At 56.9% G+C, this 136,327-nt stretch overlaps 5 protein-coding genes and 1 pseudogene across 11 annotated transcripts; 5 read left to right on the forward strand and 1 right to left on the reverse strand.

The window, feature by feature from the left end:
- Positions 1–3,480: 3,480 nt before the first annotated feature.
- On the forward strand, positions 3,481–24,937 carry SORBS3 (sorbin and SH3 domain containing 3). Of its 4 annotated transcripts, none has more exons than XM_055144874.1 (21): positions 3,481–3,743; positions 5,604–5,742; positions 6,003–6,120; positions 7,497–7,690; positions 8,769–8,832; positions 10,819–10,950; positions 11,304–11,394; positions 13,148–13,238; positions 13,458–13,544; positions 13,617–13,670; positions 14,456–14,548; positions 14,761–14,825; positions 15,198–15,337; positions 15,492–15,541; positions 15,651–15,697; positions 15,833–15,947; positions 18,426–18,551; positions 20,692–21,000; positions 21,884–21,996; positions 22,392–22,498; positions 24,171–24,937. In XM_055144874.1, the coding sequence occupies exons 2-21, from the start codon at positions 5,641–5,643 to the stop codon at positions 24,230–24,232; spliced, it is 2,160 nt and encodes a 719-aa protein (XP_055000849.1). In that variant the 5' UTR covers positions 3,481–3,743; positions 5,604–5,640; the 3' UTR covers positions 24,233–24,937. The 4 variants fall into 4 exon arrangements, with proteins under 4 accessions (XP_055000849.1, XP_055000850.1, XP_055000851.1 ...); XM_055144875.1 differs by having other exon boundaries at positions 6,048–6,120; XM_055144877.1 differs by having other exon boundaries at positions 3,482–3,743; positions 10,819–10,857.
- Positions 24,938–27,755: 2,818 nt separating this feature from the next.
- On the forward strand, positions 27,756–40,896 carry PDLIM2 (PDZ and LIM domain 2). Of its 2 annotated transcripts, none has more exons than XM_055144771.1 (10): positions 27,756–27,874; positions 29,249–29,381; positions 29,948–30,099; positions 31,736–31,805; positions 31,905–32,053; positions 32,238–32,316; positions 36,913–37,004; positions 37,159–37,286; positions 39,492–39,609; positions 40,499–40,896. In XM_055144771.1, exons 2-10 carry the CDS (start codon positions 29,289–29,291, stop codon positions 40,674–40,676), a joined length of 1,059 nt encoding a protein of 352 aa, XP_055000746.1. In that variant the 5' UTR covers positions 27,756–27,874; positions 29,249–29,288; the 3' UTR covers positions 40,677–40,896. The 2 variants fall into 2 exon arrangements, with proteins under 2 accessions (XP_055000746.1, XP_004610159.1); XM_004610102.2 differs by lacking the exon at positions 27,756–27,874 and adding an exon at positions 28,039–28,144.
- Positions 38,209–38,293, forward strand: LOC129406694 (small nucleolar RNA ACA64; annotated as a pseudogene).
- Positions 40,897–45,882: 4,986 nt separating the features above from the next.
- On the forward strand, positions 45,883–50,210 carry C7H8orf58 (chromosome 7 C8orf58 homolog). Its single transcript, XM_004610198.2, has 7 exons — positions 45,883–46,079; positions 47,312–47,802; positions 48,074–48,193; positions 48,268–48,373; positions 48,507–48,619; positions 48,860–48,942; positions 49,371–50,210. The coding sequence occupies exons 1-7, from the start codon at positions 46,031–46,033 to the stop codon at positions 49,480–49,482; spliced, it is 1,074 nt and encodes a 357-aa protein (XP_004610255.2). The 5' UTR covers positions 45,883–46,030; the 3' UTR covers positions 49,483–50,210.
- Positions 50,211–50,971: 761 nt separating this feature from the next.
- On the forward strand, positions 50,972–68,134 carry CCAR2 (cell cycle and apoptosis regulator 2). Of its 2 annotated transcripts, none has more exons than XM_055144466.1 (21): positions 50,972–51,098; positions 51,977–52,072; positions 52,338–52,429; positions 52,787–52,878; positions 53,055–53,169; positions 53,329–53,458; positions 53,626–53,722; positions 60,120–60,239; positions 62,734–62,956; positions 63,040–63,153; positions 63,414–63,577; positions 63,968–64,142; positions 64,227–64,454; positions 64,531–64,752; positions 65,325–65,469; positions 65,570–65,652; positions 66,289–66,435; positions 66,522–66,633; positions 66,733–66,921; positions 67,037–67,242; positions 67,331–68,134. In XM_055144466.1, exons 2-21 carry the CDS (start codon positions 52,015–52,017, stop codon positions 67,373–67,375), a joined length of 2,757 nt encoding a protein of 918 aa, XP_055000441.1. In that variant the 5' UTR covers positions 50,972–51,098; positions 51,977–52,014; the 3' UTR covers positions 67,376–68,134. The 2 variants fall into 2 exon arrangements, with proteins under 2 accessions (XP_055000441.1, XP_055000442.1); XM_055144467.1 differs by having other exon boundaries at positions 65,573–65,652.
- Positions 68,135–68,271: 137 nt separating this feature from the next.
- On the reverse strand, positions 68,272–117,259 carry BIN3 (bridging integrator 3). 2 transcript variants are annotated; one of them, XM_055144468.1, is made up of 10 exons: positions 117,179–117,228; positions 88,397–88,535; positions 85,759–85,807; positions 80,076–80,116; positions 79,647–79,708; positions 75,480–75,616; positions 75,086–75,126; positions 70,507–70,648; positions 70,279–70,413; positions 68,272–68,934 (listed from the first exon to the last, which is right to left on the reverse strand). In XM_055144468.1, exons 5-10 carry the CDS (start codon positions 79,672–79,674, stop codon positions 68,788–68,790), a joined length of 630 nt encoding a protein of 209 aa, XP_055000443.1. In that variant the 5' UTR covers positions 79,675–79,708; positions 80,076–80,116; positions 85,759–85,807; positions 88,397–88,535; positions 117,179–117,228; the 3' UTR covers positions 68,272–68,787. The 2 variants fall into 2 exon arrangements, with proteins under 2 accessions (XP_055000443.1, XP_004610161.2); XM_004610104.2 differs by lacking the exon at positions 88,397–88,535 and having other exon boundaries at positions 117,179–117,259.
- Between the last annotated feature and the right edge of the window lie 19,068 nt (positions 117,260–136,327).

The following is a 136,327-nucleotide window of genomic DNA, read 5'->3' on the forward strand; positions in this document are numbered from 1 at the left end:
AAGAAACAAAAACAAAAACAAAAACCACTCAAGGGCCAGGGAAGTCAGCTCAGTGGTAGAGTGCTCACTTATGTGTATGAGGCCCTGGGTTCAATCCCCGACATTCCAGAAACTAAACAACAAAACCCTACTCAAAGTCTGACTAAAGAATCTCCCAGGGGCTGGAGCAATCGAACAGCAGGGAAGCAATTTGCCTCACATGCAGCCAACCCAGGCCGGATCTTTGCACCACATAGGGTCCCTCAAGCCCACCAGGAGTGATCCCTGAGCACAGAGCTGGTGAGCCAGTAACTCGCTCTTTAGTGAAGCCATCTTTCTCAGCCCACCCTAGTCAAGGTCGGGCCATGGTGTAGAGCCAGGAGTAAGCCCTGAGCACTGCCGGGAGTGATCCCTGAGTGCAGAGCCCTGAGCACAGCCAGGTGTGGCCCAACCCCCCTCCTCCCAATAAAAAGTATCCTTAAGGTACCAAGAGTTCCTCCCTTTGGGGTAGAGAAAGACAGCAGCTGCTATTTCTTTTTCTAACTGGGGGGCCAGCAAGAGCCTGGGCAACTCAGGATAAGTCTGAGTGTGGCATCCAAATGCCACATCAGAGCCTCCACACCGGATGCAAACCCTCCCGAGGGATAGGAACTCAGGGAAACGGCTTACGGGATTCCTTATTTCTCTTTGCCCCTTGAGAAATATAACCGAATTGTTCTCTGTTCATCCTCCTCAAAACGAAAAGCTCCTTAAGTGCCTTCCATTCATCCTTCTTGGTCACCGAGGTGGGTTTCAGAGTGATGCGCATCAACAGCATCCTGGTCTCCGCCCCATGCCCACCCCCACCCCCACCTCTACTGGCCCCCTAGGGCGTGGACAGACCTGTTGATGGTGCCCTTGGCGATAATCCACAGAGCCCAGAGAGGCAGCCTCAAGGGGCGGGGCGCCCACGGCTGACAAGCAAGCTGGGGAAATGATGCCCTTATGTAACTGTCTGGGGGCTCAGATGGCCTGGGCAGCAGAGGCGAGGCAAGGCAGAGCTGGGGACGATAGCAGGGCAGGAAGTCCCAGGGAGGCGACCAGGGGAGCAGAGGACAGTGCGTCTGGATGGAGACCACAGTCAGGTCTGCTGGGCAGCCTTTTCCCCTGCCCACCCTCCCCCACCACGGCCACACCTGCATTCCCTGGGCCGGGCCAGGGGCAAGGCAAGCAGAGCCTTGAGTCTGGAGGGAGGAGCCGAGAAATCAGATACCTGCATAGTGGCTGAATCCTTGGCCTTTACCAAACCCTTAATCTTCCACATTTCAAAGGGAAAGAGGATTCTTCTCTCCAAATCTGGACGAAAAAAAGGAGTTGGTCAGGATTCCTTATGCGGTGCTCCCAGCAGTCTCTTCTTATCTGAGTCTCCACAGGCACCGGGGGAATATGCTGGAAGGATCCAGCTAGAGCTCCTCCTTGCCTGAAACCCTGGGAGAGCAAGTCTGGCTGGGCAGGGAGGCTGGACCTGGCCTGAGAGGGGAAGGGAGCAGCCCAGGGGTCCCTCGCCAGAGAAGCCAGGCAGGACCAGTGGCTCAGCAAGGCCCCAGTCTGCACAGGGTCTGCCCCGCCACCTGCCCCAAGCTGCCTGTCGCTCCCTCTGCCCATAGAGACGAACCTGGTGGCCTGCTCCCAGCTCCTGGCCCATGGCTACTACCTCTCTCTGTGAGGAGCAGGAAGTGGGGACCTTTTGCCGCCCAGCTGCACCCTCTACATTAAATATTTATCTTGGAGTTCAGGTCAGAGCCTTTGAGACTAAGAAGTTCCCAGCCGGTGAGGGGTTATGACCAGGATTCCTGGAGTCGGGAGACCTGCAGCTTCACCACCTTTGGAGAACAAGGAAGAATATGAAAGAAATGTGGCCTATCCTAGTCCCGAGGACCCCGCCAGGTGGGGAGAACGGGGGGGGGGGGCAGGGGCAACGGGCATCCTGAGGGCGGCTCTGGGGTGGGTCTCTAAGCATCTGAGCGTTGTGGGTAGAGTCTGGAGGGAGAGGCACCCACCCTCCCTCAGGCAGCCCCCAGCGCCTGCGCTGCCCTCCCAGCTCTTTTCTGAGCTTCGCAGGGCTCAGAAACCATCCTCAGTTGTTTTTTTTTTTTTTTTTTGCTTTTTGGGTCACACCCAGCGATGCTCAGGGGTTACTCCTGGCTTTGCACTCAGGAATCACTCCTGGCAGTGCTTGGGGGACCATATGGGATGCCGGGGATCAAACCCGGGTCGGCCGTGTGCAAGGCAAACGCCCTACCCGCTGTGCTATCGCTCCGGCCCCACCATCCTCAGTTTTGAGAATGAGGTCCTCCGAAGGGTGCAGGGAGGTGAGCTACTCAGCCAGTGCGACAACGGCCCTTGCAAAGATGCTCCCTCACAAACTCTGAGTCTCCACCTCCGAGAACGGCCCCTCCTTGGAGTCCCTGCATCTGCTTCCAGGTCACCCCACAACTTCAGGAGGCTCTGACCTCTCCACCCCTTCCCGGCTGCTTTTGCAAAGGATGCCTGCCCCTTCAGGCTGCCCTGCAGGCAGCGGCTCTTCTCACCCTACTGACTGAGAAAGAGCTCCTAGCCCTTGGTGCAAGGAACAAGCATTTGGCGGGCAGGGCACCAGGTGCCACCCCGAGGCAGGCAACGATGTTTTCATGTTTTAGAAGTGATCACTCCCCAAACGAATCTGAAGTTGCTCAATAGCCAGCCATTGGCTGCTGGGCTGGTTTGGAGCTTAGCAGAGCTCAGAAACGGTCCTGAGCCGTCCAGATTCCTTAAGCACCCCACTCTCTGGAACACCTGTGGGGCTGGGGCTTAGGGGAGGGGGGCCAAGGTCACCGGCTCAGTGGCCGATGGGCGCAGGCCCTCGGGAACTGTGTCAGAGCCTCCGGAAGAGCGGAAAAGCACCAGATCAAAACAAGCACGGTGTATGGGAACACCAAGACCCCGCTAACCCTATCCCGCCAAAGGGACCCCACCCTCATCCTCTGCAGGGGCGCGGCACGCCCAGGGGGGCCGATGTCCTCAGGGGATGTCCCCTGCGGGGCTGGCACGAGTGGGAACAATGAACGCAGCACGCTAGCCAGTGTGTGTGTGTGTATTTGTGTGTGTGTGTGTGTGTGCCTGCGCGTTCGGGGCGGCGGGCTCCTCCTCGGCCTTATCTGGCGCCGCGGGTTTGCGCCCCGTCCGGTCTCTGGCCTCGGCTCCAGCCTCCGGGCCGGGCTAATCAGCGCGGCCCTGGGTCCTGGCTCCGCGGCGCGGCCGCTCCCCGCTGGAAGTGTCGCTGGAAACTCTGAGTGGCGCTCCCCGCCCCGACGCCAGCCCTGCGGGGGAGGGGGCCGGCCAAGCAGCTGGGAAAGTTGCGCGGGCTCCCCGGGGACCCTCGGCCGCCCCTCCCGGCGCCGCGGCCCGGCCGGCCCGCCCCCTCGACGGGGGACAGCCGCACCCTCCGCAACCCCAGCGCGCTCCACGCCCCGCGCCGGCCAGCCCCGCCCCCAGCGCGGCCCGTAGTCAGGCTCCGAGGGGGGACGGACTCCACGGCGTCCGCGCGCCCCTCGGCCCCCGCGGTCTCCCGCTTCCTTCTCGCGCCCCATCCTGCGCGTGTCCGGGCCGGGTCACGAGGATAGACGCCCTGTCACTGCTTCTGGTGCCTCCCCGCGCCCAGACGCCGCCGCGCCAGGCACGAGCGCGCGGAGATGCCCCGGCGCTCCAGCGCGCCCGCAGGCCGTGCCACCTGCTCGCCGGGGAAGGTAGGTAGGTGGGGTGGGAGAGGGACCCGCGCCCAGCGCCTCGCGAGGGGTCCTCCGCGCAAACTCCAGGTAGGAAAGAGATGAGAAGTCTGCCGTCAATTCTAAACAGAGGGAAGGCGACCTTCAGAGCGGCTGGACCGGTGCGCACGCTTGAGAAACGCCCGGGAAGGCGTGTGGGCTCGGAGACCCCCAAGGTCGGGCGGCCAGTAGGGGCCCGCCCACCAGACAGTGCTGCTGCAGCTCCCTAAGGCTGCAAAGGTTTTCAAAGGGGCTCCCTGAGATACCAGACAACTCCAGAGATTTCCTGCACCCGCACAACTGCCAGATGGGAGAGGTCCCGTAATGTCAGGCAGGGCGTGGGGACGCTCACCTCCCATCCCTGCCTGCCCCCAAGACAGACCCTGCAGGTAGCAGTTAGTTTCCAGGGCAGAATGCACCTCAGAACCCTCCTGAGCGATTCCTGTCCCCCATCCTCCTGGAGGGGCAGCTCCTTGTCCAGGACTCCAGGAAGGATCCCGGCCAGTGGAGGGAGAGCTGCTGATTCTGCAGCTGGCCAGCCAGGGAGGGGTGCTGCTAGGAAGCTGCCTGCCCCAGGCCTCCACCCTCTAGTGTCCCCTGACTCGGTTTCCCTGCACGGGCAGGAAGAGCAGCAGGAAGTGGGGTGTGCCTGCATGTTTGGGTAGGCATCCTAATCAGATCCGGCTGGTACACGGCCCCTCCCCCCACTGCCTTCCAGGGGCAGGAAAAAGCCTGACGGGATCCCCTCTGCCACCAGACGGGGGCTACCCCGGCCGCTCAGCCTCCGGCACCCCTACCCCAAGGTCTGAACAGGATCTGAACAATCCCCCTTCCTATGCCCCCTCATCCCTTCCGGTCCCCGTGATCCTTGTGCCTCTCACATGACTGTCCGCTGCACACCGCCCGCTGTGCAGCTGGGACCCCTTCATCCCACGCCGCTCACATGACCCCTCCCCGCTGCGGCCCCATCGTCATCACATCCTCAGCACCACACTTAGGCACTGTCATATGCCCAGCCCCGTGAGGAGCCTACTGGGCACATGAGTGCAGCCCTGGGAGGGGACGGGGCTGGCTCTGTGCAGGGGGGACGGGTTCAGCGGCCACAAACGTGTCATTGAGCAGCCCCAACCCTCCATCTCTGCAGCCCGGGACTAACACCTGCACGGGGCAGGGGGCCCACTGGCCGGGTACACCTGCACTCCAGGGAGGCCCAAGACCACCTGGAGGGGTGGGAGACGTGGGGTGGGGGGGGGCTCAGGCTTGTGTGTGGAGAGAGCAGCTCCCCAGCCTCACCCTTGGCTCTACCCCCTACCGCGGGGAGCTCTGCTCTCCTGCACCCCGAGAGGCGACTGCTGCCAGGGAGTGCCTCAGACTCCCCCTCCCAGGATCCTTGGCCCAGCTGGGCTGTGGGCGGGTGGCCTTGCTGGCCAGGCCTCTCCCGAGCCTGAGTAAGCCCTGGTGCCCGCCAGCAGGCAGACTGGGGGAGGCAGAGGAACTGAAACAAGGTCCCATGTGCCCAGCCCTCCTGCCAGCTGCCCCAGTTCCCTCCGCCTGCCTTCTGGGGGAGCTCGAAGGGCCCCATGGGGGCTGGCCAGCAGGCCCGCATGCCCAAGGCTTTGTCCAGCAGGCCCGCTCCTGGCCAGCCTCCCCACCCCCGCCCCCTGCCTGGGGCCTGACAAGCGGCTCATTGTGCCTGGAGCTGCACGGGCAGCCTGAAGGCGGTGCCCACCGCGGCCGCTTCCTGGGTCCTCAGCGCCCACCCTGCTAGCCAGCCCCCCACCCCCAGCCTGAGGTGGAGCCCAGGGCCCAGCGGGGCTTCCCTTCCATCCCTTTTCCCCACAGGGGAGACGAGGAGGAGCCCCCGAGCCTTGACCCCAGCATGCAGGCTTCCCCGTGCACCCTCCCCGGTGGCCTCAGTCTGGACGATTTCATTCCCCGCCACCTCCGGAACCGCACAGCGTCCTCCTCCGGGGGGACAAGGGTGAGTGAGCGTGTGCGGGGGAGGGTGCCCGGCAGGCCCCCAGATGGAGACCTCCCAGGAAACGGTGGGACAGGAGAGAGGAGGTGGGGTGCAGAGAGCTCTAGGGGCTGCACTGTTGGTGAAGCGAGTGTCAGGCTGCCGACCCTCCCCGTGGGCACAGGCCCTGCCCTGCCCTGCCCTGCCCTGCCCCGCTGGCCGGACTCCCACCCTTCTGCAGAAACTTCTGGGCCTGAGCTGCTGCTCCTGGCCCCTCCCCACAGGTGCCCGTGATCCGGAATGGGGGCTCCAACACCCTTAATTTCCAGTTCCACGACCCTGCGCCCAGGACCGTGTGCAATGGGCATTACCCCCCGAGGAGAGAAGCTCCCCGACACTCAGGTGAGTCTGAGCTGGGTGCCCGCAGGGCACGGAGGGATCTGCATGGCTGAGCCCACCCTCCATCCCCCTCAGCCTCAGGCTGTGTCAGGCCAGAGGGGGCCGGACGCTCCGCCTCTGCCCAGTGTTGCTGGTGTTGGAGGGGGGCGGGGAGCAAAGGAGGGGGGCGAGCACTGGGCAAGGCCCAAGGGCAGCTCTGGGCTGGACCCTCTAACCCAGCAGCATGTTGGACAGGGCCTGAGAGCCTGTCGCTCCCAGGCTCCGAGGAGTCCATGAGGTCCAGAGGTCCTGGGACTTTCTGGGCAGCATCTCTTAATGAACATTCCCTCAAGGCAGGAGTGTGCCAGAGTTTACTTACTTGGCAAAAAGTAATTGAGTAGAGTACATGGGACGCTGTGCGGCATCTCACTGAGGGCCACTGTAGCTTGGCATGGGAAAGTGGGATCATCGGCATCTTCCCGTCAAGGAACCTGAGGCCAAGATTCCCCCTCACACACACACACACACACACACACACACACACACACACACACGTGCACGCACTTTTACACACAGGCACACACACACGGGCGTGAGCACTCATACACACACACAAGCACACACGGGCGTGAACACTCATACACACACAGGCACACACACACGGGCGTGAGCACTCATACACATACACAGGCACACACATGGGCATGAGCACTCACACACATACACACACAGGCACACACATGGGCATGAGCACTCACACACATACACACACAGGCACACACACAGGCGTGAGCACTCATACACACACACAGGCACACACACACGGGCGTGAGCACTCATACACACACACACACAGGCACACGCTCACATCCTTCTGCTCCCTCCGCTGTGTCTTGTGGCCAGAGTTTCTGGAGAAGTGGCCGTGTCCAGGGGTCAAGAGCATTTGACTGCGCCAGGCACTGCCTGAGACTCAGACCCCCGAATCTTGGCTATGGGCAAAGCTGGGTCTGAATTGACTCTGCCCCCCTCCAAAGCAACCATCTTCCACGCCAGCCCTGGCTACCACCCTTCTGGGACACCCCAGTGTTCTCTCACGTAATGATTCCCAGCCCGCATTCTGCAGACTCTCAGGACGGCCCTGAGAAAGCAGCGGGGTGGGGAACGGGCACAGCTTTCTCAAGACAAAATCCATTTTTATTCGCCTGAACTCAAAAACAAACAGAGGCCTGTGGTCCTGCTGGGGAACCGGAGGTTTATAGAATCTGCGTCATCAACTCAAACAAACAAGGAAATGTTGAAACTTTTGGACCCAGAGGGATCGATGTTCTGGATTGCCAGGGCCTGAGCAAGTTCAGGTGGGTCCTGCCCGGGGCTAATGTTTCCCTGCACATTCTCCACAGACTCTGCCTGGTACCAGACCTGGCCAGGCCCTGGGAGCCGGGCCCCGGGGAGTCAGAAGACCCCCAACCCCCAGCATGCCCAGAACTGGTCAGCCACATGGACCAAGGACAGCAAACGTCAGGACAAGCGCTGGGTCAAGTACGAGGGAATCGGGCCGGTGGACGAGAGCGGCATGCCCATTGCCCCCCGATCTGTGAGTCCAGGCCTGGGGGGCCACGCTGGGCACCACTTCTGTGAAAGTGGTGGGGTGGGGGTCAGGGGGAGATAAAGGCTGTCCCCAAACCATTCCAGGAGGTAGCAGGGTTCCAACCCTCATGGGCTCCAGGCCCTTGAAGTTAAAGGCTCTGGATTGCACAAGTGGATGGTGGAGAAAAGGGGGGGTCTAGAAGGCCCCCAAGTCTCAAGGGAGGGAAGCACTCTGCAGGGCTGGACCTGGCAGGGGCCGCCTCTAATTTTCCCAGCCCCACAGCCTGACTGTGTTGGGTGTGGGAGGAGGTGCCAGACCCTGTGGCCCCACCCCTTGACTCCTGCCTCCCGGTCCACCCCTATCCCCCCCTTCTGTAACTTGGTCATGGCCCCTCCTGCCTCACAGGAAGTGGGAGGTGTGAAATACCATCCCCCTATACTTTTTATTGCATTTCATTGCTGCTGCCATTTGTTTTTTGTTACTTTGGGGCCCCAGTGCTGGGGGTCTGGGGAGCTATTCCCACCCAGCTCTGTGATCGAGACTCAGCCCAGGCGCGGGCGGGGGAACAGCAAGGAGCCACATATAGAATTGGGACCTTCTGCGTGCAAACAAAGCATGCCGTTAGCCCATGAACCATCTCCCCAGCCCTGCGTTTAGTCTTTGTTGCATAGAAACACAGGTTCTTTGTAGAGATGTTCGAGATCAAAAAAAAAAAAAAGTACAGAGTGGAGATGGGGCCCATGGTACACTGGGTAGAGCACTTACTCGCCTTGCCCGTGGCTAGCCTGGGTTCAATCCTGAGCACCCTGCATGGTCTCCTGAGCACTGATGGAGGTGGCCCTCCCCCCCCCAAAAAAAAACACAGAGAATGTAGACCGCCCCAGATCTCACGGCTAAGGGCTCACTGCAGATGGAGATCCTTTCATTTATATATTTCCTCTGTATTGTGCTGCACGAAGTTGGTGTTATTCCGATCAGCAGCCCAGCCCAGCCCAGGGGGCTTCAGAGAGGCCAGAGAGAAAGACTCAGTGAGGAGACCTTGATACCGGGGCGTGGCCTGAACCTCTGCCTTTGCTGTTCCCAGAGCGTCGACAGCCCTAGGGACTGGTACCGGAGAATGTTCCAGCAGATTCATCGGAAAATGCCAGGTGAGCCCTCTCCTGGATCCCCTTTCTGCTGGACTGCGCTGGCAGTGGGGGTTGGAAACGGAGCTCAGCCACTCAGGGGGGTCCGTCTACCTAGCCCAGGCTGGCCCGGCCTCTCTAGGGGCCCCCTCAGGAGGAGGGACCCTGAGACAGAGCTCGCCTTCCTCCAGGCAGTCCCTGCACCTCTGCTCAGCCCTGAGTTGTGACGGCGCTGTCCTAGGTGGGGAAGAGAAACGGAACCGAGAGCAGTGGCCGTTGCAGGCGGCCTGGCTTGCTCGGAAGGCCTGAGGCTGCCTCCTGCTGGGGCCGGCAGGCAAGGTCAAGGCCCTCGGCCGGGTGCAGGGAGGCCTCAGCAGGAGGAGAGGAGCTCGCCAGCAGAGGGCGCATGAGACCTGGGGGCAGAAGCTGGAGTGGCCAGGGGAAACTCAGAGTGGGGGAGGGGAGGCGAGTCACAGCCCACAGCCGGTGGGACGCGGTCCCTGAGGGCCTTCAAGCCGCTCCCAGACATGCTCTGACAGGTGCTGACCAAGGCTCAGTGACTCCAGGCCGTTAGGGACCAAGACTGTCAACCTCATAGACCAGGAAGCACGGCCTGTGAAAGCAGTTTAGATACACATCTTTAGTTTGGGGGTGAGCCTCAGGTGGAAACTCACTCAGAGTGACTGGGCAGGGGAACAGGGGTGGGGGGCGGCTCCCAAGTGCTGTTCAGGGGGTCTGAGCCGGAGAGACAGTACAGCGGGTAGGGAGCTTGCTTTGCACAGGTTCGACCCCCCGCATCCCATATGGTCCCCTGAGCACAACCAGGAGTGATTCCTGAGTGCAGAGCCAGGAGTGACTCCTGAGCATTGCCAAGATGTGGTCCCATAACAAAACAAAACGAAACAAAAAATAGGAGGCCTCAGCAGGCCCCAAGGATGTGGTGCTACTTGGGGTGCCAGCAATGATCAGGGCCACCGAGCAGTGTTTGGGGTCACCAGGATGGCATGCAGGGGACCACGTAGGGCCAGGATCAGCTCAGGGTCTGCCACATGCAAGTGCTTGCATCCCTGCTCTCTCCCTCTATCTCTCTCTCTCCCCCCCTCTCTCTTTCTCTATCCCTCTCTCTCTCTCTCTCTCTCTCTCTGCCTCTCTCCCTCCCTCTCTGTCTCTGTCTCTGTTTCTGTCTCTCTCTGGCCCCATTGGAGGTATTTTTGATTTAGGCCGCAGGGATCCAGGTTGTGGGTCCCTGGAGTACCCGGCTCTCTGCAGGCGGCGTGCCTAGCCAGACCAGCTAGGGAGAGGCAGAGGCCCAGGGACTGAGCCTGGAGGTGCTCGTGTGTTCAGAAGTACCGAGACGAGCAGGACCCAGAGAAGGTGGTCAAAGGACCGCCCCCCCCATGGTCTCCTCAGAGCTGGGTGCAGAGGGAATTTCCCACAGGGAGCGGCCCTTCATGACACACGCTCCTGAGACGTCATTAGAAACTGACCCTGGAGGACGTGGTCATCCTGATGCCCTCATCAGCCTCCTGAGAGAGGTGTGGGGAGACGTGGCAAGGCTTGGGGAGAAGGGGAGTTAGGGACAGCGAGGGTCCTCAACTCACCGCAAAGAGCATCCATCCAGGAGCTGCAGGAAGGAGGGGGCGGGGCTGGAGGCCCGGGAGAAGGGAGGCGGGCACGGGGTGGGCGTGGCGCTGTGAGGAGTCTGGGCTAAGGAAGTGCCGGCACTTAGAGGGCAGGGAAGGGAGAGGGGAGTGAGGGCAGGGCCTCACTCTCGGGTCAGGGCCAGGGCGAGTGTGGGAACAGGAGAGGACGCTGTGGGCAAGGCCCCTGCCAGGTCTGCTGGCTGGGCTGGTTCTGGCCCCAGATCTGCCAGAGGCATTTCAAGTCCTCCTGAGACCTGCCCTCCTCATTCCTTCCCTCCCTCGGGACATTCTTGGGGCCCTGACTCAACCCCAGGCAGGGGGAGGCCGGCGAGCGCCCTTCCCTGACCCGGTCCTTTCTGTCTCCTAGACCTGCAGCTGGATTGGACTTTTGAGGAGGGACCCAAAGGTGAGGGGGTGCAGGCGGCCCGCCCCAGCTCTATACCTGCCTCCCCTCCTCCTCCTCCTCCCCACGGCCATGCCAGGCTTTGGGGCTACCCAGGTGTGTCAGTCGACTTGCGTTTTCACAGCCCACTTCCGGTCAACTCAACCCGCACCACGCACCCCCCCACCCAGGCAGCAGTGGACTGCTAGTGGGCTACTGGCCCTAGTGGCCATGGGGTGGGGGTTTCTCTTCCCTCATCTGTCTTATGGGGGTGGGGGGGGCGGGGCACCTCCCCTGAGTGTTGTGAAGATTTGACAAAGCCTGTGCAAAGCCCACCTTGAGTGGTCCGGGCACTCCCCACCCCTGCAGGCCACTCAGGGTGTGGGTGCCGGGGCCTCCAGTGGGCACCCAGACCCTCTTCTCCCCAGCGCTTTCCTCCCCGCACTGTTCTGGTCTTCCTCCACCCTCAGCTGCCTCCTGCAGTGTGGCCTCCGCGGACCTCAGGCATCACGGACTCCAGCAGAAACCCGCCTGCAGGCCAGGCCCGGTCCCCCTGAGCGGGTGAGCCCTGGGGGAAAGGGCCTGGGAGTGGGGGTGGGGGTGGGGAGGCGGCCTGCAGGTTTCCTCCAGGGGACTGGCACCCCCTGGTGGCCGCAGCTCTCACCACCTCGGTGCTGGTGGCCCAGGTCCGCCTATCAGCCCCCACCCACCCCCCCAGCCTCCCAGAGGGTGGGCTTCTGCACCCCTTCTCGCTTGGGAACAGCAGCAGGAACAGCCCCCCAAGACCCAGAGGTCACATGGGGTGAGGGTCAGGGGCACGCCCCCTTGGAAGCCCAAGAGAAAACCCAAGTTGTTTTGTTTGTTTTTTTATTTGGAGGTCACACCCATCAGTGCTCTAGGGTCACTCCCGGCTCTGTGCTCAGGAATTACTCCTGGCGGTGCTCAGGGGACCGTATGGGATGACGGGGTTCGAACCCAGGCTGGCTGCGTGCAAGGCAAACGCCCTCCCCACTCCAGCCCTGAAATTTCCTCACAGCCCTGGTGCTGAGGGCGTGTGAGTCACGGGTGAGAGAGCAGCGGCGCCCGGAGCCCAGGAAGGAGGGAGGCTCTGACTCGCCCCTGGGTGGACCCAGCTCAGCGGCACCGCCTGAGCAGGCCTGTGGCCCTATAGGCCACTATTAGAGAATCTAACTGGGCTCAGGGTTGGGACCCAGAGTTCGGGTTCAAGCGAGTAGGGGACCACTGGCCATGTGACCGGGGGCCCAGCTGCACCCAGTATTCCCCGCTGTGGAGGGGGATCGCGCGGCGTGGCACGACTGAGGCACCGTGTGGCCGGCATGAGGAAGGCCACACTCCCCGCTCGCTGTTACTGCTCACCTCACTGCCAGCGCCAAGAGACAGTCACAAGGCAGTTCCCCATCCTGGTCCTCCCGTCCCCCGTCACTCACACCCTGTCCTTGAAAAGCTCCCACTTTTTTTAACTAGGAATGTTAACTTTTTTTTTTTTTGCTTGTTTGGGTGTCACACCCAGCGATGCACAGGGGTCACTCCTGGCTCTGCACTTAGGAATCACTCCTGGCAGTGCTCGGGAAGGGGGGCCATATAGGATGCTAGGAATCGAACCCGGGTTGGCCATGTGCAAGGCAAACGCCCTACCTGCTGTGCTATCACTCCAGCCCAGGAATGTTAATCCTGACAGAGGCTGGACATCTCAGTGAGTGCGAGCATGGAGGGGGCAAAGGTCACAGGTGCTGAGGCCCCGGAAACAGCCCTGCTCTTTCCTGGCCTTAGCTTCTCCAGGCTGCAGTGGGAACCCCGTGGGTGAGACCACCTGCCTTGGGGCCACACAGCCTCTGGGCCTTGACTGAGCACCTTGGGGAGCACTCACTGCCAGAAAGGGGTGCTGCTCGGGGCAGAGGCCAGGCCTTCTCTGGGGTCGCCCCTCACCATGCCCTTAGGAAGGTGGGGGTCACAGGCATTGAACCTGAGGTCAAGAGGCCAGAGACTGGCCCAGTCACCGTGAGGAGTGGAGCAGGCCCAGGAACTCGGAGCTCAGAGCTCCCCACCTCCGGGGGCCAGAGAACTAGTACAGAGAAGGGCGCTTGCCCTGCTCAAGGCCCACCCAGGACCCCACATGCTCTGGCACCCAAATGGTCCCCTGAGCACTAAGTGCAGAGCCAGGAGAGAACCCTGTCCCCATAAAAGATAGCTTGGAACAGGTGGGGAGGGGTGCATCCCCCCAGATTGTAGTGGGCTCATACACGCCTCAGTTTCCCTAAAAAGAAGCTGAAGAGATGAACTTCTGGTTCTTTAGAAAAAGCTGGGACTCCTCTGAAGATTTTCCACAAAGCACCTTCAACTCTAAGTCTGGAGTGTCCCCGTCTCTGCTCCAGCCCCCGGCCCAGGTAACCCGTCCAGCCCCCACTGACATCTGGTGTCCTTGTCCAGCCTCGGTACCCACGTGACAGCGCTGTGGCCAGGGGCTGCTCTGTGCCACCAAGAGAACCCCGAGTGCTTCGGTGGGCACGGTGGGGCATGTGAGTGGGGCAGACCTCAGGGCTTTCTGAGCTGGCGGGCACCCCTGGGCCCCTGTACCCACGCTGGTGCCCACCACACCCGTGCAGGCGCCCAGAGGCCGAGACAAGGCGGACAGCATCTGGACAGAAGATTCCTGGAACCAGTTTCTGCAAGAGCTAGAAACAGGGCAGAAGGTGAGCGGCTGCACCCCAGCTTCTGCTGTGGGAATGTGAGGTCACCCCCTGACTAGCCCTTCCCACCCTTAGCCCAAGAAACCTCTGGTGGACGATGCTGTTGAGAAGCCCCCCCAGCCCATCGAGGTGAGTGGCACTGAGCAAGGTGGGGGATGGCTGAGGAAGATGGGCGGTAGGCAAGGTGACCACAGCCATGGCCACAGACCAAAATCTCTACGATCCTCTCTGCCCCCTACTGACGGTGGCGCCCCATCCCCTGGGACACTCATGTCTGGCATGTGGTGGCACTCAAACCCGGAGTGTTGGCCCTGGAGCAGAGGAGGCCGTCAGTGGGGGCTGGAATTGTTGGTGATTATTCCCGATTCTGGCTGGGGAGAGTTAGATGGAGTGGTTAAGCCAGAGGGGAGGAGCAGAGGCAAAGATTGGAGGTGGGGTGTGTGTGTGTGTGTGTGTGTGTGTGTGTGTGTGTGTGTGTGTGTGTGTGTGTGTGTGTGTGTGTGTGTGTGTGTGTGTGTGCGCGCGCGCGCGCGCGCGCGCGCGCGCGCGCATATGTCTGTGTAGGGGCCTCTGTGGGTGCATGCATACATGTGTGTTTCTGTATCTGCATGTACACGTGTATATGTGTGTGCATGTTCGTGCATTTGTGTGTGTGACTTTCTGTTTGTGTTTGTATGTGTGAGGGTGTACATATGAGTGTATGATTGTCTATGTGGTGGTGGTGAGGGGTGGGGTGTGTGTGTGTGTGTGTGTGTGTGTAAGTGCCCTCTGGGTAGGAGACAAACGATCGCCCAGGGGCCCCGGGCCGGGAGTCAGGAGGCCGAGGCGGTGTGTCCGCGGGCACTGGCCCGAGCGTCCGTCCTCTGGACCTGTCCCGTGAGCTTTGGCCGACGCCCCCACTGCCCCACCCCCAGGTCCTGCTGGAGCGGGAGCTCGCCAAGCTGAGCGCCGAGCTGGACAAGGACCTGCGGGCCATTGAGACCCGGCTGCCGTCCCCCAGGGTTCAAGTATGTGGGGCTCCCTCCCACGGCGGCCCTCACCCCGCGGAGCTTCTGAGCGCGACGCGGGGTCCGGCGCCCGCACCCCCGGCCGGGCCTCCGCCCTCTTCCGCCCGCGCGGGCGCCGCTAGGACCCCGCGGCCGCGCTCCCTGCCCCGCCGCCAACTTTCCGGAGGCGGCGCCGCCTGACCGCGCCCGTCTCCGGCTCCTTCTCCCCGCAGAGCGCGCGGGCGCCCCGACGGCCCCGGGAGCAGCGGGAGCAGCGGGAGCCGCGGCCCGCGGCCCGGTGAGTGAAGGCCGGCCCGGGACCCCGCGCCCCGGGCCCCTCGCACGTCCCCCGCGCGCGCCCCGCGCCCCTGCGCTCCCCCCCGCGCGCGCCCCGCGCTCCCCGCGCCCCGCACGTCCCGCGCCCCTGCACCCCTGCGCCCCCCGCGCACGTCCCGCGCTGCCCGCTCGTCTCCTGCGCACACCCCGCGCCCCGTGCTCTCCGCTGGTCCCTCGCGCACGTCCCGCGCCCCCAGCGCACTCAGCACCCCTGAGGCCGCCGGGCCCCCAAATGGGCACAAGGGCGCCGGGGAGCAGGCAGAGGCGGGAGTGGGGGCCTCCGGGCGGTCTGAGAGCCTGGGGGTGAGCAGCTCCCTCCCTCTGTCCCGACCAGCCCGGCCTCAGCCTGGAGCTCCAGCGCCCCGAATGCACTTTACCAGGGCTCCTCCCGGCCCCTGAGCCCCCACAGAATGGCGGAAACGGGGAGCCCCTTCCTGGGCCGGAGAGACTTTGTCTACCCCTCCTCAGCCCGAGGTGAGCACCGGCCCCAGCCCTGGCGCTGCCCCGACGCCCACCCGCAAACTGCAGCGGTGCGCCCCGGGGTGGCGGGAAGGTCCCAGAGCGCCCCTTGCACCCCGCCGTTCTGGGAGCGGTGACCCTCCCGGACATGACTGGTGCTTCTCCACAGACCCGGGGGCCACCGACCGAGGGCGCAGCCCTGCCAGGAAGGAGGAGAAGGTAAGGGACTGGGTGCCCGGGTCCGGGTGCAAGCAGGGCTGTGGTGGTGCCACTGGCCTACCCCGCCAGCCCTGCCACCTGTCTCACGCGGCCCCTTCTCCCCTGCCAGAGGCGGGCCGCCAGGCTCAAGTTTGACTTCCAGGCACTGTCCCCCAAGTAAGTGCCCCCCCAACCTTCCGCCCGGTGTGTCCTGGGGGTGAGGGTGGGCCCGAAGCTGTGTCTTCTCGGGGCGCTGGATGGGGAACAGGATTGGGGGGACCCCAGCTGGCTGCCTGTCGCCTCTGCCCCCAGGGAGCTGACTTTAAAGAAGGGTGACATTGTCTACATCCACAAGGAGGTGGATAGGAACTGGCTGGAGGGGGAACATCATGGCCGGCTGGGCATCTTCCCTGCCAACTATGTGGAGGTGAGCGGGCAGAGGGGCGGGGGTGGCAGAGATCTCTGCCCTGGAGCTCCTGTTCTCCATCTCTGCCGGTGAAGCCCTGGACAGAAGGTCACAGTCCCCTTCTGCCCTGGGCTGGCCAGTGCTGCACTTGGACTCAGGAAATATTTGTTGGTGGGGGGGGGGTGTAGGGGGAGCTGGTCAGCAGCTGAGGGCAGGGCCCAGGGGCCGCCAGCCGGGCGGTGTGGCCGCCTTGGGCTCTCACCCCAGCTCTCTGCCGCTGCCTTTGGGAAGAACCTTCTTGGCAGGTGGTAAGTGCAGTGTGTGCCGTTGACATTTACACGCAGGTCACGGGAAGGGTCAGATTCCCCCTCACAGTGCCCCGCAGAGGCCGGTGCGGCGAGCAAGTGGAACAGGCAGACTCTGAAGTTAGGGTTTCTGATTTCCAGAGGCAGTTTGGGGGTTCGATCAATAGACAGCAAGCGCTCTGGCGCTGGTGTCTGTGTCTTAGCTGCAGATGCCCGGACTAACCTTAGCTGTGCTGGGGGCCATGTGCCTGCCAGGGTCCAGCCCAGGGCGTCCCACATCAAAGCTTCTGCCGGACCCCTGGGCCACCTCCCTGACCATGTACATGGAATTCCTTCAGACACGCCCGTGCCCGGGAGGGCTGCAACTCGGGTGGGAGGGCACGTGCCTTGCATGTGAGGCTGCGGGTTCAAGCCCCAGCGGTGCGCACACACAAACCCGGTGGAGCCAAAGCAGCTCTCCGCTCAGCATCAGAGTGACCCGGCCTTCCTCTTGTGTCCTGTCAGTCATTGTCATTTGTGATCTCTTCTCTCACCCGCTGTGCTGTGTTTTATGTGATTCTGGCTAGAGTGTGAGTTTTTTTTTTTTTTTTTTTTTTTTTTTGCTTTTTGGTCACACCTGGTGATGCTCAGGGCTGACTCCTGGCTCTGCACTCAAGAATTACTCCTGACAGTGCTCAGGGGACCATATGGGATGCTGGGAATCGAACCCGGGTTGGCCATGTGCAAAGCAAATGCCCTACCCGCTGTGCTATCGCTCCAGCCCCGAGTGTGAATTTTTATGTCTTTTCAAAGACTCGCACTTAGGATGTCTTTAGCCTCCCTCTATTTTTGCTTTCAATTCTGTTGACCTTTGCTCCTTTTTGATATGTCTTTATTTCTGTTTCCTTTTGTTTGTTTCTCTTTCTGGTTTCTTAGGATAGTAGTTTCAGTGTTTCTCCATCCTTTTTTCCGACCATGGCCTCCTCCTCATGCCATCCTACAAGTCATCCCTTCGTTTTGTGCTGTGGCCACATGTACACAGTTTTCACTGTGGCCCCCTTGGAATATCCAGGGGGGGGGTACATAAAGGCTCCCAACTGAGAAATTATGGTTTAAAAATTTTTTTTTTTAATTTTTAAAATTTTTTTTCAATTTTCTTATTGAATTACAGTAAGATACACAGTTACAAGGTTATTCATAATTGAGTTTTTGAATGTTACAGAATGTTTAATTCTGGTTTAAGTTATTGGTAAAATCTTTTCCCCTAGAGGAAGTATTTAATGCTATAACTTTTCCTCTAAGCACTATTCTAGCAGTATCGTTTAGATACTGATGTCTCAAGCATATTTTTTTCCCATTCAAATCAAGCCTTTGCTTTGCTTTTCCCTCTTGGGAGACCTTCCAAGAAAATTCCAGAAGAAAGCTCTGGAGCTCTAGGGGCCTCTCCCATGATACTGGACAGTCAGGCTGGCGGTTGACTGCACAGACTGGGGTCACCCGAGCAGTGCTCAGGGACCTTGAGAACTGAGCCCGGCAGTGCTTGGGGGGACCATGTGGTACCAGGGATCACACTGAGGTCAGCCTTATGCAAGGTGTGAGCCTTAACTCCCGTGCTATCTCTCTGGCTGCAAATCAAGCTGATTTTCTCATTTCCGTGTGACTTCCCCTTTGGGCCATTGTTGGGCCGCTGTGCTCGGGCTCCAGGCCTGATAGGCATCAGTAGACTTCCCTTCCCCTCGGGACAATCTCTCGGGTCCGAGGTCCCCCCAAGTCTGTGTTCTGCACTGCATGGCAGTTGTTGACATCTTAGTGTGAAATAGACCACGAGCATCTGGGCTCTTGTGAGTGCGTGAAGCGGGGGCGAGGGTGGGGACCCGAGCGGGTGGCCGGGGAGGGTGAGGGGGCACTTGCTTTTCGGCCGTGTGGGTGCAGGTGGCCCACTACCTGCGTCAACTCCTCAGTTCTCGGCTCCACTCAACTCTCCCGGACTGGCTCTGTCTTGACGCTGCCGTTGGCGGCTCTGGCAGTGCCCGAGCCTCATTCCATTGGTAGGAATCCCCCATCCTCCTTGGAGAAACCAGTCCTTGGCGACTCTCGTGTGTGTCCCGTCTGCGGTGGGCAGCTCCCGGCCACCCCACTGCTGCTAGGGCACCTCATCTTCTTGCAGCCCCGCGTCTGGTCTGGGGGATCCCTTGTCAGGACTTTCTTTCCTTAGATGCTGCCGGCTGGCGAGGTCCCCAAGCCCATCAAGCCCCCCACCTACCAGTTGCTGGAGTATGGAGAGGCCGTGGCCCAGTACAACTTCAAGGGGGACCTAGACGTGGAGCTGTCCTTCCGCAAGGTGGGCGAGGCCAGCCAGGGCGCGGGGGCGGGGGGATGCTGGTAATATGTGCAGTAAAAACACATGTGGGGCACCCGAGGGGCGCTTTTCTTTGCCCAGTATGTCAGCTTTGTCCCACCTCACCCATCTCTTTGACTGTGCTTCCCTTAGTGTGGCCAGTTGAAAGTGCTCATCTCGGAGCTGTGGGGATGTAACAGGAGAAACAGGAGGGGCCGGAGCGGCAGTCCAGCGGGGAGGGCGTTTGCCTTGCACATGGCCTTGCACAAGCTGGGTTGGATCCCCGGCATCCCTGTAATCCCCTGAGCACTGCCAGGAGTAACTCCTGAGGGCAGAGTCAGGAGCCACCCCTGTGCGTCACTGTGAGGTTCATCAGTGTGAAGTGGGGGAAAAATAAAGCGGGAGGGAGGGAGGAAGGAAGGAAGGAAGGAAGGAAGGAAGGAAGGAAGGAAGGAAGGAAGGAAGGAAGGAAGGAAGGAAGGAAGGAAGGAAGGAAGGAGCGAGCGAGCGGCTGGCTTGCTTTCTGCTGAGTCGGTGGCTGGAGGGCCGCAGCCGCATGGGGCCGACAGCGGGAATACCCACAGGCTTCGCCCGCAGGAGGGCCGCCCTGTGCAGCACTGAGAAGCTTGGGTATATGTGCATGTGCGTGTACACATAGGAGTGTACACATAGGTTGGTAGAATGCGCTTTTCTCTCAGTAGTGGTTCTGTTGCCCGGCTCTTGTGTTGGCAGAGCAGTGACGGGCCCTGCAGGCAGGGGCTGTCTGAGGGCAGCTGTGCCCACAGCCCTGGCATTGAAAGATTTGTGAGTCCGTCTTCCTCCTCGAAGTCAGGCACCTAAGCCAGAGTGGCTAGCATTAAAGTAGTAGGTGTGCTGAAACAAGTTTCTTCTATAGATTATGGTCAAGAATGTTTGAAATCACCTTAGAGAGTCGGGAATGTGATGGCGGAGAAATAGAACAGCGGGCAGGGTGCTTGCTTTGCATGCGGTTGACCTGGGCCCTGTCGCTGGCACCCCAGATGGTGTCCTGAGCCCCAGCAGGAGTGATGCTTGAGTGCAGCTAGGAGTAAGTCCAGAGACTGCCAGGTGTGGGCCAGAGACGAGGGGGGGGAGGGAGAGAGAGAGAAGGTGGGAGGGAGGGAAAGAGAGAGGGAGAGAGAGAAGGTGGGAAGGAGGGAGAGAGAGAGGGAGAGAGAGAAGGTGGGAGGGAGGGATAGAGAGAGGAAGAGAGAGAAGGAGGGAGGGAGGGAAAGAGAGAGGGAGAGAGAGAAGGAGGGAGGGAGGGAAAGAGAGAGGGAGAGAGAGAGAATGCAAAACTAGGGACATTGGTGGGTAGTTGGACACTGGTGCGGGGATTGGTGTTGGAACATTGTATGCCTGAAACTCAATCATGAACAACTTTGTAAGTTTTGTAACTTTGTAATTCAGTGATTCTGTGAAAAGGAAGGAAGGAGAGGAGAAGAGAGAGCGAGAATGAGAGAGAGAGAGAGAGGGGGAGAGCAAGAATGAGAGAGAGAGGGAGAGCGAAATGAGAGGGAGAGGGAGAGAGACGGAAGGAGAGAAAGGGAGGGAGGGGGGAGAGAGAGGGAGAGGGAGAGTGAGAGAGAGAGGGAGAGCGAGAGCGGGGATTTCGGGTGGAAACCATGAACCGGTCAGAGCAGTGGCCCCAGGACACTGGCCCAGCAGTGCCTCCTCCCTCCGCCGCCTGTGAGCTTGGGGACACAGCCGTGCTCTCGGGGCGCTGTGGGGACAGGGACAGGACTGGCCGTGGCAGAGGTGGCCAGCGTCTCTCCCAAGTCTGCGTCGGGGCTGCTCCACCCAGCAGGAGAGAAGCCAAGGAAGGCTTAGAGCGTGGCCTGGCAGGCCAGCGTGGGCCTGGGGCTGTCCGCGGACAGCGCCCATGGGAGAGAGTCACCCGGGTGCCCGCGGGCCTGCCCCTGGGGCTCGGGAGGGCCGCAGCCGGAGGAGTGTGGGCAGACTGCCCTGCCCGCCTCCTCTCCCGTCCGGGAGGGGCACGTGCCGGCTGTGCCCGGGGGAGGGCGCCCAGAGAGGTCGCTCTGAGTGGGCAGAGCGCCCACAGGTGGCCTGGGCGGGCCCCCCCGAGCTGCCCCCCCCACTCAGGCCGCCGCCCCCCCACCCGCAGGGTGAGCGCATCTGCCTGACGCGGAAGGTGAACGAGAACTGGTACGAGGGCCGCATCTCGGGCACCAGCCGCCAGGGCATCTTCCCCGCCAGCTACGTGCAGGTGAACCGCGAGCCGCGGCTCCGGCTGTGTGACGACGGCCCCCAGCTGCCCGTGTCCCCCGTCCCTGCCTCCGCCCGCGGGGCCCGGCACCCTGGCTCCCCCGTAACGCCGCACACTCCAGTCGACCCCACGGACTGGGGGGGCCGGACCTCCCCCCGCCGCACCGGCTTCTCCTTCCCTCCACACGACCTTCGGTCCCAGACCCAGGTGAGGTGGCTGTGCCCCACGGCCCCACGCCGGGGACCCCGTCCCAGGAGCAGGGGAGGCCCTGTGCCGGACTCCTGCCCCGCTTCACACACCCCTGGGCTGAGTGTGTGGACCCAACCCTCGAGTCGGAGCTGTGTCCCAGGGAGTCTTGGGGGGCAGCCGTCCAGCGCCAGGGAGGGTCCCCCCTCAAACCAGCCGGGGCCTCCTGAGCCCCAGGCCCTGCTCAGGAACAGGGTGGTTCTGCATTCGGCGGCTGACCCTGGCCAGCTGTGTGGCCTGGGGCAGATGGCTTGCCCTCTCTGTGCTTGGGTTTTCTCCCCTCTAAAAAGGGGGCACCAGGAGCTAGAGGGATAGCACAGCAGGTAGGGCGTTTGCCTTGCACGTGGCTAACCCAGGTTCGATTCCCAGCATCCCATATGGTCCCCTGTGCACCGCCAGGGGTGATTCCTGAGTGCAGAGCCAGGAGTGACCCCTGAGCATTGCCAGGTGTGACCCCAAAAATTAAAAATAATAGGGGTGCTGGAGCAATAGCACAGCAGGTAGGGTGTTTGCCTTGCATGCAGCCGACCTGGGTTCGATTCCCAGCATACTGTATGGTCCCCTGAACACCGCCAGGAGTGATTCCTGAGTGCAGAGCCAGGAGTAACCCCTGTGCATTGCTGGGTGTGACCCAAAAAGAAAAAAAAATAATAATAATAGAAAGGGAGCACCAATTCCCACTGAGCACACTGCTGGGGGCAGAACTGCAGTGTCTAGAAGCTCTGGGTCGAAAGACGCTCACGGGCCCACACACGTGGCACCGTCCACCCAGCTCATGTGTGCGCAGGGGGCGGGGCGCAGCTCGGCAGCCAGCTTCACGTCTCCCCGCCTCTTCCTGCTGTAGGTGCCCCAGAGTCTCAGCACCCCGGCCTCCGCCGTGACCCAGCCTGGAGGCTCCACCCGGCCCCTGGACCTGGGAACATCCCCGCCCAGCACCACGCAGATACACTGGACCCCGTGAGTACCGTTGGGGGTGCTGGTCGGGGGCGAGGGGGCTGCCCAGGATGCAGTGCTAACAGCACAGACCCACCATCCCGCCTCCCCCAGCTGGCCTCGGCCAGGTGGTTCCATCCTAATATTCCCTGGGAGAGGGGCGGGGGGCACTGACCGTCATTCTGTCCCTCCATTCAGCCTCGGACCCGGGGCCACGCTCTGCTCTGCCGGTGGCTTTGCAGCCGAGCGCCCTTCCGGGAGGTGCAGACAGAGCGGGCTGGCCAGGAAAGCCCCCGCCAGGCAGCCCCCCACTCCCTACAGCTTGGCTGGGGGCCCCTGAGAGCGCTGACTCCCCATGCCAGGGAGGGCGCGGGAGGGCAGGGCGGGGGCCCCGGGTTGCCATCAGGACGTCTCCGCAGGTACCGGGCCATGTACCAGTACAGGCCCCAGAACGAGGACGAGCTGGAGCTGCGCGAGGGCGACCGGGTTGACGTCATGCAGCAGTGTGACGACGGCTGGTTCGTGGGTGCGTGGGCTCCCCTGGGGGGCAGGGGTGGGGCTCAGCCAAGACCCCGAGTGACTCGGGAAGCATCTGGTGCCAGCCTGGGGTCCCTGATGGAGCCCGTGTCAGTGGAGAGGGGGCTGCTGCCTGCACCCCCCCTCACACACACAGAGGTCTCCGCAGCCTGGGAGGAGAGGGGAAAGGTGGGGCCCCTTCCAGAGGGCTAAGATGGGGTCCCATGCCCCAGTGAGCGCCCTCCCCTGCCACGCACTCAGAGAAGGACCAGAACAGGAAACCTGGGGCTGCCCCGTCCTGCAAGGGGAGGACCCCCCGGCCCGCTGGCTGTCCCCTCAGAGGAGCGAGGTCCTTGCCACCCACCCCTCAGCTTCTGCTGAGACCGGGTGCGTCCAGGGCTGTACGGTCAGTCGTAGACTACCCTCGGCTTCCAGGGACAGGAACAGGACTGTCCCCAGAGACCAGCGCGGCAGGTCCCGCCCCTGAAGTGTGGGGCAGAGGCCGGCCCCTCCCGGCCAAGCCCAAGGCACACCTGCCCCAGGAGGCCTCACCTGTCCAGCCAGTGCCTCCCCGAGCTGGCTTGTCAGGCACCGTCTGGGTTTACTCTGGTGTTCCTGCTTCTGAGTACTTTTACAACCGCGAATAAAGTCTCACCCGTTTACACAGACGAGACGGAAGGAGCATGTCGGGGGCAGGAGCCATGAGTCCTTGAACAGGAAAGGCCCAGACGCTCCGAGGCTCCTGAGTGGACGGGCTGTGCCCCGGGGGTGCTAGAGGTTATTAATCAGGTGGCCCCAAACTTACTTAGCCTACTGCCCCCTGTTTTTTTTGGGGGGGAGGGGCACTCCTGGTTATGCTCAGGAATATGCTCCACACTCAGGAATCACTCCTGGTGGTGCTCAGAGGACTTTGTGAGGTGCCAGGGACCAAACCCGTTTGGCCACATGCAAGGCAGGTGCCCTGACCGCTGCACCATCTCTCTGGCCCAGTTTGCCTTTATTCAAATGAACAAGCGCCCCACACTCGAGCGGAACGGTGCTTTAGACGGGACGGGTCAGGGAGGGCTCTCTGGAGGAAGCGGGGGAGAATTGAGAGACAAGCAAAGAATTTGAGAGAGGAAAAGGGGGGTGTCCAGGTTTGGGCGACCGGGGGTATGTCAGCAAGGCCTGGGGGGCAGGATGCCAGCCTGCCCCAGAGGAAAGACACAGGACTCTTAGTCCGTATTCCTGGGTCTCCTGAGCAGTCAGAGGCCGGGGTTTCCAGCCCCCCCCCACCTCCACTCCCTAAGAGCTGAGTGCTTTGGGCTTCAGCATTCCTGGCCCCATCTCTAAAATGAGGGTGTCTCCGAATTTAAGCTGTGTGAGTCATCCTCCTGTTTCCATGCTTTCCCAAGGAAGGGCGGGGTTATTCCGAGCTGTGTGCAAAGTTGCACGCAGTTGGTAAACGCGGCAAATCCACGCATCACTGACAATGTAGGAAGCGTTGCCCATCTGAGTTTCTGCCACTAGAGGGCGCAGGAATGAGGAAAGCCAATCCTCCCTGGGACTGGCATTCCACCCGCAGTTCTGGCCTTGGCCAGCAGGGGGCAGGCCTCCCCCCAACTCATCCCCCTACTTCCCCCCCACCACCACCACCCGGTCTTGCAAGGATGAGGCACTAATTTCTCTCATTCCTCTTTCAGGGGTCTCCCGGAGGACCCAGAAGTTTGGGACATTCCCTGGAAACTACGTGGCCCCCGTCTGAGCCGTCTCTGTGGCAGCCCAGAGCCCAGCCAGGATGGGGTGGGGGAGGAGCAGCACTTCTGGGAGGGCGAGAGCCCCCCTCCGGCCCCTCCCTCCCCAGGACCGAGCTGCTGGCATCTACAAACAACCCCAGCAACGTTGCCCCGAGCCCCGGGACTGATTCTCACCCACAGCTCACAAGCATTCCTCTGACAGTCCTTTTATTTCCTCCCCTACCCGGCGCCCCAAATACAGAGGTCTGCTTTGAAGTGGAGACAGTTTCCAGGCCTTATTGAGACCAGACCCCTGCGTCCCCAGCCCACCCTGCTCTGGCGTTTCCTCTAACAGGGACCGGCTCCCAGCTTCACCCCCATGGGGTTCCTCTAACAAGAACCAGCTTCCTAACCTCACAGACCAAAGGCCGCCTGTGCTGCGGGGTCCCCCCTTTCTCGCCAGCTCACCTCTGCCTCCTTGCCTGCCCGTTGCGACTGGCCTGGGGGTGCAGTGGGGGCTGGAGGTGCACTTGGTGCCTTCTTAGCCTGGAGGCAGAGCCCTGCTTCCCCGAGGCTGCCCACCTGGGCCAGGGCCCAGGGAGTGCCCAGGGAAGGGGCGCCGGGAGGACTGGCCTCTCCAGAGGTTTGCAGGTGCCACCCGCCCACCGCCCCAGCTCTCCGCAGGCGCCGAAGCAACTCTGGAGGGGATTGTGAAATAAATTTGGACAGCAGGAGCCTTGCCTTGCAGTGCTTTCTGTTGGGGTGGGAGAGGGCTGCTCTCCCAGCGGGCTGTGCTGGATATCAGAGGGAGTGTGTGGGGGACTGGTGTGTGTATGACTGGTGTGTGCGTAGGGCTGGTGTGGCTGGTTTATGCATGGGTCTGGTGTGTGTGTGTGACTGGTGTGTGTGGCGGGCTGGTGTGTGGCTGGTGTGTGCGTGGGGCTGGTGTATGTGTGGCTGGTTTGTGTGTGGCTGGCGTGTGTGTGGGGATGGCTGTATGTGGGTGTGTGTGACAGGACGTGTGTGTGTGGCTGGTGTGTGTGGTGTGCATGTGGCTGATGTGTGTGTGGCAGGCTGTATGTGTGTAGTGTGTACGTGGGGCTGGTGTGTGTGCGATTGTGTGTGTGTGTGTGTGTGGCTGGTGTGTATGTAGCTGGTGTGTGTGGCATTTTATATGTGTGTGGCTGGTGTGCATGTGGCTGGTGTGCGGGGGGGGGGGGGCATTGAGCCACTGCCTTGCCTGCAGCCTCAGCCCTGAGCAGCCCCGCAGGATGACTGACCAGCCATGCGAGAGAAGGGGTCATCCGCGACCCAGGCCAGGCGGGGTGCGAGGACCAGTGAGGACCAGCGGGGCGGGGGCTGGCTGCAGCCCCCTCGCGCTGCAGTGCTGCAGGGACTGCTTGCTGGCTGCTGTGTCCCGACTGTCTTCCTTCCTCCGGTGCCACAGAGTCCTTGTGTTTGTTTACCTTCGGCTTCGAGCTCGCTCCGGTTTTTTCGGCGACGGGGTGGGGGAAGCGGGGAGTGGTAGCACTCCGGAGCCAAGAGCCGCCTCACCCGGGCCACGGGGTGCTGGGCTTGGTGGTTCCCGCGGGGCCAGTGAGCCAGTCTGGGCACGACTGCTCCTTCCTTGGCACTGCGGGCAGCAGGGGCTCCACACGTGCGTCTGCAGAAGCCTCCAGCAGGCAGGCGGGGCGTCCCCGCGCAGGGGGGCCGGAGCGGAGTATGGGACGCGGTCCAGCTGACCCAAGGCTGAGATGGGGAGGGCGCTGGCTCGCCCACTGTACGATCCCCGGAGACAAACGGTGCCTTGAGCCCCACCAGGAGTGCCCCTGAGCACAGCAGGAGTGAGCCCTGACCACTGCCAGGTGTGCCCCCGCTACCCGGTAAAAAGGCTGAAACCGAGCCCAGTGGCTTGTTACCTCTTGGCACAAAGTCCCAACCGTTCCCGTCCAGAGGCCCTGAGGAAGGTCGGGCGCCATGAGGCCTGCCCACCCCGGGGCTCTCCCTGGCCTGCCAGAGGGGGCAGAGGTGAGGCCGCCTCCTGCTGTCAGGACGGAGGTGCAGGACCCTGCGAGTGAGGCTGTCCCTGGCGGGGCCCTCGTGCTTGGGCATGGCCTGAGCCCTGGTGACGGTCCAACAGCAGAAAGAAGAGGACCTTGGTCCTGCTGCTGACCTGTCCAGCTCAGTCCTTGGTGTGGCAGGACCCAGCCCTGTGGGAGTGGCAACTTCCCAGGCCACTTCCCAGGTCCTGCTGCTGACCTGTCCAGCTCCGTCCCCAGCGTGGTCAGAGCTGGCAGGACCCGCCCCTGTGGGAGGGGCCACTTCCAGTAGCCACTGGCCTGCGCCTGCTCCCCGTCCCAGCAAGATGCCAAAGCCCCTGGTCTCCGCATCCGTTCCCCGGCGGCCTCCTCAGCGCTCAGTGCTCAGCAAGCCCACCCACTCCCCTGGGCTCAGGGACCCCTCCTGGGCCTTGACCTAGTGTGATGGGGGTGAAGGGAGAACACGGGGGAGGGACCCTAGGGCCAGAGAACCAGGAGGGCTCAGGACCGCGGGCTTTGGCGTGTCAGAGGGGGGAGGGGAGTGGCGGGCCCGGCCAGGCCTCCTTCGGTCCCCCTTCCTTCGCTCCCCCACCCTGGGAATCAGCAGCGTGCCATGAGATATGTGGGTACACACCCCAGCTGCGCCCGCACACGCACATCTTCCTGGGAAGGGAGCAAAGGCAGGTGCACGGAGCAGCCGCGCCACAGAGGAGGGGCCGTGGAGGGCAGATTCTGTCTGCAAACATCCCCCCACTCGTCCCGAGTGCCGGGCACTGGGCCCGGGGCTGGGGCGCCAACCCAGCGGGCCTGCCCTGGCCGGGTGGGCGAGGTGGACACCCGCCCACTTTGGGCACGGGGAAACTGAGGAAATCCGCAGCGCTCATAGGAGGCAGGCCGGCCGCTTGGGGCTGAGCCGGGTTCCAGGGCCGGGGGAGCCCCAGGGAGAGGCAGGGAGCTGATGCGGCCACAGCAGGCGGGCAGTGGGTGAGGTGGGAAGGCAGCGGCCGCCCCGCCTGAGGAGCACGAGCACTGAGCCCAGCGGACGGGAAGGAATGACTCACACCTGGGGCGGTCAGGGACAGCGCTGCTCACAGGTGTGCAGCCTGGAAGCCTCTGTTCGTCTCAGCAGCGCCGAGGGCCGGGGGCGCCCTGAGCTCCTGGATGCCAGGTGGGGCCTGGGACACACCTGGGTGCTCTCAGCGGTCCTCTCCTAACCCCCAGAGCCCAGGGAACTGCAGAGAGCTGAGGACACGGGAGCGGGGAAGGGGGCAATGGTGGATGTTGGGACTGGGAGAGGCCCAGGTGAGGCAGCAGAGTGGGGGTGTAGGGCAGCCAGGGGAGGGGCAAGGTGTCCAGCCCAGAAGGGTGAAGCGCCTGGGCGTCGCTCCTCAGCCTGAATCTGGCAGAAATCCACACAGGGGACGGCTGAGGCAGCACTGGGTAGGCTGCCACCACCACCTCCAGGCAGCCAGCCGGGCTTGGCCTTCGGGAGGACCTGTGGCTGATAATTTGCGGGCGCACAGCTCACGGCCCGGAGGAGGCAGGAGGACCGCGGTCATCCACGGAGCCGGCCCTCCCTGGGAGCTGAGCGGGCGACAGTACCGGGGCGCCCAGAACCCTTCCCGGCACGCGGTGAGGGCAGGGGGTCGGGGGGGGGAGGTTGGACCCCCGGGAGCGTCCGGGAGCGTCCCCGCAGGAGCGCTAGGGCCAGGTGGCCGCGCCGGGGCAGGGCTGCACGGAGGAGGCGGCGGCGGGGGCGGCCCCGGGATCACATGGGCGGAGGCAGGTCCCGGAGCCCCGGGCGGGCTCTCCCCAGAGTCGGGCAGACGGCGGCGGGAGCGGCGGCGCGTCTCGCCCGCGCGCCTTCGCGGCCCCTCGGTGCGCGGCGCGGGCCCCGGACAGGTGAGCGGCCCACCTGCGCGGCGGCGCGGCGGGGCGCCCGGACCTTGGCTGCGGCCGCGCCCCGCGCCCGTCGCGGGCGCTCGCACACCCCGGGTCCGCGGCACTTTGGCCTCGAGCGGGAAGACGCAGGAACTGGGCGAGCCGGGCCGACGGGCCGACCGGCCGGCGACGTGCCGGGCACCTCCCGCGGCCGCCGCGCGGAGTCCACTCTCGGCTCAAAGGTCTCCACGCGCGGGGGGGAGAACGCGAGCCGCGCCTGGGCAAGGACGGGGCCCCGCGTGGGGGCGCGCCCCCATCCAGGCCGGCCGTGACTCGGGGCGTCTCTGGACCGCTCCAGGGGCTGCCTCAGGGGAGGGTGCTGGACGGGGTGGTGGCCTGGCACCGCGGCTTCCTGCCGGGTTGGCCCCTGCTCCAGATCTACAGGCGCAGGAAGTCCCGCCAGCCCGGGGGCTGCAGGCGCTCCGCCTTGCCCAGTGCAGGGGCTCAGGACCGCAGTGGGCAGGTCCGGCTGGCCAGCGCCCGTGGGTGCCCAGCCAGCCGGGCAGAGGAGGCCTCCTCTGGCCGGCGTCCTGAGAGGGCAGCAGTGCCCAGAGAGTGAGACGCCAGCCCTGCCTCTGTGGACCCCAAGACAGGGCCAGGGGTGGGGGGCAGGCAGCCTGGTTGCTTACTTGCTCCCCCACCTTCAACAAACGGCCTCAACAGTCCCCGGTAGCCCCTTTTTTGGCTGTCATGGGTTCTCAGGGCCCTGCCCTCCCGGGTGGGGAGGAAGTACCGTGCATGCTGTGGGTTTCGGGGACAGGAAGCAGAACGAGAGGGACTTAGCCCTGATGGTGGAGGAGGGGGAGGAGAGACTCACAGTTTCCACCCTGGTGAGCCTTTTCTCCAGCGAGCTGGTCCCCTGCACCCCTGCACCCCTGCACCCCTGCAGCTGACGCCAAGGGGGTGCATAGAATCACAACTGTCCAGGGGGGGTGTGTGGGGAAGTGATACTGGGGGCGAGAGACGGGCTCAGTTACTTCCTCCACGCCCCGTCCACCCCCTGAGCTTCTGCTGTGTCCCTGTCATTCTTCCTTTACCTTCTGCCTCTCCCCTGCCTCCTCTCAGCTGCCCTCAGGACCCAGGGGACAGGCGCTGCCTCTCAGTGATGGCGCAGATAGTGGACGTGGTTGGCCCGGCGCCCTGGGGCTTCCGGATCTCGGGAGGCAGAGATTTCCACACCCCCATCGTGGTGACCAAGGTAAGGGCTGCTGCCAGGGGGGAGGGGACCCCAGGCTGGGAGCCCCTCTGGGGATGGGTGGTGGAGGACCAGGGCCCGGTGACCTTTGGGACCGGGGCCTCTCCTTTCTCCTCTGTCACAGCCCACGCTGGTGGGCAGCCATTTCGCTGGTTTCTAGAACGGGAGCCTTGACCCAGACAGGAGCCAGGCCGGCTCACAGAACTCCCGGGCGCAGGCAGCCGCCTGCACGGCCGAGATCGCTATCCAGAAGTATTTCAGAGCCCAGCTCCTGAATTCTGTCATTACATGTTCTCGGGGAGGCCCCTGTGAGAATGCCAGTGTGTGGGGGGGCTGCGGTCTGGCTTTGGGAGGGGATCGGCTGATTGGCTGCACCGATACTGTGTGGGACAGGGGCGGGGGGTGGGGGGCATGCAGAGAAGGGGTGTTACAAGGGATGCACAGCCAGCCTGGTGCACACCTGCTCTGTCTTTCCTGGGCTAGGGGAGGGACCCCCGTGTTGCCCTCCCGGCATGTCGCCATTGTCTGGGTCACTCTGCTTCAGCCCTCCTGCTCCTTGTCCCCTGCAGGTGACTGAGCGGGGGAAAGCCGAGGCCGCTGACCTTCGGCCTGGGGACATCATCGTGTCCATTAACGGGAAGAGCACAGAGGGCATGCTGCATGCCGAGGCTCAGAGCAGGATCCGCCAGAGCCCCTCGCCCTTGCGGCTGCAGCTGGACCGGTGAGCTGCGCCTACCCCGCTCCTCCCCTGCCAGGCCACCCCGGGGCCACTGTCCTCGAGCGCCAGCCTGGCCTTTGCCAGCTTTTCAGCCCATCTAGGCCCGAAGCAGGTGGGCAGAGGGATGTCCCTGTGCCTGGGCCCAGCTGGGCGTGCAGCTGCAGGCCGGCTGGGCTGGCATCGGCCACCTGGATGCCCGGGTTTGACTGGTTTCCGTGTGTGTGGGGCACAGGCGTGGGCATGAAGTGAGCTGGAGAGGAAAGGTGTGCCCTCAGTTGCGCTCTTGTGTGACCCTTGATTCCAGGGGAGGGGCGGGTCCGGGGGGGCTCACTCACCAGGGAGCCCCCTTTCCTCCCCTTTACCCATACAGGGTTTTCATCCTGGGTGCCAAGGTCAGGGGGGGAGTGAGGACCCAGGGTGGGGTCCCTCGTGAGTCACAGGGCAGGAATCCTGGGACAGTCCTGCAGCCAGGAGAAACCTCTGAGCTGGTCTCACACCCGTCAGGCCCCTGCTGCCGCTGGCAGTGCCCTGACACCAGGCTTTCTCGCGGCCCTGGCTCCATGCCCGCCTCGCCCCTCTGTCCCCTGGTGCTGCCGAGGTTGGCTCCCATGACCCTCTGGCAGCCCTTCGGCCCTTCAGGGGCTCCTTTGTGCCACTTGGGCCCTGAGTGTTTGCAGGAGGGGCCGGAGAGGAGGGCAGGGTTGGGGCCTCATGGCATCTGGGAGTGGACCCGACGTCCACGAGAGGCTGCAGCTGTGACCCTGTTCCTGCTTCCCAGTCCCTCCTGGCAGGACCAGCTGGCGGGGGACGGGACGGGACGGGGAGGGGGGCCGCCTGCCTCTCCTCCATCCAGCGCCCTCCTGTCATTCTCGCCACCCCCAGCCCAGGGGCAGGAAGCAGTGGACTGGGCTGGAGCCAGGGCCAAGCTCTCCTCCCTCTGACCTCGCACCCCTCCCTCGGGCTGGCCTGCTGCTGTGTGGCAGCCAAGGTTCCTGCTGATTTCTAGAAACTACCAGACAACCAGGAGCGGTGTCACGGGACCCAGACATGGCATCTCTGTGCCAGCCTCAGTCGGTTCACAGCCTCCAGGAAAGGGCTTGGCAGGGGGGCCCTGGGGCAGCAGCCTGGGGAAGACCCTGTTCTTGGTTACCTGGGGACTGTGTGGGCAGCTGGGCTGTGCCGGACAGTCCAGTGCTTTCCTGCTGCAGCCTTACCGGGAGAGGCCGGAGGAGAGCAGAGTCCCCCGAAGGCCTGCAGGGAGCCGCCCGGGGCCCCAGGCTGGTTTACAGGAGCGTGGGCAGCTGGCCCGGCCATTGTCTGGGGCTCTGGGCAGCTTCCTCCCCACTCTGCGCTGCAGTTGCTGCTGGGGTGAAAGATAAAGGACTGTGGATGTGGAATCAGCCACCGCCCCCCGCCCCAATAAGCTGCAAACAGATGCCGGCTGAGGGCAACCCCCGAAGCTTTTTAAACATAAAAAGGACAGTTGCCCTTTCTGCTGAGACGAAGCCTTTCTGCGCTGGGGTGTTTGTTTTTCTTTACGAAGTAGTCGGTACACAGGGCTGAGAGGGCTTGGTTTTGAGTGGGGTGAAGCCGGCAGGCGCCCGTGACCCTCCCCTTCCTGTGGCCTGCCCCCCGCCAGGTCCCAAGCCGTCTCTCCGGGGTGCACCAACGGGGATGGCTCTGTGGAGGCGAGAGCCACCCGCTTCCAGGTAGGATGGCGGGTTCGGGTTCGGGTTCAGTGCCCTGGGAGGGTCCCGGGGTAGGGCGCTGGGCGTGGCAGCTCTGCCCCTCTGGCCCGTTTCCCACAGGGCTCTGCGAGGACCCAGGCCAGCAGCCAGTCCTCCCTGCGCTCCTCCTGCTCCAGCCCGGCCTCCCTCAGCCCCCGCACTGGCAGCCCCTTCTCCACCCCCAGCAGCCCGCAGCCCCCGGCCGCCGGAGAGGCAGTGATCGGGCGCAGGTGAGCGGGGCGCGGGGCGGGCACCCAGTCACCAGGTCTGGGCCTGGCCTCCGGAGTCTCAGTAATCACATGGGGGGGTACAGTGGGTGGGTGGGGGGTGCCGACCCGTGTTTCCCTTTAGGTGCCACGGCCTGGGCCCCTTCCCCTCCCCACACCCACCATCTGTCCCCCCCGCACTTTGCAGCTTCCAGAGCCTGGCACACGCCGCAGGCCCCCCGGCCGCCGAGCATGCCGCCTACGAGGGCCGCCCCAGGAGTCGCCAGGTAAGGCTCCCCGTGGTGGGCAGGCGGGACTGTCGGCTTCTGGGCTGGGTGCCGGATGGTGCCCGAGGGGCGCCCCGTTCCCAGTGCCCGCCGCCCCTCCCTGCTGGCCACCTCCCTCCCTCCCTCCCGCGTGTTTCTCTTGGGCCCGGCTGACATAGTTTGCTGCTGTTGTTGGGATGATTCCCTCTGGCTCTGGCGGCATCCCCCGAACACATTCCTCCCCTCCCCAGCCCCATGCCGCCCCCAGATCCAGCGCCCCCTCCGGCCCCCTCCTTCCTCTGTGACTCAGTGCAGAGCCAGCCCTGCACTGCACCGGGGCCTCTGCTCACGCTGGCCCTCCTCTCCGGGCCCCCCTACCTACCTACCCCGTGGCGGGCACCAGTCACTAGCAGGCTGTCTGTGGGTCTTGTCACTCTGCTAAGAGCAAGGGGTGGGGGTGAGCGGGCCAGGCCACCAACGGCCCCGCACCACAGCTGCTGGGGGCAGTGTTTGGGGGTGGGGCACGGTCAGGCTTTGGGGTGAAGGGGATGCATCCCAGCTGCTGCTGGAGCCCTACCTCAGGGTGACTGTGCATTCCAGAAACGCAGGGGGGAGGGTGCTGGCCACGGAGGGGGCGCTCTGGAGCAGGAAGAAGCAGGACTCCCTGGGGACCCACTGGGGGCCCCTCCGCTGGCTGGCCGGCTCTGGGGGCAGAGATGTATTAGCCGAGTTCCCAGCCTTTTAAGAATTTAAGTTGTATTTGTGGAGATAAGACAAACATGCAAAAGCAATTTTGGAACAATTAAGTGCTAGGCAGTGTGGTCTTGATTAGGAGGCTGAGGCACGCCGGGAGGGAGCGTGAGTGTGGGCCGGGGGCCTGCCGAGGGTTCGGCGGGAATCCTGCTGGACATTGGAGGCTGGGCAGGGTTTGGAGCCGAGAGCCAGGAGCCTGGTGCTGGCCTAGCGGAGGCCCCGCCAGCCCTGGTGAGCTTCAGCCTGGGGTGTGGGGGGGGTCGGTGGCGGGGTGGGGGGGAGAGCTCCATGAGAAGAGCAGGCCGAGACCAGCCGAGGGCCCTGCTGGCGGGGGCGGGGTGGGGAGTGGGGGCTGCCCTCTGCTCTCCTTCCCGACCGTGTCCCCACTCAGGCCAGGGGAGAAGAGGTGGCTCAGGGAACAGAATGTGAGTCCTCAGGCCCAGCCCCGGCTGCAGACTGGACTCCCTGAGGTTGCGGGGGCTGGGGGGGAGGTACCAGTCTGTGTTCTAAGGAACTGTCAGTGTCTGATGCCCGGGGAGGTTTGAGGGCCCCGCCCCCCACTCATGCAAGGCAGTGAGGCTTCTGGACTGCCCCTTCTCTTCTGTGGACCTGGACAGCTGCCCTTCCCGCTACCTTCCATCCCCACCTGTGGCCTGGAGGCCCCTCCGGCCACTGCACGCCTGTCCTTGTGCCTGAGCCTCTGACAATATTTATCCAGCAGTGGCTAGTGTCAGGCACCTTCCAGGCCTGGGAGGTGAAAAAATAGAGACATTCCTAATGCAAGGAGGTCCACGGCCTGGTCTCCACAGGCGCAGTGTCACGTGGCATGTCCTGGTCTCCACAGGCACTGTGGTCACGTGGCATGTCCCGGTCTCCACAGGCGCTGTGGTCACGTGGCATGTCCTGGTCTCCACAGGCACTGTGGTCACGTGGCATGTCCCGGTCTCCATAGGCGCTGTGGTCATGTGGCATGTCCTGGTCTCCACAGGCGCTGTGGTCACGTGGCATGTCCTGGTCTCCACAGGCACTGTGGTCACGTGGCATGTCCCGGTCTCCATAGGCGCTGTGGTCACGTGGCATGTCCTGGTCTCCACAGGCGCAGTGTCACGTGGCATGTCCTGGTCTCCACAGGCACTGTGGTCACGTGGCATGTCCTGGTCTCCACAGGCACTGTGGTCACGTGGCATGTCCCGGTCTCCACAGGCGCTGTGGTCACGTGGCATGTCCTGGTCTCCACAGGCACTGTGGTCACGTGGCATGTCCCGGTCTCCATAGGCGCTGTGGTCATGTGGCATGTCCTGGTCTCCACAGGCGCTGTGGTCACGTGGCATGTCCTGGTCTCCACAGGTGCAGTGGTCACGTAGTGGCATGTCCTGGTCTCCATAGGCGCTGTGGTCATGTGGCATGTCCTGGTCTCCACAGGCGCTATGGTCACATAGTGTATCCTAGCCTCTGTGTGCACTATGGTCGTGTGGCGTGTCCTGGTCTCCACATGTGTTGTGGTCACATGGCATGTCCTGGTGTCTACAGGCACTGTGGTCATGTGGCACTGTTATCACATTGAATGTCTTAACCTCTTTATGCGCTATGGTCATGTGGCGTGTCCTGGTCTCCACATGTGCTGTGGTCACATGGCATGTCCTGGTGCCCACATGTTCTGTGGTCATGTGGCATGTTCTGTTCTCCATGTGGGTTTCAGTCAGATGGTGCCAGTGTCAGGGGTCCCACAGCTTCTCAGCTTCTTCCTGGGTGTCACTGGACACTTCCATTTGTCATTCCCATCCCAGTGCCCTTTGGCACATATGTCCCATATGTCATTCCCATCCCAGTGGCTGGGGGCGGTGCCACGTGGCAATGTCACTGGGATGGGACTTGGGAATATACAGCCTCCAGGCCTGTGAGGTAAGTGCTGCAGCACCGAGGTGCATGCACGGTCTCAGGTCTCACTTCTGTACACCGGCAGCTCTGAGGAGTCCCACAAGAAAGAAATACACTGAATTTGGTCAATTTCCTGAAAGTCTGACTGTAAAATTTCACCAGGCATCTCCCCTCCTTGGCTCCCCTCATTGAGGTTGACGTGGGGGCACCAGCCTGTGTTCTAAAGAATCATCAGTAACTGATGCCTAGGAAGTTGGGGTACCCCACCCCCCACACGTTGCACACACACACACACACACACAACATCGCAGCATCACTGACTAATATCCCTGTGCTCCTAGAATACATTCTCAGAGGTATTGGGCACCGCTGAGCCCTTGTCAAGCAGTTTTTCTGGATTTGGTACTGCCAGGTCCCTCCTGGGACTGGGGGTACCTCTCAGAGTGTAGAATGGGCATCTGCTCTCTGGGGCCGGGAGCAGGGGTGAGTGTATAGGAGACCCTCGAAACCCCACTTGGCCACGGCCTTTTAGGTCCAGGGGGAGCTGGGCAGGGCACAGCACAGCCAGCCCTGGTGGGACCTGGCAGAAAGTGGATGGTGGTCCCTCTGCATGGGGGAGCGACAGCAGTGCCCCTCGGCCGCTTGCTCCGGACTCGACCTGCAGAAGGAGCCTCCCCGTGGAGCTTCCCACGCAAGGTACCCGCAGGCTGGTCCCGAACGCCACCTGGGCTGTGCTCCTTCCCAGGGAACCTGCTCACGGGCACAGGCCTAGGCTCCTGTTGGCCTGTGTGGCCCTACCCGCCAGGGGGGCCTAGGGCTCTGTGACCAGGCTGGTGGGCGAGGGTTCTGGGCTTCTCAAATGTTCCAAGTTTCTGCTTTTCCTACAGAAATCCCTGCCTTTTTGTTTTCATTTTGCCCGTCATTGGTGGACACCCTGACTGCACTTGGAGGGAATTTGGTGCTCCAGGGACCGAGCGATAGTACATTGGGTGGGGCATATGCCTGGCACGTAGCCGGCCTGGGTTTGATCCCCAGCACCGCATATGGTCCCCTGAGCACTGCCATGAGTAATTTCTGAGCACAGGGCTAGAAGTAAGCCCTGAGCATCACCAGAGTCGGTCCAACCTCCTGCCTCCAATTTTTTTTTTAATGTGGTGTTACAGGAATCTCTGTGCTCAGGCTGCTGGGGAAACTCTGAAGTGCCCCATTCCCTTGGCTGCCACTGGTTTCGGGCCAAGGGTAGGGGCTGGAGGTGAGGACCAGAGGTCAGACCAGAAATAAAGTTGAAGGGCAAGATTTCTGGTTGGGTATTTTTTTTTTTGGGTGAGGGAGAGGCACACCTGGTGGTGCTCAGGGCTTACTCCTGGCTCTGTGCTCAGGGATCAATCCTGGTGGCTCAGGGGGACCAGATGGGATGCCAGGGATGAACCTAGGTTGGCTGTGTGTAAGGCAACTCTCCTGCCCACTGTGCGATACTATCACTCTGGTCGGAGCCAGAATAAGAACGTGAGACAGAGACTTGCCCCTTGGAGGGGGTGCTGGGGGCAGGGCTGGGGGCAGGATGGATCTCCCTGGCGTGGGGATTCTGGCACTCTGAGGACATTGTCCAGTGGGCAGTAGGGGAGCTTATGCTCCAGCTGGCCCTGGGCTCGTCCTTCTCTGCCCTGCTCCGTCACCCTCTGACGAGGCCAGCTCATGCCTCTCCTCTCTGCAGCCTCTGTTGGAGCCAGGAGCAGAGCCAGGGCGCTGGGTTGGACTTGTGCCATAGTCTCAGAGGCAGTGCCTGCGCCGCCTGTGCCTACCTGGGCCCTTCACTCTCTCCTTGCCTGTCCGGGGCAGCCCTCACACCTCCACCTGGAGGAGATGAAGGCCGGGAGCCCCCTGCTGTCGGACTTGGGAAGTAACGGTGGTGCCCGGCAGCCAGAGAGGGCTCAGCCTTGAGGATCTCCTCACCCCTCCTCACCCCTCCCCTTCTCCCCGCCACAGGCTGGCCTGGGCCGTGCTGGAGACTCAGCTGTGCTGGTGCTGCCAAGCCCGTGCCCATCCCCGGTGGCCAGCTCCACCACCCGCAGGCTCAGGTACCGGGTGCTGGGAGGGCTGGGAGAGACTGGCTTCCGGGGCAGGGAGGGCCGGACCAGCCTCCCTAGGGCCCAAATTGGGTGTCCCTGCCACCCACCTGCTTGTTCCTCCCCCCGACCCCCGCGCCTGATGGTGGCTGCCTCCCACCCGCAGTGTGGACCTCCTGGATGAGGACTCTGAAGTCTACAAGATGCTGCAGGAGAACCGAGAGGGCCGGGCGCCCCCCCGACAGTCCAGCTCCTTCCGGCTCCTGCAGGAAGCTCTCGAGGCTGAGGAGAGAGGTGAGACGGAGGCAGGCGCAGCCAGGAGGGGTCCAGGGACCCACCAGGACACCTGTGGGGACCTCGACGGCATGTGTCTAAGCTGGCTTTTTTTTTTTTTTGGCTTTTTGGGTCACACCTGGTGATGCTCAGGGGTTACTCCTGACTCTGCACTCAGGAATTACTCATGCTGGTGCTCAGGGGACCATATGGGATGCTGGGAATCGAACCCGGGTTGGCTGTGTGCAAGGCAAACGCCCTACCAGCTGTGCTATCGCTCCAGCCCCAAACTGGCATTTCTTAAGTGCTCGCATTAGAAGCAGGCCCGGCGCCAAAGTACATTAGGGTCTGGGGGCCAGAGAGACAGCACAGTGGGCAGGGCTCTTGCCTTGCATGTGGCTGACCTGGGTTGGACCCCCGGCACCCTATGTGGTTCTCCAGGCCCTGCCAGGAGTGATCCCTGAGCACTAGGGGTTGTGGCCCCGAAAGCAGTGGAGTCAGTCGGAAGGAATGGGCTAGACACAGAATGATCTGGCTCAGATACTCAGTGAGGTCGCAGCAAAGACCAAAGGCAACATAACGGGGTGGCTGAGTTGGCGAAGGAGGGGACTGACAAGGGTTTTGGGGTCCTTGGAGGATGGAGGTGGGTGCACTGGTGATGGTGATGGGTGTGGTATTAGAATTATGAGACGGGGGCTGGAGTGATAGCACAGCAGGCAGGGTGTTTGTTTGCCTCGCAGACGGCTGACCCGGGTTCGATTCCCAGCATCCCATACAGTCCTGTGAGCACTGCCAGGAGTAACTCCTGAGTGCAGAGCCAGGAGTAACCCCTGTGCATTGCCGGGTGTGACCCAAAAAAGCAAAAAAAAAAAAAAAGTAGAATTAGGTGCATGAGAACTCTCTATTAACAGCATTGCACACCACAGAATCTCAATCCAAAAAATTAAGACACCCACAGACGCGGGTGCAGGGCTTCAGATCACCCCCACTGTCCGGTGTGGGGAGGTGAAACCCAGGCCCCGACAGCGGCCGGTGCGACCCCACCCTGTGCGACCCCAAAACCCCCCAGGGGAGCGACCTCTGAAGCCCTGACCCCTCTCAGTGGCGAGGCCCTGCCCCCGCCAGCTCAACCACCAGTACCCCGCTCCCGCCCTGTGCGACCCCCACGCCCCGACCCCCCTCTCAGCCCCGCCCCATTGTCTGCCCGCAGAAAAAGAAAAATTAAGACAACAAAATTAAGAGAGACCGAGAGAGAGAGAGAGAGAGAGAGAGAGAGACAGAGAGACAGAGAGAGACAGAGACAGAGAGAGAGACAGAGACAGAGACAGAGACAGAGAGAGACAGAGACTGACCAGGCTGATCAAGGTCTGGGAATGTGGGTGCACCCGAAAGGTGTGGGCTAACCAGGAAAACTGCAGGGAACGGATAAAGGCGGGTACTGGAACCCACGGGGGAGAGGGGATGGGCTTTGAGGAGGGCTTCCTGCAGGAAGAGGGAGTTGGCATGGCCCTGAGAGAGATCTTCTGGAGGTGGCAGGGAGTACTGTGGTGTGTGGGGGCGCAGTGGGAGGGCCTTGAGGCCAGCTGGGGGCTAAGTCCCAGCTGCAGCTCGGGCGCCAGGCTGAGGGGCACCTTTGCCTTCCTCGGGGCGGCTGCACTTGCTGGGCAGCTCAAGAGACGCTGAATCGGGTGCTGGAGGCCCCAAGCGGCCAGAGGGACTGTGAGTGGGGTGGACATGGTCCCAGGCAGTGGACGATGCCGGGGGCGGGGGTGTTATCGAGAGCAGGAAAGGTAGGAGAAGCGTGGAGGGACGGGGGCTGACTCGGGCTCGCTAAGGGGGCAGGATTAGACACCAACACATATGCTCCAGCCCTCAGGGGTCTGCGCAGGGCGGTGTGGGGGAGAGCAAGGCAGGGGGAGGACTTCACCCTGGGGGTCTCTGTGCCCTTGAGCAGATGGGACCAGGCTGCCCACACCAGTCAATGCCCAGCTTGGGCACAGGGAAGGAAGAGCACTCGGCTATCAATGCACTTCTTGGCGGGGGGTGGCTGGCCCCACCATCCTCTCCTCCACTGACTACCCCCAGCCCCCCAGGTTTCCTGAGGGTCCTGGGAGTACAGCTTCTCCCCCCGCCCCAGAGCTGCAGCGGAGGGTGTGCGGGTGCATAGACCTGCTGGGACGCTGCTGGGGGGTCTGAGCTGTCTGTCTGTCTGTCCCCACCCTCCAGGTGGTGCACCTGCCATCCTGCCCAGCTCACTGAGCCCGTCGTCCTCCCTGCCTGCCCCTCGGGCGCTGGCCACCCCACCCAGGCTGCTCACGTGTGAGAAATGCGGCACTGGCATCACGTGAGTTGGTGTTGTGTCCCTGGGTGCGGGGCTTTGGGGGGCTCAAGGCAGGGATACCAGCAGAGAGCCACCATGGGGGCCGCTGCATGCTGGTGGGGGCTTTCCTGCTGTGCTGGCTTGTGGGGCGGGCACCTGGCTCAGTGATGGGACCCAACCCCACCCCCCACACTCCTGCCAGTGCTCTGGGCCTCTTACCCCAGGGGCAGGCGAAAGCGCGGACAGCCACGCCGTGGGGAGCACTGCATCTTTGCTAAGGGAGCACTCTCCAGGCGGGTAGGATTTCTCAGTGGAAGCACGATCATGCAGTCACATCCTCTGGGAAACTAAAAGCCTTTCCTGCCCCCGGCCCCCTGCCCTGTGCTCCTCCCTGCTCCCTGCCCCTCTGCTCTGCATGTGCAGATCAGAGGGGACACGCTCAGTCTCACCACAGACGTGAGACTGCCATTTCTGGGGACACCAGAAAGTGGAGTTGGGGGCTTTTGTTGTTGATTTTGGGCTACTCCTGGCAGTGCTTAGGGGTTACTCCCGGCTCTGCGCTCAGGAATTACTCCCTGCCAGTGCTCAGGGGACCCTATGGGATGCCGGGGATGCACCCTAGGTTGACCGTGTGCAAGGCAAATGCTCTACCTGCTGTACTGATGCTCAAGCCCCTGGAGGGCATGTTCAAGGGCAGGGGGCAGGACTGTGTATGTGCCATGTGAGAGGCCCCTGGGCCCAGAGCCTTGCCCGGGAGATGCCAACCCTGGCACCTGAGCTGCACCCGGGTTTTGGTGCAGCTCAACCCCCAGACTTGGCTCCAGAGGGAAGGCAGGGTGGGAGGCATCTGAGGAGGTTCAGGAAGCTCCCTGAGCCAGACTCCTGCTCACAGTGCTCTGCTCTGCCTACCCAGGACCCAGGCCGTGCGCATCCAGGAAGGCCGGTTCCGCCACCCCGGCTGCTACACCTGCACCGACTGCGGCCTGAACCTGAGGATGCGGGGCCACTTCTGGGTGGACGACGAGCTGTACTGCGAGAAGCACGCCCGCCAGCGCTACGTGGCGCCAGCCCCCCGCAGCTCGCAGGCCTGAGCCCGGCGCTGTGCCAGGGCAGGCTGGTGCGGGGGGCCGGGGTGGTGGTGGGGAAGCGGGCGAGCTGCTCGGCGGTGAGGGCAACCAGGGCAATGGCCCACGGGAAGCTCCGGGCTGGAGACAAGGACCAAGAAACAGGCGTGGCCAGAGGCTGACAGTGTTTGTAAAGTTTTCAGCTTAGGCGCCCTTAGAGATCTATATGTGGCAAATAAAGTGGACGCTTCAGGGCCCTCTTCTCTCTTTTCCTCTCCCGACCCTGTCCCACCTGGGCTTCCGCCTGGGGTACAGAGGCTTTGCCTGACACCTCAGCCCTGCCTGGTCTCCCTCCGCAGGTGTCTGACAAGGTGACACCTCCACTGAAGCCAGGCCCTCCCTGTTCCCTGCTATCGGGACACCCCCTTGGAGATGGCTTAGTGCCCAGAGGACTCTGGCGGGGGCGGGGGGAGCGGCAGCAGGGGGACCGGCAGGCTCCTGGCACCGGGATCACCAGGCCCACCTGAGTATGCCAGCGCAGACTTTTCCAGCTGCTGGACCGGCAGTGTGGGGCCCCTGCTCTGCTTGGTGGTGATATTGCCACCTTGAGGGGTCTCTGCCACCACAGTGTCCCAGTGTCCCAGAGTGCCCAGTTTGTCACGGCCTGGCAGACCCTGCCTGGCTTTGTTGCTGCATGGTTTGGAGCCAACAAAGCTGAGCTGGTGCCGGGCACCCCTGCCCTGGCTGTGGAGGAACTCAGGGGCCACAGTCCCCTGCAAGTTAGTCACCACCCCTAGAGGACATTTCGGAAAGTTGCAGGGGGCTCCAGAACCACCCTGCCCCCTGTCAACCCAAAGCTGGGGGTCACCCTCATTACTTTGTTTTAAAATCTGTATTATATTTTGTGTTTTGGACCACACTCAGCAATGCTCAGGGATCACTCCTGCTCTGTTCTCAGGAATTATTCCTGGTGGGCTCGGGAGACCATATGGGATTCGGGGGATTGGACCCAGGTCAGCCGCGTGCAAGGTGGCGAGTGCGAGCACAGCCCTACCCACCGTACTATCGCTCCCACCGCCCCCCATCCTTATTTTCACAGGAAGAACAAAGCTGGTTTCCGCTGGTGCAGTGCAGCAGCAGGTTGGGAAGGAGACTGCTGTCCCCTCAGGCACCTGTGGGTGTACGCTACACCCTGGCATAGTTATCTCACTCTGCCTGGACACCGGCCTTGATTTTTCACAGAGATGAGCATGGGGGGCCGGAGCAATAGTACAGCAGGTAGGGAGCTCGCCTTGAATGTGGCTGACCTGGGTTTGATCCCCAGCATCTCCTATGGCCCCCTGAGCACTGCCAGTAATGATTCCTGAGTGCAGAGTCAGGAGTAACCCCTCAGCACTGATGGATGTGGCCCCCAAACAAAAAGAGCAAGGTATGGGCTAGAGAGATAGCACAGCAGGTAGGGTGTTTGCCTTGCATGCGGCCGACCCGGGTTCGATTCCCAGCATCCCATATGGTCTCCCGAGCACCGCCAGGAGTAATTCCTCAGTGCAAAGCCAGGAGTAACCCCTGAGCATCGCCGGGTGTGACCCAAAAAGCCAAAAACAAAAAACAAAACAGTAGTGATTCCTGAGTGCAGAGTCAGGAGTAACCCCTCAGCACCGTTAGGTGTGGCCCCCAAACAAAAAGAGCAAGGCATGGGCTGGAGAGATAGTACAGCAGGTAGGGCGTTCACTTGCATGCAACTGGAGGAGTCATCACCAGGGATGGCCCACAAACACAAAAGAAAAAAAAAAAAAGCCAAGGTTTTCCTGGCCTGGTACTACTGACAGGCCTTGCGTCCTGGTCCCATTGGGATAGACTCATTGGCGCCATCTAGTGTCTGGTGTGGCTCATGTCAGGAGAACGCTCTGAAAAAAAGATCACACCTGTCAGTCGTCAGGTTCAGGCCAGGGCTATTGGATTCTGACATAAGACCCAGAGATGGAAACCTTGAGAAGTGTTTCTGAGGTTCTCGGGGCACTGGCAAGTGGAATATGAACACTGGGTGTTCGAATTCCCCCTTGGTAACCGTGCTAGGGCAGCACTGTTGGAAATGGAGACCCTCGGGAAACAGGAGGGATGCAGAGCTGGAGGGAGCCGGACGGGCTCCCCATGTATAAGTGCAGCAACTTCTCTTCAGTGGGTGAGTCAGCTGTCCTCCCAGGGGCCTGGGGCTTTCGTTCCAGAACTCTCTACAACCTGCTCGTTGTTACCTGAGGTTATTAGGCAAAGGTGTTGGCCAGCTGAGAAGGCTGGGTGTAGTGTTTGGTCTTTAACCCCGGCCCTCAAGCCCACCCTGAACACAGGAGTGAGCTCCCACCCCTTTTGACCTGGTCTTGGATGGGGGTGGGGGAGTGGGGGAGTGAATCACTACTGGTTTGTCTACAACAATGTCCTCTCCCCCCACCTTTTTTTTTTTTTTAACACGTGGGAAATGGCTTCAGAAATGACAAATTCGAGTTAGGAGTGGCCAGAAGTGCATCAACTGTCATCCTTTTCTCTTACAAATCAGAGTCTTGTGGCTGGAGCGATAGCACAGCGGGTAGGGCGTTTACCTTGCACATGGCCGACCCGGGTTTGATTCCCAGCATCCCATATGGTTCCCCAAGCACCGCCAGGAGTAATTCCTGAGTACATGAGCCAGGAATAACCCCTGAACATTGCCAGGTGTGACCCAGAAAGCAAAAATAATAATAATAATAATAATAATGAGTCTTGGGGCTGGAGAGATAGTACAGCGGATAGGCTGCCTGCCTTGCACGCAGCCAGCCCAGGTTTGATCCCCAGCACCCCATTTGGATCCCCAAGCCCACAAGGAGTGATCTCTGAATGCAGAACTAGGAGTGAGCCCAGAGCATCACCAGGCATGGTCCCAAAACCAATTAATAAGAATGAGAAAGTCTTCCCAAGTTAAGGAATGTAGCTTAAAGTGGCTCGGTAAGTCTGTGGCAGGAAAGCGTATAAGGCTCCTTCAGGGTTTTGGGGTAAATGCCATGTTATTTGTGTTACTTTTGGTTTGGGGGGCCTCACCCAGTTGTGCACAGGAGCTACTTACTCCCAGCGCAGTACTCAGGGCTCATGCCTGGTGCTGCCCAGGGGACCACGTCGTGCTGGGAATTGTACTTGGGTCTCCCCACTCAAAACCTGTGCTCAGCCCGTTGGACCCGCTCCTGACCTAATCTCAGATTCGGAAGTAGGTTTCTGGGGCCTGAGACAGGTTGTCTCTGGCATCAAAATAAAGAAACCCGGGGCTGGGTGGGCAGGCGGGAGCGCTCACTGGCTAGGAGAGAGGAGCCAGGACTAGAGAGAAGCAGGGCCCGGGCACCTGAGTGTGGGGTGTCTGCCATGCCTGTGGCGTTCTCCCCTTCAGTCGCAGAGGCAGTGTCCCCCCCAGGTCAGGGGGAATTAACTACGGTGCCTCTGCCTCTCCAGCCCAGCAGATGCGCCTAGGCCCCAGCCTGGCCCTGAGCTTGCAGGAGATGCACCTGTAGGAGCCGAGGGGGCGGAGGCTTGGGCCAGAGGGGCTGGGCGTCAAGCAGTGATGGAGAGCAGTGCAGTCCTCAGGCATCTCGCCATCGCGGAGGGAGCTGCAGGGGAAGGCCAGGTGGCCACAGGTGCCTAGGGAGGGCTACCCAGGGCAGGAGAGGCTCCGTGCGAGATGGGAGGGGGCATATGTTTCTCCCCAGGCAACTCTGCGGGTGAGGGGAGTCTGGGCTGGGCGTGAGCCCACACAAAGCCTTGTGCTGAGACATTGCATTCCTGCTGGCCGGGCTTCCTGTTCCACAAGCATTCCTGCCCGAGTCACCACGGAGACCGCTTGGAATCCGCCCCACATTCTCCAAATTCAGGCCGCGATCTGGTCAGGGGCAGGTTACCTCCATCGGCCTCCCCACCCTCACTCCGGGGAGGGCCGGTTGCCTTCTTCTGCCCTCCTACCCATGGCCAGGGAGTGCTGGGGCCAGGGGTGGCTGGGGCGGGGTCGGGCCAGAGCCACACACGCTGTGGGACGTGCACCCGCAGCTCCCGCCAGGCCAGCTTTCTGGGCTGAGGAGAGGCGCTGTTGGAGGACCGGGTCTGGAGGGGACCAGGCCCAGGACGCAGGCGAGCAGGAAGGGGCAGTGGAAAATCCAGGTGTGAAGAGACGTGCCCCCTCCCACGCCCGCCGCATAGCTTAGAACCAGACGCAGAGGCTCCCGCAGCCCCGCGCGCGGGGGTCTGGGAGCGGGTGAGCAGCTGTGAGGCCGCCTGCTGTGTCCCCTCTCTCCCCCGGCTTCCTGCAGCCCAGCCCCTGCGCCCAGCCCCTGCGCCCCGCCCCCGCCCCCGGCGCTCAGGTGCAAGTCTGCACGTCCGCCAGCTTCCTTATCAGCCTGCGCGGCTCAGGGCCTGCCGCGGGGGTTGGTCCAGAGCCCCTTCCCTGGGAGAAGGAGGACATCTGCGTCTTCTTTTTTCCCAGAGTTTCATCACGAACGTTTTATGGACCATGTCGCAATGAAATAACCTGAAACATTTCAAAGACCAACAAAAACAATTGGGAGGGGGGATTATTACTCTAAGATTTACCAATGAAAACAATTTTATTGACTCTCCGTGCATCTTAACAGTTACTCATGATTTGAGTTTCAGGCGTGCAACGTTCCAGCAGCAGTCCCATCACCGGCGATCCTTTCCCCGCCCCCAGCACCCCCAGTCTCCCTCCCGACCCCCAGCCTGCCTCCTCCTTGGCGGGCGACTTTCTCCAGAAGATCTGTCTCGGGGTACACAGCCTGCCTGCCTTTCCGGACGGGGAGCCCTAGGTGGAAAGGGCACCGAGAAGCGTGCGCTTTGCTGGGCGCATCCAGGCAGACCCCCGGCCCGCTCGCTCACTTTTCCCGGGACTTTAAAGACCTCGATCCCGCCTACCCACCCCGCTTTGGGGTGCCGGGTGAGAGGCGGGGTGCAGTCCCAGCCCAGCTCGCTAGCGTGTCCCACCGGGAGGGCGTCCCCTCGGTCGGGAGGCCGGTCCAGGCCCTCGGGCTGGGGCGCTTCCCCCGGCCGGCCAGCACGTGGGGCTGCGTTTCCTTCCGCGCGCGGCCCAGCCCCGCCGCCCCCCGCCCTCCCGCTCGCTCTGGGCGGCAGGAAGAGAGATGGGCGTGAGAATCGGGGGGCGGGGGTGCCCCGCGCCCTGAGCCACACGGCGGCCACCCCACCCCCGGACCCGAGCGCGGCCCCCGCCCCGCCGCCGTACCTGGCCAGCGCCCCTCCCCCGCGGGGAGGGTCCGACGGCCGCGCCCTGCGGGGTCGCCGCGCTCCAGCTCGGCCGCCGGCCAGGATCGCGCCGGGCGTCGGGGCCAAGGAGCCGGGCCATGCTGGGCCGGCGACGCGTCTTCACCGTGGAGCCGCTCGGCGGCCGGGGTGAGTCGTCCACCCCCGGGGCCGGCCGGGGCTAGTGCTCTGGACGGACCCGACCGCGGCGCCCCCTCGGCCCCCACCCCCACCCCGACGCCCTCAGAAGTCTTCGCCCGGCTCAGTGGAGACTCGCTTTGGACGTTGAGCCGGCCAGCACCTTTATCCCATTCTGGTCGGGGTGCCCCTGACTTCCCCTCCGGGGCTTTCCCCGCCCGGTCCCCGCCCTTCCCCAGCCCTTCCCCGCCGCGGCTGCGGGCCCTTCCCAGAGCGAGGGGCGGACAGCGCTTCCCGGAGAGAATCAGGACTGGGGGTGGGGGCAGGGTGGGCAGATGGCAGGCGGGCACCAGGGAATGGGCCACTGGTTGCTTTCCCTCCTGCCTCTCTATTCCCTTTATTTCTATTTATTCTCCTCCTTCCCCGCCCCCCTTCTTTTCTCTTGGGTTTTGGGCCACACCCAGCGATGCTCAGGGATTAGTCTAGGAGGTGCACAGGGGACCGTGTGGGGTGCTGGCGATTAAACTGGGGTGAGCCTTGTGCAAGGCAAACGCCTACCCACTGTCCTATCACTCCTGCCCCTACTTTTCTTTTTAACTATACCACATTTCTGTCGTTTCTCACTTAGAAAAGTCAAGGTCCCAAAGAGTTGTAGCAATTGCAGTTTGGTAGGGCCCACCTGGAGGCAGGGTTTAATATTAATTTTGGAGTAAGCTGCACTGGGCCTTGGGGTGTGGTGGTGGTGGGTGGACATCAGGGCCAATGGGCAAGCCGAGTCCAGGGCCATAGGAGTGCCCAGGAAGCAGGAGGTGTGGGGATGCAACAGTCCCCACTGGGAGCAGCTTCTGGAGAGATTTCACCTTGCTTTCTGATGTCACCGAGGCATGGTGGGCCCTGAGCTGAGGATGCTCAAACTCCTGCTTGGGGGAGCAGTTGAAATTCTGCTGGTCCCCTGGGATGGAGGAGCATGTCCTGTCTCCTAGAGACCCAGGCCCCCAGGAAGAACGGTCAGTTCCTCCCAAGGAAGACATAGCACAGTGCCCACGGAGCCCATGGCTTGCTGCTGGCTGTGCTGACCAAGTCACTGATGGGAAGCCCTCCCCCCTAGCCAGACCGGGAGACAGGGCAGTGCCCTGGCCCAGTGTCCTCTCATCACCCCCGATGCTCCGCCCCTGGCCACACCAGCTGCCAGGAATGTTGGGGTGCTGGGGCGCCTGCCAGCCTGATTCTGACTCTCCTCGCAGATGGGACTGGCGAGGAGCTGGCGCACGGCTGCGTGGTGCCCGGAGTCACCAGCACCTATAGACGGATCTCAGACGCCGATCAGGGTGGCTCACCCGCGTCCGGGCAGGGAGACGAGGAACTGAGAGCCCCGGGGAGGCAGGTGCCCATTCTCAAACTGGCCTCTCGAGACTCGGGAGTGGAGATGGCCCTTGGGGATGGCCTCCTGGCCACCTCTGTGGGCCTTTACCAAGACTCTTTGGACTTTGAGCCCACAAGGGGCCCCGAGTCCCCTGCCCACCTCGGCCGGCTCCGAGCCAGCCGGAAGCTGGAGCAGGTGCTGGAACGCTCCCGCCAGCTTACCGCTTCCCCTGCCAGCACGTTACGACGACACGTCCGCTCCCCGGAGCCACCACGCAAGGCTGAGTGCGAAATGGGCCTTTTTGGAGCAGGGACACAAGAGACCCTGGAGGTAGACATGGATCCTGAAGGCAGCCTGGCAGAAGCAGCAGTGGTGAGTGCCAGCGCGCAGGATGGGTGAAGGGGAGCACAGGGTGCCGGTGCCCCATCCTCCCTGGAACTCTCCCAGGGCGGGGCCTTCCTGGCCCCTAAATGATGGGCTGTGTCACAGCTTCTTGCCTCACTCTGCTCCCAGCCATGGAGGTGGGCAGGTACAGGCCCCGCCGGGCACCATGCCCAGCTGGGCACTGGGAGGCCAGATGGGTGTGTGGTCCTCCTCTCTGTACCCATCCCGCTCCCCCTGCCCACCTCGCTCTGTCCCACAGGTTGGGGCCTGCCTCCCCGGGCAGGGTCTTCGCTACCTGGAGCACCTCTGCCAGGTGCTGGAGCAGATGGCGCGGCTCCAGCAGCTCTGCCTGCAGCTGCAGCCCCGGCAGCCCGCGGTGGTGAGTGAGCCCTGGTCAGGCCCTGGAGCCGCAGGCCCCTGCGCTGGCCCTGAGTGCCTGTCTCTGCTGCGCAGGACTCTGAGGGCGAGGCGGCCCCCCCAGCTCCACCCTCTGTCGCCCCTGGCAATGAAGTGCAGGAGTCCTGGGAGCTGCTCAGCCTGAAGGAAACTGCAGAGACAGGTGACAAGGGCGTCTGTCTCCCTCTGTCCACCCTGCTTCCCGCCCCACCAGTAGACGCCCCGAGCCACGGCTTGATGGTGACTCCTGGTCCCACATATCCCTGGCCTGGGATAACCTGTGTCACTTTCTGAAGGGGCAGCGGCAGCTTTACTGCCAGAGGTGGAGGAACCCAGCGCCAACCCCCCCAGGCTGCTGGAGGACCCAGCAGAGCCAGAGCACCCCTTTCCAGCCTCCCAGGGACACAGGGTAGGTGAGGGGTGCATGTGGGGGGACAGGGCCAGTTGGGGCCGGGCCTGGGGTAAGTGGACACGCTCAGGGCCCTGGGGGCCAGATTCTCAGAGATTGATGGGACTCCTCTTTGCAGCACTTTGCTTTCCTGACTGTCAGTGGGAATTTGGTCAGGGTGTGTGGTAGGGAGGGGCTCTGTGGCGATTCCCCACCCCGACCCCCCACCATTTCTCAACTGGATCTCTTCCATGGGACCAGGTCAAGGTCCTGCTCAGGCGGATCCGCTGGAGGAACCCTTGGCGCCCAGAGACCCCCACCCCACCTGAGGACTGTGCCCCTGAGTAAGTCCCAGGGTAGGACAGAGGGAGGAGGCTGAAGTTGTACTGCTGGTACTGTGGCCTTTGTCTTTGAAATTGGGGGGCCGTGGTATTGGAGTGGGTGGGGGAGACACAGAACATGGTTCTAAGTGGCCCACGGAGAGCTGAGGCTGGGGACTGGACTCAGGAGGGAAGTCACGGGGAGTTAGTGGCAGGGTCAGGACTGGCCTATAGAAAGCCCTTTCAGGCCTCCCCCCACACCCCAAGTTGAATCTCAGGCCATCCACCAGGTTTGGGGGAAAGCCCCAAGGAACCCCACAGTGAGTATCCTGTTGAATGATTCTCCATGTATCCATCATGAATGGTTCTCTGCAGGGAAGAACTTCCAAGTCAGTTACTGTCCCTAAGTACTGTCAGTTCCGCATACACTGTTTCCTTTTCCCTTCCCACAGGATGGAATCAAGGAACCTACCTGAGAGGTCACCGCGAGGCCTTCTCCGAAAGACCTTTATGCCATCATTAGTGGTTAAGAAGCAGCGAGCAAAAAACCTGTCTGTGTGCTGAGGCTGTCCCGTGCAGGGTGTGCCCCTGCTCTTTGCCCTGTTGCTGCTTCTCGTCACTGCCAGGAATCGCTGCTGCCACTGCCTGGTCTGTGTCTCAGAGCGAGGCTCGAGGCCTCCTCCCAGCCGCCTGCGCCGAGCCCTGCTTTCCCCGAGAGGCTCCGAGGGGGCTGCGGTTCCCAGACTCCTCCCACAATGCCAGAAATCCCTGGGTTTAGACAATGTGAACTTATTTATCAGGCATCCAGGGGGTGTGTCTGGTGCGGTGATCTGTCTGGGCCCAGCATGTCGGCAGATGTGTATTTATGCAAAGTCACATTTATGGATACGTACGTGTGCACATGTATATACAGTGAGACTCCATTGTGAAATGGCCGGACCCGACCATCTCCTGAATCATCCACTGCCTGGGTGAGGTCACTGCAGAAGGATGTACTCGCCTCCATTCCTCAGCGACTGCTCCTGGGTCCTGATGCTACGCTGAGAGTCTGGCCCATGGACCAGAGCTGCCCTGCTAGGAGCAGGAGGTTTCCAGACCCAACGTGGAGAAAGCGAGTTATCTTCAAGGTGAACCTCGGCTGCTGTGCTCCCTACAAGCCTTTACACATCAGCGCAGGAATCAGAAGCCCATACTAGTATTTAAACCTTGTCAAAGTCCCTTAACTTTTCTGAGCCCCAGCTTTCTACTTAACCTCCCAGATGGTATAACGATGCCCACCCTATCTACCTCACAGACTTGTTATGAGGGGGAAAAATGATATTAAATTGTAAAGTGCTTTGTGGATGTCTTGAAATGCTTTGTGGCTGTTAGATACATGGAAAAGTGGCGAATGAGGGTTTCCGAGGGAGTGCAGACGGGCCGGCGGAAGGGGGCCAGGAGACAATGGGGAGCTGGGATTGCTAATGGGGGGCCACACTGGCGGCTGAACAAGGCCAAGGACTGGAGCAGTTGTTTCCTAGTCGGCTCTCAGGTTCCCTACCTGAGAATTAGGGCACTACTCCCCTTCCCGGGCTTGTGAAGCCTAAAGGCACGTCTCCCTTTTGTCATGATAATACTTTCCTCTGGCCTCTTAGGACCCTAGCTCTTTGTTAATTGAGAAAGGGGAAGTTTCATCCCTGCAGGGGAGATGTTTGGGTGCCGGCAGTGGAAGGGCAGGGCTAGGGAAAAGTCCCTGGCTTGAGTCAGACACAGGGCCACCTTCCAGAACCGCTCGCTGTGCAGGCATCCTCCCCTCCCTGCTCCCCAGGGGCCGGGCTCCCGAGCCCGGGAATGCCCACGGCCCTCCCCGACCTCGGGAGAGCCCGCTCCAGACGCCTCGGGTCAAGGAACCAATGCTCGGGAGCCTCCTTTTTCTAACGGGCTCCTTAGGCCAGGACACCGGCCAGGCCGGGCTTCCTCACGCGCATCCGATCGGGGCAGGCGCACTTCCGGCCCGTGGCGGGAGCCGGGTGGCAGCCCGCGCGGGGGGCAGGGCGGGAGGGCGGGCCCATATCCGGGAGAGTGGCGGCTTCCGACCAGTGGTCGCGCTTCCGGAGAGGCGCTTCCGGCGGCGGCGGCGGCGGCGGCAGCGGTGGTTCCGGGTGTCTTTGTCCCCCCGGTGTCGCGGCCCTGGCCCGCAGGTGGGTAGGGGGGGCCCCCTCCCCGCCGCCCCCGCGCCCCGTCTCCCCGGCCGCGGCCGAGAGGCGGCGCGGGGGCCCAGGGGGCGGCGAGGATGCTCGGGGCGCGGGACGGGCCGAGCCCCCTTCGGACGGCAAGTCCCGTCTCCCTGGCAACGGCCTCGGCCCTGGGGGCGGGCGGGAGGAGGAGAAACCGCGCGCCGCCGGCCTCCCGCCGGGGCCTGCTCGCTGCCCGCGGCCCGGCCCGCGGCGCCCGCCGCCGCCCAGCCCGGGAGCCGGAGGCCCGCGGCGCGCAGCCCCGCGCGCGTCCGAGCGGGCCCCGGCGCTTCCTCCCGGCCGCCCGCCCGGGGGAACAACGGGCCGGGCTTCCGGGGAGCGGGCCCGCACCGCCCGCGCCCGGGCCCCGGCTCCTCCGTTTCCCGGGGCCTTCCCCGAGCCTCTCGGCGGCTGCGTGGGAATGAATGAGCCGCCGCCCGGGGCGCGCCCCGAGACCCCCCGCCCCCCGCCCCCAGGCCCTTGGGGGTGGCGTGGCACCGTCCCGCGAGCGCCGAGTGGCGTGAGTCCCGGTTTTTGACACATGGTGGCCTCGGGCGAGTCTCAAGGTCTCTGAACTTAAGTTTCCTTCTCCCCCTCCCCTCCCCCACTACCCCGCCCAGCTCTAGAAATATGCCTGGCGGTGTTGCCCACCTCCAGGTGAGGACTGTGCGGGCAGAGGGGGAAACAGCGCAGTTTCTCCCGCTCCGCGTTCTAGTCCCCATCCATCACCTCCATTCATTTGCAGGACCCGCGACTCGGCTCGTTTGAACCGCCTCTGCTCCTTCCTGGGGGCGGCAGATGGAAACTTTCCCTATGAACTCTTAACACGTCTTTTCTGGTTGAAGGTTTTACCCTCAGACTCTGAAAGAGGACAGCATTCCCAATGTCCCAGTTTAAGCGCCAGCGGATCAACCCACTTCCAGGGGGACGCAACTTCTCAGGTGATCACCTTTAACCCCCCCCACCTGGCCGCATGCTGGGAAGTATGTCTTTTGGAGCTAATCTCTAAGAATAGAGCCTTGCGTGGGGGGAGGGGTTTCCCTGGCTGAGTGCAGTTTGCAGCTTGGTGGATAAAAAAAGCAAACAGGAGAGGGACACTTTGGTGGTCAGTGAAGCTCCCGGAGCACTTGCCGAAGGCACTTGCTCCTTGGGTGCCCTCTAGGACCTTGGGTGCAAGTCCTGGAGATGGCCTCTCTGTCCCCGTAGGTGCGGCTTCAACCTCGCTTCTGGGTCCTCCTCCTGGTTTGCTCACTCCTCCAGTGGCCACAGACCTGTCTCAGAATGCCAGGCACCTGCAGGTAGGTCAAGCACCCTTTCTCGTGAGCTTCTGCCCTTGGGACATTCCCAGCCGCATGGATGCCTGATGCGCTCATTTCGGACACCGCAGTTCTTTCTCCTGACTCCTGGCCGGGGCCAGTACCTCTGACAGGGAGTCTGAAGTTCTGGCTTAAGGGGGCTCTTGAGAGTGTTCCTTGGAATTCAGGACCTCCCAGAAGAAACTTGTAACCTGATAATCGTATAATCCCTGCTTCCTTCCCTTGAGCCGCAGTGTAGGACTCTGAGTCGGGCTGGGTAGGGCTGAGGTGCCAGTGGCAGAGTGCGAATCGCGTCCAGCTTGTGGCCTGTTACTTTGAAACCGCGCGCCTCTCTTACAGGGTGGGGAGAAGCAGCGGGTCTTCACTGGCATTGTCACCAGCTTGCACGACTACTTTGGGGTGGTGGATGAAGAGGTCTTTTTTCAGCTAAGGTAGGCTTGGGGCTGGTCCTCTTCTGGAGATGCTTATTGGGTTCGTCCTGCTGGCGGGGCATTGCTTTGCTGTTTTTAATGCTGGGGTGAGAAATACTGAGGGCCTCACGGTGAGAACCTGGGTGGCTTGGCCAGGGCCTCTCTCCTGACTAGCCTCTTGGCTCGTGTGCTGGCAGTGTGGTGAAGGGTCGGCTGCCCCAGCTGGGTGAGAAGGTGCTGGTGAAGGCTGCATACAACCCGGGCCAGGCAGTGCCCTGGAATGCTGTCAAGGTGCAAACGCTCTCCAACCAGGTATTCATGTCTCTTTGGCATATGCGATGGAGTGGGGAGGGAGGGAAGCCCCTGGGCCCTAGAACCTAGGCGAGAACTGAACCTTTGTCACAGGGGCAGGGTAGGACTGTATCTTTCTAACCGTGAGATTCCTTGAATTCCCTGGCCACTGTTCTGCAGCCCCTGCTGAAGTCCCCAGCACCTCCCCTTCTGCATGTGGCAGCCCTGGGCCAGAAGCAAGGGATTCTGGGAGCTCAGCCCCAGTTGATCTTCCAGCCTCACCGGATTCCCCCCCTCTTTCCTCAGAAGCGTGAGTACCGGTGACCTGGACGTCGGGGTGTGTCTTCTTGGGGTGTTCTGATAGACTTGTAACTGCTCTCTCACAAGCGATGTGGCTCTTTCTGTGCCTTGGGAGAAAGAGACCGTGAGCTTGGGCAGGGTTTCAGGGCTTTTGAGTTACTGGCCCTTTCTTTGCAGCTCTGAGTCTCTTCCAAACATCCCACACACTTCATCTGAGCCACCTGAACAGATTCCCCGCCCGGGGCCCTCATGGACGACTGGATCAGGGTCGAAGGTAAGCGGACGATCAAGCAGGAATGACTTTGTATTGAGTTGCTTCTAGGAGCGACATCCTTTGTCACATGTTGACAGTAGCATTCTGTGTTTGCAGCTGGTATTGGCCTCTTCACGCTGAGATAGGCAGACCTGGGGAGGTGTATGCACAACTACAGGGACTTTATCAACTGCTCCGGAAACAGGGATTTTATGTGTAGCTCATCTGTCAAACTATAATTTTGAATTGCTATTTTATTCTTGGTGAATTTTGTCCTTATTAGGGCTTTAGGAAACAGCATTAACACATCCCGTCCAGGGAAATATCCTTTCGATCTTCCTATAATTTTTTTGTTGTTGTTTGTTTTCCTCGTCTTTTGTTGTTGTTGTTGGTACTTGTTCTTTTTTCTTGGAGCTGCTGTTCTCGATGCAGCCAACCAACTTCCTGAACTACTTTTTAGTATGTAATTTCCCCTCTTATTTCTAGTCCCTAAGATTGAGATTCCGAGAAACTGTCAAAAAATCATTAAAAAGTAAACTTGCAGCACATATCATGTAATTCCTAGTAGGAAGCATGTCGGAGGCACTTGCTTCTCAAGGGCAGCTCTGTGCCCTGCCAGCACAGACTGCACCTCGGCCCAGTCGGGAGCAGGTGTGGGGACCTGGGGCGTCAGGGTGCTCTAGGAAGTATCGTCGGCACACTCAGGACTGCTCTCTGGTACTCACATATTCCTCACCCTACCTAACTCTCTTAGCAGTTTTTACTTCTGTTCCTTAGGAGTTGAGCTTAAGACTCATCCTAGCTCTGTTTGTTGGTCTTTAACTTTTTGTTTTTGTGGGTGGGTGGGGGGGAGCGGTGAACAATGTTCTTACAGTGCACTTAGGAATTACTCCTGGCAGTGCTTGGGGACCACAGGGGATGCCAGGGATCAAACCCAGGTCGGCTACATGCAAGGCAATTGCCGTACACTCCGGCCCCAGGTCTTTAACTTTTAACTGTGGATTATAATTAGTTATAAAGTAGCATCATGATTAATTATATACGCGAAGCAAACAGAAAGTGTGATAAACCCTTTATGTCCAACTTCAGCATCTGCCTACCATTCTCTTTACCTCCATTTACACCCTGCCTCGAGGGTTTATTTTTCTCCCCAGCTAAAATTTATATGGATTGAACTTCCTAAATCTTAAGTGGACAGTTTTGACAAATGGAAAATCCCATGTAGCCCTTTAAGCTCCTATTTAGATACAAAACATTTCTACTGCTCTGGGAAGCTCTCTCGTGCAGTAGTTTTCTTTTGAAATGATAACTGTATTGAGAAGAAAATAACTCTCTAGCCCCGCAGTAGGTTATTACGGGGCAGGGCTGAGAATGCTGTGAATACTTGCCAGAAGTTTAGAGAAAGTTTAGGCTGCAGGCCTGCCTGTCTGTGCTGAACTAGCTGGGCAGGTCTCTGAATTCCAACAAGCAGAAGCTTCATTGTCTGGGATTGTTTGACACAGTGTTTCTACTATTAGAAACAGTGTCTTCCATTCCCTATGTCCCTGGGAAATAGTTTAGATAGTCGCATGCCCCTGACTTGTATTTCTGCTTTGTCTCTAGTTTCCAGGGACTTCTCACCTCTTGTCTTGTGAAAGTATTGCAGGGATAATGCGGCTTGGGTGGGATCAGTGGCTGCTCTCAGGTTCAAACCCAGCTTTTAAAAAAAATTTTAAAAATTTTTAAAAATTTTTTTGCTTTTTGGGTCATACCTGGCGATGCACAGAGGTCACTCCTGGCTCTGCACTCAGGAATTACCCCTGGCGATGCTCAGGGGACCATATGGGATGCTGGGAATTGAACTCAGGTTGGCCGTGTGCAAGGCAAACGCCCTACCCGCTGTGCTCCAGCCCCGCAAACCCAGCTTTGAAGTGTTTCTAGTTGCATGTGTTGAACCCAGTGCAAGTTCTCTGTTACATATTTTGGCCATAATACTTTACTGTCATAGCTTTTTCTTTTTCTTTTTCTTCTTTTTTTTTTTTTAAAGCAAGATAGTTTTTATTAAGTGAAATTTGGTTGGAAAGATGTGAAAGGAGAGAAACAGGAAATTTTCAAAAACCTGGGCTTCTTCAGAGTGAAAAAAAGCAAGCAAAGATACATAGAGACAGGCAAGTGAGATGTGTAATCAAGGGAGAAGATGGGCTTGAAGAGCAAGGCGACTGTCCTAGCTTTAAAGACAGGGTGAATTATTAGTTAGTTGAATTTGCAGAATAGGGAGAAGGGTATTAGAAAGTAGGTATGATCGAGTAGGAGAGATCAACATTAATTTATGGATTTGCTATGTTAGCATTTCCCACCCCCCCAGATGCTGTGTTACTTGACATCTTTGTATTCTTTGGGATGCAGGGAACAGTGTCTCCAGTGTACTGTGAATACAGACCCAACTGGGATGTAGGTGTAGTTTCAGCTGGATGTGTCTCTCAAAAGCGCATCAGGGGGGCTGGAGCGATAGCACAGTGGGTAGGGCGTTTGCCTTGCACGCGGCCGACCCAGGTTCGATTCCCAGCATCCCATATGGTCCCCCAGCACTGCCAGGAGTAATTCCTGAGTGCATAGCCAGGAGTAACCCCTGTGCACAGCTGGGTGTGAGCCAAAAAGCCAAAAAAAAAAAAAGTGCATCAGTAACCAACACAGGTGCTGTGGTTATTGAGATGTCTTTGCTGGTGCTATCCTATGATCAGGGGGAGAAACTGGCTGTTGAATTAACAGGATTCAGTGGAACATCTGAGTTAATTGGAAGTTGACAGTATGTACCAAGAATTCAGCCATAGGTAGGCAACAGCTCCTCAGTCAGAAAGATGGCAGCTGTGACATCCCGTAGGACAAGATGAGAAGACAGCTTTGGAAAGAGACTTTTGAATAGGGGAGATTACTTAGAGAAGCAAAAAAGAAGAGCAACATAGTGTTAAATTCATCAGTTTAGTCACTCAGGGTGTAGTAACTAAGGAAACGGCCCAGGTCTAACAGCAAAGAGCTGACACTGCTGGTAAATAGAATCAACTCAGTTACTACACTATGAAGAACTGATGGTTGATTTTATTTCTCTTGAAATATAGGAACTTTTCCTTTCATCAGTCTGGCATTTTATAGTGGTCTTCTTGGTTTGTCTCTTCCACTTTTTTTTTTTTTTCTTTTTTGGGTCACACCTGGCGATGCACAGGGGCTACTCCTGGCTCTGCACTCAGGAATCACTCCTGGCTGTGCTTAGGGGGCCATATGGGATGCTGGGAATTGAACCCGGGTCGGCCGTGTGCAAGGCAAACTCCCTACCCGCTGTGCTATTGCTCCAGCCCCTCCACTTTTTTTTTTGACTTGTAGTCACACCTTTCCTCTCGGAGAGCCTGCCAAGCTACCGAGAGTATCCCTCCTGCGCGGCAGAGCCTGGCAAGCAACCCGTGGCATATTCGATATGCCAAAAACAGTAACAAGAAGTCTCACAGTGGAGACGTTACTGGTGCCCGCTCGAGCAATCTGAACAACGGGATGACAGTGATAGTGACAGTCACACCTTGGTTATACTATTGCAAGTAATTACAAAAATGTATGAAGTGGTGTCAACTAGTCTATAAAATCACAACACTAAAAATGTGTCATTTCAGACTTGTGTGGAAATGTATTCTTTTAAAATTGTAACATTCTTCTCCCCTCCCACCCCCACTCTGGCCCCTCCCCGTTTTATGTGTTTTTGGGCCACACCTGGCAGTGCCCAGGGTTACTCTACTCTGTCTTCAGGGATTCCTCATGGTGGGCTCTGTGGACTATATGGGATGCCAGGGATGGGACCTGAGCTGGCACATGCTAGGACAATGCCTCTCCCACTGAACTCTCTCTCTGGCCCTGGGAATTGTAACCATTCTTAAAAAATAATTTTGAAAAATATTTTGTAGAAATATTTTTGAGATAAAGAAAATACTTTTGAAAATAATAGAAAATAAATTTGAAAAGTTACATATTGCTACTTTTCTTTCCTTTTTTGGGGGCCTCGGCATTGCTGGGTTAGTCCTGGCTCTGCACTCGGGAAAAACTACTGGTGTTGCTCTAGGGGACATACGGGATTCCGGCGATCGTATATTTCTCCAGCCCCACATATTGCTACTTTTCTTTCTTTCTTTCTTTCTTTCTTTCTTTCTTTCTTTCTTTCTTTCTTTCTTTCTTTCTTTCTTTCTTTCTTTCTTTCTTTCTTTCTTTCTTTCTTTCTTTTCTTTCTCTTTCTTTCTTTCTTTCTTTCTTTCTTTCTTTCTTTCTTTCTTTCTTTCTTTCTTTCTTTCTTTCTTTCTTTCTTTCTTTCTTTCTTTCTTTCTTTCTTTCTTTCTTTCTTTCTGTCACACCTGGCGATGCACAGGGGTTACTCCTGGCTCTGCACTCAGGAATTACTCCTGGCAGTGCTCAGGGGACCATATGGGATGCTGGGAATCGAACCCGGGTCGGCTGCGTGCAAGGCAAACGCCCTACCCACTGTACTATCGCTCCAGCCCCATATTGCTGCTTTTCTATGTTATTTTTTATTCTTTATTCTACATATGTGCCTACTTTTATTTCTTTATTGTTTTTGGAGAGATACCTGGTGATACTCAGGGGTCACTCCTGGCTCTGCACTAAGGAATTACGCCTGGCAGTATTCGGGGTCCATATGAGATGCCGGGGATCAAATCCAGGCAAACACCCTCCCTGTTGTATTGCTCTGGCTCCTATCTGCCTGCTTACTTTGATTATTTTAAAATGGGGGCAGGGTGCAGAGCGATAATACGGTGGGAAGGGCATTTGCCTTATACACAGCCAACCCCAGTTGAATCCCTGGGATCCCATATGGTCCCCTGGGCACCTCTAGGAGTAACTTCTGAGTGCAGGGCCAGAAATAACTCCTGAGCATTGCTGGGTGTGGCCCAAAATCAAAAATTTGGTGGTGGTTGTGGGGGTGTTGGGGCCATACCTGTTAGTGCCCGGAGTCTGCTCCAGGCTCTGCTTGGGGTCACCACTGGCGGGGCTTGAGGAACCTAGAGTCAAACTGGGGCCTCCTGCGTACGAAGCACGAGCTCGGGCTCCCGCATGCTTTTACTATTGTATCTTACAGTCCAAATTATTCATGTAGATTTGTTTATATTTGGGGGCCACCCCTGGTGGTTTTAGGTGCTATTCCAGCTTGTAGCTGGGGTGGGGCATGCTGTGCTGGGGGTCACACCTGGGGCTCCCTCACAGAAGCACAAGCCTCAGCCCTCTGAGCAGTCACTGAGCCCCACTGCGGTTGTCTTAATGACTAAATTATCAGGTAGTTATTTTCTATAAAAAAGCATGGATTGCTGGATACGAATGTTGGTTTTTATTTTTATTTTTTTTAATTCTCCAGGTATGCTGCTTCAATTTTTTTTTCTTTATCTTTTTGTTTTCTTTTTAAATTAACTGCCTTGGGATGACTTTTTTGTTTTTGAACCATATCTGGCAATGCTAAGGGGATCTGCACTCAGGAATTATTTCTCGCAGTGCTTGGGGGACCACAGGGGATGCTGGGTGTTGAGCCCAGCTTGGCCATGCACAAGGCAATGCCTTACTGACTGTATTATACCACTCTGGTGCCTTGGGTTACATTTTTGAAATGGAATTACTGGATCAAAGGATTTGAGTGTTTTTATGACTTTAACATGTAACGTTAAGGATAAGTTTTTGTTCTTTGTAAAGAACTAGACTTTATAGGTCTCTCAGCCTATATTTTTCATATTTGTGTCTTCTTTGAGGCGGGGGTGACTCCCAAGTAGTACTTGGGGGTCTGTGGTTATTCCCAGCAATACTTGGCCGGTCTGGCCAGATGGTCTAGCGCTAAACCCCACACCCACACTTCCGTATCGCTCAGGCCCAGTGGTGCTTGAGCCTCCGGGAAAACACCCAGTGATGCTCAGAGGCTGTGCGGTACTGTGTGTCAAACTCGAGTCCTGGCACACGCAGGGCACGTACCCCTGACTCCTGAACTGCTATCCCCTGACCTCTGTGTGTCTCTTACTTAAAATATATTTTATTCTTTTTTTCCCTCCCTTAAAGAGAATTGCATGTTAGCTAATTTACAAAGTCCAGAAATATATGAAAAGAAAATTTATAAGTTTTATGAGGAATGTACACCCTTAGTGTTTAATTTCTTCTTTCAACACTTTGGTTTTTTGCACAAAATACGTAGTGTTGCATAGTATTTTTGCTTGTTTTTCCCCCTGTGTTAATAAAAGTGTTTAAATTTCATCTTCTACAGGCATAGCACATGCATGCGCCCCTGGCCCTTTATTCCAAAATGTTGTGGGCGTAGCTTCTTTCGGGTTTGTTTTTGGCTAGTTTGTCAAATCTGTATGTAACTTTGTTTTTTATTTTTCTCCCTTTTTGGTGATGGATCAACTTCTAGTGATGACTATGACTCCAAGAAACGCAAACAGCGGGCTGGTGGCGAGCCTTGGGGTGCTAAGAAGCCAAGGCACGAGCTACCTTCTTACAGGGTCCAACTCACTCCCTACACTGTGGACAGGTGAGCGCCAGGCTGCAGGTGGGCTGAGGCTGGGCACTGGTGTCAGAGTCTTCCCTCGTGTCTGTGTGCCGGGTGCCTGCCTGTGCCTGTGCATTGTTCCGTCCCATCTGTCACAGTGGCCGCGTGTCCCAATACTTGATTGTGGTGCTCACACACATGCACACGGGGCTCTGTGTTTGGTTGTGGTGCTCATATACTTGGTGTGGCATGTCAGAGACCGCATACCAGATCTTGGTGCTGGGGATTGCTGGTGGCTGTTCTGCTGGGGCAGTTACCACTCCACTGGGGCCGGGAGGGCGGGGGGGTTGCGCTCGGAATTCAGCTCCAGCTCTCATGCCTGCGAGGCAGATGGTGCTTTCCCACTAAGCCATCTCTGAGCCCATTGACCTTTTTTCAAAAAGCACAAACAAATGCCTGTTGTACATGCTGGGTTTTAGGGTGTTTTATTTTCTCCCCAAACCTGGGGGTGCTCAGGGATCACTTTTGGGAGTGCTCAGGGGACCACCTGGGGTGTGGGGGATGGAATCCAGGTCAGCCACGTGCAAGGGAAGCACCCTACCCTCTCTAACATTGCTCTGGCCATTGCTCTGGCTCTTCTGTACCTACTGTTTGGTACTTTACTTTTTCACTTAATATTTCTTAGGCTTTGTTTCCTACTAACATTTATTCGAAAGTTAATTGATACTTCCCTTTTTCAGCTTCAGTGTATTTCATTGGGTAGATAAATCATAATTTGATCAGTTCCTCATTTTCAGTCTTTCAATACTAAATATTGTTGAAATAGCATCTCTGTATACATCTTTGTGTACAGTGCATTTTACCGAGATCCTCGAATGGAGTAGCTGGCACAGAGGGTCTGATTGTAAACTTGGATAGATATTGCCAGCTCTCTGAAAGAGACCATATCAATTTACATTCTCACCAGTGGGGCACGAAGCAACTTCTTTCCATAAGCCTTTGTATCATTAAGCTTTTGATCTTTGTTTCTCTGATAAGTGAAATGTGATAATCTGATTTGTGTATCTTTTTTCCTTGTTTCTGCCCCAGAGTGTGATGACCCGGGGTCACACACTGGAGCACTGGTGCGGGTTGGCACTGTATTCTGGGCTGCTGGACGTGTCCACACTTTGTTGGGCCAGGGATTACCCTGTGTGTGGGTGGTGCAGTGCGGCTGCTCTGTCCCTACCAGGCCCTGATTGGCATTTCCTCAATTAGAAGTAAGATTGAGTGTCATTTTGCTTGGTTTTATTTGTCTTTGGACCACACCTGCCTGTACTCAGTGCTTACTCCTGGCTGTGCACTCAGCGATCACTCTTGGCGGGGCTCTGGGGACCATATGTGGTGCCAGAGATTGAACCCGGGTCAGCTGCGCGCAAGGCCGTGTACTTTCGTTCCTCGCCGAATGATCTCACCAGCCCAAGTTGACCATCTGTTTTTGCCTTTTGAAAAATTTCATTTCATCTCAGTGAAGTATTTATTGTTGTCAGTTTTCCCGCTTTTCTTCAGATTTGGGATCTTTTAAGATTTATTTTTACTGAATTTTACTGTTTTCATTCTGGGCCACCCAAGCAGTGGTTAGCAGGAGCTGTTTCTGACTCAGTGCTCAGGAGTCACTGCTGTGGTGCTTGAGGGACCATGTGGTTTCAGGGATTGGACCTGGATTTCCCACAGACGAAGGATGTGCTTAGTCCTTTGAGCTGTATCTCCAGCTTTGCTACTTTTGTTTTTTATTTGTTTTTTATTTTTTGGGGGGTAGGGTGCAACACCTACCTAGTTAGTGCTTGTGTTACTCCTGGCTCTGCACTCAGGAATTACTCCCTGTTGTGCTTGGGGGAGGATCATATGCCGGGGGTTGAATCCAGGTTGGCTGCATGCAAGGCAAGGGACTTATCTACTATACTATTTCTCCAGCTCCTCTGTTACTTCACCAAAAAATTGATTTAAAGGTTTTTTTTTTTTTTTTTTTTTTTGCATTAAGACAGCAACCCTTGGGGCTGGAGTAATGGTACAGCGGGTAGGGCGTTTGCCTTGCACGTGGCCCACCCAGGTTTGATCCCCAGCATCCTATATGGTCCCCCGAGTACCGCCAAGAGTTACCCCTGAGCATCGCTGGGTGTGACCCAAAAAGCCAGGAAAAAAAAGACCAACCCTTTTCGTTTTTCATGATTGCAAACATTTTCCTTTTGGGGATAGAGCAAGAGTACAGCAAATAATGCTTTGCACATGGCTAATCCCTACCACTGTATATGGTACCTGAGCACAGAACCAGGAAGAACCCTGAGCACAGTTGGATTGGCCCCAGCTCCCTGTCCCCTGTCAATTCTTTAATTTCTTCTCCAGTTTGACTATGTTTTGAGCTATCACTTCCTTTTCCAGAGAATTTCCTTTCCCTGATCATGAAATAATTTTCCCATTTAGTTCAAATCTTACGGTTTCATTTAAAAAAGTTATTATTAGTGTTTGCTTAGTCCGATCCCTTGCTCTGTTTTGGTAGCCCCACCTGTGACTTCTTAGAACTCCAGCGCCGTTACCGCAACCTCCAGGTCCCGTCCAATTTTCTGGCCGTGCATCTGAGCTGGCTGTCAGCTTTTCCTCTGAGCCAACCCTTTTCCCTGCATCACCCAAGCCGGATCCAGGTATCTTCTGAGAAGGAGCCAGCTCCCAACACTGGTGCTGAGCCCAGTTCTGCAGACAGCGACCCCTCTTACAGTTCCAAGGTGAGTTGGGTGGAATCCTCTGCCTATTCCGTTGCTGGCTGCTGGCAGGTGCTGAGTGGTCTTCCTTTCCGCTGCCCGTGCAGGTCCTGCTGCTGTCTTCCCCAGGACTGGAGGAGCTGTATCGTTGCTGCATGCTCTTTGTGGATGACATGACTGAGCCGAGGGAGACCCCAGAGCACCCTCTGAAGCAAATCAAGGTACGAGCCGGAGTGGAGGAGACTCGGTGTGATCACTGGCAACGTGCTTCTCCTGCTCGCTGAGCAAAGAGGACAGCAGGGCTCAGGGACGGTCCTCCCTGCCTGAAGGAGCATGTGGCTGGGTCCTGGTCAGGAGTGGGCCCTTGGCCTCTGGGTGACAGACTCCCCTGGCTGGCCCCCTGCTTTCCACACACGTGTCAGCATGCTTCAGAGTGGGAGACCAGGTGCTGCTTTTTCAGGTCCCTGTTCTCTTTTTGCAGTTTCTGTTAAGCCAGAAAGAAGATGAGGCAGTGCTGGTCGGGGGTGAGTGGTCTCCTTCTCTGGATGGCCTCGACCCCAAGGGGGACCCACAGGTGCTGGTCCGCACCGCAATCCGCTGTGCCCAAGCCCAGACCGGCATCGACCTGAGCGCCTGCACCAAGTGGTGAGTGGCCGTTCCCCGCTGCAGCTCGGGGGTGGCTCGCCTTTCTGCTGGTCCCACTCCCAGCTCATCCCTTTCTCCAGCCCGGACAAGTAGCGGGGTCCTGGGCATGAGGACGACGGCGTGTGTGTGGTGAAGACCACTGACCAGCACGTCTCCTCACATACGATCTCTGTGTGATCTCTGGTGCCCTTTGGCTCCACCTCGTTGCCAGCTACATCCGTCTGCTTCCTGTCTCCCCGCTGACTTACCGTTCCCAAAGGACTCGGTCTCTTTTATTCTTGTGCTCTGAGAGCTTGGCATGCATTACACATCAGCAAATGCGGGTGGAAATGGAAGCACTTGCCTGGGAATATCACGTGTGAGCGCTTCGTTTTTCTTTTGTGTGAGCAGGTGGCGCTTTGCCGAGTTTCAGTACCTACAGCCAGGCCCCTCGAGGCGGCTGCAGACGGTGGTGGTGTACCTGCCGGATGTCTGGACCATCATGCCGACTCTGGAGGAGTGGGAGGCCCTGTGCCAGCAGAAGGCTGCGGCGGAGGCGGCTGCCCCGGCCCAGGAGGTGCCAGCGGTAAGGCATAGCCTCGTGAATGAACCGTATGTGGATGCCCTGAGCCCCGGGCCCAGCTGGCTACAGCCTTGGCTTTTGTCACAGGAAGCAGAGCCTGCAGAGCAGGGCAGTGCAGCGGAGCAGGCAGCAGATACATCCAAACAGAACGCAGAGACTCCGGAGGCGACGGCCCAGCAGGAAATGGACACTGACCTCCCAGAGGCCCCCCCACCCCCGCTGGAGCCTGCCGTCATAGCACGCTCCAGCTGTGTCAGTCTGTCCCTCCCTTACATTGTAGAGGATCGGAGGCCCAAAGAGAGGATCTCTTTTGAGGTGGCTGTGGCGCCGGGGAGGCTGTGGGGCTCGGAGGGGGTGGGGTGGGGCTCACGGCGATCCTTTTCCCTGCCAGGTGACCGTGTTGGCTGAGCTGTTTCTGGAGATGCTGCAGAGGGACTTTGGCTATAGAATCTATAAGATGTTGCTGAGCCTTCCTGAGAAGGTCGTGGCCCCACCTGAACCTGAGAAGGAAGAGGTGGCGGCCAAGGAGGAAGACACGGCCAAGGAGGCAGCCAAGGGGTCCAAGGATGAGGTACAGAGTGAGGGCACAGCTGCCGAGTCAGACGCTCCGCCGGTGAGTACCCCTGCACCCACCTGGGCACCGGCTTCCCTTCTGCCCCACAGAAGTCGGGCGCTGCATGGTCCCAGCGTGCCCTGGTGCTTGGTGGGTCTTCTCTGCCTGCACCGCTCACTGCATGCGCTTTGGGACTCTGTTGTGTACTCGCGCGGTGCCCTGCAGCCACTCAGGACCTGGGAGCAGGGAAGCTGCAGAGGGAAGGGGAGGAGGCGCGGCTGACGTGCCGCAGAAGCACGAACCCTCTTCCTCTGGCTGCTGCCCTGAGGAGAGGCAGGGGGTGTTGTTACCTGGGGCTGATCCCGCCTAAAGCACATGCATCTCCTTGCATATATACTGGCAAGTCAGCACATCCCCTGGGCTGGGATTGGTCCCGAGGAGACCTTGGGTGTCTGGCCGTGACCCTGGTATGCTCTTAAGTCATGTAACGCAAGGCATCGGTGAATGGCAAGACGCTGAGTGCCGAGCCCTGCGTGGCGCACAGTCGGTCCTCAGACGTGCCCGTTTTTTTGTTACAGTACAGTCACTGCAGGTGACGGTGCCTTCTCATCACCCTGGTCTGCTTCCCTTAGAAGGAAGATGGGCATCTGCCCAAGCCCCAGTCTTCTGGTGGAGAGGAAGAGGAGAAAGCCCAGGGGGAGGCGTCCGAGGACCTCTGTGAGATGGCCCTTGACCCCGAGCTGCTGCTCCTGAGGGATGATGGGGAGGAGGAGTTTGGTATGTGTGTGCCAGGCCCAGCCCAGGGCTGCCTCGGTGCCGGGCGGCCCTCTCCTCAGGAGTGTGGGCCCACTCCACGCTTACCTCAGACTTTCCGTAGCAGGAGCCAAGCTGGAGGATTCGGAGGTCCGGTCTGTGGCCTCAAATCAGTCGGAGATGGAGTTCTCTTCCCTTCAGGACATGGTGAGACCTCTTTCCTCCCCTCCAGTTCTCAGCTCGGTGAGAGGACTATTTCTACCACATGACTCCCAGTGCCTGACTTTAAATTTCTAAGTTTCTATTATTATTATTTATGGGCCACTGTTGGTGGTGCTCAGGTGGTGCTCCCAGCTTGTTCCTTGAGGCTTGGTTCTGACGGTGCTGAGTGAATGTGCGTGTGTGGTGGTTTGGGGAATGTGTTGCTATGTGCAAAGTGCCCCGGGCCCTGGCCCTCGCCCTCCCTGTGGGTTTTGGTTGACACACACCATGTGCTTTGGCTCGTGGAAGATGGAGAATCTGAGCACGACATGTGGTGGTGGTGGTGGTGGTGTGTGTGTGTGTGTGTGTGTGTGTGTGTGTGTGTGTGTGTGTGTGTGTGTGTGTGTGTGTGTGTGTGTGTGTGTGTGTGTGTGTCTGTGTCTGTGTCTGTGTCCCTGAGTCAAGAGTGTCCCAAGCAGGCCTTTGTGTGCAGGCATGGTCGTGTAGTTAACTGGATGGCCACCTGGTAAGAGTCCCCTAACCCTTAGCCAAGCCGTAGGGCTCAGAGGGGTGGTGAACTCTCCCATGATGCAGCCAGTAAGACCTTACAAGTCCTGTGTACCCTGGCTTCTTCGCATGCAGCCCAAGGAACTGGACCCCTCTGCTGTGCTGCCCTTGGACTGTCTTCTTGCTTTCGTCTTCTTCGATGCCAACTGGTGTGGCTACTTGCACCGGCGAGAGCTGGAGAAAATGCTGCTCACCCTTGGCCTCCGCCTCAGTGCAGAGCAGGTACCCCTGCCCGGGGCCCGCCCGACACCCGCGTGGGGACACTAGCCCCGGGCATGTGCACATCCTTGGGGGTGTGTCTTCTCCAGGCCAAGCAGCTGGTCAGCAGGGTGGTCACCCAGAACATCTGCCAGTACCGCAGCCTTCAGTACAGCCGCCAGGAGGGCACGGACAGCGGGCTCCCCGAGGACGTGCTCTTCGGTACGTGCTGGCTGCTGCTCGGCCCCTTCCCCCGAGGAAGGTGGGGGGGTGGGGCGTGGGGGGACTCCCCTCCCTCAATTTCCTCTGTGTGCCTTCCAGGAAACCTGGACTTGCTACCTCCTGCTGGGAAAAGCGCCAAGCCGAGCGCCGCCCCCGTGGAGCACAAGGGCCTGGTGTCCCACAACGGCAGCTTGATCAACGTGGGGAGCCTGCTGCAGCGCGCGGAGCAGCAGGACAGCGGGCGGCTCTACCTGGAGAACAAGATCCACACGCTGGAGCTGAAGCTGGGTGAGCAGCGGGCAGCCGGGCGCGTCTGCGGAAGAGGAGCCTGACCTGGGCCCTGGGCGCCCGCCTCGTGCTCCAGCCCCGACTCAGCGGCAGGCTTTCTGGTGTTTCCCCCCAGAGGAGAGCCACAACCGCTTCTCCGCCACCGAAGTCACAAATAAGACCCTGGCGGCAGAGATGCAGGAGCTGCGCACCCGGCTGGCCGAGGCCGAGGAGACGGCCCGCACGGCAGAACGCCAGAAGGGCCAGCTGCAGCGGCTGCTGCAGGAGTTCCGGAGACGCCTGACCCCCCTGCAGCTGGAGATGCAGCGGATGGTTGAGAAGGTGAGTCGGGAGGGAGCTGCTCCCTCACTCCGGGGTCCTTGGCCCCTCCTCCCTGAGGCCTGATTCTTACTGCGTCTGTTTCAAACAGGCTGACAGCTGGGTAGAGAAGGAGGAGCCAGCACCTAGCAACTGAGGGCTCGTGTGGGAGCTGCCAGCCTGGGAGGTCAGCGATGGAGCCTGCAGAAGTTACAGCCCTTTGGTCCCAGAAAGAATCTGGAGCAGGACTGGGAGCCATAGGCCGGGGGTGACCCCCGGCGCTCAGTCTAGGGGAGGCCAGGCCGTCAGGGTGGGGGTCTCTCTGCTACGTGGGACGGACAAGCGAGGAACCCAGGTTCCGATTACAGCTAAATACAACATCTCTGCACCCCTGGAACGACATCCGCCCTCTACCTGGGGATTTCTCCTGGGACCCCCCCGCCCCCCCTTAGTCTTATGCTGACTTCCGCCTGTCCTCTTCCAGTTTAGAATAAGGCAGGGGAGGAAAAGGCTTTCGAGTATGTCCTAAGGTCTGATGCCATTAAACTGAAGAAACAGAGGTGGAATCTGGCTGGGGTAAGAGCCCCTTCCTCTAGGGGGCGCACGTCCTGGCAGGGCTGGAGCAGGGTCTTGGGGGCCCCTACCCCCTGGGACCGAGGCAGGCTGGTGAGCTCTTGCTCGGGGCTGTGTCTGCCAGTGAGTACTGCGCTCCAGCCACCCCGGGCTCGCCGGAGAATCCAGCACTGCGCCCCTGGCTCCCCGTGTTCAGAATGTGGTATTGGCTCTGGCCCGGCCTTTCCCTGTTCCCCATAATTCTCGCCTCTTTCCATGATCCGTGGTTTCAGTTTGACTTTGTATATAAAGTTGGGTTTTTTTTTTTTGGCTTTTTGTTTTTTAAATAAACCAAAGTCAAAATCAAATCAAGTGTCCTCTTCCCTTGTCTTCCCTCCACCAGCCTCTGTCCCTGAAGCTGGTCCCTGCCTGCTCGGCAGGGGGCAGTGTCGTCCCAAAAGTAACGGCAGCCCCGCCCCTCCCGCTCTTATTATAGCACAATAATATATGGAAATTTTATTGAAAACTTCACTTGAAAAAATAAAATTCCAGATATTCGGGTGAGACACAAACCCACTGCTGTTGCTTTGAGGCCTGTGAATCAATCTGACGAGCGGGTAGCAGGCTACTCACACGAGCAGCCGCAGACAAATGCGGACGCCTGTTTCCTAGGGAACCTAGCAGACGACACCTGACCCAAGAGACAGGAGCGGGCTAGGTAGCCCATGGGGTGCTGTCAGCAGGGCTGGGGAGTCCTTGAAGTAGAAAGGCACCGGGGTGAGGGGGAGGGTCCCCAGGATGGCTGCTGTGGAGGTAGATGTGACCCTGGCCGGGTCTGTGGGGCCAGGACCTCGAGGGAGCTGACCGCAGGCCCACCGGAGGCAGCCAGCCTGTTCTCGCCCTGGCCAGGACATACTCTGGCTGTTTCCTTGGGGCTCGGGGCCGCAAGAGGGCAGGCTCCCACCCCGCCCGGCCGGCTGGCGTGTGTCCCAGGAGTCCGCCCGAGCCGGCGTGCGCTCAGTCATCAGCCACAATGGAGAGGGCTCTGAGCTCGCTCAGTTTGGCTTCGTTCTCCCGTTCCCGCTGCTCGTCCGAGTGGCCGGGCTGGTCGAGCTGCTGGGTCAGGTCTCCGAAAATCTTGTGCATTTCCGAGTAGTAGACGACCTGGAGGGGAGGCAGGAGGTGTGCGCAGGCCCACACACAGCGCAGGGGCACGCTGCCCTCCCCCCACCCCCTTCGCTCGGCTTTGCTGTTGCACCGGTTCCTGGCAGGGGAGAATCGGCACGAAGCCACCCGGGCACATCTCTGTGCAGGGCAGCAGGAGGCGAGCGGGGTCGGGGTGACGTGGGACGCCAGCACGCGGCCTCCAGTGTACTGGGCAGCTGGGCCCAAGGCTGCGGGCGGGGGGTGGGGGGGACTCTGCCCAGGCAGGCTTCGTCCCAGCTCGGAGGCGGCAGAGGCTTCTGTGCCGGGGCCGGGCCCCTGTGGGAAGAGCGAGCCGCCAGCAGCGAGCCTGGCTTGGCCCAGGGTTGCTTGGAGCCAGCGCCGGAGGCTTTCCGACGGGAGGAGGCGCCACTGCCACCTCAGTGCCCACTGTATGACCGATGCAAGGGCCCACGCTATTCGAACCCGACTGCAGAAGAAACGCCAAGAAGCTTGACGCCTTGACCCAGGATGCCGGGCTGAGTTCCGGGCTTGGTGGTGGGGCTGCTTCGGCTGACAGCCTCGGGGTCCCACGGCCAGAGCTCCAGCGGGCTCCCGGGGAGCTGTCAGCTCGGGAGGGGCGCCCCCTCCCCCAGTGGTGCCAAGCGGCTGCGCGAGGCTGAGTCACCGGGAATGCTCACTTCTCCAGTGACTAATGGCAGCAGCCGCCGCAGGAGGGGGAGGCTGGAGCTGGGGCGGCGGTAAACAGCCCCGGCCTCCCTGCTGCCTGGTTACGGGGCATCCCTGGCCCCCGGACTGCTGCAGCCCGTGGACACCGGGAGCTTCCTCTCGTGCAGAAGCTGGGGGGTTGGGGGCAGGGGCAGGGACAGGGCTGCCGCGAGGCTCACGGGAGGGGAGCGGCAGCGGGGAGGGCGCCCTCCCGGGCCCCAGCCTCCAGGGTGGGCCGTCATGTGCTCTGTGCTCAGAGGGGATGCTACAGTGACAACGGCCACTGGAGGGGGCCAGCTGGGCAGGCCAGCGCAGGAGGCCGGTGTGGCCACCACAGGCTGCTCATGGCTTGGACTATGGGGAGCCGGGGTGGGCTGGGAGCTTGATCTAGACCGTGCTGTGTGCTCCCTCCTCAGCCACAGAAACACGGGGCCACCCCCCGCCCCAACCTGTCCCCCTATGGAAAGAAAGGACTAGTCAGTGGGAAGGACAGGGGTGCGAGGCTTCTGGTGGGAAGCCGCCCAGCCCGTCACCGCCCGGCACCACCCTGCAGTCCCCAGAGCAGTGGGAACAGGGAGGGACAGGGCCAACTCCCCCAGCCTGCCCCGACCCCCCCGACAAGGGACCCGGCCCCACCTGCGCTCGGATCAGGGCCTCGAAGCTGGGCTGGAAGTAGTCGAGCCGGCTGCTGTAGAACCGCGGCATCTCGTCCAGGAGCTGCTTGTTCTTCGCCTCAAAGTCGTCCCGCACGGGCCGGAGCTCTTCTCGGGCCTGGAGAGGGGCAGCCCGGGGGGTGCGGCCAGTGTAGTGCCACACCGGGATGGCCACACCCGGCCCGGGGCTGCCCCCGGGGGGAGGGGCTACCTGGTGCAGCTTGGCCAGCACGGGCCCCGTCTTCTCCTTCTCCTCGTACTTCTCCACCTTGGCCTGCAGCCGCCGGTAGTCCTGCAGGGCCTGCTCGCGCCGCTTCACGGCCATGTGGAGGCTGGGGAAGACGCTGCCGAACCTGCGGGGTGGGTGGGCCGTGCGCTGCTCGCCACACACCAGGGCTGGTGACATCCCCCACCCTCTACCCCGGCACCAGCACAGGCTGAACCTACCCACCACGTGGCAGTGCCTGGGGAGAAGCAAGCAGCAAGGTGGTCGTGCCGGTCCCGTGGGCCTGGACCCCTGCCCCTGGGTCTAGCCCAAACCTCTTCTGGCGGTGCCGGGGGTAGAACCCAGGGCCTCACGCACATGCCACAGGAGCTGCACCAGTGAGCTATGACCCCCCGGCCCCCGCCTCCACATTAAAAAATAGTTTGTTTTTTTTAAAATCTTTTTTAAAAATTAAAATATACTGAAGCCAGAGAGCCGACACGACTTAACTAGGGTTGCAGTTCCGCAGGGACAGGAATGGTATCCCCAACCTCTGCCGGGACCTCGGCAGCCCCTTGGGAGGCCGCGCTAGGGACAGGCACAGCCAGCTGCTCCCTGCCTGGCACAGCCCGGCGCCACCTTTGCAAGGAGGGGACAGACCCCAGCACCCCCCCCACAGCACAGCACCCACTCCCAGGGGCAGGTGTGAGGAAGGGCAGCGGTGTCTCTGGGACTTGGGCCATCCTGCCCAGGGAAGGGCCATGCCACCTGCCACCCAGGGCAGCACTGTGCCAGCAGCTGCTCCCGGCCCAGGCCTGGAGCACTGTCTCTCGCACCCTGAGCTGCCAACAGCATCCGAGCAGCCAGCCCAAGTGGGTGGAGCCAGCCTGGAGCACTGGCAGGGCCCTCTCATGCCACCAGGGCCAGGTGCTCCCGGGAGCACGTCCTTGGGAGTGGGACCTCGACATTTCTTGAGCCCCATCAGCACAGAGTACCCATGGCACCCCGAGTCCTCTCCTGGAGGACGAAGACCAGCCCACTCGAGGCTTTAGTGCCCCGTGCAGGGGGCCTGGATGCAAGGACGGCCTCCCGCGGGGCAGCCCCCTAAAGCCAGCCCTCTGGGCCACGGGGTCCAGCTGCTCTCAGCTATTAGCGCACTAAAGGGATGAGCCCTCCCTGACTTCTGGGGACTGTCACACAGCACTGCTCTGCTGGGAGTCAGGCCAGCTCGGGGTGGGGGGGCCCGGCCATCTCCAGGACACATGGCCTGGGGGGGCCTGAACCCCGAGCCAGGGGAGCAGCTGCTCTGTGGGGTCCTGGCTGCCCAGCTGAGCCCAGTCCCTTCCTGAGGCCGTGGCAGCAGCTGAGATGCATGTGGTTCCCGTGGCAGGTGCAGCCGGGCCGAGGCGATCATACCCCACCCCCAAGGCCCGGGCAGACTGGCACTGCCCTGGGAAGAGACAGTGGCTGCTGGGTGACCCGGGACCTGGGCGAGACAGGCCGGAAGGAGGCAGCGAGCAGCAGTAGGGGTGAGGGCCCCATGACGGGGAGTGGGAATGCGGGGGTGCCTTCCCCTGCCGTCGAGAGGAAGCAGAGGCACAGCCCAGGCCGACCTGTTTCGCGCCCAGACCTCCGATGAGAACCAGCTGTCCCTCTGACAGTCACTCTCTCGAGAGCACCCCCAGTCACGCCCTCGCCAGGACCCCCAGCCATGTCCTCGCCAGGACCCCCAGTCATACCCTCGCCAGCACCCATAGTCACTCCCTCGCCAGCACCCCCAGTCACTCCCTCGCCAGCACCCCCCAGTCACTCCCTCGCCAGCACCCCAGTCACCCCTCTCCAGCACCCCCGGTCACTCCCTCGCCAGCACCCCCAGTCACACCGCCAGCACCCCAGTCACTCCCTCGACAGCACCCCCAGTCACACCCTTGCCAACACCCCAGTCACTCCCTCGACAGCACCCCCAGTCACACCCTTGCCAACACCCCAGTCACTCCCTCGACAGCACCCCAGTCACTCCCTCACCAGCACCCCAGTCATGCCCTCTCCAGCACCCCAGTCACTCTTCACCAGCACCCCAGTCACTCCCTTGCCAACACCCCCAGTCACGCCCTCTCCAGCACCCCCAGTCACTCCCTCGCCAGCACCCCCAGTCACTCCCTTGCCAACACCCCCAGTCACTCCCTCGCCAGCACCCCCAGTCACTCCCTCTCCAGCACCCCCAGTCACTCCCTCTCCAGCACCCCCAGTCACTCCCACACCAGCACCCCAGTCACTCCCTCGCCAGCACCCCCAGTCACTCCCTCGCCAGCACCCCAGTCACTCCTCACCAGCACCCCCAGTCACTCCCTCGCCAGCACCCCAATCACGCCCACACCAGCACCCCCAGTCACTCCCTCGCCAGCACCCCAATCACGCCCACACCAGCACCCCATCAAGTCAGGAGGCCCCGCCAGTCCACCTGCCAGAGACAAGCCAGTTCACCAAGGACCTCCCGAGGGGAAGGGACCCGTGTCAGGCTTGCTCATATCAAGGCGGGGAAACTGAGGGCGCAGGCGAGGGCAGTCCACTCTGCGGAGGCTGACGGAGGAGCGGGGAGAGGCCTGCAGGGGGAGAGGCTGGGTCCCGCCCGGCGGGAGGGCAGTGTGCGTCTCCCGGGTGGGTTTGGTTTCGGGGTCACTCCTAGAGATGCTGAGGATGGAGCAGCTTCAGCCCTACTCAGTGGCCCCCGTGGCCTTGGCACTGCTGGGCAGTGGCACCGCACGCGTGTGAGCGTGGCTGTGACGTCATGCCTGGGGCTCCGGGACACGCGGCTTCGCCCCTAGCCCCTGGCTCGGGAGCACGGCTCAGCAGCAGCTTGAGGCCCGCAGCCCCCAGCGGGGGACAGAGGCAGGAGGGGTGGGGTGGCCGGGCCCCGGGGTGGAGGTGGGGATGCGCCTCGTGCCCTAGCCCGGCACCCCCTGGGCTCAGGACCAAAGTCTGTTACCCGGCCTCGAAGAAGGGGCAGCAGGCAAGGCGGGCCCAGGGAGCCCCTGGGCCCCACGTCTCCCCCGGGGGCGAGGCGGCAGCTGGGGGAGCGGGCCGGCTGGGAGGTGGGCTGCAGCAGCCCGCCCGGTGGGGAATGCCTGCCATTCGTCAGCCTGTGCCCACACAGCCGGGATCTTCCACCCACCAGGAAAGGGAAATTGAAAGCATCCCCCTCCGACATGGGAACAGGCCCGAGTCCGGGATTAGAGGCCGGGCCCCCTGGGGAAGGCCGGGGGCGGCAGGGGGCCATGTGGAGATGTTCTTCATCAGAGGACAGGAAAGCTGCCGTTTCCTGCTTCCGGTGCTGGGGTCCCCGGGAGCGGCGCTCCTGGAGCGAGGAGGCCGCCACGGTGCCGGGCGGCCGGGGTCGGACACGGCCTGTTGGCCGCCGGGCCCAGGGCAGGCGGCCAGCGGGGCTCGCGCAGAGGTCAGCGGATCCGCTGCGGAGATGGGGCCGCCCCCTCTGCCACACGCCCCCCTTCCTGGCAGGTGGTGGGCTGCCCGCGGTGGGAAGCGCTGGGGCTCCTCTCCACTTGGCGGCAGGAGCCACGCATCAGATTTCAAGGCTGCCTCGCTGGTTGTGAAATCGAGACAGAAGTCGGCAACCCAGCGCTGAGCGGGTGTGCCAGGCCGAGCCCTGCGAGCCGTGGGTGGCGGTCCCTGGGACCCCGGGTCCTTCCGCCCACCCCAGCCCCCTGCCCCGGAGACGGTGCAGGAAGCTCGGCAGTGGAGCGGGCCCGTGCGCCTTGCCCGGGGCAGGTGGGGGAGATGCCCCTCTCCTTACTGCACCAGGCTTGGACCCCCACCAGGATGGCACCCCCCCCCCGAGTTTTCCTCACCCCCCCCCCCGTCTTGAGAACTGAACAGGGAATGAGGGGCCGGAGGGTCGGAGCGTGGCCCCTGCCTGCCTCTCAGGGCCGCGTCCGGCCCTCATCAGCGGCCAGCACCAGGCCAGCGCAGGGACCACCAAGAAGAGTAATAAAGTGCAGCTGCGGGCGCGGCTGCCGAGGTCACGGCCTGCGGGAGAGGCCGGGAAGGAGATGAAGGGGCTCCCGCCCACCTCCTCAGGGACGCGGGGATCGGCCCTCTGATCGCCGACCAGAGCCCGCCCGACTTCAAGGAGTCACCCAGCATTTTTGACCCCGACAGATCATGAGTTAGGGGCCTCCCTGGACAGGACCCCACGGCTACACGGTGGGGATGAGAGGCGTCTGGGCCGGGAGGGCTGGCCAGAGCCCCGAGGTCTGACTCACCCACACCTACCTTCTCTGGGGGGGAGGAACGGAGGAAAAGGGGTGCAGGGACCACCACAGAAGGGCTGGGGCATCCCATGGCCAGTCACCGGAACCCTTGGACAGTGGGGGGCTGGGTGCCGGGCGTGGCCTGCCTGGGCCCAGAGACGAGTCACTGGCATGCCTGCGGGGTTTCCCGTCACCCAGGCAACTCTGGGGACAGGCTGCTAGGAAGGGGCTCTGGCCGCCACGTGGCCAGCTGACCTTCCCTGCCAGGAAGGACGACTCCAGTGCCTAAAGCTGCCCTCACAGCGCCCCGTACTCACTTTTTCAAGGGTTCGATCACTGTCTTTTGAATCTGGTTCACCTGCCAAAAGGAAAACCCAATATCATACTGGGTACAGGGTGGGGGTGGGGGGCACCAAAGTCTTCCTAAAAAGGGGAGGGAGACCCCGAGTTCCTAGGGAGAGAAAGGAGACCTGTCGGGGGATGCCGAGAGCAGGACAGGGACCGCTCAGGGCCAGTGCTCACCCAGCAGCCACCGCCCGCCCAGGCCGAGAATGGCCGAGCTGGTGAGGAGGGGAGTCTCCTGGGGCCTAACTGGAGGAAGCCTGAGGGCCGGTGGCAGGAAAGGGCTTGGGGGCTGGTCCTGCCCGGGACCCCACACGGCGCTCCCCACTGGTCAGAGGCACGACCCAGGAAGGCCAAGGCCCCAGTCACCTTCTCCTGGTTGAAGGCGTCCATCCGCTTCATGGCGGTGTCCAGCGCCGTCACCATGCTCAGGAAGTCCTGGTCTTGCTCACAGAGGGGATTGGAGAGCAAGTCCAAGGATATCTTCACAGCGGACTTGGACATGGCTGCAGAAGTCAAGGCTCGGCCAGTTGGCAAAGGGACGGGCCTGAAGGTCCGCTCAGCACCCGCTGCCCTCCCTCGGCCCCGAGCCTGCGCCAGGGCGCCCCCACCCAGGGCCACGGGCCACTGAAGCAAAAGAGAATCCTTGTCACCGAGAGAGTAACAAGACGCCAGTCCTCTCCCGACCTGCTGGGCTCCAAGGAACTCTTTCAGAGCAGCTTTACCTGTCACAGTGACTCTAAATTCCGGGTTCCAACAGAACCCATCTGGGAGGAAAGCTGTGCTATATACAGATTTGGTTCTAAGGATTTTAATTAAGGTCGGAATCTGGAAAACGTGCTTTAAAACTCTCCAGGTGGGGGCTGGAGCGATAGCACAGCGGGTAGGGCGTTTGCCTTGCACGCAGCTGACCCGGGTTCAATTCCCAGCATCCCATATGGTCCCCTGAGCACCGCCAGGAGTAATTCCTGAGTGCAGAGCCAGGAGGAACCCCTGGGCATTGTCAGGTGTGACCCAAAAAGCCAAAAAAAAAAAAAACAAACAAACAACTCCAAAGAAACAACTCTCCAGGTGTGTGTGTGGGGGGGTGGAGCGATAGTACAGCAGGTAGGGCATTTGCCTTGCATGTGGCTGACCCGGGTCAATACCCAGCACCCCATACGGTCCCCCGAATCCTCAGGAGTGATCCCTGAGCTCAGAGATGGAGTAAGCCTTGAGCATAGCTGGGTGTGACCCAAAAAAACAACCCCTCCTCTCCAAAAAAGCCCCCAAAAACAAAATCAAAAGCCCTAGCTAGCCAGGCAGCTAGAAAGTGAAGGTCTCAGAGTGGGCAGCTGGTGGGGCAAGGACTGAGCGGCTCTGCAGGGTGCCGCCAAGACCCCGCCTGGCTTTGCTATCTGCGGCTGTTTTCTGTCGGAACCACTCTCTCCACCCCAGACTACCCTGAAGAACCGGTGTGGCTGTGCTCCAAGAGGACCTCATGGACATGCAGTGGCCGACGGGGCAAGGCGGGGTCTAGCCCAAGCACTGCCCATGTGAATGACCCCCAGCTCCAGGAAGCACTTCAGACTTGTTCCCCCTGGACTCTGAGACCACAGACACCAGGGAACACGCATGGCCCTTCTCATCTCTCTGCCTCTCCTCTACACTTCTGCATGCAAATATGGAGACCTGAGAACTTTTTCATTATTTGATTTAAAAAAACTGGCGGGGGGGGTGGGGAGTAGGTGTCATACCCAGAGATGCTCAGGGGTTACTCCTGGCTCTGCAATTATTCCTGGCTGTGCTTAGGAACCACATGGGATGCTGGGGATCGAACCCAAGTCAGCTGCATGCAAGGCAAGCACTTTAACTGCCATACTATCTCTCCAGGCCCAGAACTTACTTTCTTAATTTTACTTTTGGACAGTGCTCAGGGGCTACTCCAGTCTAAGTGCTCAGGGGTCACTCCTGGGGATGACGGGGAGGCCATGTGGTGCCAAGGGACCATGTAGATGCACAGACTGACACTAGGCCTCTTGCTTGCAAAGCATGTGCTCAGCTTGGGATTTTTGGGAGGGGGAAGGGAGAGGGTAAGGGACACACTGCGCAGTGCTCAGGGCTTACTCCTGACTCTGCATTCAAAGATCACTCTTGGCAGGGTTTGGGGGACCTCATGGGGTGCTGGGGATCGAGCTGGGCCAGGGCATGGGAAGCAAAGGTCGCCCCCGCCCGCCCCCCGACCCTGTCCTAGCGTGGGGGCCTCTCACTTACGTTTGTTGAGCTCTCCCTGGCCTGTGACCTGAAAACTCACACAGATCTAGAACTCCCAAGCTGCCAAGATCTACATCCTGGCTCTGCCAGGGACCGCACACACCCACTTCTTGTTTAAGCCTCAAACCACCCAGAAACATTTGGGATGGATGTAGTTTGTTTTTGCTTTTTTGGGAGCCCACGCCTGGTGGCACTCCAGGTATGGTTCGGGGAGGATCATGCAGTGCTGGGCTTGAACCCAGGACTCCTGCACGCAGTGCACGGATGCCAGCCGTGTGGAGTCTCTTTCAGCTCAGGATCCGCTGCAGAGATGGGGTAAGTGAGGCCCTGAAGACTGAGCTCATACCCGTCACTGGGTACTATTCTCCTGGTGGGCCAGCAGAGCTGGTGGGTGCTCCTGTCAAAGGTGCTCTCTGCTACTTCCTTTCCCTCTGCAAGTGCCTGGTGTAGTCAGACGCCCTGTGCCAGAAGCTGGGAGTCACAGGGCAGCTATGTGGCAGGACACAGACCTGGAGGCAGCTGTGGTCCTGTGTGTGTGTGTGTGTGTGTGTGTGTGTGTGCGCGCGCGTGCACGCACAGGTCTAAACTGTCCACAGCAAAACACCGGAGGGGCCCCGCCTGCGCACGATGCCCGTACCAGCTTCAGCATCTCAGAGGAAACACATTCTGAATGTCCTTTCACTGTTTCCTGTCACATATTAAAGACACTACCAGTTGTAAGATGCATTTATCTTTCTGACGCCACGAAGGTTTTGTTGGAAGCCAGAAGGCTGTGACACGGCGGACGAGCCCACGGAATGGGGCCCAATGCCCTGCTCCCTGCCGAGGGGGCTGAGGCCACCCACTCTGCATGAGGCGTGAGCTGAGCTCCCCTCCAGGAGCAGAAGGAACAGAAGCCCAGAGACACCCCCAGCCCCTCCGCCAGCCGGCAGCACCCAGGGGACACTGGCTGGGCTTTCCCGAGACTTCGGGGCCACTGTGGGGTCACCCAGCAAAGGGGAAGAGCAATGGGAGCAGGCTGGAGGTATAAACTCAGAAACACTCTTTAAACTCTGTGAAGTGACTCTCTCACTGAGGAGCACACATGACATGTCACTGATTACAGAAGGGTCACGGAGATGGTGCCAGAGTGATAGAACAGTGGGGCGGGCGCTAGCCTTGCACGCAGCTGACCTGGGTTCAATTCCCCAGCATCCCATATGGTCCCCTGGGCACCACCAGGAGTAATTCCTGAGTGCAGAGCCAGGAGGATCCCCTATGCATCGCTGAGTGTGACACTCCCCACGCTCTCCCACCAAAAAAGGGTCAGGAAGAGCACAGTTAAAAGTAAGAATCCTGGACCAGTCACAGGGCTCAGTGGTAAAGCTCATGCCTTGCATTCACGATGTTCTGGATTTGCTACATGATGAAAAAAAAAATCTGGAAATACACTAGAAACATTTCTTCTTGGGGGCTAGTGATAGCACATCGGGGAGGGCATTTGCCTTGCATGTGGCCAACCCGGGTTCAATCCCCAGCATCCCATATGGTCCCTGGAGTGCCACCAGGAGAAATTCCTGAGTGCAGAGTAACCCCAGAGCATCGCTGGGTGTGGCCCCTCCCAAATCAACTCGCCACCAAACCCTGAAATCTTTCTTCAGTTACATTTTTTGGTGGCAATGGTGGGGTGGGGACTTGGGCCACACCCAAAAGTGTTCAGAGCTTATTCCTGGCTCTGTGCTCAGGGATCACTCCTGGCAGTGCTCAGGGGACCACATGAGGAGCTGGGGATCGAACTGGTTATCAGCGGTGTGCAAGACAAGTGCCCTGCCCCCTGTGCCAACTCTCGGCCCCTCTGACAGGGCAGAAGCACCCTGAAATCGCAGAGTAGGGGGCACAGAGGGGGAGACTTTCTTTCCACTGCCGCTGGACGGTGCTGGGCCGGCACCCCTGGCCCTGATGCAGTCCTGACAGGCCCTGGGGCTGCGCCTGTGGCGGTGGGCCTGGGGCGGGTCTAAGCACAGGCACCGAGACAGTGCTCCAGGCCCAGGCAGCTCCCAGGCAATTCCGCCGCACGGGAAGTGGTGATGTGACCTCAAGCCACTTCCCGGGGACATGTGTCAGCCACCTACACAGGGTACTCACTTCACAGCCAGTCCAGTCCTCAGGTGATGAGCAGATGAGCTCTGTCCAACCTGGGCAAGGCTAGTGGCAATGGTGTGTCAGTTGTGTGGGTGTGTGGGTGTGTGCGTGTGCGCATGCGTGCATGCGTGCGTCTGTGTATGTCCGTGTGCTGGCACTTACCCAGGTCAGCGTCGGTGCTCTTTTTCATGTCTTTCTGGAGCCTCTTGGTTTGTTCTTCCAGCCTGCAAGGCAGGGCGCGTGCCTGAGAACCTGGCATTGCCAAGCTGCTTTTAAAAATGTGCCCACTCTGACACCAGGCTGCCTGGCAGAAGTGGAACAGGGGCGTGGGGAGGGGCAGATGGGGAGGTTCCCTCTGGGACAAAGGGACACGACTAGCCCTACATGAAGTCAGACACCCGGGCTACGCACTGACGATGGCCACCCAGTCACAGGTCAGGGCAGCTTCTGGTCTCCAGCCCTCCGTCGGGGGGCTGTGGAGCTGCAAGCCCACCCCGGGGAGTGTGGTGGGGGCAGGGAATGGGGGACGGTGGAGTGGCAGAGGGCCCTGCCCTTCTCACCCCACCCCTCCCTCTGGGGTGTGCTACTCACTGCTGGAGTTTTCCATACTCTCTCTCAAAGTCTCTCTCCACCTGCAACCCAAGAGATCAGTCAGTCATCGGGGAAGTGACAGCCCGTCGGAAAAAGCCTGGCAGCCTGCGAGGTCGCTCCAAGCCCCAGCCCTGCAGAACTGCACGCTGTCCGGTTGGTACAGGCAGCGGCAGCTCGTTAGCGACACACTAGCCCTGTGTGCCCAAGTTAATTAGGGTGAAGGGTGCCCCTCCCAGCTGGGCCCACTGGGCGGGCGCCAGCTCCACTCCTGCGTGCAGTGAGGCGCTGAGCGGGGCTCCCCAGCGCACCTCCCTGGCAAGTGCCCGAACGCCGCCATGGAAACCTCTGGGGAGGAGGGGTGTGTGCGTGCGTGTGTGCGTGTGTGTGCATGCATGTGTGTGTGTGTAGGGAGGCACTCTGGACGTGGTGGTGGCGGGCACCAGCTCTGCCACCTGGCAGCTCTGAGGCTGGTCACCAGCTCCCTGAGGCCCCCTGCGCGGGTCTCGAGTGGGCCCAAGGCCATGCTGCTGAGCTCTGCGTGGGGAGGGCCTGTCGCTTCCCCGCTGCTGGCTAGAGAGGAGCTTCTCTGAGCCCCTGCGGGTGGGAATCCCGAGGGGAGCTGAGGGTGAGGCAGTCACAGGCACCTCGCCTGTCTGAACTTCCCAGTGCAAAGACGGTGAGGCCCCGGGGCAAGGGACACCCGCCCGTCCTTTTCCAGAGTGCTTCCCCCTAAGGGGCGGGGTGCTGGCCCTCACTGTACCCAGGGGTCACCAGACATGGGTATAGTGACCTGCCCGGGGCTGGGATTTAGCCTGGCTCCAGCTGGGAGAGAAGAGGGTCTTCCTGGCTGCGGCCCTGAGAGGCCTGGCCCGGATGGCCCCTCAGTCTTGCTGCGGGCTGAAGGTCAGGTCATGTCCCCTGGTCACCAACACGCACACCCGTCAGAGGTGGACACTACACTCAACTTCCTGCAGCTGCACGACTCCACTCAGGCTAACTCAGTGTGGTGACGGGCGCAGACCAGTATTCAGGCCGACGTGGCTGCACAGAGGGGAAGGAAGGCCAGAAACGGGGTAGGGAGGGCCAGTCAGCGGCAAACCACGGGCAGGCTCACGGCACTGGGCGCAGGGGTGGCAGGGAGCAGCCTGGGTGCCACGCTTGCACTGCTCAGGGCTGTTTTCTGGTGTGGCCACAAACGCCTCCCCCAAACAACCACCTCAACCACCTCCTCTCAGCCCCTCCCCTTTCAGCCACCTCCTCATGCCCTGACCCTCTCAGCCACCTCCTCTCAGCCCGACCCCCAGCGAGCGCCTTATGAGTGCAAGACACTCTGCCAGGCCCTCCTGTCGTGTCAGCTCCTCGTGGGGCAGGACGAACAAACCCCATAACAATGAGGGTGCTCTGGCAGGAGACCCCACTTCACTGGTGGCCTGGGGGGAAGATACATCCGTCTCCCCAGCTGGGAGCCACCGAGCCTTCATCACTCCCATGGCAGGAATGAAGATTTTTCTACCTCACAATCATGGCACCTGGCACGAAACTGTGGCATGAAATCCACCACAGGGTGGGGGGTGTCCGGTCTCCTATCGACAACCCTCTTTCCTCTCCGCAAGACACTCTTCCCCACCCAGGACCCAACACCATCATCACCTCCTTCCTTCCGTGCCCCCCAAGCTGTTCTTAGGAGAAAAGCTGAACAGGGCGCCCATTAAAAGCTCTCGGGGAGGGGGAGGCCTTGGAGTGGGGCAGAAATCGCGTCTCGGCCTGAAGGACGCCTGGGAGTGGGGCTCTCTGTCTCAGAGCCGGGGCCTTGTCCTTCACATTTGCAATGAATTGCTGGTGCAGCCCTTTCCCCAGCAGTGCCAGAAGCTCGACGGGCCCGACAGCAATGGATGCCGTGAGCCTCTGGAGGGTCCCCGTGATGAGAGTCAGTGGAGGTGGGGGGAGGTCTCGCACGCTGAGGATTCTCCCAGCACTGTGTGGACCCCAGATGCCAGCAGGGGTGGCCCTCGTGGCCCTCAACGCTGCCGGGAGTGGCTCCCCCACAGCAGTGCGCTGAGCTCCTGACCCCTGCTGCAGTACTGACCTCTCCCTGGGCCTCAGTTCCTGGCCTCGGCCATGGGCTCAGGCCCACAGCCTCTCCCCAAGTCCGTGTGAGGAGGGCGGTCCACAGAGCAGGGCGCCTGGCCGGGGCCGGGCCTGCCGTTTCCCTCCTGTGCTGGGGACATGCACGGCACTCCTCTCAGAGGGCAGCTCAGGCCGGCCGGGGCTAGGAGCTGGCTCTGTTCGGGGTCTGCCCCCGGCGTGGCTCACACTGTGAACACCAAGTGGGGCCCTTCCGCATTAGGGCCTTTATTCCCGAACAGATGAAATGAGCGTGCAGGAAGCTCTGGGCCCCGCTGAGGATCCGGCCCCGGCGGGCGGGCAGGCGGGCGGCTGGGGGACCGCAGGGGAGGGTGCGCCGGGCCGGGAGCGGTGGCCGGGCTGCCCGCCTTGCGCAAGGCCCACGTGCGGCTGTGTGTGGGATGCCGGCGAGCACCTGGTCTCCCACCGGGGCTGCCGGGACTTGCACAGACGAGGGTGCAGGTTTCCAGCGGGCTGCGCTGCTGGCGGCCCCGTGCGCTCACAGTGGCAGCGGGGCAGGGGCTGAGGGTGCGAGCGTGCTCCTCTCACCTCAGGCCCCGAGTCGGCGCCCCGACAGGGGCCAGCCTTCTGGGAGCCACCTGTGGGCCGTTGGGCAGCTGCTGGGCTGGAGGGGGACGTCCTCCATGGGGGCGGGTCCCGGGGGAGCACTGCCAGGTCCCAGCCCCTCAGAGGCACCCACGAGTCTCCTTCCCAGGCACGTCCCTGCGGAGGGCCGGAGTCCAGGAGAGGAAGATCTAAGGGTTTGGAGGCCTGGTGCCTCTGCCAAAGGGCCGCTGGACCCCAGTCAGCAATGCAAGTGCAAACACATGTGCGGGCCTGGCGCAGGGTCGGGGTGGGCTGGGCCGGGCCGGGCCGGTGGGTCAGGCAGCACAGCTGACTCGCCAGCTCCCGGTGTGGTGGAAGGGGGCAGGCCCCGTGTTTGTGGAGTGAACACGGTCGGAGTTTCCACCCCACCTGACTCTTGTGGTGAAGTGAGGCAGGAGAGCACAGGCAGGGCCGGGGCCTGACCCGGGCCAGGCTAAGGGAGACCTGAGCAGGGCAGAGGGAGGCTGTGCCTCCTGGGAAGCCCTCTGCAGAGGTGGCGGCCCTTCCTAGTGGAGTGCCAGCCGGGGGAGGGTCCCCCCTCCCCGTGGATGCAAAGCTCTTCCGAGTGGGGCTCACGGTGGCTGGCCGCCTGGCTGGCTCTGCGTCTGGGCGTGCACATGCCGACCCACCACCCCGGTCCAAGGGCTTCTGAGAGCGCCACACCCCGGGGTTCAGAGCTTCTCACCACACCCCAGTGCTCCTGCTTCTGCGCAATGGGGGGCAGGAGGGGACTGAGCAAAGGGAGTGTGGTTGGGAGTGGGGGGAGCCTCTGTCCTCCCACTCCCATTTCAACGGGCAGCTCCTGCCGAGAACATGGCGTGGATGCCCCGGCCTGGGCCGTGAAGGACCCTGTGCGAGTAACTTGGGTGCAGGAAAGCATGGGAGACGCACAATGCCTCCTTTGTGATGACAGGCGGGGGCCCCGGGCCAAACCCTCCTGAAACTCCCTGCAGATAACATGAGCATTTCTTCCCATGACAGGGGTGCCCTGACTTCCAGTAACCCTGGCAGCCACCTCTGCTCCCCTCCCTGAAGGTGCCTGGGCAAGACGTGCGGCATGCGTCACGGGTGCTGGGGCAGCTGGCAGCACGGCTCTGGCCCGGTGCGGGATGCGACTCGGCGGAGGAGGCTGGTCTCGCTGGAGCTACCCGGGGCCCTGGGGAGCAGAGGGAGCCAAGCGCTGGATTCCACACTGTGGCTGGGCTGAGTCCTGGTGAGAGATCAAAGGCCCAGCCGGCCATTTCACCGAGCTGCCCGGGCCGGGCCGAGTCCTGGGGGGTTTATAACCAGGGTCAATTGGATCCGCTCACTTCCGAGAACGCAGCGTCTGCGCCCGAGCGAGGGACTCCCGCGGGACTCGCCTTTCATCAGCGACACGAACACCAGTGTCACCCGCATGGGAGAAACTCAGGCTCAGGGCGGGTGAGAGAGACAGGAGGGGGACCCGGTCCACGAAGGATTCCCATGCTGCACGGGAAGAAGGGGTCCAGGTCCCCAGAGGGCCTCCACGGGCACTCAGGGTTTGCTCGGCTCGTGCCTCCGTGCTCCCTGCGGGGAGGCCTGAGATTAGTCACTCCCCAGATTAAAAGACTCAGAGATGTCTCTGTCAACAACCTCTGGCATGGGAGCTGGAAAGAACGATTCTAGCTGATACTTTCTCGACCGAGAACAAAGGCCATTTTGATCAAAGTTTTGGGGTGTGGGGCTGGGAAGGCTTGCCGGTTGGTGGAGTGAGTCTGGGGAATAAAGGACCCTGCTCAAAACCACTTCCCTTTTAGAGCCGCCGGGATTAAGCTCTGGAGATTCAAAGCCACACCTTCCCACTTCCTGGAGCGGCCAGGGCCCAAAATACGGCCGCCCGCCTGGACACACTTAGGCCGAGAGCCTCGCAGATGGTCAGCCTCTGCATGGGAGGTAAATGCTATGTCTGACTGTGGCCTCCGCTTGAGCACGGGAGGGCTCCTCAAACGCGCCCATTTCCTTTCAGTGACCTAACTGGACTTCCCAGAGACAGAGCCATCGGGCAGATGTGTGGAGTGTCCTGCCAAACTGAAGCAGCAACTTCCCTGCAGCTCTGAGCCCTGAGCCAAGGAGGGCTGAGGTGAAGAAGACACGGAGCATGGTCAGGGCTCGAATGACGAGGTTCCCCCGCCAGCCCAGTGGGCGGGGCTTCGAGGCGGTGTCCCCGTGAGAGACATCTGCCAGTACGGCTCCATGTTAAATAAGTGCCTTGCTCAGATGGGAGGGTGAGACGGTGGAAGAGGCCTTTCCTTACTAGAACCCCGAAACTATGACACACAGTAACGGAGAGAAAGCAGAACAAAGAGACTGAAATCTGACTTGCATTCTCCAGTGCTGAGGGTGTGAGGTGTTTGTAAATCTTAGAAAGTTGCCATGACTGCTGGGGCCTTGATTTCTACAGTAGGAAAAATGGGGAGGCTGGATCGATGACCTCTTAAAAGCAGCCAGCACTAGCTTCCACTGGGAGATGAAGCGGCGACGACGCTGCTGAGCAGGGCTTCGGACGGTGCCTCACCACCCGCCTGCTGTGTAATCCTTGGATTGCAGGGACAGAGACCTGGACTCTGGAGCTTTCTGCTCCTTTCCACAGCTGGGAGGCCGAGGAAGAAGGGCCTGAGACATGTCCTTGGTAGGGGTCCAGATTGCGGGACTCTCTCAGGAGAGCGCAGGCTGCCACAACAGTTCCCAGGGTGTGATTTCACGTCTACTCGGCCTTGCAATCCGCCTAACAGGGAGTGAAATGAGCCCAAAAGCATTCCCAGAGAAGAGGACCTAGGAGGGTCTGTGTGAGGGCCTGTGTCTAGAGTGACATACCAGGAGCCATGAAACCCAATTCTGCCCCCTCGCCCCACGACAGTGAGTCAAAGCCCCAGTGAAGCAAAGGCCACGAGTGACGGAGCTGGGCCTCAGAAGGACAGAATGGGACACTCACTGTTTTGGGGACGATCTGTTTCTTGGGCTGCCCAATCTTGAAAGGTATCCTGCGAAAGAAAGAGGAAAGTGAGAAGAGATGGGGTCGGTCACGGCCTGAAAGAACTGAGGTGCGGGTCCTCAAGCACAGCAGGGCAAAGAGGACGGGGAGCCGCTCACCCCAGAGCTCTAGGCCCACTCACCCAGGCCCCAGCAGCCAGGCCCGGTGCAGGGGAATGAGGCTCCCACTGGCCCTGTGCCCCCTCTGTCCTCCCGCATCTTCCCCACAAAGCCCACACTTCAGATGCACCGCAAAGGTGAAGGCAGCAATGGGAAGCTATGGTCGGGACCTGTGACCCTAAACCTTGCTGAGTCTGAAGTGACCCGCTCACCTGGATGGCAACATCGTGGAAAACCTGCATTTAAAAACCACCATGTGACACCCATATCCCACAGCCATCACCATTTAAGCTCATCCACCAGCCCAGCTTTACAAATTCGTGTAAAGAGATCAGCAAGCTGTGAAAAGCCATGGGTAGCCTGGTCTCCCTCCCAACAGAGAACTCGGGTGTCTTTGGAAGGAGGCGGGCCGAGTCCCCAAACTGCCAAAGCCCCCCACCCCCCGCCCAGAGATGCCACCATGCTAATGGCCCAACCCCACCTTCTCACAACTAAGCTCTGCAGAGACACCGAAATGCTGAAAATTCCAGGTACATTGGTCTTCAGGCTGGGAACTCTGGGGTCTTTTCAGAGTGAGGGCAGGCAGCCTACCCCTGGGCCCCTGTACCTTTGGAGGCCCTTGTAGCCACGCCCACATCCCACAGCCGCCAGCATATAAGCTTCCTGCCCAGTTAAATATTCTGCGGTTTCTGGTGCATGTGGCCGCAAATGCAGCACCTCCAAATTCCATAACACTGACAAGCTAGTCAATAAGATGGGAAAGTAACTCGGAAGCCGGCCAAGCTCAGTAAACAAATACATTAACACAGAGGGCTCAACAGGAATGAACAGTGGAGTAAACCCTCACACAGGGATTTAAAGACCCCCATGGAGAGATATAACAATTTTCACAAATATTCTTTTACTGAAGCATTTTTTTTTTATCCACTAGCTGTAGCAGGCAATATAAAATAAATTATTTTGTAATCTCCTCAGGGGGCAGGCTTGGGGGTGGCTGGGAAAATGGGACAATGGCGGAGGGAAGGTCACACTGGTGGTGGGATTGGCGTTGGGATATTGAACACCTGTAACAAATGTACCATCAACCACTTTGTAAACCACAGGATTTAAATAAAGGGAGGGGGGAGCCACCAGGAAGGGGCCGGAGTACCTGCGCTAAGAGTGCGGCGGCAAGTTGAGTCTGATCCCTGGTACCAGAGATGCACATGAACTTCAGTGCAGGAGATCACAGTTTGAGAACAACGCATGTGGGCCCCCGTGAGCACAGCAACATCCCTCCGCCAAGAAACACTGGGGCGAGGACAGCAGCAAAGGTGGGGGCGGGGGGGGGGGAGAGAGCACCACGGGAGCCACCTGTTGTTTGTATTAGGAGCTTCGCAACCTGTCTGCTGTGGACAACTGAATCCAAGGTTTCTTGGATAGCAGATAAGAGATGACGCATTGAGGGTCATTTAGGGCCAGTCGGGCTGGGGTATTTCCCAGGAAAGCAGACAGAAACTGAATGTGGCTGCCTGGGGAAGAATGTGGAGTCCAGCCCAATTTCCCAGGAAGCTCTGCACTCAGTTTCCCACGTGCCATGGGGAAGCCTGGGGCCCAAGGAAGGAAAGCTGAGAGCCAGGACTCACCTGCGCACTCACTCCAGCCCGAAACCTCCCGGGGTTTCAGAACCTCCCCAGGGGCACAGGAGGGCGGGAGTCCCCAGCTCCGGGCTAGAGAGTGAGGACTTGGAACCAGAGGGCTCCTGGGGAAGCAGGAGGGAGTCAAGTCCCCCAAGTGGGGAGAGGGCAGAGTTGGGAGTGTCCGGAGGGTACAGACGGCCACTCTCACACCCTCCTTTCAGGCTCCAACCCTCAGCCAGATGCACCCCTCCACCCCCAAAGCCCAAGGTTCCTCTTGGCCCCAACTGACCAACACTGTTGCTAAACCCAATGGTATAATTAACCACCGATAATAACCCCAGACAACGAACCAACCAGTTGAGACGATGGGCCGGCCTGAGTCACAGGGGTTTAAATTTAATTTCTGGAGGACATCCTGTTTATTGTTCACCAAGGCCCATAATTTGGGAGCATTAACCCTTTGGGGGTTGGCTGATTCACGTGGCTTCTGTAAACAAATAATCTCTAGCCATATAATTACCAGGGGGAGAAAGGTAAGCTGTGGAAGTGAAAAGAAAAGAAAAACGAAATGGCCCTTTCTCAGGCCTAGGGAGGAAGGGTTTATAGGGAGGATGAGCTCCACGGCCTCCGCCCGCCCCGTAGGTCCCCCAGTCACTTTCCCCCAAATCAGGGACTGGAGCTGACACAATGGTTTTAGATAGTGAGCAGTTTGCCCTCAAGGACCATTTTGGTGATGCAGCAAACGAGTTGCTGGTGGCTCTGTAAGGTTCACGGTGCCATACTGCAGCACTACAAGCTGTCGATCAGGACTCAGCACACTGGGTCTCTGCCTCGGACTCCGCGATTCAAGCAAATCCTCACCTCACTGGAGCTCCGTTTCTGGTCAGTCGATTGTGGCTTTCCCCGTGTCCAGGGTTGAATCAACCCAGGGCGTCACGTGTGCAAGGCCAGGCCTCTACTGCTGGGCCACATTCCCGGTCCCAGAACTCCGAGTCGAAGGCTGTAAGACACAGGGTGGGAACAGGAGGTTCCCCCTGCCGGCCAAGAACAGGACCTCTAGAAGGCAGCTCCAGCCCAAGTCCACTGGGAGCAGGATGGGGACTCTAGAGGATCCTGAGTGGTCTTCAGAATGATTCTAACTTGGAGTCGAGTACTACAGACAAGGTACCAAAAAATCAGGAATGTAGATTCCATTATTCATGGTGCCACAGCCTCTCTCAAAATCTTAATTTAGAAGCACAGTATTTTTAGAACAGCAAGTTACCATAGAAATTTTCCAGTTCCACCCTCTCAAGCTGTAGAAGAGAAGCAGAACAGAGTGGTTCAGTGACCAGCCCAGGGTCATTCAGAACGAGGATACTCAGGCCTGCTGGCTCCCATCTACCTTCTCTCTCGGGCACCATTTTCACATGACCTTGCTCTGTGGATTTCAAGGAACTGGAAAAAAAAAAAGTTTTGCCACCGATATCGTCGTCTGGTGATATTACATTTGATCACCAGAATAAAATGTCTAGCATGAAACGCGATGGGACTTTGGAGATTTCATTATCTTTAAGAGACTGGGCTTGAAGGGAGGCACTCTCGGGAGAAGGCGGCGTGGGGCGGGTGTTCGAGAAAATGGAAGGTCACACGTCCTGGGCAGAGGCCCAGCTCGCCCTCCCTATTCTTCCACCGCAGGCACTGACCAGCCCAGCCAACTTGACTTCACTGTCCTGCTGATTTTTCAACTTGCCTCTGCAAAAGCCATCTTAACAAAATCTTTTGGGAAAGTACCTTAAGAAATCTTTCAACTAAAAAAAAAATTTTTTTTTTAAATTAGATGGACTCATTTTGAGTAAATACATTTATTTATTTAGATTTACTTGAGGAAAGGTTGGGACTATACCCAGTGGTGTTTGGGGCCTGACCTAACAGTGCCCTGGGGACCATGTGGTGGCAGGGATGGAACTGGGGCCATGCAGGGCAAGTGCTCTAACCCCTGTGCTTTCTCTCTCTGGCCTCCTGCAAAGATTTCGGTCTATAGCTCAACTCTGAAGGTAGTGCCTGGCTCCTCACAGGCAGTTTGTCTCCCTTAGTAGCATCGTGTATTAGTGAAGGTGCAGCTATTGCAATTAACGAACCAATCGACACTGCCTAGTCAAGTCTACACTCAGTGGACTTTGGTTCAGGGGCAAAAGCACCTTCCTCATACACAGGTGGCCCCGACTTTAATTCCCAGTGCTGCCCACGTGTACTGAGTCGGTCCCAGAAGCTGCCAGAGAGCACAGGACCTCCAGGCACTGCAGCCAGTGTGCGACTACAGCAGGTGACACCACACGGAACCGTGAACGAGAACAGCCGTTTAGAGTGTGACCACGTGTGAGCATTGAGCAGACGTGTCAGTAGCACAGTGAGCCGGGGCAGGGCCACAATCAGCATGAGTAAACTCCAGGCAGCAGAAACGCGGAGGCCGGGGTTTGAGCATCACAAGCACATGCATGATGCCCGATCTTCACATCAGAGGGAAGAGGAAAAATATTTCAAAAAAAAAAAATTAAGCCTATATGTATTCAGAGTTCCTCAGCTTCTCCCTAACGTCCTTTTCCGGTCCAAGATCTTGCCCAGGTCAGCACATTCCATTAGCACATTAATTGTCACTGGGCTCCCATTAGGTTTCTTCAGCTTGAGTTTCTCATGCGCCCTTGCTTCGGATGACCTTGACCATTTTAAGGAAGTCGGTCAAGATTTGTCTTTCATATAGATTCTCATGACTCACGGGGCTGCAGGTTTGGGAAGAGGTCAAGGGCCTTTCTTCCCACTGTGTACTTAGGAGATGAGTGCCCAGCAGCAGTAACACGGAGCTTCCCTACGTCTGACTGCGGGTGTGGATCAGCCTTGATCCCTTGGGAGAGGCTCCCAGTTTCCTCTTTAGGAGGTCACTGGGACAGCCTCCACTTGGAGTGAGGAAATCTACTCCAGCTCCGGAGTATGAAATACCAGAATTTAATAGACTGTTCAGACTTCTTCTACATGGAAGAGTTTCTATTAATCCCAATGTGAATATACTGATCTTTTTTTTTTTTTTTTTTGCTTTTTGGGTCACACCTGGCTCTGCACAGGGGTTACTCCTGGCTCTGCACTCAGGAATTACCCCTGGCGGTGCTCAGGGGACCATATGGGATGCTGGGATTCGAACCCGGGTTGGCCGAGTGCAAGGCAAACGCCTTACCTGCTGTGCTATTGCTCCAGCCCATGAATATACTGATCTTATACTTCAGGTTATAATCCAGTTATTTTCTATCTTTCTTTTTTTTTTTGGCGTCACACCCAGCAATGTACAGGGGTTACTCCTGGTTCATGCACTCAGGAATTACTCCTGGCGGTGCTCGGGGGACCATATGGGATGCTGGGAATTGAACGTGGGTGGGCTGTGTGCAAGGCAAACGCCCTACCCACTGTGCTATTGCTCCAGCCCCTGAATTACTTTATTTTGCTGTTCTGACTCTTCCAGCTTTGGCCACCAGAAGCTCTCTGGGTTGGCTCCTGTTAGGACAACCCACAGCAGTGAGTTTGCAGTTTATTTTGTATTTCCTCACTTTTGGGAGTCACAAGAAAAAAAAGATTTCCCTGTCCAAGTATTGGTGGAGAATCTTTTAAAGTCAATATTTGAGGTGTCGCTGTAAGGAGCAAGGGAATAGACAGTATAGAACAACGATAAATCCGTGGCCTTGGATCACAAAATTTATCAACAAACAGCGGGGGATGAGAATGAAGGTCAGACCAGAGGTGACATAAGGACAGTGTGTGGAGGGTCATGGGCACACCAGTCATGGAGGGGTGCGTCATTCTGCACATCAATGCTATAAACAAGCTATAGTTTAAAGATGAACTATTAGATTAGGAAAGAAGAAAACATTCTAGAAGGAAGCACTACATGGGGCCAGGGGCCTAGATGAAAATGGACATTAAGTGAGCTGTCAGAGAAAATGGTTGGTATCTTGTGTGGATTCTGTCATCACGTTGCTCATCGATTTGCTCGAGCAGGCACCAGTAACGTCTCTCATTGTGAGACTTATTGTTACTGTTTTTGGCATATCCAATACACCACAGGTAGCTTGCCAGGCTCTGCCGTGCGGGCGCAATACTCTCGGTAGCTTGTCGGGCTCTCCGAGAGGGGCGGAGGAGTCGAACATGGGTCAGCCACATGAAAGGCGAACGCCCAACCCGCTGTGCTATTGCTCCAGCCCATCTTGTGTATATGCAGAATTTAATAATTTTCCTGTGGGGGGAGGGTGTTGGACCACACCTGGAGTTGGTCAGAGCTTACTCCTGGCTCTGAGCTCAGGGATCATTCCTGCTCAGGGCGGGAGGTGGGGAGGTTCTCAATGAGATCCTGGGAACTGAACCTGGGTTGTCTATGTGTAAGGCAAGCACCTTACGGGCAGTACTATCTCTCTGGCCTTTGTTATGTAAAAAAAATAATACACTGGGAGTGGGTCTCGAGTTGGAATGCTGGATGCCTGAAACTGTTATCACCAGCCTTCTGAATCACGGCAAAGCCTAAATAAAGAATAATAACATAATAACACCAGCACGGGGACAGCTCACACCAGACCGGGGTTTTCCGGGACGAGGAGGCTGAGGCACCAGGCAGAGGATCCCTCCTTGCCGAATCAGAGCTGTTCTGGGCTCGCCCTCTGCTTATCTCCTTCAAAATGTTTGTGATTTATTTAGCACTTTAAATTATTCTACCTTTTATCACAAATTAGCTTATTTCTTTAAAAGCATTAAGTTAAAAAAAATGCTCATCAGAGAAAACTTGAGAACAGAGAAGAGAATAAAACTAAAATAACACGCAGCCTTATACCTAAAAGATATCCAAAGTTAACTCTGTTTTGGTGTTAATTATATATTTTTTTAAATCTGCAGGAAGAAAACCAACTGAAGCAAACATGCCAACTGTTAGTAGTGGTTAATTCTGGGTGGTGAGAATAAATGTTTTCTTTTTCGCACTTTCCATAGTTTTCAAATAAGCTATAAAAATCCCCTTTTTTATTTGACTACAAAAATAATAAGCTGATTAGTGGCAAAAAAAAATACCCAAAAAACATGGAGAAACATAAAGGACAATTACACACAAAAAAATAAACAACAATGCCTCACATTCCAGTGTGTCTATGTGTATACAAGTATACATACATAAATATTTACATCACTTTTTAAAATAAAAAAAAATCATGATATTTTTATGCGAATGGTTTTGCAATCAGCTTGACTTTTAAGCGCTACCTTAGTATCTCCATGTACTTCTGTGTCACTAATTCTTTTCTTGCAACCCTTACTGGTGATTTCAATTGTTTCAAATACTTTGCTATTATAAACAAAAATTGGGTAGCTAAGCCTTTGCTCACTGCAAGGATTAGTCATGGATTCTGAGAATTAGGATTGTTGGGTCAAAGGACATATACACGTTCAAGCCTTTGATACATTCTGGCAAATTGTCCCAGAGGCAGATTGAAAGAGTTTACATTTTTAAAAAGCTTAAAATAGTTTATATTTCCCCACCCACCCTTGGGGCTGTCTATCTGTTTTTTCTCCTGGCTGGGCTCTGGATTCTCCCTCTCTGTAGAAGGGACATACAACCAGTACGAAGGCAAATCTTGTTCTTTTTTTTTTTTTTTTTTCCCTTTTTGGGTCACATCCAACGATGCACAGGGGTTACTCCTGGCTCATGCATTCAGGAATTACTCCTGGCGATGCTTGGGTGACCATATGGGATGCTGGGAATCGAACTCGGGTTGGCTGCGTGCAAGGCAAGCTCCTTACTCGCTGTGTTATTTCTCCAGCCCCAAATCTTGTTCTTTTATGATTTCTTTTTTCCGTGTTATTGCTCCCTCCACACTAACATATGAAATTTCACCTACTTATTTTTCTACTTTTTTGATATCCTTTTATTAATCTGTTTTGCTTTTTATCAAAGCTACACATATTTTCTTTTGGTTTTGGGTCACAACCAGCGGTGCTCAGGATTTACCCCTGGCTCTGGAGGGACTCGGGACCATAATGGGTGCCCGGGACTGAACCCCAGGGTGGCCGTGTGCAAGGCAAGCGCCGTACCCACTGTACTATTACTCCTGCCCAAAGTTACACATATTTTAATAAGGCAACAAGGCTGTTCTGAGCCTCTGTCTCATTCACTTGAGAAATGCCTTTTCAGTTCTGCTTTGGGAGTGAACTTGAGGTGGAGGGAGCATAAGCAAAGCCAATACCTTTACTTCTTGAAATAAAACATCTGTCTTGCTACTTCTTGACTTATGTTTAGGTATCAGCTTTTTGACTTTTTATTCCAGAAGAGGAACATTAAACAATACAAATAAAAAGGCTCCAGGTCTTCACCCTGGTAACACTGAGACCTGGCCTTCAACTCTGCTTCTCTGTACCCACTGCAGTTCGGTCAATGCAACACTAAACAGGGTCTTAGACGAAGAATGTGATTTGCTTCCCTTCTGTACACGGCCACCAGCGGGCTGTCCAGCCTCTGAGGGACCCCAAGCCAACCACCCCACAATGTCCACCACCCTCAAAGCCAAAGTGTAGAATGAAATTCAGTCTCAGAGGAACCTCAAGTCAACTGTGCACACTTGCTTGCACACACGTGCACACACATATACAAGTACACACCTCATCACGACACCCACCACTAAGCCCAAAGTCCTAAGTTGTGGGAAAAACACAAGACTAGTAACACTGCCAATATTTGGGCTTTGCCTAAGTCTAAAATGAATCTTCACTTCTTTCATTCACTGAGTTTTCTACGGACCGATCTCTAACTTAATCTCAGCTGTCTCTAGCTGCTCCTGATGCATTCATTCATTTTCTTCACCATTCCAGCATATTCTTGTCTCTGGCAGTATTCCCTGCTGGATGCTTTGATCTGCCCCAGCCTGCCTGGGTGCCACCATCCTAAGGGTGGTCCACAGCTGCTCCCAGCTCTCCTTCCAGCATCTTCACAAATTCCTGGGATCTCTTTCCTAGATGTTCCCCACCCCTCCACCACCACCCCTGGATTCCATGTCTTTCTCTTTCTTGGTTTACTCTTCAAAAGGGTAGAGAAAAAGTGTGTGAGTGAGATGATTTTTGCGACTGTGCACAATTAAAATCCTTTTTTATTCTACTCTCACGCTAGTTTCCTGGATATAGGATCCTCAGCTGGATGTGATTTCTTTCAGAATTTTAAAGGCATCTGCTTCACTGGCTTCTAATTTCCAACTTTGCTGTAGTCATGAAAACTATCTAAAGTCTACAACTGCCACCCCAGCCTATAACCTGTTTATTCTTTACACAGCCTTCTAGGACTATATATTCACTCCTGGTAACATAAAATTGCATACGGGTTTTCCTGTGGGTAGATTTTCATCCATGGGTTGGGATGCTCACAAACTCTTTTAATCTGGCATAGGATATTCTTTAGTTCTAGGATTAAAAATAACATTGTTGGGCAGGGCGATGGTATAAGGGTTAAGACACTTGCCTTGCATGTGGTTAACCCAAGTTCAATTCCTGGCATCAATTTATGGTCCCCTGAGCCTTGCCAGGAGTGATCCTTGAGCACAGAGGCAGAAGTAAGCCCTGAGTATCACTGGGTGTTGCCCCAAACCCCTTCCCTTCCCCTCTCCTCCCCTCTCCTCTTCTATTCTTTATCTTTCCTTTTCCTTTCTTTTCTCTTTTCTTTTTTCTCTTCTTTCTTCTGTTTTTGGGCCACATCTAGTGACATTCAGAGGTTACTCCTGGGGGTGCTCAGGCACCCATAGGGGATGCTGGGGGTTGGATCTGGGTCAGCCTTGTGAAAGGCAAGCTGCCTACCTGCTGTACTACTATAGCTCCAGCCCCATTATCAGAATATCTGAATGAGAATTTTTCAACTACTTTCTTTTCCCTTGATAATCTCCGTTTCCCTTCGAGTTGCCCTCTCCTCCGTCCTCATTGGCATTAGTCTCCACTCTCACACTAAACACTTCCTTGGGCACGTGTCACTACTGGCTGGGATAAGTGACTGGAACAAAAGGCTGACTAGAAGCTGCTGTGTTGTGAATGTGTGTGTGCATGGGGGGCCGGGGGGTTCGAGGATGGGGAGTGGGGGCAGGTGTTACTGTTTAGTATTCTGGTTGAGCAGTTTTGTGGGGACCCCTGAGGTCACTACTTGAGAAGGTAACTGGCCCCTGAGAAGATTCTTCCACTCTCTTGCCTCAGAGCCAAGGCCCAGCTCAGTGTTCCAAGCGTAAAAGAGGTGGATGGGGGTATCGCGGACTGGCCACAGAAGGGGAGGGTTGTGTCTCTGCTCTGTGTGGCTGCTCTTTCCCTTTCTCCTTCTGCCTTCCTGTGGTAGTTCTGCCCTTAACAATTCCTTTTTTGGGGCTGGAGTGATAGCATAGCGGGTAGGGCGTTTGCCTTGCACGCGGCCGACCCGGGTTCAAATCCCAGCATCCCATATGGTCCCCTGAGCACCGCCAGGAGTAATTCCTGAGTGCAGAGCCAGGAGTAACCCCTGTGCATCACCAGGTGTGACCCAAAAACCAAAAAAAAAAAAACAATTCCTTTTTTGTTTGTTTTTCGCTTTTTGGGTCACACCTGGCGATGCACAGGGGTTACTCCTGGCTCTGCACTCAGGAATTACTCCTAGCTGTGCTCAGGGGACCATATGGGATGCTGGGAATCGAACCTGGGTCGGCAGAGTGCAAGGCAAATGCCCTACCCGCTGTGCTATCACTCTAGCCCCTGCTCTTAACAATTCTTATGGTTGCTCTTTTTACTATTTATTTTTGATTTTCAAAATTTTGACCACACCCGGCAATGCTCAGGAGACCATATGGGATGCTGGGGATGAAACTGGGGCCAGCCACAAGTAAGGCAAGTGCCACACCCGATGACCTATCTCTCCAGCCCTGGCTGCTCTCTTTTCTGATGCCTGAAGCTTATGCAACTTTGCATAACCTTTTAAGTTTGAAATTATAAGAATGAAAAAAAGGCAAAATCACAAATATGAAAGTAGGCATTTAAATCAATGTTCAGAGAAAAAGCACAACAAATTATTATGTATAAAAACTGACAATAGTTTGAACATCTGAAAACCATGAACAACCTAATATTTTTATTAATCATCTGCCTCACATATCTCTGTGTTCACTCCCCCACCCCCTAGTTCTGACTACATGATCTATAACTGACTTCTCATGTGACAATTGGTGACACAATTTTCTTAGAGAGAAAAAATAGATAACTTAGTCTTTCCTCAAGTATAGTTGATTGAAATTTGTTTTTTAAAAATTACTGACAGAAAAGCTTTACTAGTAATATATAAAGTTTAGATTACTGCAAATTTTAAGAAAACCTTATGCTTCTTTCATAAACAAACTGCAAAATTTAGGGCGCACGTCAAGATGTTTTGTACAATGACTAATCTTTAATGTGCCCCGAATTAAGGAAAATAACAGGTTTGTCACTGATGTCCTTGTAGGAGGGTATATTGTGAATTTTATGTTATCTTTATTATTCATGTTAAATTCACCAGAAATTTAAATGTCTTATCAATGTGTTCAGATGATCTGCTCCCTTTCTTCATTAACTAGATTACCAGGTAATCACCACCCTTAGAAAAACCTGATCTCCTTCTCTTATGAATTACTAGCTTTTGGTACAATCTGGAAACGCTCTGTGAGACTTTACCTGATTTCAGAATAACTTCTACTGATTTCACTACTTTTGTCACTTTTGATTTCATTCCAATAATTAATTTTTACTTAGTTTCTCTCTTAGGTTTTACATAAATTCAAAGATGTCCAAAAGAGGTAACCACTATATATTCCTACCTACAGTGTGTAAATGTTCACTTGTTTTATTCATGCTTTCCTGAAAGTCACCGCAGATTTCAGTTATAATAGCAGACTCCCTCGTCACCCCTCTAGGCCCATTCTCCTCATGGCCCAGGCTAGCCCAAAGTTGCTGTGAGGAGGTGTGGTCTAATGGAGGGTTTTATTTTTTTTCACTTCATGGAGTATAAACACATTGTTCAACGTTCACAACAACACAGGCTCATGTGAACACACAGCTGGGGTTCCTTCCAGGGCCTTGGATAGGCTCCATGGAAGCAAGGGGCCATGATGCTTAAGCTTTATTAGTTTCACACAGTAAATCCACCTTTGTGTGCCCCACTATAAAAACTCCCTGTTTCACTCCCTAGGGGTGAGGCGCCTTCATTCTTCTGCCTGGGTGAGGCCAGGACAGTGACCCAGTGAAATGGAGCTGGGGAGGAGGCGGAGGGTGCTGAACTTACTCCTGAGCAGTTGTGGGCCAACCCTCCTGAGCCAAGCACTCGGCTTCCACTGCTCCTGCAGGTCCCCCTAGTCACTGCTGCCTTCTCGGGAGTCTATGACGTCAACGGGGTCAGCTGGTGGTGTGGCCAGAGGTCAGTTTAGGATGGGATTTTCTCAGAACTGCTAGGGATCTCCAGGAAGTGCATCTTTCTCCCAAAAGCTGCTATCAATGTTCCCTGCACATGTATATTCAGGCTTTTAAGAGTTTTGCTTTGGGGCTGGAGTGGTAGCACAGCGGGTAGGGTGTTTGCCTTGCATGCGACTGACCCAGGTTTGATTCCCAGCATCCCATATGGTCCCCTAAGCACGGCCAGGAGTAATTCCTGAGTGCATGAGCCAGGAGTAATCCCTGAGCATCACCGGGTGTGACCCAAAAACCAAACAAAAAAGAGTTTTGCTTTTGGGGGTGGCATCGGGGCAGTGAGGTAGTACAGCGAGTAAACTCGCAGGCAGCTGATCCATGCTCCATCCCCGGCATCCCATATGGTCCCCTGGGCCTGCCAGGAGTGATTTCTGAGTACAGAGCCAGGAGTAATCCCTGAGCAGCTAGATGTGGCCCCCAAACAAAAACAAACCAACCAACCAGTTTGCTTTCTGACTCTGTGATACTTTCGCTATTTTCAGTCAAGTAAAAGTAGGCAGAAAGTAAGCACAAAAATCAATGTGTGGAGAAAAAGCACAACAAATTATTACTTTAAAAAACTGACAACAGTTTGAGCCTCTGAAAACCTACTTTGGGAGGGGGCGAGAGGAGCCCCGGCAGCTGCACCCACACCCACACCCCATGGCTTCCACTGTGCCAACACTCCAATTCCACTGCTTTTTCACTACGCGTTGCAGAGATACCAAATCGACAAAAATTCCAGGGACACCCACTGGTTTTCAGGCTGAGAACCCTGGGGTCTTCTCGGGGTGGGGGCAGGGAGCTCCCCGCACCCGCCCCTAGAGCCCCACAACTTCCCGAAGCCCTGGCGGCCGCTCCCACACCCACAGCTGCCATCACATAGACTCTGCGGCCCACTGCTACAGACCCTAGAGTTCCTGGAGCACATGGACACCCCCAAGCTCCACAATACTGACATCCCAGTAGGAGCACACCGAATCAGACGGGAAAGTAACAGAGGAGCACACCCAATAAACAAAACCAATAAAACACCAGGCTCAACTGACAAAAAAACAGCTTAGTAAACCCTCAGACAAGGACTTGATGACCCTGTGGCAAGATAACCATTTTCACAAATTTTCTTTTACTGTAGTATTTTTAAAAATAATTTCAATAGCCATTTAGTTGTAACTAGCAATATAAAATGAATTATTTGTGTCTACTAAGGGGGCAGAGGTGTGTGTGTGTGGGGGGGTAATTGGGAAAAAGGGGACATGGTGGAGGGAAGGTCACTTTGGTGGTGGGACTGGTGTAGGATCATTGAATGCATCACGTATTATAAACAACTCTGTAAACCACAGTGTTTAAATTTTGAAAAATGAAGAAGAAAAGAAAAAAAGTTCACTTTTGGGGTGAAGCAATAGTACGGTGGGTAGGGAGCTTGCCTTGCATGTGGCAGACCCAGGTTTAATCCCCGGCATCCTATCTGATCCCCAGCACCAGCAGGAGTAACCCCTGAGCATCACCGGGAGTAACCCCTGAGCACCAGCAGGAGTAATCCCTGAGCATCACCAGGAGTAACCTCTGAGCACTAGCAGGAGTAACCCCTGAGCACCGGCAGAAGTAACCCCTGAGCACTGGCAGGAGTAACCCTGAGCACCAGCAGGAGTAACCCCTGAGCATCACCAGGAGTAACCCTGAGCACCAGCAGGAGTAACCCCTGAGCATTGTTGGGTGTGTCCTCCCCCGCCAAAAAGTTTGCTTTCCTGTGTTTTTTTTCTGTAGGATTTGTGGAAGATAAAATAGATGGACGTAGTCAAATCTGAAGGTTTTTGTTTGGGGGAGGGCCACACCTGCTCTGAGCTCAGGGATCATTCTTGCTAGGGTTTGGGGGACTAAATGGAATGCTGGGGATTGCATCTGGGTTGGCTGAGTGCAAGGCCCTCACCCTACCCACTATATTATCTCTCTGGCCCCATGGTTTATTTTTTTAAAGCAATTACTTTTTAAAATTAATTTAATAAGATTAATTCACATACAATATTTATTCTTTTAAAATGCACAAATTGGTGGTTTTGAGCTTTCAGACCTTTACCACCACCTAATCTCAGATCATTTTCATCACCACCGCCCCCCCTCAAAGAAGTCCTACATTTAAGAGCAGTCATTCCACATTTCCCCCTCCTTTCCCACCCTCCAGCCCTGGCAACCATTAATCTACTGCTTCTATGAATTTATCTATTCTGACCATTACATACAAACGATTATTTTAGTCCTGTTTCATAGAGCTGGGTGCCAAGAACGTGGATATCTGAAGCCAGATGGCAACAAGTCCTGGATACACTATGTTTTTTCTTATGTATACTTTCCCAAAGTAACATTTATTGAATTTATAAATCAGAAATAATCATGATTAATAACAAGAACTAATATTAGTATAGAATGATTGGTACAACCTATTATAACAGAAGTTATGCAAATGTGGTGTCACTCACTCAAAATTTGTTGTACACTGGGGGTGGGCAACTGAAATTCTGAAAAGCAAAACTACAGATAATGGGGGACTACTTTGCAGATTAGGTGACACTTTGTGGTAGTTTCTTTCACTTAGCAAATTGTTTTCAAGGTTCATTCATGTGGAACATATAGTAGTACCTTGTTCCTTTTAAAAACCACTATACACATTACATTCAATTTAGCTCCATATTCAGGTGGTGGGCACTTGAGTTATTTCCACATTTTGGCTGCTATGAATGCAATTTACATTTCTGTATATATATATTTTTTGTGAGGAAATATGTTTTCATAACTCTTGGCAACAGAAAAACTGGTGGGTCATATGGTAAATCTATGTTTAACCTTTGCAGGGGTTGTCAGACCATTTTCCATAGTAACTGCACCATTTCACATTCTTACCAGCAGCAACGGGAGGCTTCCAATATTTTCATTTCCTCACCATCACTTGTCATTGTCTGTCATGTTCATTTGAGCATTCTAAAGGGTTTGGGGGCTATTTCATTTAGACAGAGATCTGCATTTCTCTGAAAAGTGACAGTGAGTACCTTGCCATGTGCTCTTTAGTTATTTGTATTTCCTGCTTGCAAGAAACATCTATTCATATACACTGTCTAATAAAAAAAAAGGCTCTTTTTTTTTATTAAGTTACAGGAGTACTTTATACATTCTAGGTACAAGTTCCTAATCAGATACATGACTTTGAAAATTTTTCTCCCATTAGTGTTATTTTTTCACTTGCCTGATCCTTTGAAGCATAAGAGTTTTAGATTTTTCTGGTCTATTTTTTCTTTCATTGTTTGTGATTTTGGTGTCATATCTAGGAATTCTTTGCCATTCTAAGATCATGGAAGATACACTCATAAGCTTTCTTCTGAGAGTTGTATAATTTTAGTTCTTAAGAAATTTTTTTCAGTTAATTTTTGTATATGGTATGTGATAGGAATCCAACTTTCCTCTTTCACATGTAGATATCCAGTTATCCAGCATTTATCTGTCAAAAAGACTCCTCTCCCCCACTGAACAGTCTTGGCACCCTTATTACTAGTAAATTGACCCAAAAGTAAGTATCTATTTTTATACTCTCAATTCTATTCCATATGTCCTTCATCTTACACATGTATTTTTTGTGGGTGGGCACTTCTGGCCCTCCTGGCAGTGCTCAAGGGACATGAAGTGCCTGGGATAGAAGGCTTCTGCATGCAATGCGGTGGTGCTACACACCTGTCTGTATGTTAGCACTACACTACACACAGGGTGGGAGTGGGGGGGGGGGCATGGGGCCGGTGAGCCTGGGCCACACCTGGCTATGCTCAGGGCTTACTTCTGTGCTAAGGGATCACATTTGGCAGGACTCAGGGGCTGTAGGTGGTGCTGGGAATCAAATGCGGTTGGCTGTATGCAAAGCAAGCGTCCTACCTACGGTACTATCTCTCTGACCCAATTACTACAGCTTTAATTTCAGTGACAATCTTTTCTTATCTTTACTTCATTTAGATAGCTGTGCTCAGGATTTACTCCAGGCTTAAGGATCATTCCTGGTGGTGGTGGGGGGGGGGACTATACATGGTGCCAGGGATCAAAACTGTAAGCAAGATAAACACCTTGCTCGCTAAACTATCTCTCTGGCCCTATTTTTTTGTATATTTAACAAGCTGTTTTAATGTGGCTTTATTATCGCTTAATTTTGGACTACACTCAGAAGAGCACAGGGACCACTCCTGGCTCTGACCTCAAGGGTTACACCTGGTAGTGCTCTGGGGACAATGAAGGGTTGGAGATGGAACTGTGGTTGGAGCTTGCAAGACAAGCCCTTTAACCCCTTTGCTATCTCTCTGGACCTTTGATTTTTTAAAAAAGAATCTTGGAGCAGGGAGATAGTTCAAAAGACTACAACATGTGCAGGAACCCTGGATTCGATTCCTAGATCACATGATCCTCCAAACATCACCAAAAGTAACCCTCAAACACTGCTGGATGCTGCCCCAAGGCCCCCAAGCAACCCAATCTATCCTTGGAAGGAAAATAGTGGCAGAGGGCATGCCTTGCCTTCTGGGCGTGATCCTGGCAGTGCCACCCACACCTACAGATACATGAAACTTTCTTCTCAGGTCTGGGGGAACAGCTCAGTGGTTTAGATCCTGGCCTGAGTTCAGTCCCTGGTGCCACCTCATGGGCTGTGCGGGATCCTGGTAGCTTTGCTGAGTGAGGTCCAGCAACACACGATTTATTTCCTGCTGCATCATCACCAGGGGTGTGTGTGTGTGTGTGTGTGTGTGTGTGTGTGTGTGTGTGTGTGTGTGTGTGTGTGTGTGACCACCACAATCAACTAAGGAGCACGTGTGCAAGCACCACAATTAAAGAGGTATCCACAGCGAGCACCTTGGCAGAGCGCCCGAGCACTGAGACACAATATGAGAGTCCCACTGAACACCACAGCCAGGTGTGTGTGCAACTGTTGGGTCACAACCACATCAACAACAACAAGGACAAGGAGAGGGCAGATGAAAAAAATAATCTCTCCAAAATTATGCTAGCATCATTAAATACTTCTGTTTCGTACCACAGAAACAAAAGAATTTATCTTCTTATTATCTTTTGCACATTTCTTGGCTATTTTATGATTAATTTTAATATTTAAACTTCAAAAGCATTTGCTGTACTCCCCTACAACCCCCAAAGCAGGACACTATTGAGAAAGCAGAAATTTGTAAATTAACCCCTGCAGCACCTATAGAGTTACATATACTGCGCTTACTCATTCGAGGCTATAATGTTTCTTTCCACTCATCCAAATCTTTGTATTATAACCTTCAGGCTTATGAGTTATACAGGGGTCCACTACATTTGTTTTGTTAAGTATTCAGATCCCAAACATTTATATGTGAAATTTTTAACCCTACATACCTTAGTACATTCTACAGAATTTAATACTTTGGTTATACTATACATAGGATTTCCTTTTTTCATATCTCATAGCATTGAGTACAATATAGGCAGTAAATATTTACCCTGAAATCAGCTACCACATCTTTATAATAAATCTATATAGCCCAAGAAGTTCAACAGGTTAATAAAACCCCTAACTGGATTTCCAAATAGATAATCGTACCAATTTAAAACAAAAAAATTTCTCAACTTTATTTATTTTTTATTATTTTTGGAGGCCTCCCAAGCAATGCTCAGAGGGTACAGGGGCCACTCCTGGAAACAGCTGGCAGTTTAGTGCTTGAGCTAAGGAAATGATGCTGCTCTCCTAATATTTCACAAGTTGTTGCTTTTATCACTATCCTGGCTACATATCTTAGTGTTCACAACTTTAGTAAGAATCCATCAAGTCTTAATCTCTCACTATTAAATATGAAGAGTGCTCCTGGTTATAGCCAGGAACCCTCCTAATAAAGAAGAAAATATTTTTCTCTTCTAGATTTTTCTGTTCCTGATTCTTGAAGGACTGGAGCAATAGCACAGCGGGTGGGGCATTTGCCTTGCACACTGCCGACCCGGGTTCAATTCCTTCGTCCCTCTCTGAGAGTCTGGCAAGCTACCAAGAGTAAATTGCCCATGTGGCAGAGCCTGGCAAGCTACCGTGGCGTATTCGATATGCCAAAAACAGTAACAACAAGTCTCACAATGGAGATGTTACTGGTGCCCGCTTGAGCAAATCGATGAGCAGCTGGACAACAGAGCGACAGTGATTCTTGAATGAATGCCGGTCAGCAAGTATTTTCTCTCGGGCAGCGATTACAGTGAGGGGTTTGTCTACACAACCCTTAGGGAGCCGTCCTCTCCTTGCTGAATAAGCTCGGCTTGGTAAAGATCCAGGTTCATGGCCCTGGCCCCTCTCCGGCCCCTGCTGGTACTATACCAGCTCAGTGCAGATTCCAAGCTTTTAAGGGCCTTCTTCACGATGACCACTGCTCTAGGGTCCAGTGCCGTCAAGATGAGGGTGACAGACACAGCCAATGAGTTCACTAGGCTGAAGGCCTCGATTGTGGGCATACATTAAAGAGGGGATAATGTGATGAAATACGTGAGCAGGACTGCCTGAAGGCCCCATGAATTCCCATACTCCACGGTTCCTGAAAAAAGTTAGTCTTCAGGGGCTGGAGCGATAGCACAGTGGGTAGGGCGTTTGCCTTGCACGCGGCCGACCCGGGTTTGATTCCCAGCATCCCATATGGTCCCCTGAGCACCGCCAGGAGCAATTCCTGAGTGCAGAGCCAGGAGGAACCCCTGTGCATTGCCAGATGTGACCCAAAAAGCAAAACAAAACAAAACAAAAAAAAGTTAGTCTTCGGTAAGGCTATATAAAAAACAAGGAAAGGAACACCTTTGTCTTTTGGTCTTGATCCTTATCCGACTAAAAGCAGACCTGAAGAGGGCACGTTAGCCAGCAGCTGGAGTCAGGACAGGCACGCTGGGTGAGACACAGAGACCAGCTGGGTTTGGCTTCGGCAGTCAGGCCTGGGGAGGCCACCCCAGCAAAACTCCCACGGAACCTGAGGATGCTGGAGCGGGGAAGCACCTCCTGGGGCTGCCTCACCGCCAGACGGCGGCTGGGCACTGTTGCACCGGAGCTGTCCGAAAACCAGGCAGGCCCCGGTGGGCAGGGTCCAAGGCTCTGCCACCACCTTGGAATGCTCTGGCAGAAGGGACCAGGCTGGGAAAGAGCAAACAAGCTCCACCTGGGAGGGGCTTCTGCCTCTCCCCAGGGGCTCCCCGAGGCTCCCCTGGCCTGAGAGCCAGCCCCTCTGAGGGACAGTACACGCCCTTCAGGGCAGGCAGGGGCCCACCAGGCTTTGGGAATTCTGTTTCTACCCCTCTCCCTCCTCCGCTTGCTTCCCCTCCTCCCTTGGGGATTTCTCCTTGGAACTGGGGAGCTAAGCCGAGGTCCAGAGAGCAGAGCAGGGTGGGTCCCCAGAGAGGCTCCGTGTTCTGGAAGACATCAAGCGGACTCTGGAGCGGGGGCCCTCCCTGGGTCTGCCTCCATTCCACCGGTGTGAGCGCCAGAGGGCAGGACGAGGGATATTTTGGTATCAATAACAAAATGAAGAAAACATTTCTCTCAACCCTACCCGTCGCCAGCACCCGACATGTCCCACCTCAAAAAAAAAAAAAAAAAAAAAGAAAAGAAAAGAAAGAAATTCAACGTGTACAGAGAGAAAGGGGAGAAAGAAGATTCTATTTTCTTTCACAATAAAGAAAAGTCAACAGGATGTTCCGAAAGCTACAAATATACTTTTTCAAACAGTAAATATCTCTATTAGCAGCGTGATGCCAGTTGGCTAATTCTGTCTGTCTCAGTAAAACCTTTCCAAAAAAACTCCTGCTCTTGTGTAATGTCTATTTACAAGAACAGTGCTTTTGCATTTTCAATTTGCTCGTTTCTCAATCTATTGTTTCCCCCACCCCCTTTGCTGCAGAGGCAGAGACACCGGGCAGGCCCAGATGGCGGTGGGGTGGGGATCCCCTGGTCACCCCAGCAGATCCCCTGAGCCCCGCCGTCGTTGGAGCGTCCTCCGCTTCCAATACAGGGAAGCCAAGACCTATCCACGCCTCCGCGTGATTCACCTGTTCTCGGGAATGACTCTCCACCTGACTGTGCCCGTGAAGTTGCCCAGGCCCTGGCGTGGCAGGGGTGCAGGGTGGGGGTGGAAAGAACCTGGGAATGCTCTGTCTTCCCCAACTTGCATCTTCCTGCTCCCTCTGGCTGGGCCCAGATCACAGTTTGGGCGGGAGGGGGAGTTGCGAGAGGTGAGAAAGAAGGGGAGCTGAGCAAGGAGTAGGCGGTGGTTGATAGTGGCTGGAATCCTGGCTCCCCGGGGAGTGGCCTGGGCCTGAGTCACTGTCTCTGCAAGAGCAGGAAGGTGGGCGAGAGGCAGCAGCTTCTGCAGGCGGGAAGGACAAGCACCCCTCCCCCTTCGCTGCCCCTCCTGGGGGCTCTGCCTCTCCTGTTTGAAGGCCGGGCGCTGCCACCACCTTGACCATGGCAGAGGGGGCCAGGGCAGGGCTCCAGCAGAGCAGCTGCGCGTGGAGAGGCCGCCCTCTCTGACGGGCCAGCTGGCCACAGCACCCACAGGCCAAGGAGAGTTCAGACCCAGCAAGGGCACGAGAGACCCCTGGCCAAGGGGGGAAGGCGCCCGTGCGAGGGCCAGGATCCAGTCCCAGGGCTAGTGACCACAGCCTCTCTGGCCCCACCTCAGTCCTTCCCCTCAGCTGGCCGGACCCCAAACCAGAGCACGGAGAACACCGCCCAGACGCGCCACCAGGCCGAGGTGGGGCGAGCGTGTTTAAAAATAAAAGGCACGGCTCTGTGACTTGGCGGCTTTCCCCCTGCACCAGAACCGTCTCCCAGCTCAGTGACGGTGGCTCTTTCCCCGCTGCCCGCCAGGCTGACCTCTGGAACACACTCTGGAGGCTGAGTGTGGGCTCACGGCCCTAGGGATCGGCTGGGAAAGCAGCCCCTGACTGAGCTCCGTTCGCCAGAGGCCCTTCCGGTAGGCACTTCACCTCAAGGGCTTTTCTGAGAGAAGTGCGCTGAAGAGGTCTGGACACCTGGGGCGTCAAGCTGGGTGATAGGTCTGGCCCTGCTGAGGACCAGGGGCCACTGGATTAACCTCCCTGCAGTTTCTGGCGGAGCTACAGACAGGCTCACTGTGGAGGCCAAGGTGAATGTAGGCTGATGGAATGATCTGGAAGGATCTGCTGCAAAGATAAGAGTGGTGGTCTTCTGATGACGAGGGCTGGCTGACCCGAGGCCTGGGGAAAGTATGGTCAGGATACCAGAAATGATTTTTTTCCCCCCTGTTCTGGGGGGCAAGCAACAATCTGGTACCAAAAGAACCAATACCAGGCCCAAATTCATCTATCTGCTAAAAACGTTATGGTGTCTTCCTCCAGAAGAGAAGGAACTGAAACAGGTTTGTCAGTGGATGGAGCATCTGACAGGCATGGAGGGAGAGAGAAAGGAAGGCAATTCAGGGAGGCCGTTGGATATATTTATTATTTCCCCCATAACTCTTAAATCAACTCTGAACACTTGACAGCCAAGTTATCACCTACTCTCCTCATCTGTTAAGAAAGGAAACGGCGGGGCTGGAGAGGCAGGAGAGGGGGAAGGGCGCTTGCCTCCGATGTGGCTCACCCAGATCCAATATCTGGTGCCCCATATGGTCCCTTGAGCACTACCAGGAGTGATCCCTGAGCACAGAGGCAGAAGAACTGAAAACCGCCAGGGATGGCCCCCAATGAAAATAAATAAAGAAAGAAAAGGAAGTGGCAGAAAATGGTCCCTCTGTTTGGAAAGAGGGAGAATTGTGAGGTGAAGCCTTTGTCCTCTGGGGAAGGGTAACTCAACACGCTGAGAGAAGCCTCTAGTGCACGATGGGCGGCTGGCACAGCTTCTGCGTTCATTTCTCATCGTCTCCCGGTGGGTATCAGGAGTCATGAAAAGATCTTTCCGTCTTCTCAGTCCCCTTCTCGGCTGAAGGTTTGATCCCCAGGAAGCCAGGGGTGGAAGGCAGAGGGCTGACTGGAAACCCTTCTCAACCCAGCCCCAAGCTCTCTCCACTGGCCGCAGACGGCAAGTCTCTTGCTAGAAACAGTGTGGTCAGTTGGAGCTGTGGTGCTGGTCAGGGCCAACAATCCTAGGAAGCGGAACAGGGAGGTAGCTCAAAGGGCTAAGGGACACACGGCAGCTCCAATTTGAACCCCAGCACTGATGAGAATGGCCCTTGGGCACAAGCACTGGGTGTGGCGCCCAAGCAAATAGTCACAGACAGTATTGAGATACTGTAAACACTCAGAGTATTGAAAACAAAAGCACTATCAAATTCTAACATCAAGCTCTGCCTGCCTGGGGTCCCGTCAGCATCAAGAGCTGGCCCAGAGGCTGTTGAAACTCCCGGCCACTTACAGCTTCGGCCCTTCTCTCCTGACCACCCCAGGGGGAAACGCCAACCCTGTATTTGGTACTCACGACCCCTCACTTTCACTCCGTAAATGTAAACCCACAGGCACACGGCACGGTTGGTTTACAGGCCCCGGACTGAAGTAAACAGCTCAGTACGAAATGTGTCATTTTGAAACTTTGAGCTCCTATTATGTTCAGTATTATGGTTCTGAGGTTTAGACACACCTAGGTTGACTTCGGTCATTTCAACTACTATGTGAGGGCTGGAGTGGTAGCACAGAGGGGAGGGCGTTTGCCTTGCATGCGGCCGACCCGGGTTTGATTTCCAGCATCCCATATGGTCCCCGGGCACTGCCGGGAGTAATTCCTGAGTGCAGAGCCAGGAGTAACCCCTGTGCATCACCGGGTGTGACCCAAAGAGAAAAAAATAAATCAACTACGACGTGATATTTCATTGTGTAAAGATGTGCCTGTTTTACCCGTCACATGATGATTGATTATTGGCCTCCAGGGGCTGGCCATCTTCAGACAAGTAAGCAACAACATCCCTGGGCAGGGGGAAGTAGGAAGTGGCACCCAGGTCACTCCACAGTGGTGGCATCACTCACACCCCTCACCCACCCTCCACCCCATGGCTCCTCGTCCTTGGGGCGCTGGCACTGGCCGAAATTTCTGTCTGATGGTTGTGACTACGGCAGTGGCCTCTCCTGTGGTTTGATCTGCTCTTCCTAATTCCCGCTAACTCAGACATCTTGCTCTAGGCCTGTGTTTCCTAAAGTGGGCAGTACTGCCCCCACCCAACCCACTGAGGGGAGCTAGAACAATGCTGGGGGGGGGTAGAAGGCTTGCGTGCAGTTGGGGGGACCTTTCTGTTTGCTCACCTAGTGAAGGCAGATTTCCAGGAGGGAGAGCTAGGGAGTTTCCTGAGAAGGGAGGGGTTCGCCAAACAAGATGGGGAGTCTCTGCCTCGTCTATAAGGGTTTTCTTTCTTTCCTTGGGGACAGGTTTCCAATGTAGGGAACAGCCAGTGGTATTTATGGCTGTCCCTTCTGCATTTTTCGGGGCTAGGGGTACTCCCAAACAGTGCTCAGGGGGGACACTCTTTGGTGATACACAGCCTGGCTGTGCTGTATGCTACTGGTTTAATGTTTGGGTCAGGTGATGGGGTGCCTTTTGGGCTGAGTGGTCACCAGAACTAGAGGCGTCAGTGACTGGAGCAGGGTGGGGTGTCATGCTGCGGCCAAGACTTAATTAAAGATAATGTGTGCCTGGTGTGTACTCCAGTCTTGAACTAACTCCCCAGTCCTGTATTTCTTATTATAATCCTTCAAAAACAACCACTGTAGAACTGTCATCCATTGTTCATTGATTTGCTTGAGTGGGCACCAGTAACATCTCCATTGTGAGATTTGTTACTGTTTTAGGCATATCGAATACACCACGGGTAGCTTGCCAAACTGCCATGCTGGCGGGATACTCTCAGTAGCTTGCCAGGCTCTCCGAGACGGATGGAGGAAGTGAACCCGGGTCAGCCGTGTGCAAGGCAAACGCCCTACCGGCTATGCTCCAGTACACACACACACACACACACACACACACACACACACACTAAAATTTGGAATTGAAGTTTTACTATGCATTATATATGTACATATATCATATATGTAATGTATATTGACATTTTCCATTATGTTGTATTTTATTTTTGAAAGAATGACCCACTTCAATTATTGATTGACTAATTTTTGTTATTTTTTTTAGGGGGACAGGAACAATGACTGTGCTCAGGAATTGACCCTGGCAGTGCTGGGGGTGGGACCACATGTATTGCTGGGGATCAAATCAGAGTTAGCAACATGCAAGGCAAGTGCCTTACACCTGAACTATGTCTCCTGCCCCTTTGATGACTGAGTTTGATCTCTGTTTACAATGCAGAGGTGCATAGCCATTTAATGATACATATAGTCTACATAACCCCCACTTTGAAAACCACAAGGACTTTATCACAAATATTCAGGCTACAGCTAACACTCAGGACTAGAGCAATAACATAGCAGGTAGGGCATTTGCCTTGCACACAGCCAACCCAGGTTTGATTCCTCCATCCCCCCCCCTTTTTTTTCGTTTTGGGTCACACCCGGCAATGCACAGAGGTTACTCCTGGCTCTGCACTCAGGAATCACCCCGGCGGTGCTCAGGGGACCATGTGGGATGCTGGGAATCGAACCCGGGTCGCCGTGTGCAAGGCAAACGCCGTACCTGCTATGCTATCGCTCCAGCCCCTCCTCCATCCCTCTTGGAAAGCCCGGCAAGCTACTGAAAGTATCCCGCCCACACAGCAGAGCCTGGCAAGCTAACCAGAGAGTATTCAATATGCCAAAAACAGAAACAACAAGTCTCACAATGGAGATGTTACTTGTGCCCGCTTGAGCAAATCGACGAACAATGGGATGACAGTGTTACAGTGCTACAGCTAACACTGGTGACTCCAACCAGCTAAAGATGATTTGGTTAACTTGGTTGTTTTTATTTATTTTTGTTATTATTGTCATGGGGGTTTGTGCTTTCTTTCATTTTTCTTTTTTTTTAAAATTAATTAATTTGGGACTGGAGAGATAGCACAGCGGGTGGGGCGTTTGCCTTGCACGCGGCCGACCCGGGTTCAAATCCCAGTATCCCATATGGTCCCCTGAGCACAGCCAGGGGTAATTCCTGAGTGCAGAGCCAGGAGTAACCCCTGTGCGTTGCCAGGTGTGACCCAAAAAGCAAAAAAAAAAATTTTTTTAAATTAAAAAAAAATAATTAATTTTTTTGCTTTTTGGGTCACACCTGGCTCTGCACAGGGGTTACTCCTGGCTCTGCACTCAGGAATTATCCCTGGCAGTGCTCAGGGGACCATATGGGATGTTGGGAATTGAACCCGGGTCGGCCGCGTGCAAGGCAAACGCCCTACCCGCTGTGCTATCGCTCCAGCCCCTCTTTTATTTTTTTTTAAAGAATTTTTTTTTAATTGAATCATTGTGAGATAGACTCTTACAAAGCTGTTCATGATTAGGTTTCAATGTCCTCAGTTTCCCTCCCGTTATCCCCACTCCCAGCCTGCCTTCTGTAACAGGCATTCTCTCCACCCCCCCCCCGCCCCGCCTCTCTCTCCCCCTCTCTCCTTCTCCCTCTCTTTCCCCCTCCCTGTGGTTTGCAATACAGATACTGAAAGGTTATTGTATATATCCCTTTACCTGCTTTTAACACTCAGTCCTTGTCCAGCGTGATCATTTCCAACTAGCATTGTCATACCGGTCCCTTCTCTATCTTACCTACTCTCCACCCCACATACACCTGTGGTAGATTGCAACCATTAACCAGTCCTCCTAGCTCCTGTTTTCCCTAGCTTTGGATATTAGTATTCTATATTTGGTTGTTTTTCATATTTGGTTGTAAACAGTAACCACAAGTCTCACAATGAAGACGTTACTGGTGCCCACTCGAGCAAATCAATGAACAATGGGACAACACAGTGCTACAGTGTGTGTGTGTGTGTGTGTGTGTGTCTATGTGTGTGTGTTGTGGTATCAAAAGGAATTTCTTGCTGCAAACTACTGTCAGAACTTTTGGAAACAGCTTTGAAGAGATAGTACAGTGGGTAGAATGCTTGCCTTGCACATAGCTGACCTGGGTTCAATCCCTGACATCCCATAGGGAGCCTTGAGACCACCAGGAGCAATTACAGAGTCAGGAGTAACCCTTGAGCATCTTGAGTATGGCTCCAAAACCAAATCAAAACAAAACAAAACAAAACAAAACCCAAAAACACAAACACTCTGCCCCCAAACACACAAACAGCTTTTGGAAACCACTGCTCAACTTAGGCTTCCTGAATCTATTCTTTCTCTTTTTTGACTTTTGCTGGCCCACTTCCTTGCTCAGAAGTTTTCCATTTTCGGAAGCGTAGGCTCAATTTCAAATCCTAAGCTCTGAAAGCGCTACAGTGTGGCCCAATCACAGTACCAACTCCAGCAACAAAGCCTCTACCCCAATCACCCCTTACTAACCCCAATCAGCCTCTGGACTGTCTACTACTTGGACTTTTGATGTATTCTGGTTTCACAGGCTTTCCCCTTCCCCTTCTTCCTCCTCCTCCTTCTCCTCCTCTTCTTCTTTTTATTTTTTTTTCTTTTTGGGTCACACCTGGCGATGCACAGGGGTTACTCCTGGTTCTACACTCAGGAATTACTCCTGGCAGTGCTCAGGGGACCATATGGGATGCTGGGATTCGAACCCGGGCCGGCTGCGTGCAAGGCAAACGCCCTGCCCGCTGTGCTATCGCTCCAGCCCCCTTCTTCTTTTTAATAAGTTTTATTGGATCACATGAGCTAGTTACAAACTTGCATGATTACGTTTCAGTCATACTATGCTCGAGCACCCATCCCTCCACCAGTGCACATTTTCCACCACCATAGTTCCCATTGTCCCACCTGCCACCCCCATCCCATCCCACTCCCTGCCTCTGTGGCAGGTACCATCCTTCTTACTCTCTCTCTAATTTTGGCTGCCATTCTTCTAACCTGGACCCTTCCTTTCCTCACTGAAACCTAGATACTTGCTGGGTTAAGGGCGAGTTAACTTATACCCTCTCCTTGAAGTCTTTCCTTTCTGGTGGAGTAGGGGGTGCTTTGTGTCACTCCCAGCAATTCAGGGGCTATTCCTGGCTTTGGGCTCAGGAGTGACCCCTGGCAGTTTTCACGACCATATAAGCAATGCGGGGAATTGAATTGCAGTCAGCTGCATGCAAGGCAAACACTTGACCTCCAGATCCTAGGACATACTACATCTTGAGTTCTTTGATGGTGCCACACAATCACTTTGTGACTTGCTGCCATGTCTGTGAACCCTGGCACACTGCATACAATGACATTAGACAGTAATTCACTCTTAACAGCCTCTTGGATGCGCCCAACATTTAGCACAAACTCTTGCATAGCATAACAATTTAATAAGCACTGAACTAACACATCTATGAGTATCATCTGTGTGCCACTCATAAGACTGGACCAAACTTAATGGATTAGCCACCAATATAGTGAATCTGGAAAATCAACTCTAGTAGCCTATTCTAAAGAATATAATAGACAAGATAAAGAGGTTTGACTAGGCTCAGACACTTGATTATTTTCAGCTAGTCTAAAATCTGGGCAAAGTCCTTTCCCCTCCCATTACAACAAAGAATACAATATTTGTGCCCAAAGAAATGTAGATACAGAATCTCAAAGATTCCTCATGGGACCCGTGTCTCTATGCATTACCATGCCTTCTATAAAGAAAAAAACATGAGGAGAGATTGGCCTGTCCGATGTTGGGAATAGAGAGAAAGAGGCCTGGGTTCTATCCCCAATACTGAATGGTCCCCTAGAACTACTGCGAGCAAATCCTGAGCCAGAAGTAGCCTCTGAGCATTACTGGGTGTGGCCACCAAATCCAAAATACAAACAAAGAACCAAAGTCACGGCCGTGTGTGGGAAGTCTGCCCTAGGTGGGGAAGCTCTGTGGTAGGAAACAGGTGACCCCGAGTACCTGGAGGCTGCAGGACACGGGACTTCTTTCTCACTTCATATGTGCTGCAGATGAAACTAGCAACCTGCTGTCATTCACTACTAGCCTAATACATCCTGGCAAAGTAATCACTTTCCTTGGGGATCAGAAGGTTCCTTGGGGATCCACTTCTCTAATGTCCTGTTTCACGTGAAGAGAGAACTCGGGAGATGCAGGTTTCGTTCAAGTTCCGCCAGGAGCCTTGGGTCACTGAGTGAAAGCTGCCAAGGGGCGGGCCTGCACAGCCTACTTCAAAGGGCCGGGAGGAGGAAGTCAGATGGATGGAAAGATAGTGGGCAAATTGAAAGCCCTGCACAAATATAAGGCAAAATGACAATGGTGATGAAGAGGGAAAAGACACCCCAGGGACAAAATGTTTAAAATCAAATGGAAGGTTCTGTCTGGCCCAGCAGGTGACTGTTGATAGTCTGGTCATTCTGTGAAACAATTACCAGAGGTACCTGCGATGTGCAGGGCAGCATGTGTGCGGAGATAAAGCTACCGCCTCTGCTCCTGCAGAGCTCGAGCACCAGAGAGGCTGACCTTGTGGCTAGGGGCGGGAGCACTGCAAAAGGCATGTCAAGCCAAAGGACCAGCCCGTACCGAGGAGCCAGGGCACAAACGTTTTCAAAGCTCTTCTAAGTGCGTGGTACCAGGAAGACTACCATCCCTGGAGACACGAAAGCCAGATTATGGGCACTATTGTCAGTTCTATTTAGTCTTTCTGTATTACCGTAAAGACAGACAGACACGGTTGGAAGGGAGAGGGGAGAGAGCACTGTACTTGGTTTTGGGGCCAGAATGTGCTCTGAGAATACGAGAATGAAATGCCTTCCTTTAAGCAGGGAACAGCATGGGCTGCCGAGCAGATGGGTGGATGAGCGGAAGGGCAGACAGTTCAGGAAGGCCACAGGTACCCACTAAACAAACAGGGGGTGGGCGGGCTGCATGCACAGCGGAAGGCGAGAACAAAGGACTCTCATTCTCTGTGCAAAGTCTACAGTGTGCACAGGGCATCAATACTGGACATTTCTCACTGTGACATTTTGAAAGCCCGGCCTAGCCCAGAACAATGGTTATCCTTTGGGGACCTGGGTCTGTGTGCCCTTAGGCCTTATTCAGTGATGGCTGCCATAGCCCAAGCGCTCGGTGAACTTGACCTTGGGCATCAGCCTCCCATGATGTCTCTACGTCACTCTGGTCTCTTCCCCCACTAAGAATTCCAGTCGCAGATGAATGGGTGGATTCATTCTGAGAGCAGGAAAACCGCTGCAGGAGTGAATCAGAAGGACCCAGCCCTGGTCTCCTTGCCAGCCATTGAGCCAGGAACTGAGTCCGATTGTATACCCAGGCGCCGGTGCCATTCTCCTCTCAGGGAGTGAGGGTCAGGGTCCACGCAAGAGATGACGCAGAAGTCCTCTGAGAGGGAAGAGGAAAAGACCTCTGCTTTAGGGACAAAGCCACCCTTTTGGCTGTGACCCTCAGCCCCAGGAGGTGCCAAGATGTACTTGTCCTGGTAAATTCGTCTCACTGGATAAAAACCTCAGTGTTTGCTAAACAGCTGGTTGTCAATTTCAATTCTCTCCTACCCAGCAAGAAATGGGCTACTCATTTTTCAAAACCAAACCAAAAATATTCTCTACAAACAAGAGAGAGCAACATGCCCCGGATCACCCAGGACTCTTACTTGTCCTGCTCTTTTGATTTGTGAAGGAAAAGAATTCATCTCTGCACCTTGTAAGGTGCCCATCTAAGCAATGTGGAACATCTTTACTTCCCACTTTCCACTTTCTACCTTGAAAGGTGAGAGTCCTTGAAAGACCTGAAGATTCAGGAGAGAGCAGGCAAGAGGATACCATGCCACAAGGCTAGAGGCACCCAGGCCAACCCTTCAAGGAAGTAATTCTTTGGGGAAGGGAATCCCCAGAGAGCTGCCGTGTCGCCCATCCCTCACTGGGTTCTAGACAGGAAGAGTTGGCTTTTTAGACGTCAGCTCTCCTGGGCTCCGAGAAACAAAGGTGAGGGCAAGGAAGCAGCTCCTAATAACTCCGGGACTTGTCAGAGTTTTGCTCCAGACTTCCCTTTGCATTACCGGGTTAACTGTCCACATTTGTCCATCCATCTTCGTCGAAGAAAGGTGGGGCCGACACAAATGGCTTCAGTGTTCCATCAGAGAGCTGCCCTCCACACTGACATCAGGGCCTGTGGCCAGAGCTTAGTCACCAAGGCCAAACACTGAGCTCGAGAAAGCTTCCCCGAGGAGGCCCTAGTATATTCGCTCATTCTTAACTTTCACAAGTGGGCTGTGTGTCGAGAAACAGGCTCGACCCTGAGGACAGGGCAGTCAACTCCCTATTCTAGTGGAATTTAGATTCCCGAAGGGCTGACTCACTCAGCGTGTCTCTGGGGCCCATGGACGCATGAAGCCCCCAGAGATCTGCGTCCATCGGGTTTGACCTGGTACATGCCCAAGTCCCTGGGCCTGAAGACACGATCCTTTGGGCAATACAAAGCCGACTCCAAGCCTTGCAACGGGCCTACCCTGAGCCGAGGGTCGGGTCCACAGCAACGCCCCTGGGGTGGCCCTGGCTGCTCCCCCCACCGGCCTGAGAACTCGGGCGACTCCAGCTCAACTCTGCCCGTCTGGGCGGCAGAGTCGTGGGGACTGGGCACCCCAAACGAACCCACGTTCCGAAAGGGAATTAGTTTCGTCTTTCCAAGGTTGAGGGGTGCCAAGCCTAGTCCTGGACGGGCGGCGGGTGGGTTCCGATCAGTGCGCTGGGGGCGAGGAGGGCCGCGGCGGCCAGAGCGATGCCCCCCCCCGCCCCGGCTCTGGGGAGGGTTGGGGAGGGGACACCGCAGGGGGAGAAGGGGGACAGCCCACCTCCAGGGCTTTGGCCAGCGCAGGGAGCAGGGTGGTCCCGGCTTCGGCAGATGGGAGGAGACGGGCAGGCTGGTCGGATGCGGAAAGGAACCCCAGGAGGGATCCCTGGCCAGGGAGCTGTCGCCCCAATTCTGGGCAAGGCGCGACCCCCACCCCCCCGGAGCCAGCCGGGCTCGGTTCTGGGGGCGGGCGGGTCGATGCGGGCAGCGCGCGCGAAGGAACCCGGATGGACGCGGGGCAAGGCCGCTGCGGCCGGACGTCCAGCCGCCCCTGACGCCTGAGCCTCACTCACCAACTCATGGTCCCCAAGCTGCCGCAGGCTCCTCCACAGCAACTCGGTCCTCGGGGATCACTTCCGGATTCAGCCAGTCTCCAGGAAGTGACGAAAGCCACGCCCCCTCTGCCCGGAAGTCGCCAAGGAGTGGGCGGGGTTGGGCCCTTAACCCCTCCGCTGCCGAGTGCTTCCCCAAGGAGTCAGGCCCAGCTTTGGGCGTGCATTGGCTTAGGGGTTCTTGGGGCGGCTCAGACAGGGGCCGTGATCACCTCTGGATGCTTTTTCTGCTTGAAACGCTGACTTATAAAATTTACCTCGGCAGATGACACTTGGCGCTGAGCCGGGTTCTTACCTCGGTTATTCTGTCTGCACAGTATATAAAGTAGATTGTAACGCAGACAGGACCAGTAAGTACCCAGGGGAGGGAAACAAATATTTAAGGTGTGACCTTTTGATTCTTTAAAATTTTGCTATGAGGGTTTTGTGAATTACCTGTAACTAATAAACGGATCTTTCTCCCTTCATAGGGGCCCAGGGGGCTGAGTGGGAAGAATACTTCCGTGCTTGATGCATTCAGTTGATTTGATCAGTTAAAAGGGACACGGGGCAAGGACTGCTCCCCTTTCTGGAACCCAAACCATGGGCAGTATCCCTTCCTTCTACTGCTTCATGTAACAGATACTGAGCTCAATGGTGGGAACAGCCAGGACACAGCACGGGAAGGAAGTATGGCTGCTGCCCACATGTGCCCTCCAGAGCTGGCCACCCGGAGGGAGAAGTACTCGGGCAGCTAATATGGTGTGGCCCCTTCATTGCACACGGTCTTAGTTAAGGTTTCCAGGAGGAGGAACTGCCCACGCTGAGTCCTGGAGGTGATGCGGGTCAGGCTGGCGAATCTGAGGGGAGGACTTGGCCAAGAACTTGGCAAAGGGAACATGCCTGAGAAGGGGACTGAGATAAAGGCAAGGTGCTCATTTGCCTTCTCTCTGTCTTTGCAAAGTCAGAATTCAGGGTCTTAGACCCCCATAAATAAACTAGGGAGTCTGGGCTGTGTTGGCCTTGTCACCACCTGCCCCCCCCCCGTTCCCCCTCCCCCACCCCATGCTGTCCAAGAATCTCTCTGCCTCTGGAGAAAGAGGAGCAGTGATCCAAGACCTTGCCAGTCACCACTGGACCTTCAAGTGGACCTCACATGTGTCTCAAGGGTGGTTACTTTGGGAGACGCGAAGCAAATAAAGGGGAACAGGGGAAGCGGCAGATCTGTTCTGACTTCCCAGGGCAGCATAGAGGATGTGGCCCCCAAGGAGTGGGGGCCTCAGTGGGCTTTCACGGGAAGTCTAGGCTCAACTCAAAGCTTTCCAAAGATGGAGTTAGGCCCCCAAGCACATGACCTAAATCAGCTTTATCACCACATTATTCCTCAGGCAATGGGCCAGAGTGGGCCCTAGAGATGCCCGGAAGAGTAAAGAGAAAGAGAAGACACCCGGGGCAGCCAGGCAGAGTGTGGAGCAGGGGAGAGAGGGCTCATGTGGCAGACGGATGGAAGGCGGGTGTGTGAACCGCTGGCATTTCAGCCCTGTGGATGGCTCCTCCGCCTGCATCCTCCTTTCTCTGGTCTCATCATCTCCTCTCGTTGCTGTCCTGGACTGCTAAAGACTGTCTAGGAGCATGCTTCAGGCCACCGCTGTATCCACAGGGAGCCTGTTGCAGGCCAGGGCCGAGCAGCCCCCTCCTGCAGGGTAAGAGTGTGGGTGTGAGTGGGGTCTGCATGTGGGGTTCCGGGTCTGAGGAGTGCTGAGAGCTCTCTGAGTGTTGCATTTTTGGCACTATGGCCTCAGTCAAATGGCATCCTCGCTGGGCTTCGGTCCCCTCATCTCTAGGACAAGGACGGAGCTGACATTGCTGACCTTTTTCACGTTAAGTCTGGAGGGCTTGAGGCGCCCTTCGGAGCTGGGGAAACAGGAAGGCATGGGAGGTGGGGCGGGCACAGAGGCAGGTGTGTTGCCTTATGTGTATACGGCCCTGGGTCTGATTCAGAAGTGAGTGGGTCTGAGGAGTCTCGGTGTCTTGGGACGAAACCCAATAGGAATCTTCTGGGAGGAAAGACCCAGCATGAGGCCCACCTGGAGTTGTCCTTTTTGGCCCAATCCCAAATCTCGGAATCCCTGTGGAGCTTCCTGAGTGCCTGGAGGTGCAGCACTGCTCCCGGCTCAGCTGATGCCCCACCTGCTGTGTGCAGGGTGGGGACAGGCATGCTACTGCCTGTGACCCTACAACTTCCCTCCTGTGGCACCGGGTTCTCGGGAGCTGGACATGGCAGCATAAACACCTCCTACTAGTGTGGGGAACTCAGCGGGAGGGGTTCCAGGCCCGGACAGTGCACTGTGCTTCTCTTTGGAACCAGAGGTGGCAGTGTGGCTCAGTGGTAGAGCACTTGCTTTATGTGTATACGGCCCTGGGTCTGATCCATTGGGGTGGGGGCGAGCAGGGAAGTGCCTTATTTTGAAATCAAAGGGCAATACCAGAGGGATGGGAAAGGAGCCAATTCAGTGTCCAAGTGGACTTTGAAAGTGGAGTTGCTTTGGATGCTCCTGGTAAATACTTCTTCCTTCCTAGAATTGAGCCTGCAATTGTGAGTGTTCAGGTAGGTTGAACACTGAGCACTGGAGTGTGTACCCTTAGGTACAAGGTCCTGAGTTTGATCCCTAGCACTGCAGCTCCTGAGACGCATCATATTGCCAGACCCAAGCATTGAACAATCTGGTCTGGTTGGCTGAGTGCTCCCAGGAGTGTCCCCTGGACCCCTGAGCATTGCTCCCTTGGCAGAGCTAGACCTCGATAGACAAATGGACATGCTATTGACTAGAGGAAAAACAACTCAAGAGCCAGTTCTGACCCCTCCTTGGAAGTTTTTTGTGTGGGGGCAGTGCTGGGGATTGAACCCCGGATTCACACATGTGAGGCTTGTGCTCTGATGCTCAACTGCATCCCTGGCCCTTCTCCCAGGGGTCTTTCATTCAGAAATTAATAAGCAGGGCCAGAGAGACAGAACATGAGTTAAAGGTCCTGCCTTGCCTATGGCCAACCCCCGCACTGCCTATAGTCCCCTGAGCCCTGCCAGGAGTGACCCCTTAGCACAGAATCAGAAGTAAGCTCTGATCACCAGTAGGTGTGGCCCCAAAACAAAAAAGAAAAAGAAAAATTCTAGCCTCAACGCTGGCCTTCTTCTGCCCTTCCTTTTAGATTTCCTCATGTAGAAGCTGCCTCTCTGGTCCTTCACCGAGCCGTCTTCTCAGCTAAGACTAAGGATTCCTGGGCGTGTCCCCGGTCATTAGGGCTTCATTAGAATAGAAGGACCATGACTGAAGGGACTGAGTACAGGAGGCTTGTGGGGTGGGTGGGCTGAGACCTTCAGTGCTGAAGCCCATCGAGCATGACTCAGTCCCTCAGGGTCGTGTGTGCCTCCACAGCTCGTTTCTCTGTGCTCTGCACCCACTCAGCAACATGCCTCAGAGCAAGCATTCCCTGGACAGCAGTGGGCCAAGGACATGGGAGAAGTGCCAGGGCTGGAGAAGACGGAGGACAGCAAGGTAGTCTCCAGTAGCAGGAGGCAGGGGGAAGTGGCAGGTCAGAAGCTGGGTTTGCCAGCAGCAGCCAGACAAGAAGAGCTGAGTGAACACTGGCTGCAACTCCAAGTAGCTGGAGTCACTTCCCTCCTCTGGGCCTCGTTACCAGGACTGCCGTGTAAAGGCTCTAAGTTAGATCCCGTGTGCCAGCTCGGTATTATTATCTGTCTGGAGCGTTCTGGGGATCCAGCCATGGATGAAGACATTCTGGGATCAGCTGGCAATGTCTGCCCTGGATGAATAAGGGGGGGTGTTATGGTCTACCTTCTACTTTGTTTTTGTTGCTGTTGTGATTACAAGTGAATAACTGAGCATGCGTAATGTACTCAGCATTATTCTATTCTAGCCAAGTTCACATTTATTTATTGTGGAAGCAAGAAGGTTGTTTTTTTTTTTAAATTAAAACTTATTTAGAGAGCTGTGAGGAGAAAGGGAGAAGTACATGTTCGAGAGAGAACACAGGGTTCTCCAGAATAAAAGTAAGCAAAGAGACAGAAACAAGCAAGCAAGATTCATATTTGAGGGAGAACATGGGCCTGAAGAGTAAGCCCCAGCCCACACTTCCTCAATAATACCACCACGAGGTTGCTATTATTATTCCAAGCATGGAGGAACTGAAGCATGGCAAGTGGCAGAATGTTGAGTCCCACCCGGACGGCTAGATCCTGGCGCTTCTGCTCTTCGCTGCCATGCTCTGCCAACCCCTCCTTGCTGGCCCCTGAGGCCGCTGATCATCTCCAGAGCTGCCAGGGCAGAGTGGGGTGCGGAGTCAAGCAGACAGTGGAACAGGAGAAGCACAAGCACCGAATGCCGGATTGGGGCGGATGGCCCGTCCGCATGCCGCGAGGCGCCTGACCAGGGATCAGAAACTCAGCCTCATCCTGGATGCTTTTATATGCTTCCTCCAGCTCGCGGAGGCCAGGGCCAGCAGGTGGCAGCACCTGGCAGGGGGAGAGAAAAGGGCAGCTACCCACTTGGCGTGGCAGTCCTTCTGGGACCAGACAGCCCAGACAGATGTCGAGGAAAGCAAGAACAAACAAGGGCGTGAAGGAAGGCTAGCGAGGAGCCCCGAGGAGAAGGCCCCGAGCCTCAGACCCACGGGAGCTGCAGGGCCGTGCTTGCATCCTGCCCACAGGGCAGGCCTCTCCACTTGGATTTCACATTTCATGGTGCCTGCTGAGGGCTTTTTTTTTTTTTTCCCCTCCACTCTGGGAGAATGACTAACTTTAAGGACTAAAAAAAAAGTGTTTTGATTACACTGCCTTTTTACCAACTGGGAGCATTAGTCACCGTGGGTTGCTGGTGGATTGCTGCAGATAACGGGGAAGGCAAGCAGCACCCCCACCTCCCCCTCCTTCTCCCTGATTAGCTCACAGAAGCCAGGGAGCGCGTGCACCCCCCAGGACGGAATACAAACCCTGCGACAGGTACCCCACAGACCAGCCCCAGGGCTGCTCGTCAAGGCTGGCGGCCCCACCACCACCTCCCCGCCCCCGAGGCTTGGCCCACTCTGGAGGTGTCCACGGAGGTACACAAGCTGTAGAAAGCGCTGAGCCTCTCCTCCCCCGGTGCAGTCTGGTTCTCATGGCCTGTTCCAGACAGCCCCAGGCCCCCGAGAAAGGAGAGTCAAAGAAGTCACTGAAGGCTCCTGAGAGGGGGTGCCCCCCCCCAGGCTGCAAGGGAAGTGACTGGTGGGGAGCCTCATGGGAGGGGCGGGGGAATGAGTGCAGGGGCCCAGGCACGTGCGAGGCAGGCCTGCTGCCTCCTGAGTCACAGCCTCAGTCCCTGGGTACTTAATTTTTTTTTTTCTGGGGGTTGGGGCCACACCCGACAATATTCAGGGTTTACTCCTGGCTCTTCACTCAGGAATTTCTCCAGGCAGTGCTCGGGGAACCAAATGAGATGAACCCAGGGATTGAACCCAGGTTGGCCACAGGCAAGACAAACACCCTTCCTGCTGTACCATCACTCCGGGATACTTGATTTTTATTTATTTATTTATTTATTTATTTATTTATTTATTTATTTATTTATTTAATTTTATTAGTGAATCACCATGAGACAAAGTTACAGACTTACAGGTTTTCATGCTTACGTTCCAATCGTACAATGATGTAGTACCCATCCCTCCACCCGTGCTCATTTTCCACCACCAATGGTCCCAGCATCCCTCCCACCACCCCAGATACTTGATTTTTAAAAAGATAGTCAGCAGCAAAATCAAGATGAAGCATGGTGATCTGGGAAGATGCTGGTTTCCCTCAGTGCCCCAAGGTTATTTGTCCTCATCCCTAGGATTCTTTTTTTGTTTGTTTTTTTTTGGGGGCCACACCCAGCTGTGCTCAGGGCTTAGTCCTTTCCCTGAGTTTAGGGATCACTCCAGGGGTGCTCAGGGGACCAGAGGGGGTGCTGGACATCGAAGCCAGGTAGGCTGCATGCACCCCAAACATCTGGCCCTTCCTCCCTGAATATCTTCACAGTCCCCTGGGGAGCCTGAAGCAGAGGCCCTCTAAGACACTCGTCTTTCCAGAGTGGAGCAGTGCCCAGGCGGGCGGCAGGGACTCCAGCCGGAAGAGCAGGTCCTCCGGGACGCCCTAGCCTACTGCAGCCCTCTCGCTTGGGTGCCTTCCCAGGCGAGGTCCAGAGAGAGCACCCATCTCTGGCACTCAGCCCCACAGGCCAGACCCGATCTGGAGAGGCATGACAGCACCACAGCTGGAGCAAAATGGCAGCTTTGGGAAGGAAGGCAAATCCGCAGGACTAGGAGTGCCCTGTGAGGCCCTGTGAGGAGGAAGGAAGAACGCCAAAGGAGAGGCTGGAGGATACACACCACCCCCGGCTGCAGGCACTTCTCAACCAGCCGTGAGCCTTATGGACGGATAGGCTGTGAGGTACCAGCCCCACATCACCATCTTCAGGGGCTCCTTCGTGTGGCCAGAGAGCTGTCAGGGCACCCACAGGGGTTCCATGTTCTCTGATCCCAAAGAGTTTAAATGGCCCTACCTAAAACAGGCCAGGAGAACTGGTCAGTGGTTGGTCAATGGTGTGGGTGATAAACGGTAGCTAAGCTAGAGGAGGGTCCATTGTGACAGTACCAGCTGGAAATGATCACTCTGGATAGGAACTGAGTGTTGAAAGCAGGTAAAGGGATAGACACGATAACCTTTCGGCATCTGTATCGCAAACCATAATGCAAAAAATGAGAGAGAGAGAGAGAGAGAGAGAGAGAGAGAGAGAGAGAGAGAGAAATAGAGAGAGAGAGAGAGAGAGAGAGAGAGAGAGAGAGAGAGAGAGAGAGAGAGAGAGAGAGAGAGAGAGAGAGAGAGAGAGAGAGAGGAGAGGTGCCTGCCATAGAGGAAGGCTGGGATGGGGGGCGTGGCTTGAAGGGTTGGGAGGGAAACTGGGGACACTGGTGCTGGGAAATGACACTGCTGGAGGGATGGGTGTTTGAACATTGTATGACTGAACGCAATCTTGAACAATTCTGTAATGCTCTATCTCACGGTGATTCAACAATAGATAAATAAATAAATAAATAAACAAACAAATAAATAAATAAATAAATGACCCTATCACGGAGCAAATGGGGTTCAAAGAAGGCGGGCAGGTTCTCCCCAAGGGCGTCTCCCGTCCCCTCTGCCCCAGGCCTATCACGGCCATGTTGGGCCTCGAGGGTGCTGGCTGGGTGCTTTATCCCATCTGCCCTGGTGTGCGTCTGGGGCCTGGCTCCCCCGGGAGGCTCCCAGTGGGCCGTGCGCACTCCCCACCCACTGCCCTTGCCGCTCCGTCATAATAACCGCCATTGTAGAGGCTGGCTGGCACTGGGCTGAGCATTTCACGCGGATTAGATAATGTATTCTTCACAGGAACTTGAGGCGGCTTCTCTGATGATCTTTTTTTAATAGATGAGGAAACCCAGGCTGAGCCAATTCCAATGTCAGAGACTTGGCCAAGGACAAGCTCGCCCCACGCAGCTCAGAGTTGGAGGGAGGCACAGAGGGGCACAGCTGCCCGGCGCCACCCCTCACCTCGCCCCAGGCACCCTCAAGGGAGGCCAGCAAGGAGACTGGGTGGGCTGGGCTCAGCAGAGGCCCCCGAAAGCTTAGACGGAAGCCTCTTGTTGGCCTCTGCAGCTCTGCCCAAGGGTCCCCTCTGAGGGCAGAGGGCACTGGGGGCGGGCGGCTTGGAGTTGACTGGGGGCAAAGAGAGTCTCTTCCGGACTTCTGTTTCCTGTCCCGGAGAGCCGTTCCTCCAATCCTCTCCTCCACGGAGCACCCCAGGGGCACAGCCCCAGGGGAGCTGGTAGCAGACGGGAGTGGGGAGGCCTGCCCTAGCCTGACCTCACCCCTGGCCTGGCTGCCTAGTGTCCGCCCCCTGCTGCTGTGGCCGAGACAGCCCCCAGACACCGGCAGGGCAGGTGGCAATTATCCTGGGGCACTGATTACACCGCAGGCCCAGCCGGAGCCCCAAATAGCCCAGCAGGGCGGGCAGGAGAAGAAGGTCCGGCTGGGGAGGACGGAGCAGGATGGGGGGAGGGGAGGGCGGCCATGCTGGGAGGGTCTGTGATAGGGGCGCCTCACGCCAGGGTTCTACCTTGGAACAGTAGAGGACCCTCAATGGGAGGGCTCAGTACCCCCTGAAGCGGGTGGGCTCAGAGAAACGGAGAGTGTGGGGCCTTCTGCCTTCCTGAGTGGGAGCTGCCGGGTGAAGAGGGGCTGGTCTGTGGGTCTCACTGCCATGGGCCAGGAGTCAGTGGTGCCACTGAGGCCAGGCCAGGAACCCCTCTCTGGACTCCGGGTCTGACGCATGAGGTGGGGTGGGGAGAGCTAAGCCAGGTGAGAGGGGCACCCACCTGCCCCCAGGCCAGGCCAAGGATCAGGGTGTCCACCCCCAGCCTCGGCCAGGCCTCCCATCGCGGGACATGAGCTCCCCAGGTCCCCTCTCCCGTCAGGCAGGTGGCCTGGGCGCTTACCTCTCTGGGGCCGAATGCCCCCTCCTCTACCCACGCTCGCCCTCCTCAACCTTTCGAGGTGCCACATGAAGCTGCAGTCAGTTGAGGCAGGGGAGGTCAGGAGAACCCTGTTTCTTGAGTCAGACGGGACCCCCTGAGGATTCTCAGGCCAAGTGAGGAGCAGGTTCCCTCGGGGTCTCTCAGATATACCCCAGAGCCTGAAACAAGCTGGGCGGAGGAAACAAGGAGACGGTGAGGCAGAGGGCAGCAAACCCAGGAGACCCCCCTTTCCTTCTTGGGGGAGTCGAGCCTCCCGCCTCTCTCTCGGAGGGGTGCAACCAGTGGCTTCCCGTTGTGCTGTCAGAGGGGCTCAGTGGCTGCCTTACCCCACAAGCTGCCGCTGAGGGAAGGGACGGGGGTGGGGGGGGGGGCGGCGGGAGGGAGACTTGGGGCTGGAAACCTGGTTTCCCAAGAGGTCTCTGCCAGGGAACCCCGGGCTCAGCATCTGCTCCTGCTGTTCCCTCACGAGTGCCCCCCAAGCCACCTGTGCCTTTTTTGGGGTGCAAGCTGGAGATGGCGGCTGAGTGTGGACCCCCTCGCCCAGCAACTCTGCTAATCCCAAGAAGACAGGGAAGAGGCAGTGGGAGGAAATGATAGTTTCATGACTATTTTTAGAAAGGAAACAAAACAAAACAAGAGAGAGAGGAGAGAGAGAGAGAGAGAGAGAGAGAGAGAGAGAGAGAGAGAGAGAGAGAGAGAGAGAGAGAGAGAGAGAGAGAGAGAACGGTGCACACCCTGCATTTTAGTACAAAATCTCCGAGATCGGGCAGGAGCTCCGGTGCTTCCTTCTCGTCCTCTCAGATGCTGGGGAGGAGCCGCCCGGGGTGCCGCAGGCCCACAGGAGCGAAGCCTGCTGTCTTGGGGACCCACGGGGCCCACCCTTGCGGTGGGGAGTGTGGCGCGCTCAGAGCCCCTGGGGAGCGGTGGGCACAGAGGGAGAGTCTGCTCCTGCCCCAAGCGGGGCTGGGCTCCCTCCTCCTAACTCAGAGTTTCCCTGGACGGAGCAGGGCAGCCCTGGGGAGGGAGTCTGCCCATTCTCCGGCCTTTTAGTGACTCGTTCAGAAACTCTTGTGCAGAAGCCTGGAGAGACCCTGGGTAGGAGGATGCGGCTGGGAGAGAACTCTCAGGGAGCAGCCGGGGGGTCTCATGAGAAACCTCTCCTGGTGTTTTCCCCATCTTGCCACAGTATCGGAGGCTCAGGTTTGTAGAGCCTGAGTTTTGAAAACTGGAAGGAACTGGAAGGGCTGGAGCAGTGGTACAGTGGGAAGAGGGCTTGCCTTATACAACAATGACTGGGTTCAATCCCAAGCACCGCACAATGTCCCCCAAGCCTACCAGGAGTGATCCCTGGGTGCAGAGCCAGGTGGAGGTCCTGAGAATTAATCATAAACTAGATGTGGTCAACATCTCCCTCCCCCCCACCAAACACACACACACACACACACATACACACACACACACACATACACACACACACACACACACACACACACACACACACACCTAGAAGGAATTGGAGTGGACAGATGGGCAGGGAGCAAACCTACTGATGCCTTGGGTGGTCTAGTTGAAGAAGGGGGAGCTGGAGGACATAGGAGGCCCCACCACCAGGCATTATTCTGCGGGGGGGGGCAAAGTTGGGTTAAGTCCCAGGACAACCCCAGGTACCGCGAGAGCTTGCAGACTTGTCCACGGAAAGGATGGGGTCCTCCCTCCCAGCCTGCCTAACCTGACTGATCCTGGAACTGGGGAGGGTTGGGGAGGAGATGGAGGCAGTGACTCAACCTGGCCAACCGGACTTGACCCGGGGCGCCGGGTAACCCAGCAGACGCTCCAGTGGGGTGCGGGATGGAATAAATGATGCTGGAGATAGGGAGGGCGGGTGTGCAGCAGGGAGGGGTGCTGCTTCCGGCAGCCTGTTTGGGAAAATAGCAGGAGCACGCGGGAGGAGTCCCCGGGCCTCCTGCACGGGCAGGGAGCAAGATGCCGAAGCTCTAATTGGACCCTAAATTCCCACCGTGGAAATTTTCAGGGCCGACCCCCAGGGGGCTTCTGAGCCTCCCAGACCCCCGCTGCTCCGTTTCTCAGGGGCCTTTCTTCCATGAGGCCGAGCCAAGAGCAACACCCACTGTTGAGGACTCCTGCGTCGCATGTGGCCCCGAACAAGGGGCCCCACTAACTATCCATTTTTACACATATTTTCCGGAAAGGGACATCTGAGGGTAATGGGATAAGAAATCACATTTTAAATACAAATAGAGCCATGGAAGATGACCCCATGACTGAGGTCAGAGCAAGAATCAGGAACAAGAGACTGTTCAGAGCCTTCAGGGAGGAAGCGAGACCAGGACTGGCAGCAGGAAGCAAGTCCCCGAGTTAGGGCCCTGGAGAGCCCCTCTCTGTTGACCTGGCTTCCCAGCTGAGAGGTGCAGAGGCAGAGGGGGGGGTCTTGTGTGCACCAGGGAAGGTTCCAGACCTGCACCTCAGAGCTGAGGACACTATCCATCCCACTTTTCTGATGGGGACTCTACGGCCCACAGCGGGTTGTTGTGCCTTTATCAAACTCACCCAGCTGTGTCCTCCATGGGGCCAGAGCAGAAGTAGTTCCCCTCACCTCGAGGCAGCAAAGTCCAGGGTTGCACCATGGTTTGACAATATACGTATGGGGTACAGACTTATGCCCCAATAGTATAATTTCCAAGAGGGAAGCCGGGATTTCCTGGGCTGGTGCCCTCTGGACCCATGTGGCCTTCTGACCTGTCCCGCAAGAATTACTTAGTTTCCACCTGGCTTTGGGTTTGCCTCCAACCTCTGTCCAACTTTTATCCCCTAGGAAAAGAAACATCCCACCTCCCTTCTTCCATGGCCTGTCTCGGGCTCTGGACAGGGCCCCTTCTTCATTTCAGTGGGAGCACACGACCCACCCATGGAGGGAAGGTATGAGTGCATCACAGAGGAGCGGGGGGGGGGGGGGGTGGCAGCTTGGCCATGCCCGAGGTTGCCTCCTGGTCTAACCCTGACAGACAGACAGACAGACAAATGCTAAACTGAAGCTGCCGCTTTGGTGGAGGCTGAGATCTACATGCCCAGAAGGAAGAGGACCTGGGCAACTTTTTTTTTTTTTTTTTGTCTCAACTCACCACCTTGGGTCCTCAGCCAGGAACACCCTGTGCAGACGAAAGAGAATCAGAAGATCAAGCCCCCATCCTAACCCATCCCCAGCCTGGAGAAGTCTCCCCTGTAGCAAGAAGCAGCCACCAGACTGTAACCCAGGGAAGTGTCATCTGGGTTGGACGCCCTCCACCATGCCAGCTGGGCACGCTCCAAGGAGGCAAGCTGCTTGGTTGTTTCCCAGGGCCTGTGGGCCATTGGGATGTTCTCTTTCCCTTGGAGCAAAGGATGGGAGAGAAGCAGCTCCACAGACCGCCTGCTACAGTATTCCGGGGCAGGTCCGTTCTTGAGGCCCATGCAATATTTGTCAGGGGACCTTCACACAGCACTTGGCATGCAGACGTTGTCTGTGTCTTTATAGCTTCATCTCCAGGGACCTGGGAGAGCTTTTCCAGAGATCCTCTGAGAAATTTCCCCTCTCTCCTTCTCCACCTCCCACTAGCCTCTGAATTAGGTGCCTTCCTCTCCGGGAGGGAGCTGCCTGCCACTGGCGTGAGCTCAGGCCAACAGATTGGAATTCTGCTCCTTTGTGTTGTTGTGAATGAAGTTTCCCGAGGGCAGGGACTGTGTCCTGTGTTGCCAGCAGCCAGGGGCCCAGTGGAGAGGCACAGTGCCTGTTGTACTACAGTTTTGCTGAATTAGTGGGTGAATGAGTGCATGGGTGACTAAACTGTGAAGCAGCTTAGAGGGTGCTAGTCCGGAGACTGTCATGGCGTGACATGAGATGGGAGAGCAAAGAGGAAGGGAGGGGGAAGATATTTTTTTCTTCTCAGAAATGCAGTTGCTGAGAGAAATCTATAGAAACCAAGTGGCAGAACTGAGATTTCTGAGAATTCAGGAGAATGGAGAATTCCTGGCAAGGGTGTGAAAGATCAAGTGATTTTAGGGATATCTCTGATTAAATTTGCACGCGGGGCAGAGGGTAAAGGTGGGAGTCGGGTCAGATCAAAGGAATTCGACCAACTACCAGCTCTTTGCCAAGGCAGAAATACCGCTAAAGCAGCCCCACACGAGCTGACTTCGCAAGAGCGATTTCTGCAAGCTGAGTTCAAGGGAGATTTCCACTCCAAGGCCAGGCAGCAGGAACGCCGTCCTTCTCACTGGGCACTTGGCACCCCCGCAGACGCCAACAGAGAAGATCAGGTTCTGGGCCATGGTTCCGGGAGGTGGCGACTCTAGATCCCCTTGGCCACGCTGGAGTTCAGAAATCATGGATGGCCTCCAAGGAACCGGAAAAGAAAGGGCAAGACCACCAGTCAGAGGGATTAGGAAGCCAAGCAGGGGATGGGGGCCGTGAGACCTGAGGACCATGGGCGTGATAGGCTCAGTCCCAGCATCCCAGTAGGATAAGGCCTTTCCCTGAGCACCAACCTTCAGCGCGTGTTTGCCTTTAGCTGTATTCATGTCCCCGAGACCTGACCCCGTGCTGCCTCTGACTTCCTCCTCCTAGTCTTTCATGTGGTTCTTCACATGGCCCAAGACTGTGCACTCCCTGTCTCTGCCTGGAGCAGAGATGTCACACAGCCAGGCCATTGCTTCTGTGTGCGCACAGAGGCCCTTCCCTGGGAGGTGTCCTGCCCCTCACCCCAGCACACTCTGTTCCTCAAACTCAACTCTATTTTTTCTAAAACATAGCACAGTGTGGGGGGAGTGCTGGGGATGGGGGGTAGGGGGGGATGGGACTCCCTGGCTCAGTGAGGATCCAATCCAGGCCTCTAGCTCCAGCCCATTGAGCTATTTTCCTGGCCCAAATGCAAATCACATCCCAGTAATGCCTTTTCTCTCTTAAATCTGTTTCTGCCTTGGAGGAGTGTTTTGAGCACGGCTGCGTCTTTGCGTTCCTTTGCTATATCCTCAATTCCCCAAAGACTGTGTCACGCCTGGTGGGCTCCACACAGTCATTCTTCACTAAAGGGACTGCCGGCACTCTGTCACCGGACTCTGCCCCTGAGAATCTGTGTGGGAAACCTGACTTGGCTCTCAGATGCTACATGTTCCCTATGACTCGCCGATGTTGAGGGACCCACACAGGGGGTGCAGCAAGGTAGAGCCCTACATCCATGACTCTCTCCCAGAACATCACTGCCTTAAAGCCCCAAACGAGGGTTGGGCAGGGGTCGAGGGTTGGGCAGGGGTCGCACCACCTGCCTGGAGGCTGGAAGCTGAGAACGGGGACAGAAGGCTGAGGTCAAGGGCTGATGACTAAGAAGAAGCCGCAGATCCAGCGAGAGGGAAGCATGGGGAAGAACCGGGGCGGCTGCGTTTTATTTAAATCCCTGATAAGGATCAGGAAGCAGGCAACAGCCCAGTGACACATTAATTTACTTTGCAGATGATACTGGATCAGGAAGGTGTTACATCCACCCATCGATGAGAGGCAGGCTGGACAAAGGGACCTGGGAAGGGGTCAGGAACCAGGCCAGGAAATGGCAACAATGAGCAGCAGCCCTGGCCAAGAGGGGAAAGGACTTGTGTCCTGGGGGGTTAGGGGGGGAGGGCAGAGGGAGGAGGGGCCGGATTGGGTTTGGGGTGGAAAGGGTCCACTTCTAGACTTAGATGGCTGGTGGCTGGCAGGCATCGGGATTTGGAGTGGGAACTGCCAGCTGCCCTAGCTGTGTCTGAATCCATGGGCCATCCCTGATGTGGGCAGCGTCACGTGTGTTTGGATGAGGAGGAAAGGGAAGGAGAGAAGAGAGGAGTAACACTGAGGAGGCCTCACCATGAACCAGGCCCCAGAGGCACAACCTCTTTGGAGCTCTGTAAAGACAGTGATAAAGCAAGAGGAAATGGCTCCAAAAGGCAAGGAAACTTGTCACCATCAACCCTGCAGGAAAGTTCCGAGTGAAGATTGAGATCTAGGATGAAGGTGAGGATTCTAAAACAGGCCTAGGGCCCCTGGGCCAGGGGCTCGTGGCCTTGAGTGGTGGCTAGGCTGTCGAACTGCTCCCAATTCTCAAAATATAGGCCCAAGGCAGTAACAAACACCCCTAGGGTGTTTCTCTGTCCTCTGGGGGTTATTCAGCCAAGAGGGAGTTTTCTGCCTTCCTGTTCCCAAGGCCTGACCTGGGTATGCAGTAGTGAGAGAGGATCAAAGGGAAGTAGAAGCTTTCAGGCACCTGGAAACCTCAAGGGGCAAAACATGGAGGAGTAGAAAGTTCTAGAACACTTGCTATCTATGGCTGAGAAGAAACCAAAGTGTCCAGCTCTGTTCTAGTCATTAATCTGTCCCCGAGGTAGAAACAGATGTGTTCTAGGTGTGTGACCAAGCTCTGGGGGTGGTCCCAGACAGGGCTGACTCCCCCTGGACTGGGTACAGAGCCTCGGGTTTTTGACATATATCTACACGGAGCTGAGCAGTGGGAACATTCCTGAGCCGATTTCTAGGAACTCAGTAGGACACGCAAATCTGTTTATTGGCTGGGTCGAAAGAGAGGGTCTATTATGGGCCACCAGGAGAGGCCCAAGGTAAAGATGGTGCAGGGCCAAAAAGATACCTTGCACATGGCCCACTGAGCACTGCCAGAAGTGACCCCGGAGCACAGAGCAAGAAATAAGCCGTGAATGGAGCTGAGTATAACCGCTCTGCCACCCGCCCCCGTCCTTTACCAAAAGGAAAAAATATCAGAAGCTGGCTGCAGTGCTCGTGGGCCTCCTGGCAAGTTGGCTGAAGGAAGGGATTACTGGGGGAGAGAGGCCTGGAGGTGGGGGAGCCCTCAAGGCACACGGTGAGGGAGGAGACTGCAGAAGCAGCACGGAGAGCCTGCACGCCAGCAAGGGCACTCTGAGGCCTCAGGAAGGTGCTTTCCTCTTCCAGGGACCAGGATCCAGAAAGCCAAAGTCCAGATGGGAGGGAATGTGCTCAGGAGCCCCCAGGAGGCAGAGCAGGTTAGGAAGCTTTAAAGGAACCAGGCCGGAACTCTCAGCCGGCCTGGGAATGGAAACGAACATTCACAGCGAAGCATCAACAGATGCTCCCTGGAAGCTTCTCTGTTTGCCTTTGCTCCTTAGGCAGAGCGCTCAGAAACCTTCCTTGGGGACTGGAGAGGTGGCGGATGGTGGGGGCAACAGAAGTGTAGCATTTATGAGGCCCTAAATTAGGCCCCCAGCACACGATGGCTCTTCCAAGCATTGCCACATCTAATAACCCTGGGGCCCCTAAACACAGCCAGGCTCAAGCACCAAACTGTCAGGCCTGAAGCACAAGCTTGAGTACGGCCAGGAGTGCCCTGGGCTCCTGATGGGTCAGTTTCTGATAAAAAAAAAAAAAAAAAAAGAGGGGCTGGAGCAATAGCACAGCGGGTAGGGCGTTTGCCTTGCACACGGCCGACCCAGGTTCGAATGCCAGCATACCATATGGTCCCCCGAGCACCGCCAGGAGTAATTCCTGAGTGCATGAGCCAGGAGTAAACCCTGTGCATCGCCGGGTGTGACCCAAAAACCAAAAAAAAAAAAAAAAAAAAAAGAGGCGGGGAGGGGGGGACCGGAGCGTATAGGTGAGTGTGGCACTTGCCTTGTAAGAGGCTGACGTGGGTTCAATTTCTGGCACCTCATAGCTTTCCCCTAAGCCCTGCCAGGTGTGATCCACGAGCACAGAGCCATGGAGGTAGCCCCAAAACAAAACAAAGGGGAAACTTTTCTTGTTACTATCTTTGGGTTTATTTCCTTGCAAGGGTGATAGGCAGAGGAGCACCGTGTCCATGGCCTGCAGGATAGTGGACCAATTCTAGACCTTCGGGGGAACAGCTAAGAGGAGGAGGAGAAGGGTGTGTATCCCAGGCAGGAGAGCAAGGGCTTGGTCCAACCTGCCATTCAAGTGACTTTACTGAAGGTAGGGAAAACGCATCACGCTGACCCCAGCCTGGGCCCATTCGTATTCTTATAGAGGGGTGTGAAAGAGACAGTTGAAAATATTAGCAACGGGCTAGATGGGAACGTTCTAGCAAAAAGACTTACGAAATTTCAGGAGGAAGCTGGGTGAGGCCACGGTGACCAATCATGCCTCTGGCCTCTGTGATGACTGACGGGGAATAACTGAGTCCCCAGGGCTGACCAGGAGCCTGATGTGATCAAGGGGCCCAAGACTGATACAGATGGTTCCTCTGCAGCCCTTACTCTTCCCCATACAGTAGGTTTCTGTAAAGAACCACCTGGAATAGGTTTACATTTATGACATATTCTTAAACCTCCTTTAGAAAGTCCGTTTTTTCTAGTTAAGACTTGACCCGAATTATTTTGAGTCTTTAGGTCACAAGAGGTCTCCTCCTCTCCCCAGGTTTATTATTCCAGGATGCTAAAGGAGTCAACCAAAGTCAGGAAAAAGCAACTTTTAATACCCTCATCTATGGAAAGTAAGAGGGGATTAGTAATAAGTAGTGATAAGTTATTGCTTTCATTTATCAGATTCCACCTTGGTATTCCTTTTTATCTACTTGTAAATAATTCTCTCTCTCCTCTATATAAATACATAAGCCACTCCTTGCACCCAGTTCTCATTTATACCCAACCCCAGTTCACTGAGTACAATTTTTGCAAAGAGTCATCGCCTTCAATTTGCCACTCCCAAGGTGTGTATATGTGTGAAACATCTTTTCATTCACTCCCAAACATCTTAGAGTTGGAAGGACTTTGGGAAGGAGCCATCTCTTTCTCCTTCCGTTCTTTTATGTCAGATTTTCTCCTAGGCCTCTTCTAAATTTCCATTTGTTTCTTCTGAGAGCTCCATTCAACTCTTTCCTCTGCCATCTTCCCGCTTCAACCCTAAGTTTCAGGGCTCAGTCTCCTTTCCCCATATTTACCAAACCCAGGCAGGTTAGGTTGCTGGTGTGATGCTATCTGGGACAGTCTTATCTAGCTACAAAGTGTGAATCAGAGATTACACCATACAGGGCTGGTGCCAGCCAGGCGGACTGCCATATTGCCAAGTAACCCAGTGGTTCAACCAGGTTGGGTTGAGTAATATGCACCAATGGGAAGTGAGTTTGTTAATCATATAGCATAGCACGCTGTTGACGAAAGTGTAACTCTGAGGGCCTGGTTTGATTGGAGAAGGTGCAGGTGGGGCTGGTTGCTAGCTATGAAGACACTCAGTGACGCTCTCTTCCTCTGGAAATATTCACTTGAGAAACAGACAGAAATTTAGAAGAAAATATGTAGTCCAGCAAAGACATGGATTAAACACTCAACCTTTAGGGTTTTCTGGTCATCCTCCCTCTCTCCCTCCCTCCCTCCCTCCCTGCCTCTCTCTCTCTCTCTCTCTCTCTCTCTCTCTCTCTGTCTCTGTGTTTCTCTCTCTCTCTCTCTCTCTCTCTCTCTCTCTCTCTCTCTCTCTCTGGAGGATAGAGCTCCTTTTGGCTATATATAAAGTTGCATTTTGGAAATTTTAACATGTCATGATGTAAGAGAAGGGAATTCAAGATGGCAGCCAGTGACCTAGAATTGTGTGGGTGAGAAAATTTAAGATTCCAAACTGCATGCTCCTGACTGATCTCTCACTTCAAAAACATTTTTTAAAGGCCACAGCCCATCTTCTCCACCCAGGTCTGGCTTCAACTTCTTGATAACTATAACCAATGAGAAAGGCCGCCCACATTTCCCACTTTGTTAGGCCTGCACTAGGCCTTCTGGAAGAGTTTCTGAACAGAGATGCTCTTCTCCTCTTCACTTTATGGCAGGCCCAGCTGGCACCTCAGGTACTGAGATACTGTCCCTATCACTCACTATTGTCAGGTTTACTTACTATTATATACCAAGCCCCGAGACTTTGCCTAGGCAGAACTCCCCAAAAGGCACAGAAGCCTAAGCAGGGTTTGTAGAGGGTAGGCAGGCAGGTAGCAAGGAAAACAGAACTGACAGCCTCTAACGTTGCTTTGAACCATGTCTCACAAAGTTGGAGCTTTTAAAAGTACAGGAAGCAAGATGGAGACTGGGATATAAGCTGGGAGGGAGGGAGAGGACCTCTCTTCCAAGGAAACAAATCAGCAAGATCTGGCAAATGAAGTCAGTAATAAACCCAGCAAGGGGGACGTTCTGGGGACTCAGACTCCCAGGCAGGGGAAGGACTGCTTGCTCTTACACAGGAGACAGAATTGCTTCGGTATAAGGGGCTACTGAGAATTCTCCTGTGTGTTCTCTGGATCCCATAGGTTCATTCTCGTCTTAAGACCATCAGATCAGTGTTCAGAAGAGCTATTTTTCAGTCAGGATCACCCTTCACAGGTAACTACACTAGCCTGGAAAATCCTGTCCAAGTGGGACTGAAGTTATAGAACTTTTAAACCTGATTTTCCCTAATTACCTGACCACAAAAGAGCTTCCAATCTCTATACTTATCTTGCCAGCCCTGAAGAATCCTTCTCAAGT

This window comes from Sorex araneus, chromosome 7 (genome assembly GCF_027595985.1).
Source record: "Sorex araneus isolate mSorAra2 chromosome 7, mSorAra2.pri, whole genome shotgun sequence".
NCBI classification, from domain to species: Eukaryota; Metazoa; Chordata; class Mammalia; order Eulipotyphla; family Soricidae; genus Sorex; species Sorex araneus.

Coding starts and splice junctions, on each gene's coding strand:
- CCAR2 (XM_055144466.1), top strand. CDS start 52,015: ATGTCCCAGTTTAAGCGCCAGCGGATCAACCCACTTCCAGGGGGACGC. Junction 52,073..52,337: donor AGGGGGACGCAACTTCTCAG/GTGATCACCTTT, acceptor CTGTCCCCGTAG/GTGCGGCTTCAACCTCGCTT. Junction 52,879..53,054: donor GAGGTCTTTTTTCAGCTAAG/GTAGGCTTGGGG, acceptor GTGTGCTGGCAG/TGTGGTGAAGGGTCGGCTGC.
- C7H8orf58 (XM_004610198.2), top strand. CDS start 46,031: ATGCTGGGCCGGCGACGCGTCTTCACCGTGGAGCCGCTCGGCGGCCGG. Junction 47,803..48,073: donor GCCTGGCAGAAGCAGCAGTG/GTGAGTGCCAGC, acceptor TCTGTCCCACAG/GTTGGGGCCTGCCTCCCCGG. Junction 48,194..48,267: donor AGCCCCGGCAGCCCGCGGTG/GTGAGTGAGCCC, acceptor TCTGCTGCGCAG/GACTCTGAGGGCGAGGCGGC.
- PDLIM2 (XM_055144771.1), top strand. CDS start 29,289: ATGGCGCAGATAGTGGACGTGGTTGGCCCGGCGCCCTGGGGCTTCCGG. Junction 29,382..29,947: donor CCCCCATCGTGGTGACCAAG/GTAAGGGCTGCT, acceptor TGTCCCCTGCAG/GTGACTGAGCGGGGGAAAGC. Junction 39,610..40,498: donor AAATGCGGCACTGGCATCAC/GTGAGTTGGTGT, acceptor CTGCCTACCCAG/GACCCAGGCCGTGCGCATCC.
- BIN3 (XM_004610104.2), bottom strand. Junction 79,709..80,075: donor GAGTATGGAAAACTCCAGCA/GTGAGTAGCACA, acceptor CCTGCCTTGCAG/GCTGGAAGAACAAACCAAGA. Junction 70,649..75,085: donor GTGATCGAACCCTTGAAAAA/GTGAGTACGGGG, acceptor CCCACCCCGCAG/GTTCGGCAGCGTCTTCCCCA.
- SORBS3 (XM_055144874.1), top strand. CDS start 5,641: ATGCAGGCTTCCCCGTGCACCCTCCCCGGTGGCCTCAGTCTGGACGAT. Junction 7,691..8,768: donor TGCCCATTGCCCCCCGATCT/GTGAGTCCAGGC, acceptor TGCTGTTCCCAG/AGCGTCGACAGCCCTAGGGA. Junction 14,549..14,760: donor TGCCGTCCCCCAGGGTTCAA/GTATGTGGGGCT, acceptor TTCTCCCCGCAG/AGCGCGCGGGCGCCCCGACG.